Source organism: Telopea speciosissima, chromosome 10 (genome assembly GCF_018873765.1).
Source record: "Telopea speciosissima isolate NSW1024214 ecotype Mountain lineage chromosome 10, Tspe_v1, whole genome shotgun sequence".
Taxonomy (NCBI): Eukaryota; Viridiplantae; Streptophyta; class Magnoliopsida; order Proteales; family Proteaceae; genus Telopea; species Telopea speciosissima.
In genome coordinates, this window is record NC_057925.1 from 12147730 (window position 1) to 12269625 (window position 121896).

The 121896-nt window shown below is 40.0% G+C and overlaps 9 protein-coding genes and 1 pseudogene across 13 annotated transcripts; 5 read left to right on the forward strand and 5 right to left on the reverse strand.

Annotated features, from left to right (window-relative positions):
* Positions 1–3267: 3267 nt before the first annotated feature.
* Positions 3268–6814, reverse strand: LOC122643263 (annotated as a pseudogene).
* LOC122643264 (MDIS1-interacting receptor like kinase 2-like) lies at positions 6589–7777 on the reverse strand. The gene has a single exon (XM_043836904.1). It carries the CDS (start codon positions 7775–7777, stop codon positions 6926–6928), a length of 852 nt encoding a protein of 283 aa, XP_043692839.1. The 3' UTR covers positions 6589–6925.
* A 5414-nt stretch (positions 7778–13191) lies between these two features.
* LOC122643265 (probable leucine-rich repeat receptor-like protein kinase At1g35710) lies at positions 13192–14187 on the reverse strand. Its single transcript, XM_043836905.1, has one exon. It carries the CDS (start codon positions 14185–14187, stop codon positions 13192–13194), a length of 996 nt encoding a protein of 331 aa, XP_043692840.1.
* Positions 14188–17094: 2907 nt separating this feature from the next.
* On the forward strand, positions 17095–20574 carry LOC122643266. The gene has a single exon (XM_043836906.1). The coding sequence runs from the start codon at positions 17095–17097 to the stop codon at positions 20572–20574; it is 3480 nt and encodes a 1159-aa protein (XP_043692841.1).
* Positions 20575–21108: 534 nt separating this feature from the next.
* On the forward strand, positions 21109–24685 carry LOC122643267. Its single transcript, XM_043836907.1, has 2 exons — positions 21109–21573; positions 24533–24685. The coding sequence occupies exons 1-2, from the start codon at positions 21109–21111 to the stop codon at positions 24683–24685; spliced, it is 618 nt and encodes a 205-aa protein (XP_043692842.1).
* Positions 24686–48962: 24277 nt separating this feature from the next.
* LOC122643268 (GDSL esterase/lipase 7-like) lies at positions 48963–50790 on the forward strand. The gene is made up of 5 exons (XM_043836908.1): positions 48963–49234; positions 49601–49731; positions 49827–50075; positions 50136–50406; positions 50491–50790. Exons 1-5 carry the CDS (start codon positions 48970–48972, stop codon positions 50697–50699), a joined length of 1125 nt encoding a protein of 374 aa, XP_043692843.1. The 5' UTR covers positions 48963–48969; the 3' UTR covers positions 50700–50790.
* Positions 50791–57520: 6730 nt separating this feature from the next.
* LOC122644254 (GDSL esterase/lipase 7-like) lies at positions 57521–77057 on the forward strand. Of its 4 annotated transcripts, none has more exons than XM_043837891.1 (5): positions 57521–57817; positions 75796–75926; positions 76116–76364; positions 76465–76717; positions 76820–77057. In XM_043837891.1, exons 1-5 carry the CDS (start codon positions 57577–57579, stop codon positions 77029–77031), a joined length of 1086 nt encoding a protein of 361 aa, XP_043693826.1. In that variant the 5' UTR covers positions 57521–57576; the 3' UTR covers positions 77032–77057. The 4 variants fall into 4 exon arrangements, with proteins under 4 accessions (XP_043693826.1, XP_043693828.1, XP_043693829.1 ...); XM_043837893.1 differs by lacking the exons at positions 75796–75926; positions 76116–76364 and adding exons at positions 57935–58065; positions 58234–58482 and having other exon boundaries at positions 57522–57817; XM_043837894.1 differs by lacking the exons at positions 75796–75926; positions 76116–76364; positions 76465–76717; positions 76820–77057 and adding exons at positions 57935–58065; positions 58234–58482; positions 58575–58869; positions 76745–76801 and having other exon boundaries at positions 57523–57817.
* A 4886-nt stretch (positions 77058–81943) lies between these two features.
* Positions 81944–83934, forward strand: LOC122641734. Of its 2 annotated transcripts, XM_043835025.1 has the most exons (3): positions 81945–82034; positions 83372–83713; positions 83828–83934. In XM_043835025.1, coding segments are annotated over exons 2-3 (324 nt in total). In that variant the 5' UTR covers positions 81945–82034; positions 83372–83390; the 3' UTR covers positions 83829–83934. The 2 variants fall into 2 exon arrangements, with proteins under 2 accessions (XP_043690959.1, XP_043690960.1); XM_043835024.1 differs by having other exon boundaries at positions 81944–82034; positions 83372–83934.
* A 4252-nt stretch (positions 83935–88186) lies between these two features.
* On the reverse strand, positions 88187–96865 carry LOC122641468 (mitochondrial acidic protein MAM33). Its single transcript, XM_043834710.1, has 3 exons — positions 96708–96865; positions 94028–94359; positions 88187–88625 (listed from the first exon to the last, which is right to left on the reverse strand). The coding sequence occupies exons 1-3, from the start codon at positions 96819–96821 to the stop codon at positions 88460–88462; spliced, it is 612 nt and encodes a 203-aa protein (XP_043690645.1). The 5' UTR covers positions 96822–96865; the 3' UTR covers positions 88187–88459.
* A 2205-nt stretch (positions 96866–99070) lies between these two features.
* LOC122641938 (P-loop NTPase domain-containing protein LPA1 homolog 2-like) lies at positions 99071–117949 on the reverse strand. Its single transcript, XM_043835279.1, has 8 exons — positions 117859–117949; positions 117551–117757; positions 110039–110340; positions 105172–105253; positions 104443–104931; positions 102078–102815; positions 99690–99788; positions 99071–99545 (listed from the first exon to the last, which is right to left on the reverse strand). The coding sequence occupies exons 2-8, from the start codon at positions 117734–117736 to the stop codon at positions 99222–99224; spliced, it is 2220 nt and encodes a 739-aa protein (XP_043691214.1). The 5' UTR covers positions 117737–117757; positions 117859–117949; the 3' UTR covers positions 99071–99221.
* Positions 117950–121896: the final 3947 nt, after the last annotated feature.

A 121896-nucleotide genomic window follows, 5' to 3' on the forward strand; every position in this document is an offset into this window, starting at 1 on the left:
GAGGTGCTGTCGCCCACGTAGCAGCTGCGCGCGGTGCAAGACTCCACCGTCCAGAACCAGCTTCGCCGTGGAAGACGAAATCACCTGTTAACGTTTCAGGTATCCTTAGCCTCTGTAGTCCTCAACCTTGAGCATGAAATACCCCTGCCCATATGATCATAATGGACCAGATATATATAAACCCACTAGTTTTATTCCCATTCTTTTCACCTTGGTCATGACTCCGGTCATCTTCTCAGGCCGCGGTGACTAAGTCACCAAGCCTTGACAACCGAATGCTTTCCCTCTTGAATAGTATTGGTTTCAACATATTTATAAATTTTATATATTATAAGGCTAGTAGTGGATACTTTTCAAATCTAATACTTTATATATATATTTATGATGAATAGTATTACATGACCTCACTATGTTATATTTACATTGGTTTCATTTAATGTTTGTTGGATGATGATTACATCACCCCATTATTTAATATGTTGGTGTCATTGGTGGGTGGTGGTGATCCCATTCCTAAATAGTATACCCTATTTTTAAATGAATATAACCTAGCACCCTGTATGTATAATACTCAATAATCCAGACCAACTTCCGTGCTATGCACAGGCTAAACCGATCTCCGACTTGAATCCATGTTTGAACCAGAGACCCCTGATTATTCCATATACCCCATGGTTATAAGAGGAACACTTGAGTCGCATAACCATCCTAAATAGCTTTGGCATTCCAGAAGGGTCCATGAGAAGCTTACACCCCATCTACCTCAGCACTAAGCTTCCTATTATATTATTGCTGCTCCTATCTAACTCCCTATTATGTTATTGCTGATTGCATGTGTAGTAATTATTTTATGTTAGTTGCTTTATCTAGTTATTATTTTATGTATCTTTCCTATTCTTCTTGTAATCTCGTGAGCTCAATAGCTAGTTAATGGCTATTCTATTGGATTGAGAAGACAGAGAGAATATGATATTGATTTCTATTTTGGAGGAGACTCCATTAATGAACCTTGATGAATCCTTGGGCAAGCCTTGAAGGGCTTCTCTACTGCTTACTAGGGACCTAGGAGAGTTGCTACCCCTTTCAACCTTCTTCTCTATCGATCCTGCAAGTAAACAAACAAAATAATGGTTCTTTGATTGGGTGAACCAAAGTCAAATCGGGGAAGTCGATAGTATATATAATGGACCAAAAACCTAAAATTAGGACTGTCTATGTTTTTAAATCATTAAAATTGAAGTAATAAAATGTTTAGATTTTAAATTAAGGAAGGATACCCACGTAGGTGACGTGGACGAATTCACAAGAAACGAGACAGAAAGGGTTTTCATAGAACCAACGGACACAGTGCAATGTGAGTGGAATATCGTCATATTATTGAGTTTTATTGCACTTTATGATTAAGCATGTTTCATTGCATCATGATTTATGTTTAAGTGAAATGTATTATATTATATGTCTTAGAATGTTTTAAATGATATATAAATAGATGATCTTATTTATGATGAGATTTTAAGGCTAATATGAATTTCATGAAAGAAAGATTGAAATAAATGTTAGACTCATGGAAATGAAACGAAAGGAATGGAATGGTAAAGAACCCATGTGACTACCACCCCTTTCCAGTAGGGGGTTAGGTACTGGATGAGGTGTACAGATACGAGAGTGTGATCCTTCCCGGGGTTACGATGCCCGGAATCAGGAGTGGATCATGCCTAGTGTGACAGATGTCCTCCCCGGGGTTACGATGCCCGGAATCAGGAGTAGATTATCCCTTATATACCGATGAGATTAGTCCCTCCCAGGGTTACGATGCCTGGAACTAGGGGTAGACTATCCATTGTTTAGTGCTATGGCGGTCCTCCCCAGGGTTACGATGCCTGGAATCAGGAGTAGACCTTAAGTTTATGGCAGTTATGACGACCTCACTTTCTACGTACGAGTGGTAGTTCACAATGACCAGACCAAATTAATTAAATGATTCATCTTAAGAATTAAAAGATGTACTATATTTTCATTGAGCATGTTTTTAGTGTTATTTTCAAATGCCATGCATGATTATATATCTATGATCAAATGTATAATATGTTCAGATTCTATCATCCATGTTTCTTGCATCATAATATGACTATATTCTTCTCACGGGCTAGTTGAGCTCACCCCTCAATATTTTACAGTTGCAGAGCAGGCTCACATGGAGTGTCACTGTATGGAGTGCGTTAAGAAGGCTAGGGGAAAATACTTGATAATTCCTGAGTAGTGGATCCTTGATTTAATAACGCTTAGAGTTATTTCTTTTCTTTTTATGATTCAAGACAGTTGGTGGGTTTCAGTGTGATAGTAGGTGGTCAGTAGCATTAATGCAATTTGAAGAATAGAATGGGATGTAATGCTTTATGACGATACAAGTTGTGTGATGACTCAAGTGAGAGGTTTTTAGACTATGGTTATGTGAATGAAGTTCTTTTAGATTTCGGTCATTGACAGAATTACTTAGAATGAATAACTTCCGCTGTGCATTGAGGTGATATAGACTTAGTTTCCACTACAATTCAATGATATTTGAGTGATTGATTATCCGCTGCCAATAAATTAAATGTAAGTGAGATGGAAGATCGGCCGTTATCACACGGCAGCCCGTGAGGGCCAGCACCCATATCTCACCTGGATTTGGGGGCGCTACAGGAACATAAGATAAGGAACATGATATTCAAACAACATAACATTCCCTCATTTTACAACAATATCTTATACAACAAAAATTAGAGTCTCTATGTGACTACAGAAGTAAAGCAGTAGAATGTAACCACGCAATTGTATAAGGACGATAAAATGAACCCCTTAGGAGTCAATTGTCACTTCAACATGAGGTTGAAACAATAGGCCGGGCAGCCTCTAAGGCTTTATTCAACTTCAACTACCACTTCCAAGTTCCAAAATAATTAAGGGATCAACATGAATTAAATTGACATCAGAAAAAAAAAACTCATTTAATAAGATTAAAATCAGATAACCAGCAATGCTACGCGTACATATTAAAATCAAGCAATCATAACTACAAACCTTTTTTCAGAAAATAATCACCTCCAAAGAGAACAACTCTGTGGTCTACAGTGAGGACTTCAGCCATGCCATCCCTATCAAAAGACCAAAAGAATGATATAGTTTTTGAAGCTGGATTGAAAACCATGCAATTAACAAAAGGCTAACCTTCAGAACTATTGCTCTTTGAGTGCAGTCTCAAACAAATTGCTTCAGTCCCCTATCGGTGAAATGAATCGTCAATCATAATTATTGTACTTCAATATCATTCAAGTCACATGCAGTAATTGTATGAAAATGCTCTACAAATGATGATCGGACAACAAGTAGCTCTTTTGATATCTGATGCATAGTTGGGCGGGATTGTGGATGACTGCGTAAACATGCAAGTGCTATTCTCACAATAGAAACCACATCCTTTGCAACCTCTTGATCTAATGGGAAGGTGAGGCATGGGTCTAACATGTCCCTCAATAGAATCTTTTGGCCAACTTCTGAGGTTAAAGATGAGATGAGCTCCCCTGGATGCCTTCCCATAATTGTTTCTAATGCCACTACTCCAAAACTATACACATCACACTTATCAGTTAAAGCCATGGTGTAGGCAAGCTCTGTAAAGGAAGAAAGAAGGGGCTTAGTGAAAATGTATAAATAGAAGATAGCAAATACTTCAATGACTCAATTCAGGAAAAATCCTTGGTCTTAAATGCTGAAGTAAGACTAAAGAAACCTTAAACATACAATATAAAAATGTTGGAATATGTACTCCGGAATATCATGGGGTATTCGGTCTTTTTGGGGTATTATTCTTCTTATGTTATTAAGTGTAAGTAGGCTATGTGGGTTTTAGTCCCACATCGCCTAGTTTAGTCTCTTTAGAATTTCCCTCTATTATAAATAGAGGACTTACCTATCAATTAAATAACTCAAGCATTACAATCAATTCTTCTTCCATCTTCTCTTCTCTCAAGTTCACTGTTACAGTCCTAGGTTTTCTACATGGTATCAAAGCTAGGCAACCAAGGACTGATTCTCTCCAAGATTGCCGGTTTGAGAGTCGTTTCAAGGTTCTCCGATTTATGGAGAAACCCTAATTCATAAAAAAGGAGAACTAGGGTTTCGTTTGTTTCGTATTCGTTTCTTCTTCTGGTTGTTTCAGCACCGCATGCCATCATTCTTGGTCTGCATCTGCTGCTCAGCTATCGACATGCTATTAGGGAATATTGTCGATTGAACCAGGTATATTGAACTCGGGTTTTTGGAGCTTCGAATCGCTTATCGTTTTCTGCTGCTATGTTCGGATTTTCCATGGTTATCGTAAACTTTTGCTCAAGTTTACTTCGAGTCGAAGATTACTGATTTTATTCTCTAGTTCCGATCAAATTTGCAGTCAATAGTTGAGGAATATAAATTTGCTGCTGAAATTCCAGGTTACTTGGTATTATTTCCTTCGATTTTACTGATAGGGCTCTGATTCTGCTGAATCGAAGATTGGTGTTATCTCTTTGATTTGCTGATTGCTACCTCAAGTCGATGCTTTTGCCGCTGCTGATTCTTCGAATCCACCTCTTTTCCGCCTCTGGCTGCTACTGCTATGGTTCTGGTATTTACTGGATTGAAGGATTGGTCGATGGCTGCATCGATTCTGACCAGTTTTTTGAATCAGTTCTGTCCAGCAACTGGGAGATTGTAGATTGGAGTTTTTGCACATTGGTTCTTCCTTTTTGAAGATCGATCAAGTCTCATCTTCTGGAAATCGCAGCTTGGTTCTTTTGGATGGCCATGAAATTGCTGCTTTGTTCTTGGTTCATCGATATGTTGAGTTGATCTACTGGAGAAACCAGATACTGCAATCTGAACTTGATTTTATTCTCTACTGAATGCGACTTTGATTTGGAGTTGCGAAGAAATCTCCTGTTTGCTATCGAATTGAACTACCAGAGCCTTCAAAAGAGATATTGGTATGGTCGATTCCCAAGTTTCCGCCTTTGGTTCACAGTGGAGATGGGAGACCACTACTATTCTTCAAATCTCAGGTTTCCTTTTCCGCTGGATTTGCTGGTTTTGTTGAATCGTAAGGAAGAAGTTAGCATCCTTCTCTACGATTCCTTTTATTTTATTTTAACTTAATTTTCCCATATTACCCCCATCTTATGACTCCCCCTTCCTCACGTTTCCTTTTCTTTTTCCTTTTAAGTTTTAACTTATTAGGTATTTAATGCTACTAGCCTACTACCCTACCTTTATTAGTACCCATCCTTCTTATGATTATTTACATCTTGCCATTAAGAGTTTGCTCCTTCCAAGTATGTCCCCATCTATAAATCTAATTCCCTACATGACCCATTACTTTCTTATTTACCAAAGGTCCCTTACAAAATTCTGGTTATTTACGGAACTGCCATTACTTTTTAATGCATTCCCCTATTTGACTACCCAATTGACCCTTGAAAATTCTGGTTTCTTACCAGTTTGCCCTTTGGCTTGGATTGTATTTAAAAGTGGATTTCCACCAAATTACAGCCATGCCATCCTTTTTCCAACACCGTTCCCTTTCAATAATTTTAATTCCTTCGGTAATTTTAATTCATATTCCAAAACATACCTTTGGCATATACCCATAACTCCCCTTGGAAGTTCATGGTATTTTCTAATTTGCCATTTCTTCCTTTTCCATTACCCTTAGCACCTCTTGGAAAAAATGCGAATATTATGTTATCTCTCGCCGCCCCCCCCCCCCGCCCCCCCCCGGGGGGGCCCCCCCCCCCCCCCCCCCCCCCCCCCCCCCCCCCCCCCCCCCCCCCCCCCCCCCCCCCCCCCCCCCCCCCCCCCCCCCCCCCCCCCCCCCCCCCCCCCCCCCCCGGCGGCGGCCCCCCCCCCCCCCCCCCCCCCCCCCCCCCCCCCGGTCTTTTGGGGTATTATTCTTCTTATGTTATTAAGTGTAAGTAGGCTATGTGGGTTTTAGTCCCACATCGCTAGTTTAGTCTCTTTAGAATTTCCCTCTATTATAAATAGAGGGACTTACCTATCAATTAAATAACTCAAGCATTACAATCAATTCTTCTTCCATCTTCTCTTCTCTCAAGTTACTGGTTACAGGTCCTAGGTTTTCTACAAAAAACATAGTATATAGCAGTGACAAATTTAAATACCTGGAGCAATATATCCATGAGTTCCTTTAAGTAGAGTCCAATTAGATGAATCTGGCTTTAATAGTCTTGCAATGCCAAAATCAGATACATGAGCCTCAAGGTCCAAGTCCAGCAATATATTTTTGCTTGAAATATCCCGATGAATAATTGCTGGAATACAATCATGATGCAAGTAAGACAGAGCATTTGCCACACTTTTGATGACATTTACTCTTTTTACCCAATCCAATTCCACAACCTCTGCTTGATTGCTCAAGATAGATGCTAAGCTTCCTTTTTCCATGTATTCGTAAACAAGAAACATGCACTGTGGATGAGAGCAGAATCCATAAAGTTTGACAATGTTTCGATGCCTTATTTCTGTTAACACACGTATCTCATTCCCAAAGCTTTCCTCGTTCACTATCGCCTCACCTTCCAATGGATGGAACTTCTTCAAGGCTACAACACGACCTGTAGGTTGCACTGCTTTGTAAACACTTCCAAAAGTTCCAGTTCCAATGCAATATTTGGCATCAAAATCCTCTGTTGCTTGAATAATGTCCTCGTAAGCAATCTTTCCATCAAAATTCCATATTGAAAATATATCTCCATGGTTTCTTCTTTTCTATAATTTCTTTTTTCCCTTTTTTTTGCAAGAGGAAAAGGACACCGACAATAGCAAATGCAAGGAACACAGTTCCTACCAAAGAAGCAACGATGGATATGATGACTTTGTGTCCATTTTTTTTTTATCCCTTGCTTGTATAAGATCGATGGCAGGGGATTAGACCTTGAAGTTCACCACATAACCTTTTATTGTTTCTAAATGCTTGTGGTGATGCAGCATTTCTGAAAGCCCTGTTGTTAGGAACAACACCCTCCAACTTATTATAGGAAAAATCAAGAGATGTTAAGCTAACCATCTCTGTGAGAGAAAGGGGTATCGAGCCTGTGATCATATTATGGGATAGATTCAAAATTTCCAACATTATCAACCTTCCAAGTTGTGGTGGTATTAGTCCACTGATTGAGTTATGACTAAGGTCCAATCGAGCTTGTAGGTACACCAGATCACCAATATGAGTTGGAATACTTCCATTCAATGAATTCCGACTCAAATTTACTGACAAAAGTTTGGAGCATTGACCAAGCTGAGCCGGAATTGATCCAATTAGCCTGTTTGCTGAGAGGTCTAGACTTTCCAAATTGATTAATTTGCCGATTTCAACTGGTACGTGCCCTGTAATCTGGTTGCCACTTAAATTCAAGCGGAGCAAAGTGGATAAGTTACCAAGTTTCTTTGGTATTTCTCCAGCAAGTTTGTTGGAAGAAAGATCAAGTTGTCCAAGTCGAGTTAAATGGCCAATCTCAGGTGCTATCTTCCCACTAATAATATTTCTAGAAATCTTTAGCACTAACAAATTCTTACATTCTCCCCAGTTTGGTGAGAGCTCACCATAGAGTCTGTTAAAACTCATATCAAAGAAATAAAGATGTGGATGGACACCAAAACTGTCACTTATATTTCCAACAAATAAGTTGTTGTCAAGTCGAACTCTTGTTAAACTTGTGCAATTTCTAAAGTCTGGAAGAGGACCCATGAGATTATTGTTGTTAGCCTCAAAAAGTTGAAGTGATCGTCCTTGGCATATTTGTTGTGGTAAGCTTCCAGATAATTGATTGTCATACAAAGTGAACACCTCAAGTCTACTTAAATTAGCCAGAGAATGAGGGATTGGACCGCTGAGTTTGTTTTGAGATAGACCTAATTCAATCAGATTCTCCAAGTCTCCAATTTCTGAAGACATCTGACCAGAAAATTCATTCTCATACAAATGGAGCTTCTCTAGCTTACTTAAGTTAGCTAGAGAACGAGGGATTGGACTGCTGAGTTTGTTCTGACCTAGCTCTAATTCAATAAGATTCTCTATATCTCCAATTTCTGAAGGCACCGGACCAGAAAATTCATTCTCATACAAATAGAACTTCTCTAGCTTACTTAAGTTAGCTAGAGAACGAGGGATTGGACCACTGAGTTTGTTCTGACCTAGCACTAATTCAATCAAATTCTCCAGATCTCCAATTTCTGAAGGCATTGGACGAGAAAATTCATTCTCATACAAATAGAGCTTCTCTAGCTTATTTAAGTTAGGGGTGTCAATAATACCCGGCTGGCCCGAACCCGCCCGAACCCGCCCTGAGCCCGGCCCGAACCCGACCCTGATCTGCTAGCCCGAAGGGCGGGTCAGGGTTGAGATTTTGGCTGACCCTGGCAGGGTCGGGTCGGGTCGGGCTCAACATGGAGGGCCTAGCCCGGCCCGGCCCTGACCCGACCCTGAATTCTTTATAAGCCTTTATATGGCTGAAAATACCAAAATACCCCTAAGAGTGATAAATAACCCTAATCCCATATGGCCATATTCCCTTTTTGTTTTCACTTTTCACATTTTCAGTCTTCCCATTCTTCTTCTTCATCCACGAGAAGCTGAGAAAACCGCCGCTCGACGACTAGCAGCCTTCTTCTTCCTCGGTTCCTCCTTCCCAAATTCGCATCAAGGAGTCAAGGACTCAAGGTATGTTCTAAACTTCTAATATTCAGCACTTCATTCTTATTTGGGTCTTTCCACTGCCTTTGTATTTGCCATGTATTCTGAGTTTACCACAGTAGGTGGTCCTGCAATGGCGTTTGTAATTGCACCTTCAACAAACTTCTAGTATCCTTAATTTAGTGCATCCATATCTTCTTTCCATTTTAATTTTGGTTTTTGCAGCAGGCTAGTGGCTTCATGGTTCTCTTCCTCCTTAAGCTTTTTCTTTCCATCATCATCCACTAATAAGACAATAAACTTTTGCAAACATTTACTGTATATCTGGAGCAAGTTCAAAGAAGCGAGAATGCTTAAGTTTCTCCTAATTCCTCTTGTTCATAAAAGCAGGGGAACCAAAATAACGAAAAAATGATCGATTCGAGTTTTTTTTTACGCATTTTCAATTGTTTATGTTGCCCCATATGGTGTGTGGTACTACTGGCTCTTTATAAGAAGCAAAAACATCAAGAAGTTCACATTTTAGTGGGTTTCTTTCTTTTCAATGACTTTCACTCACTTGCAATGACATCAAGACTACAAAAACAGAAATATAGGAAACATATTGCATCTTCTTACATGACAAACCAAAGTAAAGAGGAAGTTTAATATGGTATCCAATCGAGGTTTCAGTTGCAAAAATCGAGACATAATCATGTAAAGTCAACCCCAAAACACGAATCTCTATTTCCCTCTGGAATGGATCATAGTAAATTCACAACAACCACAACCTAACATAGAAACTGGTCAACCAAGTGGATTAATTAATCTTCATAACGACAAACAATTTTGATGAAGATCTTTGTGATTGTCGATGATGGATTGAAGCTATAGTTGTTATAGTGCCCAAAATTTCTCTACGAATCAATGCAATTCCCGGTACCGTTTGGATTTCTACAAAACAAACGGAGGTTAGAAGGAGAAATTAGGGTCAAGCATGTTAGGGTATCAAATATCTTCAAGTGAGAGGTCACAATTTGAACCTATTAGCTGGGTCCTAGCTAGGATAGTATTCTAGTCTCATTCAGTTCTGCTCCAGCCAAATTAACAATAAAACCATTGCCTGGGAAATAAGAATAACCTCCCTGAATGTATTAAATCATTCAAAACTTCCTTCATGTTGAAACATCTTATTAAACCATTAGGTGATGGCGGAGATAAAATAGTCAACTCCTCACCCTATACATGAGAGCTGTCCTCATGTTACACATTTTAAAGGTATGGATTGCTGCCAATAACACTTAAATAGCAAATGTAACCTTTTTAAAACAAAAGGCAAGAAGTAAACCATGTATCAATCATATAGAGCAAGTCTCCTTCTTCTTCACTATTTTCTTCAACTTATTGTTTCAAAGATCTTACACATGTCTGAATTTTTGAATTTGTACAGATCTCAATGGAGGAAAACTCAAATCCAAGGCAGCCAAACTCAAGTTCAAATCATCCAAATTCAAATCCAGTTGAATCAAGCTCTAAGGATCTGTGACAAGCTCTACAAAGGCACAACCAAACTCTAATGCAAATCCGGAGGTATCTTCTAATCCCCTCACTATAGGGTCATCTAGTGTTTGGAATCACTTCACTAAAGTTATACCTCCTAGTGGTTCAAAAGCTACTAAGTGTACATGCAAGTATTGCCACAAGGAATTTGGTTGTGCAAGTGAACATGGTACTAGTTCACTAAAACGACATTTGGATAGATGTCTTCTGTGTCCAAGTAGTGAAAAAAATAAGAAGCAAAAACTTTTGGATTTTAAAGTTGACACGAGTGATGGTAAGAGTACAATCACTAGTATCTTAGCTTGGAAATTTGATTATGAATTGTGTAGAAAGGCGCTTGCTCGCATGATTATTATGGATGAATTACCATTTATATTTGTAGAGCGGGACGGGTTTAGAGATTTTTGTAAGGCTTTATAGCCTAGGTTTAATACTTTGACCCGTAATACTGTGGCACAAGATTGCTTGCAATTGTATCTGGGGGAGAAAAAGAAGTTGCAAGATTTGTTTAAGAGAACTGCTCAACGGGTGTCCCTCACCACAGATATGTGGACTTCTATCCAAAATCTTGGTTATTTGTGCCTCATAAGACATTACATTGACTAAAATTGGAAATTGCAAAAGAAAATCATTAACTTTTGCGTAGTCCCATCACCACATACTGGTGAAGCAATTAGTAATGCCCTTGAGTGTGTTTGATTGATTGGGGTTGGATAAAGTCGTGTAGTATTATCATGGACAATGCAAGCGTGTAATGATGTTGCAATTCGAAATTTAAAGAGAAGATTTAATAAGAAAAATGGGTTATTGTTGGGTGGTGAGTTTTTTCATATGAGATGTGCTGCCCATATTTTGAATTTGATTGTCAAGAAAGGTCTTGAGGATTGTGGAGATGTTGTAAGTAGAGTTCGTACTGCAGAGTGAAGTATGTAAGGAGTTCACCATCAAGGTCACAACAGTTTAGATTGTGTTATAAGCAAGAAAAGATTGAGTGTAAGAAAGCTTTGAGTTTAGATGTTTCTACTCGTTGGAACTCTACATATCTTATGTTGCAAACTGCTTTGGAGTTTCAAAAAGCTTTTGAATGTGTAGAAGATAGAGACCCAAACTTTACTATGGAGTGCAAGGATGGGGTCCCAACTACTCAAGATTGGGAGAGAGCTAAAGTTTTATGCAAGATGTTGGAGTTTTTTTACAATGCAACTACAAGATTGTCTGGGTCTCTTTTACTACTTCAAATCTTTACTTCAAAGAGATTAGTGTGATTGAATCACAGTTGAACAAGTGGTCAAGAAGTGAAGATGACATGATTCGGGATATGTCATTGGCAATGAAAGAAAAATTTGACAAATATTGGGGTGGTAGTAGCGACAAAATGAATATTATGTTGGTTGTTGCTCGTGTTCTTGATCCACGATTTAAGTTGAGATATGTGAAATATTGCTATTCAAAATTATATTCTCAACATGAGGTGGAAGAGAAAATTGAGAGGATTAAAAATGTCATGGATCGTCTCTTGAGACATTACCAAATGCGGTCGACAAGTAGTACGGTGAGAGTTGATTCATCTACAACCTCTTTTGATGGTTCATCAATAGATGATGATGATGAGTGAATTTTCGAAAGGGGTTTTCATAATGCATTAGAAGAGGAGGAGCGTTTCCATGTGACATCGGACTTAGACAAATATTTGTTGGAAGGTATTGAGAAGGAGGATGAACTCAATTCTTTTGACATCTTGAATTGGTGGAAGGTCAATAGTACACGATTTGTGGTTCTAAATAAGATGGCAAGGGATGTTTTGGCGATTCTGTCTCAAGTGTTGCTTGAGTGTGCTTTTAGCAATCGGTGGTAGGATTTTAGACCAGTCAGTAGCTCTTTGACACCTACGATGGTAGAGGCATTGGTATGTACACAAGATTGGCTACGACGAGACACGGTTTCAATTGATGTTGAAGAGAACTTAATTGACCTTGAGAAGATCGAATCGAGGTAACAACCTTTTAAATTCCCTTATATCATTTAATTACAATAATAATAATAACATTATGAATGATGATTAAGTTTATTGATTTGTTCATTTGTTAAATGTGTTTTTTTTCAGCTACTAACAATGATTGTGGTGATGCAACTATAACTTTGACTTGATGGATGATAATGCATACTTATTTGGCGTGAACTGGTAAGGACTTGTATCCAAACAATAGTTCTTATTAGCTAATATTTTCTTTGACATCTGTTTGTATTAATAGAGTTTTTCCCTCATTTTGGGCATTTTTTTTCCAGGAATCCCAGATTCAAGCATATCATGGAGATGGATCATGGATGCTGCTGTGATTGATGGTTGATTGTGGCAGTATTTTTATTCATGGATGATTGTAGCAGTAGTATTTTTATGGATGTTTGTGGCAGTATTTATATGGATATTTGTGGTAGATTATTATGGATGATTGTGGTAGTATTTTTATGATGTTTGTGGAAGTATTTTATTTATGGATGTTTGTGAGAGTATTTTTATTTATGGATGTTTATGGTAATATTTTTATTTATGGATTTTTATAGATGTTTGTGAATTATTTTTATTTAAATTTACAAGTCCCTCTCTCCCTCTCTCTCCTTCCCATCTTATTCTTATTATTCTACGAGAATTTTGGTGTTTTTTTAGATATATTCTTTGATATATATCAATCGGGTCAAGACGGGGTTAAAAGCAGGGTCAAGACGGGGTCAATCGGAGCCCGACCAGCCTGCCGACCCTATCGGGAGTCGGGTTAGGCGGGCCGGGCGGAGAAAAAACCTGGCAGGTCGGGTCGGGGTTGAGGTTTCTTGGCCTGCCGGTTGGGTCGAGGAGTCGAGGTCAGGGTTTAGACCTCTAGGGTCGAGGAGTCAGGGTTTTGGTAGGCCCGGCCCAACCCGACCCATTGACACCCCTAATTTAAGTTAGCTAGAGAACGAGGGATTGGACCACTGAGTTTGTTCTGACCTAGTGTTAATTCAATCAGATTCTCCATATCTCCAATTTCTGAAGGCACTGGACCAAAAAATTGATTGTCATACAAATAGAGATTCTCTAGCTTACTTAAGTTAGCTAGTGAACGAGGGATTGGACCACTGAGTTTGTTCTGACCTAGTGATAATTCAATCAGATTTCCCATATCTCCAATTTCTGAAGGTATTGAACCACTGAATTCATTGGAATGCAAATATAGATATTCGAGATTGGTTAAATTAGCTAGGACAGGGGGGATCAAACCAGTGAATTTATTCCAACCTATTGATAATACAACCATATTTTTCATACTCCCTATTTCTAAAGGAATCTTGCCACTGATTTCATTGGCAAAGAGGAGTAAGAAGCGAAGGCTGCTTAAATTACTCAAGGTGAGAGGCAGAACGCCGGAAAGATTATTATTGGAGAGATTGAAGTGGGTGAGCTTGGGGAGGCTACCAATATGCATTGGTATAGGTCCAATGAGTCCATTGAGGCTGAGATTGAGACGGAGGAGATTGGGAAAGGAAGAGAAGGTCAAGTTATGAAGCGTACCTTGCAGCTCTGCTTCTGGAAGGCTTATCTCAACCACACTACTTCCGACTTTGTTGCAAGTTATCCCAAACCACTTGCATGGGTGGATTGGTGATGAAGCCATAGTACTCACATTCGGAGATGGTGATGTAATAGTAAGCTTCCAAGAACCGAGAGCAGCAACAGAGTAGTTTAGAAGGCTGGCTTTCCATTTTAGGAGAGCCTCTGCTTCACTTGACAGCTGATCAGAGACGACCAGCCTTGATTCACTACTAAACGCAGTAGAGGAAGTGAAGAAGCTTACAAGGCAAAGAAACGCTACAACGGTCGGAAAGAAGAATAAGAACGGAGGAGTCGTGAGAGATCGAGTAGAAGGAGTGTTGGTTATGGTGGAGTAAGCCATGGCTGGGTGGTACCTCCCTTACGTTGTTGGTTGGTTCGCACTTTGCTGTGAAAATACCTTTTGTTTCATTGCCAATTTATAGGTGTCCTCTTTTTTTTTTTGGTCTTTTCCAAAAGGCTCTTAATTAATTAATTAATTAACGGAGTCAGTCAACGAAAGGGAATTCCTAGGGGTTTATTTTTCCACGTGTATGGAGGCAATTCGCCTTCTCTTTTGTTGCGTGAAGTAAGGGTGTCAATAAGTCTGATTTCGGTTACATAGTCCAAGGCAGTGTGGTGCAGTTTACATTTTGACAAGGCGCAAATCAAAATCAGACCAGATAGAAATTAATCAAAATCAAAATTGTTTTGCAGTTGATCAAGTTTTACTGATTCTATTTGTTCATTATTCGGTTCACAATTGATTTGAATTCAGTTTGTAGTACCTTTTAGAAAAGCAAGAGGAAATCAACCTAGCTAATTTGAGAATGTATTTTTGTACGTAGCAAAAAAAATAAGATATAGATAATCGTATATTTACCCACCTTTCATGGTTACACTACTTACATGTTACATTATACTCTTTCCTCTAGTCAATATTGTTTGGGGAGTCTATGGCCACTTGATCTAACTATTAATAATGTTTAATGTTGATAAAAGTTTGGAATAGGATACGTACATGCTTATATAGTCATTTATTTCCTTACATGCAGAACCCACTAACATGCCTTACCATCACTGCAAAACTTGTAAAGTCGTGAGCAATTAGTTGTTAGTAATACTGGACCAAAAGTAAATATGTTCATTCGGTGTAAATGATTCTTATTTGGCTTTCTAGTTTTGAAACGAATCGCACCGGATAAAGAATCTATGAAATTAGAACCGAATCATTTTTTTCCATTCATTTCGATTGTAAACACTGCAGTGCAATTTCAATATTCGATTTTAGTTCTATTTTGACACCCTTAGCGTGAAGAACGTAATTACAAGTCAACGAAGAGACCCTACCCGACTTATTGTGGAAAAACTACTAGTTATTCTGTTTCATGAAGGAATGCGAGAACTAAGAAATTGACGAAGGGTCCCACATGTATTTATTTTTCCACACGGAAGCGATTCACTCTATCTCTTGTTGTGACAACATAGACCTAAAAACATAACCACAAGTCAATTGACGAAGGGATCCACATGTATTTATTTTTCCACAAGGAAGCAATTCACTCTATCTCTTGTTGTGACAACATAGACCTAAAAACGTAACCACAAGTCAATTGACGAAAGGACCTACATGTGTTTATTTTTCCACATGGAAGCGATTCACTCTATCTCTTGTTGTGACAACATAGACCGAAAAACGTAACCACAAGTCAATTGACAAAGGGACCTACACGTGTTTAGTTTTCTACATGGAATCGATTCACTTTTATCTCTTGTTGTGACAACATAGGCCTAAAAACGTAATCACGAGTCAACAAATATGATGAATTGACGGAGCTTTTTCGTATAACATGGGGTCAACAAAAAACATTGAAACGCAATCACTGTCCACTGCTGATTGGGGTAAGGCAGGTTATATCCCCCTTGTATTTTTTTTTCCTATCTCAATAAAATCTTAGGGACCAATTCGGGTCTCAGGTAATATTCAGGATAAAAATAAAATAAAAAAAATTAGGTATTCAAAATATATGATGGAAGCCATTTTTTTCTCTATGCTTTCCCATAATAAACTTCTTTCTCTTTTATTTTTCATGTTAAAATTCAAGTGAGAAATCATTCCAAAATGAAATACAACTTACAATGATTGATTAAATTTGCAAAAGTTTTTGTTGAGAGAGAATCAAATGGAATATTAAACATCAAGCTCCGGACTAAAGATATATTGAAAAATGAAATACAACTTACAAGAATTAACTAAATATATAAAAAAAAAAATTTGGTTAAAAAATAGATTCAATTTTGTATTTTTATCTTTGTTTCTCTTTCTTTTGAGATGGTTAAAACATTCGGTTCTGGTTCAGGGTCTCATTGAACTCACACCAATTAGACTCAAATCTATATCTAATGGTTTTTAGATTGGTTGCGTGTCAAATTTCAGCCTTAAATTCAATCATTTACTTTTCATATAACGAATAATGACAAACTAAAAATGATTAATCATTATACCAGATTCATGCTTTGCAAGAACTATAACATTTCTATCTCTAACGGCATCTAATATTTATACGGATTTATTAGAAGTTAATACATTTATAATTTCCCTGTTTACTCCAAAATTACATATTTTGAATCTATTGTATTTTCTGTCACATCTCCACCATGCGGTGAGGGAGTGAGAACGAGAACAGGTGTTGGTTGTAGTAGAGTAGTGTCACAGTCCGCCTAATCATGGCCCAAGGCTAAGACTTGCAAGGCCCATTGACATGGACCTTGGGCCAAGGAAGAACCAAGGTCTAGAACTCTCCATACTGGAAGAGGCTAGACTCATTCTAGAAGTATTGAAGAACCTTTAGAAGCTAGGAAAGATCTAGCAAGCTTCTAGAGCATTCTTGTAAATATCTAGGATTATTCTAGACTCTATTCTAGAAGGTTCTCCACCGTTGGATGGAGGACACATGTAAATATCATAGCCATTCATCATAGGCTTGGTTGCCTATAAATAGAGGTGGCCTCATTTGGCCAAGGCATCAAGCAAGCAAGCTATCAAGTCTTGTACTAAAAGCTTTCAAGCCATTCAAGTGCATTCTTTCAAAAGTCTCTCTAGTGTTCTCTAAGTTCTCTTCCCAAGTCCCTTGCTAGAGTTGGTGAAAGGTTGACTTAGTGCTAGAGTGAGTGCTAAGTGCCGGCGCAGTTGCTTAGTAAGGTCTAAGGCCGTGACAAGTGTGGTGTCAAAGCTTCGGTTGCAAGGGAAGATACTTGTAGATTCGACATCATGGCTAACGAATCGGAAGTGCTAGACATGATGGTGAGTGAGCAAGCCCGTGGGAGGGAGGCCATTCCCACCAAGGAGAGGCGAAGAGGCAAGGACAAGTCTGTGGACGTTAGTGGAACTATGGAGCCACGCCTAGCTCGGGTGGAGCTAGCAACGGCCGAGGTGAAGGAGCGCCTCGATGTAGTGGAGCAAAGTGGGGAGGAGCTCGAAGACCACATGATAGAGCTCAAGGAGGAGCTAGTGAGCCAAATGGGGGAGCTCAAGGAGTCCCTACAAACCACTCTCAACACCATAGTGCACGCCCAACAGGAAGAGTTTGCCAGCTTCAAGGCTCAAGTATGGGAAGCATTGGCCAAGATGGAGGCTCGCATTGATGAGGTACAAGCGGATTGGGTAATGTGTAGGAGGGCAGCGGCTGGGGGAGCCACTACCTCGCGTGAGGTACCTAGGGTGGAGGTACCAAAGCCCAAGCCATTTGATGGGAAGAGAGATGCGCGGGAAGTCGACAACTTTGTGTGGCACATGGAGAGGTACTTCGAGGCGATGGCACTCGAGGACGAGGCGACTAAGGTGCGGACCGCAACACTTTACCTCACCGACACAGTAACTCTATGGTGGCGAAGGAGGCATGCCGACATAGAAAGAGGTACGTGCACCATAGACTCCTGGGATGAGTTCAAGAAGAAATTAAAGAAGCAATTCTACCCAGAAAATGCTACTTACTTGGCTAGAAAAAGCCTTAAAAGGCTGAAACACACTGGGTCTATTAGGGATTACGTCAAGGAATTCTCAACACTTATGCTTGAGGTCCCTAGTATGACCGATGAAGAACTTCTCTTCAACTTCATAGATGGTCTCCAAGGTTGGGCCGTGCAAGAACTACAACGTCGAGGCGTGCAAGATCTTGCTTCGACCGTAGCAGCAGCGGAGTCATTGGTGGAGTTCAGGAGAGAAGATAATGCTAAGGCCAAGAAGAGCAATGGAGGAAATGGTGGGGGAGAGAAAGGTCCCAAGAAATACCCTCTCAAGGAAGGAAGTAGTAAGGCTACTACAAGCAAGGAGGGTAAGGCCAAGTTTGACAAGAAGGATAAGTTCACTCCAAGGGACAAGTGCTTCTTGTGTGACGGGCCACACTGGGCTAGGGATTGCCCCAAGAGGAAAGCTCTCAATGCCCTATTGGAGAAGGGTGAAGAGGAAGCACACATGGGGTCTCTACAACAACTGGGTGCTATCAAGGCCAAGGCGACGAAGGTCAAGGCCACTACCTCTCAGAAGGGGCTTATGTATGTGGAGGTACACATCAATGGGAAGCCCTCGCGAGCTATGGGAGACACAGGTGCCACACATAATTTTGTCTCAATGGAGGAGGCAAAGAAGCTTGGACTAAAGGTGTCCAAGGAGGGAGGATGGCTTAAGGCGGTTAACTCCCAAGCTCGTCTCATTGAAGGTGTCGCTCGAGGGGTCGAGATGAGCATCGGGACGTGGAAAGGCACCGTGGACTTGTCGGTAGTGCCTATAAATGATTTTCAAGTGGTGTTGGGTATGGAGTTCTTAAGGAGGGTCAAGGCTATACCCATGCCATTCATCAGCACCGTGTGCATCATGGAAGAAGGTGCACCATGCATGGTCCCAACGGTGCAAGGGACCAAAGAAGGCCCCAAGCTACTCTCAGCCATGCAGTTGGAGAAAGGGGTCAAGAAGGGGGAAGACACCTACCTTGCGGCATTGCTTGAGGAGAAGGAGAATAGCTCTACGGAGGTGTTGCCCAAGCCAGTGGAGAAGGTCCTTGAGGAGTTCAAGGATGTCATGCCACCAGAGCTGCCAAAGAGACTTCCACCTAGGAGGGAGGTGGATCATGCGATCGAGTTGGAGCCCGGTGCCAAGCCACCAGCCATGGCACCTTATCGAATGTCACCGCCAGAGTTAGAGGAACTAAGGAAGCAGCTGAAGGACTTACTTGATGCTGGGTTCGTCCGCCCATCCAAAGCTCCATATGGCGCCCCAGTTCTCTTTCAATGGAAGCATGATGGGTCACTTCGGCTATGCATCGACTATCGAGCATTGAACAAGGTAACCATCAAGAACAAATACCCCATTCCTTTGATAGCTAATCTATTTGATAGACTCGGTGGGGCAAGGTACTTTACGAAGCTAGACTTGTGGTCGGGCTACTATCAAGTCCGCATCGCTGAGGGAGATGAAGCCAAGACCACATGTGTGACACGGTACGGCTCATATGAGTTCTTGGTTATGCCCTTTGGCCTCACCAATGCACCAGCCACATTTTACACATTGATGAACAAGGTCTTCCATCCCTACCTCGGCAAGTTCGTGGTGGTGTACTTAGACGACATCGTGATCTATAGTAACACCCTAGAGGAACATGTGCAACATCTAAGGATTGTCTTCAAGGTGCTGAAAGACAATCAGTTATATGTTAAGAAGGAGAAATGTTCTTTTGCCCAAGAGGAGGTGATGTTCCTAGGGCATAAGATTGGGGGTGGGACACTAAGGATGGACGAGAGTAAGGTGCGGGCTATACAGGAGTGGGAGGCACCTACAAAGGTTACCGAGCTAAGGTCTTTTCTTGGCCTGGTGAACTACTATAGGCGGTTCATTCAAGGGTATTCAAAGAGGGCAGCTCCACTCACCGATCTTCTAAAGAAGAACAAGGCATGGGAATGGTCAGACTCATGCCAGGATGCCTTTGATGATCTAAAGAAGGCCATCATGGAGGAACCAGTGCTTGCCTTGCCCGACTATGGCAAGCCATTCGAGGTGCATACGGATGCATCCGACTTTGCAATTGGAGGGGTACTGATGCAAGAAAGATACCCCATTGCATATGAGAGCCGCAAGCTCAACGACACGGAGCGGCGTTACACCGTCTACGAGAAGGAAATGACCGCGGTGGTACATTGCCTAAGAACATGGCGACACTACTTGTTGGGGTCGAGGTTCGTCGCGAAGACGGACAATGTTGCCACTAGCTACTTTCAGACCCAGAAGAAGCTAAGTCCCAAGCAGGCTAGATGGCAAGACTTCTTGGCGGAATTTGACTTCGTCTTCGAGTACAAGCCGGGCAAGGCCAACGAGGTGGCTGATGCGCTAAGTAGAAAGGTGGAGTTAGCTTCCCTTAGCCAACCGGAAGGAGAGCTCATGGGCTTGATCAAGGAAGGTCTACAACATGACCCGGTGGCTAAGAGCTTACTTGCACTTGTCAAAGAAGGCAAGACACAGAGGTTTTGGGAGCAAGATGGTTTGCTCTACGCCAAGAAGAGAAGACTATATGTTCCTAAATGGAACAACTTGAGGAGAAATTTGGTTCGGGAATGCCACGACACCAAATGGGCTGGTCACCCAGGGCAACGACGCACGCGAGCATTGTTGGAAGCGGCGTACTATTGGCCTCAGATGCGTGATGACATAGAGGCCTATGTGAAGACTTGTCTTGTGTGCCAACAAGATAAGGTGGAGTAGCAACCACCTAGGGGATTGTTGGAGCCACTCCCAATACCCGAGAGAGCATGGGAGAGTGTCTCCATGGACTTCATCAGTGCCCTACCCAAGTCAGAGGGATGTGGGTCAATCATGGTGGTTGTGGATAGATTTTCTAAATATGGCACGTTTGTGGCGGCACCAAGAGACTGCACGGCGGAAGAGGTAGCAAGACTATTCTTGAGGCACGTCGTCAAGTATTGGGGTGTGCCACAATCGATCATCAGCGATCGAGACCCTCGCTTCACAGGGAGGTTTTGGACGGAGCTGTTCAAATTGATGGGGTCGGCACTACACTTCTCTACAAGCTTCCATCCACAAACCGATGGACACACGGAGCGCATCAACAGTTTGTTGGAGCTTTACTTGAGGCATTTCGTGAGTGCTAACCAATGAGATTGGGCTAAGTTGCTTGATGTGGCCCAATTCTCCTACAATCTCCAAAGGAGCGAGGCAACCAATCAAAGTCCATTTGAGATTGGCATAGGACAACAACCCTTAACGCCACATACGGTGATGACAGGCTACACAGGGAAGAGCCCATCGGCGTTCAAGTTTGCCAAGGAGTGGCAAGAGAAGGTGGATGTGGCTAAGTCGTACTTAGACAAAGCCACTAAGAAGATGAAGAAGTGGGCAGACAAGGACAGGCGGCTAGCAAGGTTTGAAGTTGGGGACATGGTGCTTGTGAAGCTTCTACCTCAACAACTCAAGTCCCTACGGAAGGTGCACAAGGGGCTGGTTCGTAGGTACGAGGGCCCATTTGAAATCACAAGGAAGGTAGGCAAGGTGTCTTATGAGGTGAGCCTACCTCCTAAGCTCAAGATCCATCCAGTCTTTCATGCAAGCATGCTAAAGCCTTATCATGGAGACATGGAAGACCCAAGTCGTGGAACGTCAATGAGGGCACCAATGAGTGTCACAACTTCCTACGATAAGGAGGCTGAGTACATGATCGCAGACCGAGTTGTGCGGAAGCGAGGAGTACCTCCTAGTAGGGAGTACTTAGTCAAGTAGAAAGAGCTACCGGAGAGCGAAGCAAGTTGGGAACATGCGGACTCTCTATGGCAGTTTCAGGAGCAAATACGAAGGTTCCACGAGGAGGACGCGATGAGGACGTCGCCAACTTAGGTGGGGGAGAATGTCACAGCCCGCCTAATCATGGCCCAAGGCTAAGACTTGCAAGGCCCATTGACATGGACCTTGGGCCAAGGAAGAACCAAGGTCTAGAACTCTCCATACTGGAAGAGGCTAGACTCATTCTAGAAGTATTGAAGAACCTCTAGAAACTAGGAAAGATCTAGCAAGCTTCTAGAGCATTCTTGTAAATATCTGGGATTATTCTAGACTCTATTCTAGAAGGTTCTCCACCGTTGGATGGAGGACACATGTAAATATCATAGCCATTCATCATAGGCTTGATTGCCTATAAATAGAGGTGGCCTCATTTGGCCAAGGCATCAAGCAAGCAAGCTATCAAGTCTTGTACTAAAAGCTTTCAAGCCATTCAAGTGCATTCTTTCAAAAGTCTCTCTAGTGTTCTCTAAGTTCTCTTCCCAAGTCCCTTACTAGAGTTGGTGAAAGGCTAACTTAGTGCTAGAGTGAGTGCTAAGTGTCTGCGCGGTTGCTTAGTAAGGTCTAAGGACGTGACAGTAGGCCATGGGTACCTTACGTTGTTGGTTGGTTCATTCAAACTTTGACGAATCTCTTTTGTTTCTTTACCCCAAGTCTTTTCATTAAGTCAGTCAGCAAAAGAGATCATTGGGGTATGTTTTTCCACAGAGGCCGTTCACTCTCTCTTTCGTTGCATGGAAAACGTTAACGCGATTCTAGAAAGGGATCCTACCCTTATTATGGAAAAATTACTAGTAAGTAGTCGTTCCCTTCTACCCAAAACTTTCCTTGTGGAAAATGCTTGTTGGTGAAAAGACGAATTTTTATCACCTCCAAGTCATTGCCCGCTTCAATTTCCTCTAATCCCTCATATTAGAGTAGAAATGATCACCCTACCCCACCTTGGGCAGTGTGTTCGGGCGGTGGTTAAGATGATCATTTTTGCTCCTATGTGAGAGATTGGAAGGAATTGAAGGTGATAACGATTTGTGAAAAAACCCACATGTGATTATTTTCCACAAAGAGGCAATTCATTCTCTCTTACGAGCCAACAACGTACTGCAAATCAACAAAATCAAGAAATTATGACACTAGACTGACACTATTCATGTATTGTAGGTCAATAAAAACGAGAAAACGCAATTGGTGTCCAACATTGAACCCACGTATTCAAAATATGGATCAATGTTCTTTGTACCGCAGCGCAAATTGCGCGAGACACATAGGGGCAATTTTTCTACCATTTAGGGGGTGGAATTATCATTTCACCCACCCCCATGTATTTTGGGCATAGAAAACAGTTACCGTCAAAATATACTTTGAAGGCCATACATTGATTTCATTCTAAAATTGAGTAAATGCATGAAAAATATAAATCAATTATATGGGATGGACGACATGGAAGAATACTGCTGGCAGATGAGGATCAACAATAACTACGATATCCAACAGGCAATTGGAAATCCAATAAAGCTATTGATGTAGGTAGATGGATCTTGGTCACCTACGGATGTCGCATCAGGAATATATCTTGTAACTAAGGGTGTCAAAATCAAATCGAAATCGTTTACTGAAATCGAATCAAGTCTTTTACACCGAAACCGTGAAATTGTTTATTAAATGATTTGGTTGTGGTTTTAAAACTGTGACTGTTTAGATAAATGATTTAAATTGAACCGAACTGTAAAACAAATATTAGTAATATGTAATGGTAATAATTAATCATTAGTGGCTTCATACAATAGGTTGCTGCTAAATTTAAAAACAATGAGAGACAGAATGATTGGTAGAAGTGTATATGTGGAATATGTATTAAAACAATTGGGTTGGATGATTTCAAATACATTAGTGTAATAGTATTTAATGTTTCTATGAATAATTTGGCTTCTCCATAAATTAGAATCATGTCCTTTTTAATGTGGCTTATTGAGTACATCAAGTAAGCATTAAATTCGATGTAAAATAGGCAAACCGTTTAAGAACCAAGAATTTAATACCGTGACTAAAATCATATAGGGCCAATAAATCGAAACCGTTTAAAAATTGAGAAACTAAAATTATTTACTAAATGGTTTTTGTTTAAATAATCGAAACTGTTTAATAAACAATTCGATTCCGATTTCACCTAAAAATCCTTGTACCAAACCGATTAAATCAAAACTGAACCGTTTAAAACCCTTACCTATAACAATCCAATGATCAAAGTTTCACAACATTACTCCTCTTCTTGATGATCTATCACATACACGACAACTACTAGAGGTTGTGCAGAGAGGCCTGTCTGAGTGGTCCGTATAGCAAACAGTTCCACTAGGGTAAGGGTGTCAAATTGAACCAGGTCAAAAACCAAAATCAAATCTTGACTAAATAATTAAAATCAAATTGAGCATAATAGAATTTGATTACAATCCGAAACTAAGGAACAGAACCGAGGAGAGATTTAATTAATTTTCGAATCCAACACAGGTAAAATAATAATAAATTGAGAAAATATCTATCCCCTCCCCTTTAAGTTTGCCTAATATCAATCCAGTACCCAAGTTTTGAAAAATATCTACCCCCTCCCCTACTGTATAAAGATTATATCAACCATACCTTAACCGTTAAAAAATGCCATTAAATGATGATGTGGCATTTATAAAATTTGTAAAACCCCAAAATACCCTTAACCCAACCCTAACCTAACATTCTCTCTCCTCTCTCACTCCTCCCCATCCCTCGTTTCTCTTTCCTTCTTTCTTCTCCGGCGAACACCACCACCGTCACTGCTAGAACTTTTCTTTTCTCTCTTCCTTCTGATAATTCTCTATGTTTACCGCCTGATCAACAGCTGCGGCTTTCAATAACTGTTCTTCAGAAGCAGCGTCAACAAAGACGAGGTGGATTCCAATTCATCGGCCGCAGGAGGAGCTATGGTGGTCATCCTGATCTTGGGATTTTCTTCATGTTTCAGTACTGGATCCAATGGAAGGACTACTGTTGATTGGTTTGTTTCACCAATCCCTGATAATTTTTTTCTCTTCTTCTTCACTCTACAAAGTTAGATTAACAGCCCAACCAACACTTATTAGAACTTAAAAGAATGTTTTTTTCCCACCCTGTAAGCAGAACAAGATTGTGGTTAGAGAAAAAGAAAAAGAAGGGTCACAAATCTGAAAGGGAAGAGAGAAGGAAAGGGAAAGAAAGGGATGGATTGATTGAGAGAAATGGAAATTTGTGGAAAGAAAGGGCAATGGAAGAGGGAAACTGTCAATTCCAAATCGATGATGAAACAGAGCAGAAACAGATCATGAGTTCCAAATCCATATCGTCGTCCTCTTTAAAGGGTTGCAACAGAAAATCCCTATTTGAACCTGAACATGCTCCAAATCCATATCGTCTTCCTCATTTGTGACCACAGATGAACCAGGAGGAGCGTTCGCCAACCCATCTTGAAAAAACCCATCATTTTTCTGGATCTTTTTCTCGATTTCTTCATCACTTTTCTTCTGTACAGCTTCTCCTCCGCATTTTTCAAGAACCTGAATGTTGGAGGTGGTGAAGACGTAGTCCTGTTCAGCTCCGCAATCTGTTGATGATTCATAGAGAGGGTTGAATCCATGGTGGTTACATGAGTCCACAGGGGTCAGCGGTGGAGTGAAAAATTCCGGTGAAGACAAAGGAGTCAAAAATGGGATCTCCACTGTCAAGATTTCACTCGGCTTCTATCACCTCTGGACTTCCCATCCTCGGATTCCAAATCCTCCTTTGTCTCTTCTTTGATGGTGAACAGAAATCTTGGAGGCCCAGCTAGATTATGCAGCATCATGAGTTCCAAATCCATATCATCGTCCTCTTTAAAGGGTTGCAACAGAAAATCCCTATTTGAACCTGAAAATGGTCCAAATCCATGTCGTCTTCCCCTTCAAAGGATTTCAGCAGAAAATCCCTATTTGAACTTGAACAAAGGTTAAGCTGATTCTCTATTTCATGGTCCCTGTAATTCTCACAGAGATGGTGTTCATCGCTTTTGCGAAAGAGAAAAAGATCTTTTTGATGTTGCAGGTGTGGGGCGTGCAAGGAAGAAGGAGAAGAAGATGTAGAAACGAAAAAGGGGATTTTGGGTGAAATAGATGAAAAATGGGTTTTGGGATTGGAGAGCGTAAAATTGGAATTAAATTAAGGGTAATTTAGGGTTTTAGAATAATTGGACATGCCGACTTTCACTGGTTTCGCTGGAGAAGAAGAGTTGCAGGTGTGACGGTGGTGGTGTTCATCGGAGAAGAAAGAAGGAAAGAGAAATGAGGGATGGGGAGGAGTGAGAGAGGAGAGAGAATGTTAGGTTAGGTTAGCGTTGGGTTGGGTTAAGGGTATTTTGGGGTTTTACAAATTTTGTACATGCCACATTATCCCTTAATGACATTTTAATGTTTAGGGTACAATTGATAAAATCTTTATAAAGTAAAGGAGGAGGTAGATATTTTTCAAAACTTAGGTACTGGATTGATATTAGGCAAATTTAGAGGGGAGGGGGTAGATATTTTTCCTAATAAATTATACTATATTAATACTCTATAATATTAATATATTTTAATATATATTTTACTAATATTAGTAATAGATTTATAATACTAGTATATATATATATATATTTTTTTTTTTTATTTATTTATTTATTTATTTATTTATTTATTTACAATATAAACCAAATATAGGAAGTGGATCCAAACCATGTAAGAATCGAACAGAAACCAGAATCGTACATGTTTGGTACGAGTTCCAAATTTCACAATTGAGGCGGGACTTGGTCCCGATCTGGATCACACTAATACTCCCTGAAACTGAATCAAACCCGAACTGAATACCCGATTCCGAACTACTTGACACCCTTATTATATACCATATGAGCTATAGCACAACAATATATACTATGCTACGAATATAAAATACATTTTTTCAAAAATCTTACAATCCGATGTCCTTTAATTACTACTATAAATAGCATAAAATACCCTGCTTCTTGCTAAACATAATTTTTGGCAAGAACTATAAAACAAATTGCATATTAAAGCCCTATTTAGTATCATTTGTATTATTTTTCTTTATTTTTATTTTAAAAAAATATTTTTTTTTGTGTTTGGTAACGTCCATTAAAGAATGATGCATATGAAGAATCTCAGTTCGTTGTGGGTCATTTACTCATTTGTTTCATTATATTTATATATGCCAATGAAAGATCTGTCATTGCAGAATCAATCCTGGTTTGTTTATCTGCTTGTGATGTACAGCTGAAGGTCTTTGAATTGCTTGGTTTGTTCCATTTGTTTTTATGAGGCCCAAGAAAACAATTGAGTTTTTTTTGTCTCTAACACCCATCGCATCGTTGAAGTGCTACTATTATAAATGTGTTGAACTAACCTTTACTGTTGAAAGGGGGGGGTGAATCAGTAGTCTCCAAAAATTTTTCCCAAAATACAAAGTTTCATTGACGGTCACCAATCTCAAACACACACTCACAGGCTATTAAGAGTTGAACGAAATCAATTTCAACACCAATGGCTGGGTCACCCCATTGTCCAGCTATAGTTTGTATGTATTCTCGCTTACCACCAAGATTAGGTAAACCTATCTAGAGTAACCAACCACCCTACACACACCATAATATTTCAAAATGCATAAATAACAAACTATAACACACAAATATACATGGTTAGACAATAAACTTACATCCACGGTGCAATACTCATATTGAGTCTCGTATTTGCATAAATACCCTCTAACACTTCAATAACAGATATAGCTTCAATCATTGATCATACAAAGACGAAGGACAACAACCCCAAACATTCACCAACTATAGACACCAAAATCTGTCTAGGATTTTTATCAAATACCTAGTGAACAACTACTCACAAGGTTATTACAATGTAATAAAGAGGTAAAGAATAAAATCACAATCCTAATATGATCCACTAGGCATATATCACTACACAACCTAGGATCTACAAAAGACGGTTGAGAGACTTCACCAAAGTGAACTACCCACTTGAAGATTCAAGCCCAATGTCATCTCTAGAGAGCAAATATGCTCATGCACTTTCAAGGAAGTGATCTCAAGCCCATCCAAGCATCCAAAAACATTTGGCACAAAAAAACCTTCACGAAAAGCACTTCTGAGCACACATGAGCTCCTTCAAGCAATCCCGGCCAATGTGTAGCTCTCGTTCTTGTGACAGAGAGATGGGTCTTAAAAAACAGACCTAACAGCCAAATTATGGCCAAATGAAGGTTGAGGGGTAATTTTGTCATTTTAGAGCTTTTTCGTGACATTTAGAAAGTCATTATTTAAAATCGTGCAAGTTTCTTGCATCACAACCCTATTGGCAGAGAGATGGGTCGTTGGATGTGAGGAATCCAATCTCCTTTAATAAGATCCATCAGATCCAACGTGTGTGCGTGGCTAGGGGCAATGCTGCCCAGGTGCTTTGTTGCCGCCCATGCGCAAGTCCTTTGCTACCTAAGTGGATTTAATCCATATGAAATGTGGCCTTGCCACCTCACACCATGAAACTAGCCACCTCAATGCCATGTGATCAGGCCACCTAAGCCCCTGGTGGGCCCCACACCTTTATAATCACAAAAAGTTCATTACCATGCAAACTACCATCATTTCAAACATTGTTTCACATAGCACATATCTTCTAGGCCATCACCACTACATATTGACCCATGCAAAATTATTAAAACGCCCTTGGGCTTTTCAAACATGCCACCTATCATATCAATTCTATGGGAAAAATTATTAAAACACCCTTGGGCATCGAAATGCAATGAACATATGCCGAAAGATCCTGAAAACATTTGAAAATATTTCAAACACTCCCAACTCATCTCTAACACCTCCAACACATCTTAATACTATCACCAAGCATTTCATCATGCACGTCACATGACCCATATGCTCAAAACATGAAAAATGAGATTCACATCATCAGAAGTCCGAATACCATCAAAACACCTTGGAATGTGCGCTTTGTATTCCGTATTATCTCCAAGCTTGCAACCTAGATTTGCTCCTAAATCATGCGACCGTACAGAAATCAATATAAGTTCTCCGCACAAACTCAAAATTCAATGATTCCAGTTGCATTGCAAAGATGACTCATCGCACTACAATTTTCATAACTTCTTCAGATTCTACCAATTGGATGTTACAAATTGGCTCAAAAGTTACCCCTTTCGTATGCTCTATGATGCACTTTCGAAAACTGATATGAATCAAAACCCTATTGTTTCCAACCTCTGTCAAGCGTCTACCAAACATCTCCAAATACTATTACACATGCCTAGAAGCCTTAATAAACTATCCAACCTATGTTTGACCTATTTGACGAATCCAACTCAACCAGTACATTATCACAGTCTCTAGAAACACTGCCATAATACTATATATATATATCTATACAATCCATTGGTACCTACTGACAACTGCCACATTGTACCAACAAACTGTATCAACATATTTTGCTCACTATGTCATCTGTGTGACTGTGTTGCTTAACTAACTGTGTTAACAACTGTTGCGTGTGAAAACCTCCGGTACTTGGTTCGCCCGCGGATGAACCTGCAAAAACCAAGCAATGAGCGCGAGAGGGCCGGTGTGGCTCCGGCCTAGGACTCTCCGATGCTCAAGTCGGGTCTTCAACGCGACGCAGAATCTGCGTAGTAAAAAGCAAGATGTGGAATAGAGCTCCATACCAGGTATTTATAGAGTAAGTAGGAGATGAGACGGTTGGGAGAGTCCCGATATGGTAGGAGTCCTTCTTTCGGAAGGTTCTCTCGCGTAAAGCGGAGTGGAGAGTTATTTTGGGTCGGACTCTTATTAAGGTAAGAGTCCATGTAGAGTGTGATTACGTGTTGCTTGTTGGGATCGTGGCTCGGTCCTTATCCCGTGATTCTCGGGATGTCCGACGTGGCCGGAGATCCCGGTGGGGTGCTATGGGAGTCTCAATGGAGGAGGGCTCGCCCTACGAGGTCGGCCCGTGGGGTAGGCCATGGAGGTCGGCTAGGAGTCCTTGGCTGACCCGTATAATCTCGGCCTCGATCGCCGGAAGCTCGCACAAACCAGGCTTTGTCGGGTGACTTATCGGATATGGGTCGGCCCAATTTCTGCTCGGCCCAACTCGGTTCTCGGCGAGGTCGGGTCAGCCACGTGGCGCCCTCGATAGGTGGGGTGTTTTATGCCCCATCACAGGCCCCCACTCATCGGTGTCGGCTCGGCGCCGATGAGTGAAATTCCCGAGCGCTTGTCGGGAAGAATCTTGCGGTTGAGCCGAGATTATTCTTGCTTCCGGTTTGGCTGCACGATCGGCGGTTGGGCGTCGGTGTCACGTCGGCCGATCATTATGGCGGGCTCGGGAATTAAACGTCCTTTGATCGGGCCGTTGGATCATGTTGAGCTCGTCGACCGTTGGATCAGAGGGACCCAAGGATTATAAATAGGTGACTCCTAACTATTCATTCTTCACTTCTTTAAGTTATTGACTTCTCGGCAAGTTTGGATCCATCACCTCGGTAGATCTCGTCGCTTGCGACTTCTCGGCAAGTTTGGATCCGTCAACTCGGTAGATCTCGTCGCTTGTTTGCCCGCGATCGACTCGGCCGAAGCCTCATTCTCCTTGTCATCCTTCGTGATCAACTTGTCGTTTCCTTCCGGCTCGCTCTTCTTCAACTTGATAAGTCTTCTCGCCCTTGACATGTCGGTTTGTAGTAGTCCTATGGGCGAACCGCTCGCTGGCGCGGAGGGCACGAGTCCGAGCCGAGAACTCCCGTTCGCTCTCCCACCATAGACTGTTGGGCTCGACATCGAGATGAGCCCGACGTAGTGGAGCTTCGTCGGGCCGAGGTGGCCGAGCCCCGTTACCCATGGAGTCGACCACGCGGCCCAATCCACGGCTGCAGTCCCAGCCGAGAACTCCGGGTCGTCCTCCTCCGATGAAGAGTCAAGTGAGGAAGATTCGTCCGAGGTGGGGCTGGCTCGGTCGGCTCGTCACGACGCCCCCGAGCCCGAGGAAGGAAGTGTCGGCCTGCCGAGCACGATCACGGAGGCCGACCTCGACTATCTCGAGGACGACCTACGCCATCCCCGAGGACATACAGCTCGAGTTCCTAATCCCGGGAGATGGCCGCTTCATCGGCCCGCAGGTGGCTCTGCGAGACGCCCTTCAAGTACGGAGTTTCGGCTCCCGTCTCCGGTGGACCGGATCTTGGACCACTTCCACCTATCTCCTGGGGTGGTGCCGAACTCCTGGCTGGCCGTCTATGGCTTCTACGCCTGCTTGCGAGATGGGCCGAGGTGCTAGCGTGGCGCTTTTCTCTCGGCTCTTCTTCTGAAGAAGTCTCCCGAGAAGGGGTGGTATTATTTCGCGCCCGATCGGGGCGGAGCGGCTCTAGGCGGTCACAAGTTTCGGTCGGCACGCCGACCTTCAACAAATCTTGGAAGCCCCGTTTCTTCTTCGCTTCCATTCCCAACAGCCCTCTCCGAACCGAGTGGAAGGAGATGAATCTGAATTATGTCAATAGAGTATTACCCCGACCGAGAACGAGATGACCTCGCTAGACCTTATCCCAGCGTCCGCCCTTCGATGTTCTCGGCCTTCGGACGAGGGGTTTCTCCGAGTTGGCATATGACCCAGGTAGGAGCCCTTGCCGAGCCTGTCTTTGTTGTCCGAGCCGACCCCTTAACTTGGTTTTCTTTTCCTTTTTCGACTCGTTTCCTATGTTTTCGGTTTCCCTTGCGGTGGTCGGCCACATTCCACCAATGGACACGGCTCGGCTACGGGCCGAGATCATCGCATGACGAGGAAGAAGAAGAATTGGAGAAGAAACCCGGGCGAGTCCTCCAAGGCCTCCAAGGGAAAGGGGTGATCGGGACCATCGGATGCGGTGGTCGGGCTGGAGGCCGAGAAGAACAGGTCGGCCGTGTCTCCGAGAAAGGGAAAGGACGAAAAGGCGAGAGGAGCCCGCCGAGAGACATTAAACGCCGAAGCTCTCGGTTAACCGACAAGTGGCGGCCTTCCGCCGTGGCCTCCCCACCAACATCTCCCGATACGTCCCGGGAGGGATTCGGCCAACAACGTCCCTGTGAGGCCGACCGGCGCCTCTTCGGGGACTCGGCCTTGGCGTCGCCGCTCACGCCAAGGAGTGGCTGGATGCCGATCGGCTCCCCCGACAAGGAGAAGCTGGGCGCTGTCCGACCCCGAGCTCCTCTCAACCCTATTTCAAGACTTCAATATGGTAAGTTTCCTTGTCGGCTCTTGCCTATGATCCGATATGTGTAGTTTATCCCGATTCTTTGTTCTCATGCTTTTATGTAGGGGTTCGCCAAAGCAGTGGAGACCATGCTCCGCTTCGAGCGGCTCGACCGAGAACTATTCCTTGGGACGTCCAGGCAAGAAGGCTTATCAGACGCCCAGGATGCCGTTCGAGGCGTCGGAGACCCAAGAGAAGCTCACGCGCCGAGGCCGAAGTGAGAGCTCTCGGGCCGAGGTGGCAGCGGAGAGAGAGGGTCCGGCCTGCAGGCTCGGCTCGCCGAGGTGAAGGAGAAGGCCAAGGAAAATCTGGCCACGGCTCGGAGCGAGGCGATTAGCGACTATCTCCACTCGGAGGAGTACGCCAATATCGCCACGAGATCGGAAGCCTCCCTTCGCCGAAGGTTTTGAAGTCGGCCGAGTGAGCTTTTGGCCGAGATCAAGGCGCGTATCCCGATCTCAATCTCTCCGCTTTGACGACGATGCGACTACTTTTGCGGGGAGATGGGAGATGAGGAGGGGGCCGAGGTCACCCAAGCTCAGCCCGGAGGCACACGCTTCACCGACGTCGTCCCTTTGGTAGCCGGACCTCAAGACCCGCCGCGAGCCCAACACCGCGGACGCCTCCGAGGCTGCTTCCAAGTCCCCCGCCGAGGAGGCGGAGATGTAAAATAATTTTTTTTTTTTTTTTTTTTTTTTGTGGGGCCGAGCTGCCTCTTTTGTAACCGTGCCGATCAGTCGGCTTTCAATGAATAAACAATTTATTTTTGTCAAAATTTGTCTAAGTATTTGAACTCGGCGCCCTCAATATTCTTTTCCTTGCGTATTCTATTTTGTTTGTGGCCGAGCTGCCGAGTTGTTTCCCTAGCCGAGCTTAGGAACTCGTCTCTCTTTATCCATGTTCCCCGTTGTCGGCGGTTTCGACCATGCAACGCCGAGGTCATTGTGATCCTCACCTTAGTTGTTTAATTCGCCCCATACGCGGACGCCTGGCCGAATATCCTTCCTGGCCGAGCCCAATGCCTTGGCTTAGTTTTGTACTTTGTTAGGCTCGGCCAAATAAGAATGGCGGCCCTTGAGATGTCGGCCATGTCTATTTGGACAGGTCTTACGACCCGGCTGACAACCTGTGAAGGTCGGTCCTTGATGTCGGCCTGGTCTATGGGGACCGGTCTTATGACTTGGCTGCCGACCTATGAGGGTCGGTCTTTGATGTCGGCCTGGTCTATGAGGACCGGTCTTATGACTTGGCTGCCGACCTATGAGGGTCGGTCTTTGATGTCGGCCTAGTCTATGAGGACCGGTCTTATGACTTGGCTGCCGACCTATGAGGGTCGGTCTTTGATGTCGGCCTGGTCTATGAGGACCGGTCTTATGACTTGGCTGCCGACCTATGAGGGTCGGTCTTTGATGTCGGCCTGGTCTATGAGGACCGGTCTTATGACTTGGCTGCCGACCTATGAGGGTCGGTCTTTGATGTCGGCCTGGTCTATGAGGACCGGTCTTATGACTTCGACTTGGGAGCTTGCCAATACGTTGAGTGTTGGAGAAAAGACTTTATTGAATCAAATGTCGGAACTGAAACCGAATACAATCATGTTGAATTATTGAAAAAACTTTTTCAAATTTTCCGAGTTCCAAGGTCTCAGTACCTTCTTGCCCCGAGTCCGCAAGCAATATGTGCCAGGCGAATTTGCTTGGAGACTATGTACGGGCCTTCCGTTTGGTGCTAATTTTCCTTGTTGCCTCGGCTGAGATGCGCTGAGTTTTCCGAGAACAAGGTCCCTTGACGAAAATGCCGCTCTTTGACTCTTGAGTCATAGTAGCTTGCCGTCTTATTTGTACGCCGCGTTTCGGAGTAGGGCATTTTCTCGGACTTCATCGAGGAAGTCCAAATTGGCTCGCAGCCCATCTTCATAGGTCTTCTCATCGAAGTTGAGCACTCGGTATGATGAAGCCATAACTTCAACCGGTGCGAGAGCTTCGGTCCCATAAGCGAGGCGAAATGGACTCTCCCGGTTGGAGTTCTCACGATCGCTCGATATGCCCATAGGACGCTTGGGAGTTCTTCCACCCATCTCCCCTTGGCCTCATCCAACCTCCTCTTAATGCCGCGAGTAATGTTCGGTTGGACACTTCTACTTGTCCGTTTGCTTGTGGGTGAGCGACCGAGATGGGTCGGAAGTCAATGTGGAAGTGCTCGGAATTCTCGGAAGGCCGGGTTATTGAATTGTGCGCCATTATCGTGATGAGAACTTTCGGTAGCCCGAACCCGTAGATGACCTTATCTCGAAAAAAATTTCCATGTTCTTCTCGGTGATGGTGGCAAGGGGCTCGGCCTCGACCCACTTGGTGAAGTAATCGATGGCCACTACTACGTATTTTTCGTTTCCCGATCTTTGGGGTGAAATCTCCGAGAATGTCCATTCCCCACATAGCGAATGGGATTGGGCTCAGCATTGAGGTTAATTTTGTTGCTGGTCGGCTTGGGATTGGCGCGAACAGTTGGCACTTTTCACACGTCTTCACGTATTTCATGGCCTCTTCCCGCATTCTTGGCCAATAGAATCCTTGCCGAAGTATCTTGTATGCAAGAGCTCGGCCGCCCATGTGACTCCCGCATATTCCCTCATGCACCTCGGCTAATGCATACTCGGCCCCCTTCGGTCCCTGACATCGGAGAAGCGGGCCGAGATTGCCCTTTGTAGAGTACTCGTCGATCATCGAGTACTTGGAAGATCGGATCTTGACCTTCCTTGCCTCTTCTCGATTCCCGGAGCGAGGTCATTCTCCAAGTAGTTGACGATGGGGTCCAACCAGGTTGGCCCATCCTCTTCAATGTGCTTTATGCTTTCATCTTGTAAGGATGGCTTCTCCAATATTTCTATGTATACTTGACCGGCTCAGATATTGGAGATCGGCCTCGGCCAACCTAGATAAGGAGTCCGTCGCGGCGTTCTCTTCTCTCGGTATTCGAGTCATCTCGAAGTGTTCGAGCTCGGAGATCAGATCTCGGGCTCGACCCAAGTATGCTATCATCCTTTCGTCTTTTGCCTCATAGTCTCCGTTGACCTGGTTGACCACGAGTTGGGAGTCTCCTCGCACCTTCAACCGCTTTATGCCCATAGCTTTGTCGACTCAAAGTCCCGCTAGAAGGGCTTCATACTCGGCCTCATTGTTTGAAGCGGGAAACTTGAACCGTAGGGCATATTGGACAGAAAGCCTTGGGGCTTACAAGAATTAGGCGGCCCCGCTTCCTCCGGAATTGCTTGAGCCGTCAACATTCATTGTCCAAATCGGGTCGGCCGTAGCCCCGACCTCTTGGATCGCTCTTTTCCTCTACAACCTCATGTTCGGCCCCGTGCATTCGGCAATGAAGTCGGCCAGGGCTTGTCCTTTGATCGCCGTCCTGGTCGATAGCTTATATCGTATTCACTTAGCTCAACCGCCCAGAAATCAGCCGTCCCGAAGCGTCGGGTTTGTGTAATATCTTTTTGAGTGGCTGGTCGGTCGTACCACGATCGGGTGAGCTTGAAAGTACGGCCTTAGTTTCCTGGCAGCCGTGATTAGGCGAATGCTACTTTCTCGAACCCGAATACCTTGTCTCGGCATCAAGAACGTGGCGACATAGTATATCGGCCTTTGAGTTCGACACTCTTCCCCGATCAACACACCGCACCGACCGCTACGGAGTGGCGGCTAAGTAGACTTGAAGTTCCTCTGTTGGTTCAGGTCGGCTGAGAAGAGGCGGGTTCTCCAAATATTTCTTCAGCTCTTCAAAAGCTTCTTGGCATTCGGATGACCAGATAAAATCTTTTGGGTTCCGGATATTCTTTAGGGCCTTAAAGAACGGTAGGCATTTGTCGCCCGATCTCGACATGAATCGCGCCAACGCCGCCACACGTCCGTTTAGCCTTTGCACTTCTCGAATCGTCCTTGGAGGACTCATCTCCTGGATGGCTCTGATTTTTTCCGGATTGGCTTCGATGCCTCTGACAGAGACCATGAAGCCGAGGAACTTTCCGAGGTTACGCCGAATGCACACTTGGTGGGGTTCACTTCATCCGGTTTTTTCCTCAATACGCCGAAGGCTTCTTCCAAGTCGGCCAAGTGGTGCTCTACCTTCAAACTTTTCACCAACATGTCGCCCACGTGAGACTTCCATGTTCTTTCCGATCTGCTCGCGGAATATATGGTTCACAAGGCGTTGGTATGTTGCTCCGGCATTCTTCAATCCGAACGGCATGACCTTGTAGCAAAATTCTCTTGGTCAGTTCGGAAGGCGTGTATGCGACTTCGTCCTCCTCATGCATCATGATTTGGTTGTAGCCGAGTACGCATCCATGAAACTCGGCATTTCGTGACTGCCGTGGCGTCGATCAAGAGGTCGATCCGAGGTAGTGGGTACTCGTCTTTGGGCAGGCCTTGTTGAGGTCGGTGTAGTCGACACACATTCTCCACTTCCCATTCGGTTTAGGGACCATGACGACGTTGGCCAACCAGGTCGGGAATTTCTCTTCTCGGATGAAACCTGATCGGCGAAGCTTCTCCACCTCTTCTTTGATTGCAGGTTGCGATCAAGTGCGTAGTTTCTTCTCTTCGCCGGATTGGCTTTCGACCGGATCCACATGGAGTCGGTGCTCGCTATATGTCCGGGTATGCCCGACATATCGCCAAGCCACACGGCGAAGACATCGGCGTTCGCTTTTAAGAAAACTCCGAGCCGCCTTCTTTGATTTTTATTTAGTAGTGATCCGAGCTGGACCACCTTGGTTGGGTCATCTTTGAGATGAAGTGGGGTCAAGTTTTCCACGGGTCTACCTCTTCTCTCGATAAGCTCATCCCGCTGATCCTCGGGGAGATGTTCGACGCACATGGCCATTCCTCGAACATTACCCTTGTTTTGCTTGACGAAGGTCGCGTAGCACTCTCGTGCCTTCTTTTGGTCGCCTCGGACCTCGCCGACACCGTTCTCGGTGGGGAACTTCATCTTCAAGTGAGTCGGGGAGATGATGGCCTGGAGGGCGGTCAATGACGGACGGCCGAGTATGGCGTTGAAAGCCACTACCGACCGTACCACCATGAATTTGATGGGATATGGTGGAGCTTGCCCAATTGTGACTAGTAGATCGATCGAGCCCTTGATAGTCGCGGCGCTCCCGAGAACCCGTGAAGCGAGGTTCCTTCGGCTTAAGCGCTTCGTCGCCGGGAATTGTCGATACGCTTCCAATGACATAAGATCAACGGATGCGCCGGTATCGACCAATACCCGTGTACGGGTCTTCGCAATTTCTACCGCACCACTAAAGCATCGTCATGAGGTAAACTTATACCTTCGAGGTCGGCTTCGTGAATGAAATCGTCCGCCGGTTTGAGTTTCTTGGCGGGCATCTCGGCTACCCCGACGAAGCGGCGTTTGCCTTAGCCTTCGAGTACCTTCTTGCCGGGCCCCCGAGGATAGTGTATATGGGGCTCCTTGTCATTGCGAGGCCCGGATCCGCCCTCCTTCTTCTCGGCTCGACCTTGTCATCGTCTCTTTCAACTCGCCCTGGTTTCGGCCTTAGGCTCGGTTCTTCTCTCGATCTCGGTCATCCGGCCGCCGACCTCCACGATCTTCTCGGCCTCCTTTGACATATCTCTTCAAGTGGCGGCTTTTATCGCTCTTCGATTTCTCTTTTCACCGATAACAATCTTCGTGTCGTGACCGATGTCCTTATGGAATTGGCAATACTTGTTGGGATTCCGAGATGACCCCGCTTGCATCGGTCGGGGTCGGCGGATGTACCCCCATCTTGTATTTGCATCGGGATCTCCTTGCGAGATGCATTCAATGGCGTGTAGTCGGGGCTCGAGCTCGATCCGACTCGGCTCGGCGATCCGTCCTTGGCCTTTGTCTCTCTCTCGGTCACCGGTTGTCGGCCTTTTCTTGTCGGCACGACCTTCGTTGCCCTTCCGGGCTTGGAGGACCTCGGCCATGTTTGCAAACTCGTTGCACCTCTCCAAGAGCTCGGCCAGGTTTCTTGTCGGCTTCGGGCCAAGTCCTTGATGAGGTCCATGTCGGCCAATCCGTTGCTCATAGCCGTATGGGCCGTGGCCTCATCCAAATCCTTGATATCTAAGGATTCCTTGTTGAAGCGGGAGACGAATGCTCGGATCGACTCGTCGGGCCTTTGCTTCACGCTAAGGAGGTTGACCGTGGTCTTCTTATGTTTCATGCTACTCGGAAGCGCGTGACAAAGGCTCGACAGAGTTGAGCGAAGCTTTTATGGAATTGGCGGCAACCAGGAAAACCATGAGGTCGCCGCGCCCTTGAGGGATGCAGGAAGGCTCGCAAGAAACGATCTCGGTTCCCCGTACATGGTCATCATCGCATTAAAGTAGTTGATGTGATCTCGGTCGGTTGTCCCGTCATACCTGCCAAACGGGGAGGTTTGAAACCGTGTGGTAGCGGCGCGGTCATGATCTCGGGAGGATAAGGGTGACGCCCAACCAAAGAGTAGGCATCCGGGGTCGCTTGTTTCTTCAATCCCTCCACTTGCTCGGCCAAGTCTCGTAGCCGTTTCTCCGCTCGGTTTCAGGTGTTCGGCCAACCAGCTCCTCGGCCCGTGGAAGATGGGGTCGGTCATCCCGTTGTGGTCGGCCATTCGGTCAGCTCGGTCCTCCCCATCCTTCCTTGTTCTTCTTCTTCTTGGAAGTTGGACCCTGGGACTACCCCGTTGTTCTTCTCGGGGAGGTGAGCTCGGACGCCGGGGAGTATGACGCGATCCCTCTCCATGCCTCGGTGCGCGCCTTTCAACCGGGTCTTTCCTTTGTTCTCGGAATATCCTTGGCGGTTCGTCCTCTCCGATCCGTCCGTAAAATACCGACCTCCTTGCTCTGAGCCGGCTGGTTCGATTTCATGCCCCGCTCGCGGGCTTTGGCGATGTTCTTGTTCACCCTGGCCGAGCGCCTCTGGGCGCGGAGGTGGAGTCTTCGACGAGACGGATGCGAGGACGCAGCCCGACTCGGCTCGGCCCTACGTCGGCCACCATTTTGCTGCAAGTTTCTTTCGGCCGCGCACCGAGCCGGAGGGGCGTGGCTAGCGGGCTGGCCCATCAGCCCTCCTCGGGCCATCCGGTTCATGAAGGTGCGCAGCATCTCGTTGGTGTGGAGCATCCGCACTGCAAATCCATAACTGCCGATTATTTGCCGGGCTTACGGGTCCAAATTCTCCGGCAAGGGTGGCGGTGCAGGTAGGACATTCCCGTCTAAACTTGGCTCGGCCTGCACCGGCTAGCCGCGGCCGTGGTTAGTGCACCTCCCCATTCCCGCTCTCCGGAGGTGGAATGGTGCCCGTGATGGGCTGCGCACCACCCGCCCTAGGGGTCTTCTGTTTATCCTCGCCGTGAGGCTTCGGGGCGGCGATTGTCTCGTCGGCACAACGGGTTGCGGCCCCTCCGACGGGAAGTAGAGCCATGTCGCCCGACCTCGTATGCACCATTATTATTGTTCTAGGAATGGGCGTAAACGACGAGGCTTGTTGATGTCGTTCCCACAGACGGCGCCAAATCTGTTGCGTGTGAAAACCTCCGGTACTTGGTTCGCCCGCGGATGAACCTGCAAAAACCAAGCAATGAGCGCGAGAGGGCCGGTGTGGCTCCGCCTAGGACTCTCCGATGCTCAAGTCAGTCTTCAACGCGACACAGAATCGCGTAGTAAAAAGCAAGATGTGGAATAGAGCTCCATACCGGGTATTTATAGAGTAAGTAGGAGATGAGACGGTTGGGAGAGTCCCGATATGGTAGGAGTCCTTCTTTCGGAAGGTTCTCTCGCGTAAAGCGGAGTGGAGAGTTATTTTGGGGCCGGACTCTTATTAAGGTAAGAGTCCATGTAGAGTGTGATTCGTGTTGCGCGGGATCGTGGCTCGGTCCTTATCCCGTGATTCTCGGGATGTGCCGACGTGGTCCGGAGATCCCGGTGGGGTGCTATGGGAGTCTCAATGGAGGAGGGCTCGTCCTACGAGGTCGGCCCGTGGGGTCGGCCATGGAGGTCGGCTAGGAGTCCTTGGCTGACCCGTATAATCTCGGCCTCAGTCGCCGGAAAGCTCGCACAAACCAGGCTTTGTCAGGTGACTTATCGGATATGGGGTCGGCCCAATTTCCTGCTCGGCCCAACTCGGTTCTCGGACTGAGGTCGGGTCGGCCACGTGGCAGCCTCTGATAGGTGGGGTGTTTTATGCCCCATCAACAACAATGACAACAACACCAGCCATAGTCCGACAGAATGTACTTTGACGATGCGGTACTCTATTTATTGGAATTATGAAACTCGAGCTATAATTTGCCATTCTTTGAATTTGAGCATTTCCTCTTTTTTTTCTTTTTTTTCTTTTTTTTTTTTTCCTATTATTATAAAAGTTTGATCCCATAACTTTTGATAGAGCTAAACAGGATTGTTTAATCTTTGTGATTGATTGTACCACACATGGGTTCTGGGTCTTTGGAATTTAGTAACGCTGTACCTTTTGCTGCCATTTTCCTCATCTCTAGAGAGGATCTTATGTGCTTTTCACTCTCAAGTGATCCTCCTCAGTGAAACCATGCATGTGTGGTGCGGGAATTGTTTGTTGGAAACTATCTGATCTTTTTCAGTAGACTGGTAAAGAGTGGGAAGAAGGAATTGCTTAAGCTAGCAGAGAGTGTGACAACAAAGTGTAACAGTGAGGAGGGATCACAAACGATGGGGGGTAGCAGGGGATCATGGTGGAGGCGTGGGTGGGGGGTGAAACAGCAATGCAAAGTTGTAAAAATCATTATGCACATAGGTATATCAAACATATTTCTTAGTAGACATCCTATTATGTCTATTGGTTACCAAACGATTTTTATGTTTTGATTAAAAATGTTTTTCATTAATGATTTTTGTTAAATAAACAAAAATCAAAAATAAAAATGATACCAAAGAGAGCCTAAGGATATATGATGAATATCATGAACAGATTACAACAAATTAAATATATACTTCCACAATCCTCGACCGTCATTTCTTGGATGGTCTGCTTCACATGAATGAAATTGGCATTAATCACTAACCGATTGAACAAATTGAGGGAGGCCATGTATTTTGTTTTTTATTTATATTTCTAGTTATTATCTTATCAAGTGTAGGCTGGTTCTGATGATTAGATTAGGCTGTGGAAATTTTAAGGTCGTGGGGCTTTAATGGAGGTTATGGAAACTAGAGTTTTTGGTTCTATGATCTGAAGGGGCTCTAATAGGGATCGAGTGGGGGTCCTAATAAGGGGAACTGATGATCCATTAATTTGATTTCTTTCAACAAAATGAAACCGATCCATTTTAAAATTAAAACTAGAGCTCTTTTCTCATATTAAATTTCTTTTTCCTTTATTTTTCAGTTAAGATTCAAGTGAGAAATCATTCTAAAATTAAATACGATTTACAAGGATTGTTTCCGTACATCATGCATGGTCATGCAAAAAACATGCAAAAGGTTTTGTGCATGACCATCCAGGATGCACTGTCATGCACACCCGTTGGATGGGTATAAGGGTCCACGGTGCATCCCCTCACCCCCATCCGATGGCTATGTGTATGGCCATGCATCATGTACGATAATGCACAAAACCTCTTCCCAAAGAGAATTAAATGGGACATTAAACATCAAACCCCCGGCTTAAGCTACAGTTTAAAAAAAAAAAGAATCAATTTTTGTACTTTAATCATTATTTTTCTTTCTTGTTTTTTCCAAGATCGCATGTAGTATATTCTTACAAAACCATGGATTTATGTATTTAATTTTTAGCTTAAGGAATCCACTTTGGGCACTTTATTTGTGTCTTCTTTCAATTTTCTTTGAATCGATTGTATCATCTGCCCAGAGATATGGATACTGAACTGCTCATAATTTTGCTTTTGTCAAGTGTTATTTCATCTTTTACCAGCTTCTTCGTAGCCTCAAGTGGTTTTTTTTTTTTTTTGGTAAAATAGCCTCATGTGGTTTATTGATTATATTTTCCCACCATGAGGTTCAATGTTCAAGGCTTGGTGTTGGAATGTTATAAAGTAATGGAGGCCATAGAACCCACGATATTGTCCACTTTTCATCGATGCAAGATGACCTTTAGATAGATACCCAATGTAGATCGAGATTTCGGTTAAAGAATCTGTAATTTTGGTTGTTGCTTGCTCTCTTCCCTGTTAATGGCACTACCGTAGGTGGGATTAGAGAGGATTTTAGCATTTTGGTACAGGTTTTTTTTTTCTTTTTCCTGTTATGTATCCGTTTTTTCTTTAACACAAATTACCTTTTACCCAAAAAAATAATTCAAAACTTATTATAAACGATTGTTTGTTGATTTGTTATAGTTTTGTATTGTTTCAAATAAAATAGGGCACAATCATTGTATAAGCTTGGCTGGAAAAGGTATTGACTAATGGGTTTGGTTGGATGAAACCCAATACGCGTAGCGATCTTCTTAACGGGTAATGAGAAGTTATTTGATTTAAAGTGTAAAATAATACTTTGTGTGTGGACCTAATTGCAATTATGCCTTATTATGGGAGAAGCATAGTTGTTCTTAATTATAGGATTGATCTCATTATGTTGATTGTGTAATTTAGGCAGCATTTGGTATGCATTCTTGGGATGCATTCTAAGTTGATTTTGTATTCTTGAACAATAAAATCAATTATTTTTACCATCTTAGAATGCGGAATCAACTAAGAATGCATTCCAAGAATGCATACCAAATGCTGCCTTAATCTTGCAAGTTTTCCTTGCTTATAGTTGACATATTTTGTCAAGTTACCCTTGGAAAGAGATAGAGGGATAATCGGTAATAGATGTCTATTGTCTCTTCAATCGTGTCCGAGGAACAGGTATTTGTTTTATTTTTTTTTTATTTTTATTTTTTTGAATATTGTTGCTTTTTAATTGACCAATTATTCTTATTTCCATTTTCCATGCAGAATCGACCGAATCCGGATCAGCTACCCACATGGGGACAGGTGGGGACAGATCTGACCCCTCCATGGGGCATGGGTCCCACACCCTAGAGGCGGGTCCTACACCCCCATGGAGGGTTCAGATCTGTCCCCATCCGTCCCCATGTGGGTAGCAAATCTGAACTCAAATCGACGAGCCTGAGCCCAATAGGGCTGGGCTGGGCCTATGTTCCTGCCAGGGTCGGGCTGGGTTCAGTGTTTTCTTGGCCATGACAGGGGTGAGCCAGGCCTGGGTTGAAGCCAGCCTGACCCTGCATTATATAGACTGTGAATCTGTGATGGGCTTTGTTAAGTAGGCTTCATAGTGTATCAAAGTGGTGGATATATATTCTTTTATGTACAATAACAGATAATAAAGCCTGGATTTTGTTAAGTGGGCTGTGATGGGCTTTGTTAATTCCACTACTTAATGGGCCATCAACCATGAGATTCAAGGTCAATTAGGATCGGGCCCGGGTTGGGAAAACCTTGCCAAGGTTGGATTGGGTTGAGGGTATGGTTGGCCCTGGCAGGATCGGGCTGGGCTTGGGTTTAGGTCCAAGGGTTGGGTTAGGGTTAAGGCCATGCCTGCCCCAGCCCATCCCGTTGACACCCCTAGATGGTGGATATTTTCAAAGTTTTTATTTTTTTGGATGAAACAAACAAACAAAGTGAAGTGTAATCACACAAACCACACACCAATCCCAAAAGGTTAACGACTTTTGGAACCGTGGAATGGCGGATATACACCACACACACCCAATGTGGGACTAAACCCACCCCCTTTTTCTTTTGATGAAACAAACAAACAAAGTGAAGTGTAATCACACAAAGGGATAGCTTAGTTGGCAAGAATCACCACTTTATTATTAAGAGGTCAGGAGCTCACTCTCCTTAATTGGGGACTACCTATCAAAAAAAGTTGTTATATTAGACTAACCAAACGGTGTAACAATAAAATAGGGCCAAGCCCGGCCCGCCCTATCCTAAGTCTAACCGGACCTAAGCTAAAAATATCTCAACCCGAACTAAGGTCAGACCAGGCTTGTGCTGAGCCTTGGGCCCTTGGGGATCTTGAGTTGGGCTTGGGTTTTGAAAAACCCGACCATGTTGCACCCTTATTAAAAATTGTAAAAACATGATGGAAAATCATATCCCCACAAATGTGGAACCCATTGCCGTCGGAACAAATTTTCCTGCCACAGGGCATTGTCTATTGGGACCCAAACATTGTAAGTATATCAAACCAACCCCCACCGACACCGACACCGACACCGCCACCGCCACCACCACTCCTACCCCCACACCCCACACCCCAAAGAATGAAGAAAGAAAAAATATACGTGAAAATCCGATAACTTTTTTATCCATTGTTTCAAATTTGCTATATATATATATGGGAAATAGTTTTCTATACAGGAGTGTGGCATACGCCAGTACTCCCATGTGTCTATCTCTCTCTTCCTTAAAATAAGGGGACAAAGGTGTCTTTTCACATGAGGAGGAGATAGATAGACTCATGGGAGTGCTAACGTAGGCCACACTCCCAAATAGAAAACTTTTTCCCTATATATATTTAGGGAGAATGTTTTCTACGTGGGACGCATGAGCCACACCAACATACAACAGAGGTTAGAACCTCATATTTTTAAAATCAAACTTTCAAAGCACGGTTGTCATGATGTTATTCTTCCATTTGTTATTGTAGATTTCTAAGTTCAGGCATATAATCATTGGATTAAAATATATATATATATATTGGTAAATTAACTATAGTATTACACGTTTTGGTTAACAAGAACACACACGTTATATGATAAGGAGAGGTGCATTGACAATCGTTATTTAATTAATCACAAGTTACTAATGTGATCTTATTATACATATTAAAAAGATAAATGCTTACACAAGAAGCGTGGGGGAGAAAAAAAGAGAGGAATAAAATCCAAAGCCACTTGTCATCAAGCCATTATTTTGTATTTTATTTCTTTTAAACACAAATCAATTAACTCAATCTGATTGTGCCCATTTGGCAAGTTATGATAGAAGTCAAGAAAACACAGCTTAAGACCTTTCTCCTGTCCCTACTTACCTGCTTTAAACATATTTGGAGATTCTCTTGTAGATATTACAACTGGCAGATTCTCTAATGCCAACCCTTCTGCAGACTGTTGAAGTAGGTCATACCTATACCCTAGTATTATGACAATCATGGATTTGAGGTTATTTTGTATACCAGGGGTATTCTAATAATTTTGCATAGTACTTGATGTGATCTAGTATGGTTGGATATGTTTTTGATAGTCATTGATATGGTTAACAAGGGCAGTACTTGGGTGACGGAGGAAATGGAAGGCAGGAAAGTCGCTTGGGAAATATTTCTATCTATTTTATATCTGTTACGTGCAATCATTCGATCTCTACTTTAGTAAGGTAAAGCAAAGCATGCAGTTGACGAACATGAAACCGGGGTGGTCTCGCTGGACAGAAGAATCTCTCTTTGCCAGGGTGCCCCAGAGGCACACCGACGGTTCTCGTGATCAAGGATTAGCTGGATGTGCACAGTTAGGTTTAGTTCAGGGTTTACGATGGTTTTGGCAATGTTTCATAGCACAAGGCCATTTTTGTAATTTTACATAGGCATGGTATGTCTGGTTATGGGTTCTTATGAGTTGGAGATATTTCGACATGTTTAGAATGTTTAGTATGCCTGGCATGGTGTGGAGATGCATATCATCATACATGATGGTCTTGGACCGTATGATGTGTGGTATTATGTTTGGTAGGGTCCATATGATACGAATGTAACACTGGTGAACTGTTAACAATGTAGCAATTCGTGAGACCACATGGCCTATGGGGCAGCATGAATGGTGGCACCTGGGTTGGTGCATCAGAGCATGAGACCTGGGCAGCAGAAGGGGTCAAATGAGCATCGCAAGGGTGTCAAAGGCCCGCATATGTGCAGCAATAAGGGGCCGGTTGCAGCCGTGCAGGCAAGGGGCATGGCCCGCGCGCCTTAGGTGGCATGCCCACAAACGCTCCCACGCGCGGGGGCTAGCCATGCCAAGCTGCAACATCTCGAGCGGCTCCTCATGTCTTGATTTTTTATGCATATGGACAGGTTTGCCCCTCAATCTTCAACTGGGTATATCTTGGGCTATACAAGTGTGGGAGCTTGATGGTGATGAAAATGACGGTTTTGGGTTATTTTTTATGCTCTATTTTATTTGGGACAATTAGGAATTCTGGATTGCAGTATTTGGGCATTGGCTTCACTTTATGGTTTTCTAAGAGCGTCGGTGGAATACTTCAAGTGACTTAGTCCATTTTGATAATCTTTAAACCATTTTCCTTGTATTGTAAGTAGCTTACGTGGATTATTTGAGATAAAATACAAAAACTGCATGTGATGAGATGTTGAAAATGATGTTTTTAATTTGATTTTACAAGTTGCAAGTCTAGTTGAGATGGTGCTCAATAGATGTTTATTATTAAAATTGCTTATGGATAGTGGGTGCTATTGTAAAAGGGGTTAAAGTCCTTGATAGTGTTGGGATTTATCGATCAATAGCAGACTGTAAAACTAGTTGGCCCAACAATAATATCTGTCGTAGCAGTTGAATTATTGAGTGTTGTGGGATGGACATTACACCGTAGATGTAGGCATATTGTTGAACCAGGTATATCATGTTTATATTGTTTATTTGTGGATTTAGAATGTTGTGGTTTTTGCAGGATGGGCATGCAACCCTTTGTAAGCTTGGTCGCTCTTGGGTTGATGGGGAGGAGAGTGCATGCGAACTGTAGCTGGTAATTATGGACTGCTTCGATCGATGATGTTAATAGGTGATAGCAAAATAGTGATAACAGTGACAATACATGGATAACAATGTGGGGTTGTGAGCATAGTTAAGGGAAAATTTTTATTGAGCATTGATTAACTCTCTCCCCCTCTCTCTCTCTCACAGTGCCAGCCTGGGAATATAAGGGACATAGGACCAAGTGATCAGATCAAATCTGATTGAGATTGTTTGGACCACTGGCTAAAATTGCTTAAGGTTTCCCATTTTTACCAAAATTTATCGGGCAAACTGCTAGATTTTACTTCTAATGGGCTGAATATTGAGCATTATTTTCCCGTTATTTTTGCCAGTTAGAATTCAAACCGAAACCGAAAATCAATTCCGGCTGTTTAGAATCCAACCAAACAAAAACAAATCACTTCAAATTTTGTTCAAAATATGAAATCTTTTCCAGGTTCAATTTTGGTTTCAGGGCTGAAATAGTCAGTTCAAACTGAACCAAATCGAATAAGGAACCCAATAAATTCTATTCTAATGTTTTCTAATGTTTTGATCATGTGGATGATAAATTATATTCCTTTTTAATTTGAAAAGCATGGTTGATTATGGTCCTAACAACCAAGGGTTTTTTTCATTGCTGAAGATGCAAAAAGTTTGCCCAAGCACTTAAAATATGATCGAAACCGAATAGAAATTAGAGATGTAAACAAATCAAATACTGATTGGATACGAATCGAATATGATCGCATCCGGATATTTCATGATCAAATACGGATATCCCTCTAAACGGATATAAATGCGAACCGAATTCTGATTTTCGACTATCCGTTAATATCCCTGACTTGTGCAACCGAGGCCTTCCTTCCCTGGCAAATATGATTCACTTTGAATCCATGTCTTTTAGTTGTCATAGTTTCATGATTCTCATTTTCTTATTTCCTTAGAACTTGTTGAATCTTCATAAACCCTCAAGAGCATTAGTTTTTTAATTTTTTATTATTAGTTGGATATCGATTTGGGTCGGATACTTTTTTTTCCGGATTATTCAAATTTTTTCCGGATATCACCAAAGGGATATGGATACCCCTAAACAAATGGAGATGCGAACTGAATTCGGATTTATGAATTTCCCTTTACATCCCTACTACAAATCAAGTCAAAACCGACTAAAGCCGAACCATGTCGGTTCTCATGGAGCCCAAACATTCTAAACATGTCTAAATCATCATCCCTTCCTGCATCAGTTACCCCTGCCTCCCAACACCCCCCCCCCCCCCCCTCTTGTTTAGACAAAATTTCAACGCACAGCTGTAGATTTCTTTATCTTATATGTACAATTCATTTTTAAAATACAAATACCTGTTTAAGTTCAGAGGTGAAGGCCTTTCACTAAATTCTATAGCATCAAACGTTTTGGGTTAACGACAAATGAAATATGTTTAAGGGATTGAATTAACAATAATGTTAGAGCAAACACTAATCAAAACACGAAAAGAAACAAAAACAAAGTAAGACGACACGGAGATTTAACGTGGTTCATACACCGGCCAGTATGGTGTGTTAAATCCACAGGCAAAGGCGAAGCTATTTCACTATGTAAATCAGAGGAATTTACAATGGAGATCCCTCAAGAACACCCAAAATGGCACTGTTGCTCTCTCCCAGAAACCCCAAATCTCACTTCTCTTTACAATAAAGCGGGTAAAGAATATAAATTCTCCTCCATTAGATCGAGTCGAACCGTATCACCCCAAGTCCCCCGCTACCATCATAAATCTCAGAAAAAGTTTTATTCAGGTCGCCACCAAAAATGTCAAAGCGAATCATTCTTTGAAACGAATCCAAGAATTCAAGACATACATAACAAATAATACTTTGATTAATCACGAGTAACTAATGCGAATATGCGTTCTTATCATGCATAGCAATATGATAATTTATAGAGGAATCCTCAGAAATGGTAGAAGACAGAAAGGAAACAAAAAATACCAACCTGGTAACCATTTTTTTGCATTTGTTTCCTTTCAACATACAGTCAGAAACTCAATTTGCTTACTAAGAATCTATTACCAACTACTAATCTGACTTAACAGATATTGCCAGAAATTGGATAGTAACCCTTCATTATTTATTGGAGAAATAGAATTAGAATCCTTCCTCCTTCCTATAAATCCATCCATTTGGTAACTCATGACAGAATTCAAGAAAAAAGAAATGGCTAAGACCTTTTCTATTTCCCTACTTTCACTTTGTTTGCTTCCTCATTTCTTCTTGGCAAATTGCTCAATTCCCCTCTCCCCTGCTTTATATGTATTTGGAGATTCTCTTGTAGATAGTGGAAATAATGATTTCCTTAATACAACTGCAAAAGTGAATTATAAACCATATGGCATAGACTTTCCAACTGGTCCAACAGGCAGATTCAGCAATGGCAACACTTTTGCAGATTTCTTAGGTAAGTGACTAATTGTGATTCAACTTATGCAGTGATCAAGAAGATATGGTCATGGTTCATACCCATCACCTGCTAATCTACGGCCCAGCTGCCCATCCTGCCTATGCTGCACAGACACAGGTGCGCACACAAAGACCACCTTACCCTCACTCGGGAAACGTGTTTGGGCAGGGGTAAGGTGGTCTTTGCAAGAGCGCCTATGTCTACGCAGCATAGACAGGACGGGCAGCTGCACTGTAGAGGATCCAAATCCGTAAATCTTGTCTTCTTTTCCTTACAGTAGCTCAATCACCCCCCCCCCCCCCCCCCACCTCCCTCTCCTTTCTCTGATAAGATATTTGTTGATTTTGTGACTTTGATTGGCAGCTCAGTATCTTGGGTTACCCTTTGCCCCTCCATATTTAGGTCTTTCAAAGGCTCAAAAGGGTAAAACCATTACTGGAATGAATTATGCATCAGGATCAGCCGGCATACTTCGAAAAACAGGATCAGCAATAGTAAGTAATGAAACACAATATTAGTACGAATTATGGAAGATTGGAGAAAAATGTTCAAATGTTAACCTCAGTAACCTTATGGGTTTGTCATGTAGGGAATTAATATACCATTGCAGATACAGCTTAAGTTGTTCCAAGAGACTGTTAAACATTACTTGCCCAAGAACTTTAAAACCGAGGAAGAGCTTTTATACTACTTATCCAAGTCCATTTTTGTGGTAAACATAGGCAGCAATGACTATCTCAACAACTATCTCCAACCTGCACATTACGATAGTAGTCGCCTGTACAACCCGGTGCAATTCGCCGGTATCCTCAGAAAAGAACTCAAAAAAAGTCTACAGGTACTGACATAAACACATCAATCGTTGCAATTGATTAATCTCTTTTCTGATTCACATTTTTTGGCTATACAATTGCAGGATCTTTATGAATTGGGAGCCAGAAAGTTTTTGGTATTCAATCTTGGCCCTAGTGGGTGTACACCATTCTTAGTATATAGCGAAAAGCTTGCAAGTGGATGTGCAGAGAATGTAAATCAGTTAGTATCCCTCTACAATGAAGGCTTGCCAGATATGTTACAAGAACTGAGAACCAGCCTCAAGGGTTCAAATTTTGTTCTGGCAGAATTTTATGAAGCCAGCTATGATTTGAACCAAAACCCTTCTAAATATGGTACTAATTAAATTTTTAAAAAAAAAAGGTTTTCCTATACTTGATCAATTAATTATTCTCCTAACTAGAAATTCACTGTTGTAGGGTTCACAAGTAGAAGCAATTGTTGTGTTGTAAACAATGCAACTGCACAATGTGCCCATGGTGTCCAACCTTGCTTGGATAGGACTACACATATCTACTGGGATGCAGTTCATCCAACACAAGCAGCAAACTTCTTGTTTGCAACAGGTTGCTTCTTTTATACTGCCCAGTGTACTCCAATAAACATTCAGCAGCTCACTCAGACATAATAACTGATGCAGTTTGCAGCTAGAAGGAAGAGAAAGATAAGAGTCTTCTTGAGGTTAAGTGTGGTTCATCATTGAACCAATTTTTAACCTAATCCAATTTGTAACATGTTAATTACTGCCATTACAGCATATGTATGGAGGGTTTCGTTAGTTGAGTTAATTTCTGTTTTAGAGAGATTATAAGTCTTTATTTTCTTATTTATATGGATGTAAGTCACTCGATATTTTCACATTGGGTGATAATGGAATATTGAATAGTATAGGCTAGAACTCACGGCGTAAGTGCTACATGCTTCATTTCTCTCTCATCTCTATTTTGTTGAACAGTGATGGCCACTGAGGGGGGGATGAATCATTGGAGTCTTAAACTTTTCTCTTAATAGCTAGGTTCACTTCACAGTTCACCTATTTATATCCCTGGCACTCTACACAGTCACTGATTTAATCCTTTCAAATGCAAAATCATACCACTAACCATTATTTAGCTAGTAACCCGCCTCAGGCACACATGACTACACTCACAACCCCTACTGCCAAGAGTTGATGATCACAATGCTGCCAAGAATTGTTATGTCAACTGCTAGAGATCCTTCACTCAATCACACATTCTCAATCACTGTTGGAGGCCCCTCACTGATAGCTTAAATATACACGCATAGTCATATACACACCCCAATCTGACTATCAAAGGCTCTACCAGGTGTGTACAACCATCTTACAGAAAAACACTTCTAACAATAAAAAACAAGAATCCACAACACAGGAAAATACGTGCTTCCCTACGTGCATAGAGTAATGGTCACTTAGACCTTAGTATCTTCTCAATATTAATTTTCTCAACATGAAATTGAGAGCCCACACCCATGGCAGATGATGGTTCAATCACACTTAGGACATCTGACTTGCTTCAAACCCTAAAAATAAAGACAAGGGGTGTTACCCCAATGGTTTCCCAACATTCACTGGTAACCTGCACTATGTCCAGATACAACTGGATAACTCAATGAAAATAATTGGGCTTATATGAATGCCCCACAATGTCAAACACATCTAGCCTAGATCTTTGCAGTAATACAACCTAGCTAGCATATACAAAGAAATACACTATATCAAAATGACATGCTAGTGGATAAGGACTGCCCACAACATGCTATGTCTCTGATCACTTGTATTCCGGAGATGAACTAGGATGACTACTGGCTCATTAGAATCTTCAACTCTTACCAAACAGATAGAATGTTCATGTGTGCTCTATCACTGATGTCTTGAAGTGGTTCCTGAGAATGTGGGAAACCATGTCTTCCTCCTTCTGCTTTCTTTTCCTTTCATTCTTTTCTTTTCTCTCCTTTTAATTTTTTATTTTTTTTGTCTTTTTGTACTAGACCTCCACTGAATTTGAGATTGAGCCCTTGCTTCTTCTTCCTTCCTCTTTTCATTCTTTTTCTTATCTCTTTCTTCCCCTCTTCTTTTCTTCTCTTTTATGCTATAACCATCACATAAAAAAATTGCAGTGAAACTTACCTACCTTAGTGGAATCATTAATGGAGCTCCATGGACACACAAGCACAGGTAGGGGATGGATTCTATCAAAAAAACAAAAAAAAAAGTAGGTGATGGATTCACCACATAAAACAAGGGGCAGTGGGGGGTTTTTTTTTTCCGCTCCACAAACGCTTCTATCTCATTCTTCTTGTCATTCCAATGGATAGAGCTCTCAAAAACGAGAAGACTGCAACTTCAATCGTCCCAAACGGAGTTAGGATGAGAGAGATATGCTTGATTGAAGTTTGGCCATTCACAGGGATCAGAATAGAATCTTGTAGATAGCGCGGCGCACGCTTGCACGCGTAACACCTTAGCTGTATTTAATCCTGTGTGTTTGCTGTACATTGCCACACTTAATAATGACCCATGGATCAGAATATTGGAAAGAGAATTAAACAAAGGCCGTCTGATCATGTCAGGCTCGTCAGAGGCTGTAATTGGCAATCCACGTTTCGGCCTATCATTGGCCGGTCAGGGAGAGGCTATTTCTGGCCTTCCGATCTTCAGTAAAAAGATTGAAATCTTCCTGGCCTTTAGATCTTATGAATAGCGTCAAACCGGCCCTTGAGCAACAAAACCCAACCATATAGAATCTCTTTTGAGCATACGTTGTAGCAGCTTTTCATGGGATAAGGGACTACAGTCTAGCTTGCTTGATAAGATCTGACCATTCGTTCGAATAAAAAAAGCGGGAAACACCGTCAGATCTCGGGCTATAATTAAATGGCATCTTCTATCTTCCTCACCATGTGCGCATCACACTAGATCTCCTATCCATAGCTGTCCTAACGTGCAATCATGGTGTACCAAGGCTCAGTGCAACTTCAATAACAGAGCACGCAATAGAATATTTTGCTCCATACGACGTGCCATTTATGTGCACCCTCACATCAGATGTCAAATGGGAATACTCCCTGATGATGCCCATCTCACGGTTGGTAAACCCTGACCCAGTCAATAGTTTACTGCAAGTGTATGATAGAGCACCAATATTCTCTGTCCTCCCAGCCTACCACAGAGCCCGAAATAGAATCTAGACCATAACTTCTTCAATTTAGCTCTGATTTGAGCACCATTTTCGGCCATGTGTCAATGAACACTACCAATCTTAATTGGCCACATCAACAAGCAACTTTACTGTTTTTTGGTGTTTGTTATATTTTGTTTTAGGTTCACCTTTCTGCCTATTTGTTAATTTCATTCTAATGGGTGTCTTGCCTCCCTTTTGTGATGGAATCTCCATCAAACTTTCTTATTAAGTGTTGGAGCTCTCGGAATAAAAATATACTCCAACAAATATAAAAAAAATGAAGAGATAAATCACAGAAGTTTACTTATTTAATCTTGGTTTGGGTTATATATATATATATATCTATGTGTGTTGGGGCTTTTGTCCAAGGGGATTTATTTGTAAATGGTCACCTTAATGGTTCCTCAGGTCGATGTATATGATGTTGATCAGAAGTCAACATTTGAATTTAAAAGTGATTATGAGAAAAACTGTTGAAAATAAATTATATCAACGATTAGGGCTGCAACAGGGTCGGGTTGGGTCGGGTTTTTTAGAACCCTAGCCCAACTCTGAGTCCCCTTAGCTAGGCTCAGGATCTAGAACATCCAACCCTAACCAGCCCTCAGGGTCAGGCCGGGTTGACCTGTTGGTCCTGATCATGGAGTGGGGGAAGGGAGAGATGCATTGACTAAATTGAGTTGGAGAGAAAATTATCAATTTACATAAAATAATACTATAATAAAATATATTATCACTTATTATCTTCATATATAATATATTATATAACAAAATATGTGACATTTAAAGGTTATAATATATAGAGCATATCTATTTATATATTATCGTATAACTTAAAATAGGGTCGGGTCGGGCTCAGCCCGAGGCCTCAACCCTAGCCCGACCCAACCCTGACACAGGGCCAGAAATTTCCAGCCTTGATCGCCCTCAAGGCCAGGTATCTCAACCCAGGCCCTGTTCGGGCTCAGGGCGGGCCAAGGTAGGTTCGGGCCAACAAGGCAAAACTTACACCCCTATCAGTGATGGAGACTCATGATAAGTTCCAATTATTAGCCAAATATTTTATTGATGAACATAAAAGTAAATATATATTTATATAATTATCTATACATTAGCTTAATCCAAGAGGGCGTCAAACCATTACGTGGAACAGGGTTAAAAACTTGTTTTATTATGTGTATAAGATTATTGCCATGAAGTTTGATTCCATGTGAGGTATCATTGAATCTAGTCTCATAAAGAGGTGGTCAACATTGATGATGAGGAGAAACTTCAAAGTGATTATTTTAAATATCTGGGTTCTATTGTAAATAAAGAATGAGATATAAAGGATAAGGGTGTCAAAATCAAATTGAAACCGTTCATCGAAATCGAATCGAATCGGTTAAACCATAATCGACAAACCATTTAGTTAAATGGTCCGGTTATGGTTTTAAAAATGACACCGTTTTTTTAATTGGTTTGGTTCGATTTAGACCGATAAATCCAACGGTTTCAAACCGTATAATCCAATTAAACTCGATTATAACCAAACCATCTAATTATTTAAAAACCTAATCAAAACCTAGCAAGTAGCAACTACTAAGTAGTCACGTTTCTTCATAAATGAAATCACATTTCTTCATAAATGATTTTCTTTCTCAAAAAAAAAATAATAATAACTTAGTAAGTAATAAGTAATAACTAACTATTAACTAATAACTGGTATTAGTAAATAGAGTAGTAAATGTGTATAGAACCGTCAAATCGAAATCAAGTAAAATCGTATAGAAGCATTTAACCGAAACCATTTAAAAATCATTTAACCGAAACCGTTTACTAAATGGTCCAGGTTTTGCTTATGAGACCGTTTAGTTAAACAGTCTGGTTAAGTTTTCTATCCTCAAGCAGTCAAAACCAAATTGAACCGAACTGTTTAATCGAAACTGAACCGTTTAACACCCTTAATAAAGGATGATGTTTCCCAAAGAATTAAAATAGGATGGATGAACTTATGTGATCGGTGTATTCCTTTAAAGCTTATAGGAAAGTTTTATAGAATGGTCAAACAACTGACTATAGTGTTTGATGCATAATGTTGGGCAATTTAGAAGCAACATATAGTTAAACTAAGTGTAGTGGAGATGAGGATGTTGAGATGGATGCGTGGTAAGATCAAGAAGGATAAAAAAGAATGACTATATTAGAGTTGAGTCAGGAGTAGCCCCTATATAAGAAAAGCTACGAGAGAATCGTTTGAGGTGGCATAGCCATGTCCATCAAAGGCCTTTGGGTTTTCTATATATGGGTTTATGAGACATATTTCAAACTATTTCCAGGTAAGTTGACACAAAATTTCAAGGGATCTTCCCAAACCCCCCCCCCAAGACATGTGCTTTGCTATTTGATGAGACGTTTTAGAGAAAAATATTTGACAAATCTGAAAAGATCTGCCAATAAATCAAATCAATGGGGACAGGTCAATATAAATTGGAGAAGAGTATGGACTAGGATCCTCTACAGTACCGATGGGGGCGGTAGTGCACATCCGATGGCACAACAGAGGTCAGGTGGCACACATGGCACACATGGCCTCTACTGTGCCGTCAGATGTGCACTGCCGCCCCGCCGGTACGTACTGCAGAGGATTTTAATTTTGTAAAGGAGCATGACCCTTGTGTGTGCACAGAGGCCAATGACAGTGCACAAGGAAGCATCAATAGGGATATCATTTCGTATTTCATGGGGCGACGGGGTGGTCATTTCACCCTATGTGTTTGGTGCAAGTACCACGCTTCCTCACAAAAATCAGCTTGCCATATACATTTAGATGTTTTTTAGAATCAAGGTTGACCAGAATGGGAACGCATCAATCGATACAATCTACTTATTTTGTGGGGTTAAATTAATCAAATATTTATTTATTTTTCAGGGACAAGAATCTAGGGTTAGTGTTAATCAATAAGTTGTCAAGACTTAGTAAACATATCTTCAATATAGAAATTGAAAGAATCAAATTTGAATAAGTTTCAACAAATCCAAAAGGAAAATTTGTTGTTGAAAACTAGTATTTATATGTATTGGTTTTTTAAATGAAGGTTCGGTTGCATCTGGTCCACACCCTTCTACCATTTGATGATTCAAAACTCCATTAGGAGAATTCCACTTTGGTAGGTTTGTAATACTAATTTTGTTTGAATTAGTCAAGTTAACCATTTTGACAAAATGGGGCGCTTAGTTGCGAAAAAATTGCACGGCAAGTTATAACCATTTTGACAATATGGGGCGTTAAGTTACGAAAAAACTTGCACATTTAAAGCACGGGGGACAAACAATAAAGAAAACAAAATATAAAGGAGCAATTACTATCATTATCCGACATTTAGCCTATATTTATTAAAATTACCCTATCTTAAACTTCTTTTCTGAAACTACTCTGCTTTAAAACTTTTACAGCTCCTCTATCCTCATGTTTTTAAATACCTAGATTTCTCTTCTTTTTCACCTAATAACATGCTAATCTATTTAACCTACCATTCTTTTTCTATTTTTTACTATTTTTTTTATTTTAGTAAAAAATGAAAGCACCCACCCGCTTCTTCTCTCTCTTGTATTTTACTCCATTCGATTTTTTTGAAAAATGAGTTTTCTAACCATTTTACCTCTTGTCTGTGCCGTGCTATCGATACGGTATTAACAAAGTATCCGTGACTAGCAAAACTAGTACGTATCGATCGATACTTAGAACCATGATCTGTTCGAAGAAGAACGATGAGGATGAAATGTTAAATAAAAAAATTGAAGAAAAAAATGAGTAGAGTAAAAAATGGGAGAGAGAAGAAGCAGGTGGGAGCTTTCATTATTACTATTTTAATGACAAAAATAGTAAAAAATAGAAGAAGAATGGTAGGTTAAATAGATTAGCAAGTTACTAGGTGAAAAGGAAGGGCAATCTGGGTATTTAAAAACATGAGGGTAGAAGGAGATGTAAAAGTTTAAAAGTAGGGTAGTTTCAGAAAAAAAATTTAAGGTAGGATAATTTTAGTAAATATAGGCTAAGTATAGGGTAATGATAGTAATTACTTCAAATATAAACTCTCCAGTCATCAAACCATATTTTGTATTGTATTGTTTTTTCAACACTAACTCATAGACTCAATTTGATTGGTTATATTCTTATTTCAACTACCAGAGGTCAGCTACCAAATGAATATTCCTCAAATTGACCACTAATCACTCATTATTCATTAAAGAAATACAATTAGAGTCACTCCCTCTTCCTATAAGATTCATTTGGCCAATCAAGACAGAATTCAAGAAAACATGGCTAACACCTTTCCTATGTTCTTACTCTCACTTTGCTTATTTTCTCAGTTCTTCTTGGCTAAGTGCTCAATTCCCCTTTCCCCTGCTTTATATGTATTTGGAGATTCTATTGTAGATAGTGGCAATAATGATTTCCTTAATACATCTGCAAAAGCAAATTACAAACCATATGGCATAGACTTCCCAGCTGGTCCAACAGGCAGATTCACTAATGGCAACACTTTTGCAGATTTTTTAGGTAAGTGGGTTTTTAAGATTGAAAATTAATATATCAACAAGACAGAGGATTAGAACTAGCTATAATGATTTTACAGTAAACTTTGCCTTCTGTTCACTATAAACTTTATTTTTTCAGCTCAGTATTTGGGGTTACCTTTTGTCCCTCCATACTTGGGTCTTTCAAAGGCACAAAAGAGTAAAACAATTACTGGAATGAATTATGCATCAGGATCAGCTGGTGTCCTCCGAAAATCGGGAAAAATAGTTGTAAGTTCTTATATATGGTACCTAGTTTTCATGCATAGTATCTGTTTGAACAAAGGTTTGTACCAACAATTCATTAATTATCTAAAATTTGAGAAAAATCTTTTGACTGTTAACTGCAGTAAGGCTTGGAGAAATTAACTAATCTTCCCTTGTGGGTTTTTGATGCAGGGAATGAATTTAGAGTTGCAGAAACAGATTGAATTTTTCCAAGCAACTGTAAATCATTACTTGCCAAAGAACTTTAAGAACAAGGAAGAGCTTTCACAGTATTTATCCAAGTCCATTTTTGTGGTAGAGATAGGCATCAATGACTATTTGGCAAATTATCTCCTACCAACATATTACAATAGTAGTCACCTATACAGCCCGAAGCAATTTTCCGGTATCCTCTTGAAAAAACTCAAAAAAGGTTTACAGGTACTGACATAAACACATCAAACCCTTGAAACGGATTTAATTAAGCTCTTTTCTGGTCACATTTAATCTCAATTGTGGCTCTGCACTTGCAGGATCTTTACAAATTGGGAGCCAGGAAGTTTGTGGTATTCAATATCGCCGCAATTGGGTGTATACCATCAGCATTATCCAGCAAAAATCTTACAAGTGGATGTGTTGAGGATGAAAATCAGTTAGTATCAATATATAATGAAGGGCTTCCAGATATGTTACACGAACTGAATGCCAGCCTTAAGGGTTCAACTTTTGTTCTGGGTGACCTTTATGGATTGATCTATGACTTGAACCAAACCCCTTACAAATATGGTTAGATTTTGCCTTCCTATACTTATTTTTTGATGATCAAGCTTTCCTATAGTCAGGTTTAACTAATTAGAAAATTCACTCTTGCAGGATTCAGAAATAGAAGCCCATGTTGTGTTATAGATAAAGCAACTTTTCTGTGCCAAAAAGATGTCAAACCTTGCGTAAATAGGACTTCACATATCTTCTGGGATACAGCCCATCCATCGCAACAAACACACTTGTTGCTTGCGAATGGTTGCTTCACCGACACTACATGGTGTACTCCAATAAATATCCTGCAGCTCACGCGAAAACAATAAAGGCACCCTTACCCTGGACTTGGCTCTTGTGCAGCTCGAAAAACCACCCCAAATACAGGGGGAGGTGGTCATTTCACATGTGGGGCTCAGGTGAGACCCACCTGTGAAATGACTACCTTACCCCTGTTTTAGCTGTCGTTTAGCGGTTCCCGCCACAGCTGGATAAGATCTTTTTCCCCTTACCCCCCCCCCCCAAAAAAAAACGGCACTAATTATATATTTATATATGTAATGGTTTGAAACCTTAATATGTGCATTTTTTTCACTCTTGCCCCCTGTTCAATCCCCCTCCCTTACAGGCTGCAAACCCACCTCCTCTTTGGCAGGAAACGAACTTTACATCACATCTCAACACTCAAATCTGCGTGAATTCAGGTTGGGGAAAAAACAGGATCGTCCTCCAAATATCTATGGGAAGATAAAAGGAGGAAGTGAGCTTTCTAAATTACAAACCAAATCTACTAAATCAAACACCTTAAACATAATCATTACATGCAATGTAGATGAATCAACGATCAAGTAACCTCAAGCGAAAAAATTAAACCAAACACGAAGAGCAGAAACCCTAGAGATAGATTTACCGGCACAAGTCCTTTCCTTCATAAGCTTGTAGATGAGAACAAAGATTCCAATAGCGTGAACGGCCTCATCCGCTACAAAGAGATTGTCATGATCGTGAACGATGAAGCGAAGAAATACAAGCGTGGCCATACCAGAAACAACGGCAAGGAAAACCTTTACCTTGGGTGGCTGACGCTTCACCCATATCGACACTGCGTGTATTGGCCTTCTCAGTGGCCTCATCTCATCTTCGTCACCGAGAAATCGATGAAACTCCGGCGTAAGAATGGGGTTGGGATGGAGTTGCAGTGGTGGGAGAGAGAGATCCGAGGTAGGTCACCGCCGGAGAGGAGAGAGACAATCACAGGAAAGGGTAAAGTTGTGAAACCTGCTGTACGGTGAACAGGTTGAGTGGGATTATATATTTAACGGTTAAGATTAAAATTAAAAAAAAATCAACGGCTCTGATTACACTGTTGTGTTTGGTGTTGGGTTTAACAAAATAACCCGTAGCTCCGCTACCACCCACTCTATAAACTCTATAATGATAGATTACCTCTAGCTTGCAGGGTAATCCCACACTCCGCGACTATGCCTTTGGACAGTGATCAGCATGGATCCACATCCTCTACTTCCAAAGATCGTACTTCCATCCTATTTTCATGAGCTCCCACTGTACCACCTGGCCTGACACGCATCTAATGGTTGGGATAAAAAAAATTTCAAAATTTTTTGAAAACCTCATAACATCCTCTTTGAACCAATTTTGATTCCAAAACAAACCCATCCACCGGTTCGGCTTATCAACCCAAACCCATTTTACTCAAACTAAATCCAAACCTCTCATATACCTAAGGTTTCAGATCATTTAGAAAATTCCCAAGTCCAAAACCATCGCTCCCTTCTTCTCTACTTCTAATGGAACTGCCGATGATACACCGGCTCAGAGGGCAGAGAGGTTCGATGATCAGAGAGGTTCACTATAAGTGAGATGTTCAGAGGGGTTCGATGTAAGAGAGAGAGTAAATGGGGAGTAATACCTAAATATGTTTTGTGATTCAATCTGAGCTGTTATGTCTCAAATTCCGTGATCAATTGCTCCTAAAAAACCAAAATTAGTTTTTAATTGTCAACAATAGGGTATAAACAATAACGTATAACTCACCAAATGTTGAACCCCATGCTTATACGCAGAATTGCAGAAATGAGGGACATTAATGAGGAGATCCATTTATAAGTTGTTCTTGCACTTTCCTCAATGATGCCAATAGAAAAGGAAAGAGATTTACACATAAAACAGATCTGTCATTTCCATTCCTGTTAAAACTTTAATCTACAAAATCCACTTTCTCAATGGAAATTTTCGGCACCACAACTGGTTCTCTGTATATGAAAGCAGAGGAGGAGAGAAATAAAGAGAAAAGATGAAAAGGGGATCGTTAATCTTCTTGGAGGCACCTTAGATCTTATATACTGTATCAGTGCTCCATTTCTTCCACAACTCCCCATTTTCCTCTCCCTCTCTAATGGTTTCTGCAACTAAGAACCTTCAACCACAAACCCACAAACTTCACTTCAAAACCCAAAAATGCTTAATTTCTTCAAACCCTTTAACTATCTCGTTCCCACGATAGAAACCCAGAAGTTTTATTTTCAATCTATGGGGTCTTCTTCTCTTTCTTCCAACTTTTAATGAGCTGGGTCCCCTCAATTCAACCTCAAAACACCAAGTTTAAGCTTCTGGGTATACACCCAACATCTGAGCCGGTGTATCGTCGGCAGTTCTGGTGGAAGTAGAGAAGAAGGAAGAAGGAAACGTCTGTTCGATGGAGAGGTTGGGACGTTGGGTTCTCAGATGTGTTGATGGGTTTGGTTTGGGTGAGTTTGAAACGGTGGGTAGATTTGTTTTGGGGTCTAAAGTGATTCAAACAGGATATCATGAGGGTTTCAAAAAATTTTGAATTTTTTAATCTCAACCGTTAAATGCATGTCAAGTCAAGTGGCACATTGGGAGCTCATGAAAATAGGAAAGAAGTACAAGCTTTTGGAAGAAGAGAATGTAGATCCGATCAGCACATTGCACGCACTCCATCTTCATGCATATCGAGAAAATTTTCAATATGACTTCTCTGTGCAAAACTGTGCTCTTTGAAAGGTTTTTTAACGTTTTATTTTCTCAGGAATGTAGTTCTCGCTTCTATGAACGCTTAGTTACTTGTGGTTCTCAATCAAAGCTAAAACGAGGAAGGTATGACCTCTACATATTTGTAGGTCCAAAATGACTATTTAAATAAACGATTTCATTTTTAAAACAAAAAACTGCATTTATTAAACGGTTTTGTGGTTCTGACGTAAATGGTTGGGTGACTCGATGGAGTCAACTTGACTCCCAAGCACAAGAAGTAGGAGTCATTGTGGTGATTCTCTTGTGTAAGATTTGGCTAATTCAAAAGGTCATCGAGTCTGTGTTAATCATGGTTCTGAATCTCGAATCGGATCTGTCGATATCAGTTGGATTGGAGTGGTATCGATTGAGGCCGATCTCGAGATTAGATTGATACAACAAGGTTTGATTGGATTGTTCTTTGGATCAGCCAACTTGGTTGGATCGGTCATTCTGATCCGATCCTTGATCGGTCCAACTGAATTTTTTTTTATTTTTTCAAAGTTTTTAAGTTTTTTTAAATTTTTTATATTATCTTAACCGATACCAACTGATATTGATCGATCCGATCCGGATAATATCGGCCGATCCGATCCCGAGATCAAAACACCCACTAACTTTGGTCGATACATGACTCGATCCATAAAAAAATGATTTTTGGGGTTTTATTGACCAATTTGTACCGATCGATCCCAATCCACACGCATTTTGATAATGACCGATCATCTGAATCCGATACCGGATTTTGAACATGGTGCTACTTGATATGTCATGCCTTTTGAGAGCTTCAAGTTTGATAGCGCGCCGTCGATTTTTGACCAGGCGGGTTTGGTTTAGTTATGCCGACCGCGTGGTCGGGTCGGTTTAGATCTAGCCGCCGCCCGATCCACGATAATTATAGGTATATAATATTACATATATTATATATTATATACTTAATATAAGTATTTCTTGACAAAAAAAAAGAAGAGAATGTACTAGATAACTACTAGCTTTGTATCATGAAGTGGAACCATAAAAAGAGTAGATCATCTACTATTTGAGACCATAAAAAGTCACGCATGATTGTTATTTAGTTGTAGCCTATAAGCTTCAGGCCTATTAAGGGACATCGTTACAATTGTAGAGAGGAGTTTATACACAGTCCCATAGGTTGAGATCTATGTTACACGTGGATGGTGCCATAAATCGGACCAACCGCGCCGACCCGACCCTGCGGTCGGTCGGGTGAGAGTTTCTGACTACGGGTGTCGGTCGTGGGTTAAGGCCTCTAGGGTCGGGTCGGTTAGCCACCACCATTGACACCCTAAGTTGGCAGTGTTCCTGCCATAGGGCAATGTTTGTTGGGATTCAAATATTGTGAACATGTCCACGTCATTATTTATACGATCTTCAAATAAACCAAAACCTATCCTAACTGGCCTACCTAATCCCAAGCCCACCCCCAAAATAAAACATATGTAAAAATAAGATAAAATTGTACATTGTTTCAAACTTTGTTATTTAATCAAAACTTTCCAAACACATTTTTTTGCTAAAGATCAGCAAAGTATGTATTGATTGTAAATTGAAAAATAAATGTTACAAAAATTTCAGTGGAATAAAAACTGCTCTCTATGGGATTACAAAAACCTGTAATGAGGTCGCCTCATAGCTTCCCAGGTGACCTGATTCACAATCAAACTTGGAGTTGTACTTATAGTCCATGATGTTTTGGAATTGGCCGCATGATTTGCTAGAGAATCAGCTAGCCCATTTCCCTCTCTGAAACAGTGTGTTATCCGCCAAGTTATGGTGTTTAGATAATCTATTGCAGCCCACCATACTTGTAGAAATCTTCCTGGAGGATTAGCAGTAAGAATTGTTGTTACAACTGCAGTTGAATCACTTTCCACCCATAATTTCTTGATGTTCAGCTTCTTAGCTTCTTTGATTCCAATAAAAAATGCCTCCATCTCTACATAAAAGTTTATTTTTATGCCATGAAAGATGACGAAGCATTTGATTACCGCACCAAGATGATTTCTAAATATTCCTCCCGATCCTATTGGCCCTTGGTTTCCCCGAGAAGAACCATCTATATTTAACTTACACCAATCCTCTGGTGGCTCTTTCCACTTTACTTCAATTATGCTTTTGGGTTTGGGGCAGGCTATTATAGCATTCACAGTCCGTGCTAACACCAGCTCTTGAATGGATTTAATTATTACTCCACTGATGCGAGTGCAATCTGAAATGTCTCTTAAACAGTTCTTCACAACATGTGTAGGTGATTGCTTTGAGCCTTCATATCTTCTTCGATTCCTTTCTAACCAGATTTGGCGACAAGTGACTGTGATTAGAACTTTCCAAATATCTGGCAGCATGACTACCTTAGACTTCCTTCTCCACCATGAGAAAAACAACTCAATGGAAGGGAATCCTCTCTGTCTTTCATTGAATAGAGATAGACTTTCATTCCATATATGCAATGAAAACCTGCAATTTATAAAAATGTATAGACCTGATTCAGCATCAGAGTGGCAAAGTTCACATCGAGACACTAATGGAACAGAGCACCGGCTGACTCTATCATCAGTTGGTAGTGCATTATGTAGAAGACGCCATCCAAAAACAGATAGTTGGGGATGCAATTGCCTACACCATATATATCTCTAGTCCACGCTGGCTGTTCGGCCTTGTTTCTTATCTCTTCCCACGCTGAATTTATTGTGAATTGTCCATTCTTTGACTTCCCCCATAGCCTTGTGTCCCTTCTATTTGATCTAGTGATTTCCTGCACTTTGATGCTTGTAAAAATATTTTGTAATGCTGTGTTGTCCACCTGTGGGAAGTTCAAAATATCTCCTTCAAAGAAATCAGCCACCTTGGTTGTTAATCCCCTTGGAATTTGATATGGTTGCAGCAAATCTTCAATGCTATCATCCCCAAACCATTTATCATTCCAGAAGTTTATTGTTGAGCCATCACCCACCACCCATCTCTCTGCATTTGTAGTAAACTTCCATACTTTTCTCAACCCTGGCAGGATTGATGATGAGCCAATATTCCTTCGCAGAGAACCATCAACGCTCAAGAATCGTCCTCTTAAAAATGCAGCCAAAGGTGATTTTCCGGTTTTTATAAACCATGCTAATTTAGCTATTAAAGCCGGCCAAATTAACATCTCTCATCCTCACAATGCCAAGTCCTCCTTCACCTTTGGGCTTACAAAGTGAATCCCATCGAACTGTGATTCCCTTTATCTTCTCAGCTTCTCCTAACCATATGAAATTCCGGATCCATTGTTCTAACATGTCTATTGCTGAGACCGGCCATAAATAGATTGAAAATTTGTGGATTGGGATACTGCAAATCACTGATCGAACCAGCTCAATTCTCCCAGCCATAGAAAGTAGCCTCCCTCTCCATGCCGATAACCTTTTCTTGAAGTGATCAATCAAAGGCATAAATAAATCTTTTTTAACTCTCACTCTTATTAGATTCACTCCCAGGTATCTTGTGGGAAAACTGCATATTGGTATTTCCAAAGCTGCCTTCAATCGTTGCTTTCTAGCCTCCAATATTCTGTTGCCTAGAAAAGCTTTACTTTTTGCCAAATTAATTTTTTGGCCTGAATATGCTCTATATTCTTCTAATAATCTCACAACCTTCTTCACATACTTTAATTAATCAAAGGCATAAATAAAACTTTCCAAACACAGTTGTCATGATGTAATCATACTTTAATTAATCACAAGTTCCTTATCCCAACTACGGGCCATCTTTTTTTGATGAAAGTGTAATCACACAAGTTCCCTATCCCAACTACGGGCCATTTTATTATGCATATTAGAAGGACCAATAATTACATATGACCTTATTCCAACTACGTACTAGGCAAGCACATAATGGATCTTTATCCGCTCCAGTTTTCTGTCTGGTCCAGTTCCCCCAATGCATGTAATAAGGGGGTGTAATGACCACCCTACCCCTGTTCGAACACTCTGCCCATGGGGTCTACTCCCCTTATTATAGGCATTGGGGAACTGGGCCGGACAAGGAACTGGAGAAGATAATTTCCAAGCACATAATGACAAAAATTGAAAACTAATAATCCATTATTCATTGAGAAATACAATCAGAGACTCCTTTTTTTTTTTTTAAATTCCATCTGGAAACTCATGAAAGCTTTCAAGAAAACATGGCTAAGATCTTTCCCATGTTCCTTCTCTCACTTTGTTACTTCCTCATTTCTTCTTGGCAAAGTGGTCAAATCCTCTAGCCCCTGCATTGTACATATTTATACGTATATGGAGATTCTCTTGTAGACAGTGGCAATAATTGATTTCATTAATACATTTGAATGTTAGAATTGTATCCATCAAATCTGATATAGATATTTTAAATGATAGTTAATTTGCAAAATATTATTAGATGGTTTTTGAAACTATGGACAAAATGAACGTACATTCTGTTTATATGGTTGTCACATTATAGAGATTTCAAGCACAAGTATGAGTTTGCATGTGTGTAAATCGAACTGAATCACTTGAGAATCTTGAATGGAATAATATTAGTTGTGTTAAGAATAGGATTCTCATTAGTAGTTCATGATTAATCCCCAAATCTGAGAGATTCTTATCAGTACAATGATCATTATGTGTTTTGATGTAATAATGTATAATGCCTCTTGGGCTATTTATCAGTGTGTTGAATTCATGATTCTTACCTATGAATGAAAGAAACACTCAATATGAAATCCACTTCCTATATTGGGAAAATATCAAGAGAGAGAAATCTGATAAAGAGTGAATAGAAATTGAGCTAGATGGTATGTTTTGTAATACTTGAAAATGATTATAAATATCATTATTTATTAATAATTATATTTCAATACTCATAGGTTTGTTATTCAATATTGTAAAGTGGATGGACTAAATCTAATGAAGTTATTAATTTTTATGACTTATATGTTATATCCAACTTTAGGTGTCCCTGTGAATGAATATCTTTATTTATGAACTAAAGTTGGACTCACATATAGAAACTGTTTAAACTAAAGCAATCACAAAGATGAGAGAGCAGAGAAGAGAAGAAACAGAATTTAACGTGGTTCGGTCACCCAAGATGGATGCCTACGTCCACAGTGCAAGCTCCCCGCTCAACTATGTTCTTGGGGAGAGTTTATTTCCTTTAAATAATGGTGTATACATATGAGGATTACAATCACAGCAAGACTCATGATAATATTCGGACTCTTCATCACGATAAGACTTGGATTCTACCAAGTTTCCTGATAAGCTACGATGGAGGTGTCCAAGTTTATCCACTTTTCTAATGTGATTGGGATTGGGTTTCCTTGATTCGTCAACACTCCCCCCTCCAAGTTGGAGCGAAAACATCGTATGAGGTCAACTTGGACATCATATCTTGAAATACTTGCTTGGGCAAGGCTTTAGTAAACGCATCAGCCAGTTGATCATTACTATGGATGTAGGGTGTCTCAATAATTTTGGCTTGCACTTTTTCACAAACATAATCACAATCAACCTCGATGTGCTTGGTTCTTTCATGAAACACAGGGTTGGAAGCAATGTCAATTGTAGCTTGATTATCACAAAATAATTGCGTAGGTGAACTTGTTCCAAATCCCATTTCCTGTAACAAAAGACAAATCCAGATTAATTCACTAGTTGCAGAAGCCATCGCCCTATATTCAGCTTCAGCACTAGATCTAGCAACAACACTTTGCGTCTTGCTTTTCCAGGTAACCAAATTTCCACCAACAAATGTGCAGAATCCAATAGTTGATTTTCTGTCTGTTGGACTCCCAACCCAGTCAGCATCAGCATATCCCACAATATTAGTATGACCATTTTTTTTTCATCCAAATCCCTCGGCCTGGACAGGATTTTAGGTATCTTAATATCCGATACACAATAATCATATGGGCCTCAGTAGGAGCATGCATGAATTGACTGACATAACTCACAGCGTAGGTAAAGCCAGGCCTTGTAATAGTCAGATAAATTAGTCGTCTCACCAATCTCTGAAATTGACCAATCTCGTGGAGAGGACAATCATTGTCACTGAACTTACTGCCATAATCCATAGGGGTGTCGGCTGGTGACGCACCCAACTTCCCTATTTCTTGTAACAGATCCAACACATATTTCCTTTGAGAAATAAAGAGCCCTTTGCTAGAGTAAGCTACCTCAATTCCAAGAAAATATTGTAATCTTCCCAAGTCTTTAATATCAAATTTCTTGTTCAGATGTTGCTTGAGAGTCTCAATTTCATGAGAACAATTCCCAGAGATAACAATATCATCAACGTAAACAAGTACATCCACAATGTTACTGCCACTTTGTTTAACAAACAAAGAATGATCAGAATCACATTTCTTGAACCCAAAGGAGATAAGGGCCGAACTTAACTTGCCATACCATGCCCGTGGAGATTGCTTAAGACCATAGATGGCTTTGTTAAGTTTGCAAGCCATTCCCTCCTTATACTCCATATCATGACCAGGAGGAATCGTCATATAGACTTCTTCCTCAAGGTCACCTTGTAAAAAGGCATTCTTGATATCCATTTGAAATAATGGTCAGCTACAATTACCAGCAATTGACATTAATACCCTGACAGTATTCATTTTTGCCACAAGTGCAAAGGTTTCCTTATAATCTTCTCCATAGGTTTGAGTGTACACCTTGGCAACAAGCCTAGCTTTATGACGCTCAATAGATCTGTCATTCTTATATTTAATTTTGTACACCCAGTGACAACCCACAGATTTCTTCCCATCAGGCAAGGGAACAACATCCCAAGTATGAATTTTATGAAGGGCATCAAGTTCCTCATTCATTGCTTTCACCCATGTAGGAGATTGTTTTGCTTCAAGAAAATTCACAGGTTCTTTGTACGCATCTATTGAGGACAAGAAACCTTGAAACCTATGTGATATATTTTCATAACATAGGTGAGTCTGTATAGGATACTTGGCCGAGTGATAGGTAGTGAAATCCTTGAGCCTTGTTGAGGGTTGTGGTACCCGTGTGGACCTGCGAACAGGTAAAGGTGCAGGTTGAGGCATGGGGGCAACAATAACCTCCCCATCATGCTGACCATGATCATGATCATGATCATGAACATCCGCATTATGCTGTAAAATATGTCTCTCCCCCTGAGTTGGAACAGCTGGACTAGGTAAACCAATCGGTAGAGGAACAAATTCCTCCTCCATGTCATAATCACTGTAATCAAGGTCCTTTCCAGTCTCCCCCTGAATTTGGTCCCTACCAAAGAAAAACATGTGAGTTTCATCAAAAATAACATCCCTAGAAATCAGAAGTTTCCTTGTTGCAGGATCGAAGCATTTATAACCCTTTTTAATAGAAGAGTAGCCAATAAAAACACATTTGCGGGCAAGTGGATCCAGTTTTCCCCCAGGTGAATGAACAAAACAAGTACTACCAAAAACACGCAGATGAGAAAGAGAAACAGGGCGACCAAGGAGGATTTCCATGGGCGACTGATAGTGGAGGACTTTACTAGGAAGCCGATTAATCAGATAACAACTAGTAAGCACCGCATCTGACCAAAAAACTTTTGGGAAATGACCCTGAAACAGTAGGGACCGAGTCACTTCAAGCAAGTGGCGGTTCTTGCGTTCGGCAACTCCATTTTGTTGGGGAGTGCCAACACAAGAGGTCTGATGTACAATGCCTCGAGTTTTAAGAAAAGATTCAAAAGGGGAATTGGTATATTATGTATCATTGTCGGTACGTAAAACTTTGAGATAAGTTCCATATTAAGTCTGAATCATATCACAAAACTCTTGAAAAATTGTAAACACCTCACTTTTTGCAGTCATCAAATATAACCAGGTAGTGCGAGACTTGTTATCAATGAAAGTCACAAAATATCTAAAACCATTTCTGGAAATAACAGAGGCTAGTCCCCACACATCAGAGTGAACCAAGTCAAATAAATTTTTTGACACATGTGAACTAGATGAAAAAGGTAATCTATGGTGTTTAGAGTAACTATAAGTCTCACAAAGTTTAGAATCAAAAGAATAATTAGGGTGCAAACATCGCAACACTGTATCAGATGGATGCCCCATGCGCCAGTGCCATAAGTAGGATGTGGCGTCTTTATTAGTACTTGCAACCAATGCGTCTCCGGCAACATCAAGAATATAAAGTCCATGCTTGAATCGTCCTTCACCAATCATCTTCCCCGTGCTGTTGTCCTAAAACACCACCTTTTGTGTGGAAAAAACAGCAGTACAATTCAAGTCTTTAGTGAGTTTACTAATAGACAATAAATTTGAACAGAGAGCTGGCACAAATAAAACCTCACAAATAGAGGAAAAAATAGTAACAGTCCCACAACCCTTAACTGGTATGTTGGTTCCATTAGCAACCATAATAGGGGAGTGAGACTTGTCATCAATAGCATGAAAATTATTCAGAATATGTGATGTGGAGACCATGTGATCAGTGGCACCCAAGTCAATAATAAAATAATTGAATGACAAGTAGTAAGTGCAAAGGCATTACCAGAATGGGCAACATTGCCAGATTCAACAGATGAGGAACCCTTTCCAGCGGCTTGCATGAGCTGTTGAAGTTGAGAGGCTATTTTTCCCAGTGATACCTGAAAATCTGTGGTATTCTGAACTGCAGCTTTAGCATCAACCACACCTTCCTTGTTGGGTCGCAGATGTGGGTTTAAAACCCAGCACCGGTCTTTAGTGTGTCCATCCTTATCACAGTGATATTTTGTATTTCGGATTTTCCATTTTCCTTTTCCTGCAGAGGAGCGACCCCCAGTACCAGTTTGGTTTCCAATGTTACCCTGATGACTAGCATTGGCTTGAAAAACATTAGCCGAGTTCTCAATAGATTCCACATCAGATTTTAAATCTGGATTCATAACCCGCCTACGAGTTTCTTCCCGTTGAATAATAGCACAAATATTAGCAAAGGAGGGAAGACTTGGACTCATAAGAATTTGTCGTTTAAGGTATTCAAATTCAGGTCGAATACTTGCCAAGAGCTGAAAAATACTGTCTTGCTCTTCACGCTGGGTATAGACATCAACAGTTTGGGCAGGGGGACGATATTGCCGTAGTTCGTCCCATTTTTTCTTTAAATTACCCAGGTGAGTAGTGAAGGATTGACCAGATGCTTGAGACATATGAGCAATGTCCTGTTGTAACTCAAATACACGTGAGGCATTATCCTCATGGCTATACATGTTTTTCACAGAATCCCAAAGGGTTTGTGCGATCTCAGAGTAAGCAAATATCTCATAGATGGAGGGGTCCATGGAATTAAAAATCCGGGACATAACAAGGTTATCGTTTGCCATCCATTCAACAAATTTCGGATCGACAGAATCACAATCAGGGGCTTTGATGGTCCCATTAATATGGCCTTGCTTAGATCGGCCTCCAAAAGCAATCATTACTGCCTTAGACCAGGGCAAGTAATTTCGTCCATTGAACAAAATTGCCGTAAGCAATGAATTTCCTTCCATGGAATTCGACTTACCCCCATCAGATTTTCCTCCATTAGAGGAGGTCACGGTTGCATCACCCATTACAAACAATAATGTTTTTTAAATAAAAACTCTTCAAATATTAAGACTTATCTGAAATCTGAAATCACCGTGAGCAATATGCAACAATCGATGTCTATAAAGCCAGGCCCAACCCAACCCTGTTACGACTCTAATACTAATTTAAGCTAGTTTGAATAAGGGTGTCAATCGGTTTGGTTTCACGAAGTGATAGTGTGATTCAAATCCGAACCAAGAACCGCCTCGATTCTAGAATTAAATCCAAATCTGAACCTACTCGGTTCGGTTTGATTACGATTCCATTAATTCGATTATACAATTCGGTTCCTATTCGGTTTGCTAAACTGTTCTACTATTTTGCTTTAAATTCCCAGCAACATCTGCTACTAAAAGTCCTACAAATGCCCATCTTGTATTTTTGGGCCTTACATTTTTAAATGCACAGTTTGAAAATCCATTTAATTCAAAATTTATAAAAGATTAGAACTTGAAACTTGAGACTTGGTAGAGAGGAAGAGTCGTAGAGAATAGAGCTAGTAAAACCTTTTAAAAATTATAAAAGGTTGGAACCTGGAACTTTGGAAGGTAAAGAGTCTCTTGTGGTAAAGGAACGAAGGAATGAAGGAATGAAGGAATGAAGGAATGAAGGAATGAAGGAATAAAGCATTAAGGCCTAAAGCCTAATGGTCAACTGTCAAAAGTAAAAGTTGTAAAACTAAAAAAAAATAGGGATTTAGGTTTGGTCATTCGATTCGGTTTTGGTTAGAACTAACTGTTCTTACATCGAAACCGTATCCAAATCGAATCGAATTAAAATCTTGCTTGATCGATCCAAATCTAAACCAAATTAATTCAGCTCTATTTTGGATTCAATATTCGGTTTCAATTACATTTTGACGCCCTTATTTTGAATTGCTTACCATAAGTAAATTAGTTGAATTAAATAATATAATTGAACCAAAAGAAAATTTAAATAATATAAAATTATAGTTCTAACTAGGTATATTTAATATATTGCTTTATTTAGTTGACTAACATGTGTTAGTTAGCTGAGGTTAATCTAGATTAATCCTTGTTTAATCATGCTAGTTAGTGACATTTTTTAATATAATTGTTTAATTGTTAGGTATATCTGGCAAAAGGAAGACCAGTATTCGAATCCGGATCAGCTACCCACATGGGGACGGGTGGGGACAGATCTGAACCCTCCATGGGGGTGTGGGACCCACCTCTAGGGTGCGGGATCCACTACCCATGGAGGGGTCAGATCTATCCCCACCCGTCCCCATGTGGGTAGCTGATCCGAATTCGTATTCACCGGGCAGATCGGATGCTGCTCGTGTTTATATCCTGATACTTCAAAAGGATCTCTAACTAAACTATACTTTTGGAGCCAATTTCTCTTTTGAAAAGGACATAAATTTTCAAGTCCTAGTATAGTCAGAAAACCAGGTTTTCTTACTCGAATCTTTTTTCAGAAAAACCTAGTGACTTCGCCTTATCAAATCTGATCAAAACGAGTCACATTTTTTAATTTTTTTAATATAATATATAATAAATATAAATATATATATATATTAGTAAAAAAATAAGAAAAATATGAAAAAACTAGGAAAAAAATGCAAGGAATCACAGATCATTGCATTTTGAGTTCATATCATTGAACAAGAGAAGGGAGGGAGTTGAGCAGTTGAAGGTTTTTATTGTTTTAGAATATGAATTTACTATTTTACTCAACTCAGTTTCTAAGTGAATCAACTTTATGGTTTTTTAAAAAATGACTATACTCGTCGTAAAAATACCGAGTCTTATTTGACTTGGATGATTTATGACCCAGTCTCGCTATTTTTTTTTTCCTTGACCTAGTCTACATGACACTTGACCAGATTTTCTAAAATTTTGACTCTGACTCGAGCGACTCGCCCCTGTCAAAACCCAGTTTTTCAACTATGAGTCTTAGACCCTGATCAAGGTGGATTTTTTCTTGTCATATGAAAAGGAGACCCAACGATACCCTGCTCTTTCCCAGGAGCATGAGTTATACAAGGATATACTCCTTTTGGGGAGAAATTGAAATTTCCTAACGCCAAAAACCGTTTATACCTATACTGTAATTTATACATTACCTGTATCCAACAAAGATTTAGAATCTCCCATGTATATAAAAATAGAATTATAAGCCCTCAATAATAGAAGCGCTGACTCAGGAAACAGAATCAAAATTGGGATAATTTGATTAATGTCAATAAATTCACCAAAACAAATTTAGCTCGTCTCCAGGGAACCCAGCATGCCCAGGGTGCATTCAGCCGTTGGACTGTGTCGCACACATTACTAGACATGCATCAAAATATGTGCGACACAGCTCAACCACTGGATGCCCCTAAGCAAGCCCTGAGCGCTGTGCTCCCTGGAGACCAAAACAGATCATATGGGTTTGAAACTACAGTTTATAGACCTGTTCTCTTGTTAGTAAAAGTCTACAAAAATTGGACCAAGTCTAAAACAGAAAAATGTTCTTCTTAAGAGACATACTACCACGAGACTTAATAAAAACAGGTTCAGTTGAGATGAGATTTCTAGGTGATCTTCCCCAAGTCTCCCCCTCCCTCAAAAAGACTTTGAATGCTAATTTGATCAGATATTTTTAGAGAAATATTTGACAAAGTTAATCTTAGTGTGAACGCTTTAAATATGTATTGTTTTTTCTTTCTTTTTTGTTTTTATTTTTGGGTAAATTAAGGAATATTCGACATTAACTAGAGTCTAAATATGTTTTTTTTATTGAGCAAGAGAACGTTAACCCGTCATGTACTTACACCAGTTCGATAACCAATGAAAATGCACACAAAGGTATTAATTTGAATGGCTGAACTTTTTTGTTTTTTTTGATAGAACATTGAGGGCTGAACAAGTCTACAAAAGTTGGACTACATGTAAAACAGAAAATTGTTTTTCCTTAACAATCATACCACCACTTGGGACAACTAAAACAAGGTATCTGACCTTCACAAGTCAACACCACAACTAAAGAATCTTCATAGCCACATGTGACTATTAGTTTGAAAGTTTCCATTTTGCTTTTGTTTCTACTTTGCTTTTCAACATTCTCAATCCAACCAGATGGTGCCAAATGTGTTGCATATATGGGTTTTTAAAGCATGTTTCTAGGGGGATCTTCCCCAAGTCCCCCCTCCCCCGGGTCTTTTATCTTTTTTCCTCCAACCCCCCCCCCTCCGCCAAAAAGATATATACTTTGGATGCTATTTGATCAGATATTTTTAAAGAAATATTTGACAAAGTTGATCTTAGTGCGAATGCTTCAAATCTATATTTTTTTAAGGTAAACTAAAGAATATTTGACATTAAATAGAGTCAAAATATATTTTTTTTATTGGGCAAAAAAATGCTAATCGGTCGTGTAGCCCTGCATTAGCTCGTTAGTCAATGACAATGCACAGAGGCATTGGTTTGAATGAAAATTTTGATTTCACCGGGGGTTGAATGGTCTTTTCACGCACAAAGACATTGATTTGTGTTTAGGCGCGGGAACCACATGCAACCATCCTACTAGTTAGCCTTTTTTTTTTGGCCAAAGAATAAATATTATTGGTTTCCAAGATAAAGATTCAGTTGCATCTGGTCCAGTACCCTTTCTACCATTAGATGAGTCAAATCTCAATTATGTGAAATTCCAATCTGGTAGGCATGTAATGCATATTTCAATTTAGTTGAATTAGTCAAGTTTACTTCACCATTTTGACAAAGTGGGTTGCTATGTTCTAACACATTGAATCCAAGAAATTCATTTTTTGTATTTTATTTCTCTAGCTTCAACTACACAAAGTCAATAAACTCAAATTTTAATATTGTTTATGACCTTATCTCAACTACTAAGTGTCGGGTATCATTCATTAGAGAAATATAATCCAGTCTCTCCTTCTTCCTATAAACTTCAATTCATTTGGCAAGTCATGATAGAATTCAAGAAAATTAAACATGGCTAAGTTCTTTCCAATACCCCTACTCTCATTTCTCTTAATTCCTCATTTCTTCTTTGCAAAATGCTCAAGTCATCTAGCCCCAGCTTTATATGTATTTGGAGATTCTCTTGTAGATAGTGGAAATAATGATTTCCTTAATACTTCTTCAAAAGCAAATTACAAACCATATGGCATAGACTTTCCTTCAGGTCCAACAGGAAGATTCACTAATGGCAAAACTTTTGCAGATTTTTTAGGTGAGTGGGTATCAACAAGAACTATCTAAAATGATTAATTTTACTGTCAAATTTATAGCTCAATCACTGTTTCTTTATTTTCCCCAATCTTTTCTCATAGTTTCTCATTGATTTGTGACTTTGTTTACCAGCTAAGTATCTTGGGTTACCCTTTGTTCCTCCATACTTGGGTCTTTCAAAGGATCAAAAGAGTGAAACAATTACAGGAATGAATTATGCATCAGGATCAGCTGGTATCCTTCGAAAAACAGGATCAGCAATAGTAAGTTATTATGTATTCTTGGAATGCATTCTAGGTTAATTTCGCATTCTTGGGCAATAAAAACAACTATTTTTATCATCCGAGAATGCGAAATCGACCTAGAAAGCATACCAAACGCTGCACAAGACTCGGAGATTTTCATTACAAGAAGATTATTTGGAATTCTCACCATGTGGGTTTGTGATGCAGGGAATGAATTTAGCATTGCAGATACAGATTGAGTTGTTTGAAGAAACTGTGAAACACTACTTGCCCAAGAACTTTAAAACCCACCATGAGCTTTTGAAGTACTTATCCAAGTCCATTTTTGTGGTAGACATAGGCAACAATGACTATCTAAACAATTATCTTCAACCGGCGCGGTACAATAGTAGTCACCTATACGGCCCGGTGCAATTTTCCGGCTACCTATTAAAAGAACTCAAACAAAGTTTACAGGTATCGATCGATCGACATTAAACAAATTAATCTTTGCCATTGATTAAGCTCTTTTCTAGTCATATTTAATCTCATTTGTGTCTCTATGTACAAATTTTAGGATATTTATAATTTGGGAGCCAGGAAGTTTTTGGTATTCAATATTGGCCCTATTGGGTGTACACCAGCCTTGGTATATAGTCAAAATATTACAAGTGGATGTGCTGAGAATTTAAATCAGTTAGTATCTCTTTACAATGAAGGCCTACCAAATATGTTACAAGAACTAACTGCAAGCCTCAATGGTTCAACTTTTGTTCTGGGAGAATTTTATCAAGCCAGCTATGATTTGAACCAAAATCCTTATAAATATGGTAAGATATAAAAATAAAAACTCCTAGCTTCCTATACTTCATCAATTGATCTATTTCTAATTTATAGTCTATAAATAACTAGAAATTAATCCATTGTTGCAGGTTTCACAAATAGAAGCTCATGTTGTGTTGTAAACAGTGCAACTTCACAATGCCTACAAGATGTCTCACCTTGCAAGGATAGGGCTAAACATATCTACTGGGATGGATTTCATCCAACGCAACACGCGAACTACGTGTTTGCGACTGGTTGTTTCTTGGGTACTACTCAGTGTACTCCATTAAACATTTTGGAGCTCACACAGAAACATTAAGGCACTACTTATGTATGTAATGGTTTGGTATTCTAATGTGTTTGTTTTTATTTCAATTAATTTATTTTTTTTTTTTATGAAGACACCACTTATGAAAACATTAGAGTTCTCCAAGCATTTTTAGACAAAATAAGTAGTATGACATAAATTTAACATGGCTCAACACATACTTCATTAACCTAAAAACCCAATTCAGAATGAAGTTCACATGATATGCTTCATTAACCTAAAAACCCAATTCTATTGTGATCTACCTCAAATTGGGAGGGGGGTCTTCACAGGCCAAAGCTTAATCAGGCCTGATTTGAACTACATTGGCTAGCCTTAGGCTGGGATTACTCAAAATTCAACATAGAACAGGCCCAGCCACAGGCCCAGTGCAAATACACCCAATATTTGAGTGTTTCTAAGCCCATTCTTTGGCTAAGGGTTATGTTAAAATAAAAAGAATTGAAACTGATCATACAAAAAGCTTAGCTCCCATGTTTAAATCAGTTCATAAAGATTTGCAATGGATAATTCGTTTTATCGAATTATGGAAAAAGAAAAAAGGATTAAGTTTTCCTTCACCCATGGCGATGTGATCTTGTGATTGGATTTCGGTGACCGATGTCATCATTCTCTCTCAACCCCTATTATACAGGTCGAAAATACTTTTCACCATGCTAATCAAAGGGGGTTCAGATCTCCGTGATGAGGAGATTCTTTATAGTGAAGAAAAATTAGGTCCAAAAAACTTTTTATACCATCCTTACTTTTTTTTTTCCCTTCTTGAACTAGTTTATGCTGACTCCAAAACATGGTCATTGTGCTGATTTTTCAAGTAAGACTCGGCCAACTCAATCACTTGGATGACTCTTGTGACCAGAATTAGTCATTGAGTCACGTAATTGAAAGCGTCAAGTTGGAAGGGTATGACTTGATTACCGTCATTGTGCTGAATTTTCAAGTAAGACTCGGCCAACTCAATCACTTGGATGACTCTTATGACCAGAATTAGTCATAGTCACGTAATTGAAAGCATCAGGTTGGAAGGGTATGACTTGATCACCTTCATTGTGCTGAATTTTCAAGTAAGGCTCGACCAACTCAATCACTTGGATGACTCTTGTGATCAAAATTAGTCATTGAGTCACGTAATTGAAAGTGTCAGGTTGGAAGGGTATGAATTGATCACCATCATATTTGGGTACTTTTAAGCACTTAATGTTGGTCAAAACTATTTATTTAATAGGAATTGTCTGAATGACATCTCTATAGGAATCTATCTGAACTTCGGGACATTTTTAGAAACTGTTTGTTTACGCACCACATGCAAGAGATCAAGTCATGTGCTGACTTCTTGGTGGGGTTCTCGCACTCTAATCAGGAAGTCCATCTATGTACAGAATGTCTCCCACTAGATCTTTCTTTGTTATTACAGAATGACGTTAATGGGAAGTTGTAATCCCTTTACACTATTCTTTTATTAATATAAGCTCCTTTTACCAATATATATATATAAGGTTCCTAATTATTAACCGAACATTCTGGTCATATTCTTTATTCATCCCTTTTCTGATTTTAAGTCAAATAAGCTTAAAATCTGATGTTTAGATTAGACCTGAACACCGGTTCTTTCCCTTTCACACGCCTAACAAGATTGAATATCAAAATTGCAAAATAATAATAAAATAAAAAAATGACAACAGAAAAAGAAAACAACAAAAAACTTAGTCTTATCCCAACTTAATGGGATCGGCTACATGGATCCAAACAAAACAAAGTAAGAAAAAAAAATGAAAGAAAAGATGGGAAAAGAAGGATGGGGAAGAGATAAGAAATGAAAAAAAAAAACCGTACACTAGAAGTAATTTTTTTAACCAAATTGCCTATGCTCTTCCCAAATCTCATCTCTCACTACAAAGAAGAATAAGAAGAATATAATGAGTCAGATCACATTTATAATTTTCAGTCAACACTTACTGAGAAACTCTAATTTCACAAAAGAAAACCAATCAAAACTCATAAAAGACAATCAGAAGGGCAAGCATTAGTAGTTCTCCAAAACAAGAACAGGGTTCATGAGCGCGCACGCGCGCGCGCGCGAGAGAGAGAGAGAATTGGTTATTTGGTTTTCACCTTCAGTCAAGTTTGCAAGCGAGCAAGAGAAAGAGAAGGTTTTTACCTTCAATTAGGTTCGTGAGCGTGTGCACGCGAGAGAGAGAGAGAGAGTGAATACGGCTTTTTTTTTTTTTTGATGAATGGAAATTAAATAATTGAAAAAACAGAGTACAATGACAATGCCTAAAGGCTACACAAATAGGGGGACCCTATCTAAACACCAAAATTGATAATAAAATATTGATACATCAAAAACCAAGGAAGGGGAAAACAATTAAACAAGGATGATACATAAAAAAACGGGGATAGGGTAGAAACAATAATTAAAGGATTATACATCAAAAGTCGGGGATAGGGGAGAAACGAGACAAAGGTCCCATCTTGAGACAAGATGTCTATTTCTTAATGTGTTTCGACTCGCTGAACGAATTGGTAGAAGTATATTTCTGATCTCAGAATAAATGACATCACATATCTGTTCTATAATATGCGATGAAGAGGTCCATCTTCTTTTATTTCTTTCCCATCAAATATGATGAATCACATCATTAAAGGCGAGCTTTCCAATAACACCAGAGATTGACTTATCACTGAAATTTTTTAAATCCATCTCTATTCTCTCTGAAAAGGAAAGATAGTTCGATGGTATAACCAACACTCACTAAGGATTTCTTTTCAAACAGATCTAGAAAAATGACAAGAAAAGAATAGGTTATCCACATTTTCTTGAGAGTTCTAACATATATAGACAACAATTAAGTATAGAAAGATTTCTCTTGAGGAGGAACTACTAGGTAGGAAGAGATACTGTCAAAGCACGCTAAATAGTAAAACTATGCCTAAGAATATTAGAATTGAACCAAATAATCCTATGCCAAGAAACTTTTGGGGATTTTGATCTGATCAAATTCTAGGCAAAGGCAGAGGTGAATTTTTTTGAAGAATTTCCACGCCATAGCACTTGATCACCACTCCTTTTTTGGGTCAATAATGTGGAAGAGAGAATAGACCAAACTTCAATTAACTTATTGGAAGTGCTAGGCCCTAGACTTCAAATTTTGTCTTGAATAATGGAGGAAACCTTGGCCATCCTATTAAATCCAGCATCATATATGATTTGATCCTCATATCTAGAAATGAGAACACCATTAAGATGCCAATTATCAAGTCATAAATAAGTATCACATTCATCATCACTGTTTGAACAAATGGTATCACTAACAAGATGTGTATACTTAAGTATTTTCTTCCAAACCCAAGAGGCATCAATTGGGCAAGTGACAGTCCAAATGGAATATGATTTTAAGTATCTTGAGTACACCTAATCAGTCTAAATACTTTTTTGTTTAGACAGGATAAGTTTTATGATGCCTACAATGTTGGCTTCCTTTACTCTATGAAGCCTCAATCCATCTTCATTTTTCGAAAGGCAAATATTTGCCCAACTAATAGGATGAAAGTAATTTGGGTTTCCCGAGCTTTCAAAAAGAAAGATAACATTAACGATACAATCTTAGCAATAATGGATGTCGGAAGCCCAAAAACATCAAACCAATAAATAAATGAATTTTGAATAACTGATCCGATGAGTTGAAGACGGCCTGCAAAAGAAAGAATCTTGCTCTTCCAAAGTTGTAATCACTTTTGAAGTCTATCTAAAATCGAGGAGCAATGATGAATAGATAGTTTCAAAGAAATCAAAGGAAGACCCAGATATTTGATAGGGAAATGACCTTTAGGAACACCCAAGATGTCTTTTAATTGGGCTTTGACATCATTAGAAACTCCAGAGAAAAAAGCCAAGAACTTGAGGAGATTAATATGAAGTCCAGATATATCCGAGAAAGTATCCAAAGCTTCCTTACTTGAAGATAAGGTTTGAGTTTGTAATTTGAAAAAAAGTATTAAAAAAACGAGTGTAGTTACCTATTCATCCCTTGATTTGGTGTAGTTATAACACGTGCTCATTATGTCTTTTTAATTTATTCTAATTTATGATACATAGAATAATTTATTCTAATGATTAGCCCATGTGATAGAGGACTCTACATACTTCTCAACGGCCAAATTTTACTCCAAAGTAAATAAGGAAAGTTTAGTAAAATTATAAAACATGTCATCAAATGAGATGAATATAAAATATAAAATGGCATCTTTTGAAACCTAAGTTATTTCATTTATTGATTTTAAACTGAAATTGTACCAATGAGATGCTTGCTTGTCCTTCTATCACATGGATTAAGCCATGTACTGGCACAAGGCAAAGTGAAGTGATACACTTCACTACGTATAATGACAGGGAAGAAAATTCAGAAAAGAAATACAAAAAAAATATCTCTTTTATAACATTAACGTCATGTATTAGACACATGTCATGTGGCAAATAGTGAAGCATTACACTTCACTAGGTAAAGTGATGTGGAAGAAAACCCCCCATAAAAAAAGTATTTTATAACATTAGGCATCACATATTAGCAGGGACGTAAAGAGATCGGATTCGGCTCGGATAGTGCTATATCCGCATCCGCATCTGACTTTCGGACGAATTCAGATAGTGCTAAACGGATACGGACCAAATATTTTATCCATTTACATGTAAATATAGTTTTTTGGATAGCTATAACCTATCCATATCTGCATCCATTTATCTTACAGACAGATTCGGATAGTACTAAACAGATATGAACACGGATATCGGCTATTCATTTACATCCCTCAATATTAGACATATATAATCCACGTGTTATGTCTAACTAATACGATTTAAAACTTGCATTTAAGTAATTTTGAAAAATAAAGTCATAACAACCCTTTCTTCCCTTTTCTTAAATCAGATGAAACCCTGCGACGACCCGTTCACTCTGCGTCGTCGGATAAACCGCCGGTACTGGCCGTCGGAGGTAAGTCTGTACCTCGCTCACTCTTTCTTTTAATTTATTAAGCTGTTATTTTAGTGTTTTTTTCCTTGTCGTAGCTGCTCGATTTCAATTCTCCTGCTATCGAATTTCAGTTTCCTTGATGAAATTCTCTTCCCCACTTATTGAATTATCACTGTAGGATTTCGATAATCCGTTTTAGAGTTTTGGATTAGGGATTTGAAAGGCTTGTGTATTGTTCTGGTGCTTTTGCTTAGTCTTCTCAGTTTTAGAGTTTGCTACTGGCTTCTGTTTAAACTTAATTAGTGGTGACCATTGCCGAAAACCTAGGAGTGCAACCTCCACTGTTCCCTCAAAACACTTGCAGAGCTTCAATTCACAAATCCCTTCTGTTCCGAGACCACAGTCGTTCCCTTCATATCATGAATTCATGAGTCATGACAACGCGAATATCTCTCCCAGTGTGAAAGATTTTCGGTGAAATCATCTTAACGTGCCGCTTCCGTCTAGACGCGGGTAAATCTCTCTCTCTCATTATCGTCCTCAAGGCCTGTGCTGCCCTTTGGGACGCCGGTTCAGTCCATTGAAGGCCTTGGAAGGCCTTGGAAGGCTGCTATACTTGGCTCATTCAGTTCTTATTTGATGGAAGCTATATTTTGTAGTTCAAGTGTTCGACACATTGCTTCGCAATTTTTGAGCTGAACTTCAGGAGATGGATGAGGTTTGATAGCTATTCATGTTCAATTTATTCAGATTTAGGGTCTAAATGGAGGAATTCAAGTTATGGGTTCTTCCATATTTCCTTCTTCTTCTTATGATATTTTTACCTTCTCCCGCTTATTCTGTTCATGTTATCCTTCTCTGCTATTGTATCTTTGTTTTGTTATTAGTTTCCAACAATTCCCTTTTTCTTTCGTCTCATAGATCAAGAATGAGTTCATGATAAATTATTTTTTATGTTTGATGAGATGATAAATATGCTATTGATGCATTAATATGTGTTTTATGACCATCTAGTTGAATGTATGAAGGCTCTATGTAATTATTATATTGCATTTATTTCAGTTGGGAGAGTTGGTTTAGATAAATTTGTGTTCTCCATGCTATTATTCTGTTTGCCAAATGATACATCCCTGCTGCATAGTGAATATATGCCCGAATTTTGCCCCCAGATTTTTAAAGAGGAACCATATTATTTCTGTGCACATTTTTCTATGCCAATTTTTCAAAAATATTATGAGTTCAGATCCGTTTAATAGCCGTATGTATCTGTACCCTTTTGTTTGCCATACCCTTATTTACTAACTCTGGATCTAGCACTAATAATAATAGCTTATTTTCTCTCTTTTATTCATCAACAGAAAGGGGAGGAATTACGAAATGGCCACTGAGCAAAACAGAGAGGAAGCAGAGCAGCAGATGACGAGGCTGCCATTTCGTGCCTGGAAGGAGAAGGTGGAAGAACAGTATCTGAAGATCAGAGAACACGCAGAGACTTACCCATATGTCTGGGCTTCATATATCTTTGTTTACGGTGGACTCGCCTTATGGGCCACTTACCGATGGAGAAAGCTCCGTAGGACTGAGGATAGGGTACGAGGCCTCCAAGAGAGACTCCGAAAGCTAGTTGATGCTGAAGAGTCTGCAAACTCAGCGGCTCCATCGATTGAGAAAGCAAAGCCCGATAAACACTCAAAACAATGGTTAGGGGTTTGATCAAATTTTTTCCTTACTTATGCATTGTTTATTTGTTTGTAATTGACTGGGTGCTCTGTCTAAGAAGAGAATTCATTAATGGGTCTTTCTTTGTGGAGCAGACCATTTTAGGATTTGGGAGGATGAGGTATCGAAAATATTCGAAATGCGAGAAGATTCTGTGAAATGGGTAGGACCCAATTGTGGTTTCTCCCCCCTTTCTTCATAATTTTTTTTCCCTTCATTAATTTGAGGAGCTCAAGAAAATGAGTAACAGTTGAGAATGTTTGTAATTCTGTGTTCATGTTCTTGTGGTTTCTGTGGAAATTCATTTAGAGATCAATTTCAAATTATATTTGTTTGATTCACTTCACACTGACATAATTAACTAGATTGATTTATGGTTATGTACCTTTTTGAAATGTGAGAAGTAGATTAAGCAGAGATAATTATGGGCTTTTGATGGTTGATTGGGTGGATCATAAAGCAATGTGTGCGAAGTAAATTAATCACATTATACATAATGTTGGTATTAACTAGATATTTCTTCCTTAATTGAATTACTTAAGCTTGATTTGAAGTGATTAGAGTTTTCAGTAAATCAGGTGACCATGTCTTCATCTGGGTAGTAGAGTGTAATAAAGTTGGTGTACAATGGTTTAACTTCTGAAGCAAGAATTTTTTAGATGATTATGTTTTGATTGATCTCATGCAGTGGGAAATTCCACTTCTTTTTTTTTTTTTTTTGTGTGTGTGTGTGGACCGGGGACCGGGGGGAGGGAGGGGTTGTTATGCCTTGATAGTGTTTACTTCTGGTTGTCAGTTGTTCCAGCCTAATTCTGGTGCCACTTTCACATTCTTGTTGACACCTCTGCTTACTTATACATTAATTATGTTTCCATGTTGATCTCTCTAGCTCTTCAATTGACATGAAAAAATGCTCAGGGTTATACATTTTCCAACACTACCACGTTAGGCTGTTGGCATCCAGTAATATATTTGGCCTTTTCTGTTCCAAAATATTTTTTAATCTACAAGAACTGTACTGGAGAAATTAGGAATCTGGTTACAGATTGAGATCTCAAATGAGATTGTACGAAATTGGTTCACATGCATGTGGTAGTGGAAATTGTATAAATGAGGACCTGCTATGATTTTTCCTCCTAGACCTTCTGTGCACATGATGCAACTATATTACTCATAGAGAAGCTAATGAAAAAATGTGTATCATTATACCTTTAAGAAGGTTTTGACTACCATTTTTACACATTCATCCTTAGGCTAAATGTCACCATTCCTTGTTTCAAGTTTTTGTGATTGTTTTCATGTTAGGACTCAATATAGTGCTTGACATTTCTACTTATTACAAGATTCAGATTAAGGTCAATCTGGTGCAAACCAAGCCTGTGATAGAGAGAGCATGCAACAGAAACAGAATGAGGAGGTGGGGTTTTCTAATTTGTTTGTCTGTGGTGGATTGGAATTCTCTTGCTGCTGACATTGCCTCTGTGCCACCTGTGCAATGTGGTAGCTTCCTTGCTATTGCCCTCTTTCCATTACTGTCATGCTAATGGTTGCCAGGTTGCTCTCTCTCCCATTCTCTCAAATCTCAGCAAGAGTAAAAAGCTATAAGAACTGAAAGTCTGAAGGGGCCTAGCAGAAAGGTGGATAAAAGAAAGCTTATACATAATTCAGAATTTTTTAAGGGGGGGGGGGGGTGGTTTGGTTGTTGTTGACTATTACATGTTTATTTGCTGTTTATAGCTCAATTGCTGTTAGCATTTTCACTTGTTGTACCTGAAACCAGTGAATTATTTTCTAGCATACATAATAAGAATTAGAACAATATCTCAGGTTACCTTATCTTGAATCATTCACTCAGTTATTTTAAGTCTTTGCCAGGTTGGATGAAAAATGTTCCAAAATAAAATTAAAAAATTAAGAAAGAAAATAGTTACGTTTACAGATAATAGTTAAAAAATAACTTGTTCCATACTTTTTCTTACCAAAAGAAAAGGGGAAAAAATAAGGAATTTAATTGTTATAAATACTTAAATGGTAAAAAAAAAATTTGAGTTAGTTATATTAATTATTGGTATTAGTTTGAAAGTATCCTTTGTTTTTTTCTACTTTGCTTTGCAACATTCTCAATCCAACCAGATGGTGCCTAAACGTTTAGTATAAATGAGTTCTTGAAGCATGTTTCAATCTATGTTCAGGTGAGTTGACATGAAATTTCCAGTGGATCTTCCCCAAGCCCCTCCCCTTTCCAATTGACATGAAAGTGGTCATGAACAGATCTATACAAATTCATACGATTCCTTTTTTTGTTTTTTTTTTTTGGGTAAGAATTCATGCGATAACTAGAACAATATTAACTTGAGTGGGAAGCTTCATTTGAAATAAATGAAGACCCAGAAACTACAAATATGTTTTATATCTTGAATCAAAAGACAAGCGTATTGCATTGGTCTGTGTTGAATCTCCTACAAACCTGAAATAGAAAACCAGAAAGGTCGTCAACCCAATTGTCTTCTGGTTTGAAGGGAAACTCCTTGGATTGTGTTTATCTCATTACAGTTTCAAGGGAGATCCTGAATGGATTTTGAAATCAAGCTTCAATAACAACACCTTCATTCATTTTACTATCTAATTAATAGGGAATGCATTATAGGGTGGGCATTTGCTCTTATCTACATTTTAGACACATTATGCAAATGAATACCTGGATATTTTTGATATTCTTTAAGCTTTTGGGAAAGACAGCAATTGATAACTTGTGAATGCTTGGATGGACATGATAAGCCCTTAGAGCTAATTTAAGAGGAACTCCGATACATAATAAATGCTCCTACGTAGATTGTGGAGGGGTGATTTGATTCAGATAGAATGAACTAGAAGAGCCAGAGGCAGGCCTAAAATGACTCTAGGATAAGTGTTGAGGAAAGCTATGCATGACTTGTGACTACTCACTAATAAGTCAAGGCCTAAAATGTCTCTTTTACAAGCATTTTTTTTAATCATATCGGCTGACCTGTATCAGCTCAGTATCGGTATCGGCCAATACGATACCAATACTTAATTCAATGAGTGAGACAAGGCTAATTCACTCACAGCATCCAGTATCTCCCGTGAATTTAGCTATTCACCATAGCACATAGCAGACCACTGGAAAAGCAATGATTTCCCTTCCTATTGTATTTTATACAATGATGTTTCAAAATACCTGTGTTTTTGCTCAAGTCCAGACTTGGTATGGTTTTTCTCTTGGGCCAACGTCAGATAGGGATTTTCCGACGTCGGGCAGGACCCTGCTCAACGTCAGATGTCTCTTGTTGTGTGCCAATCAGAGTGCAGGTGCTATCGGGGTTTGTCAGTACCTCTCCCGATCTGATCTGGCTCTATCTGATAACGACGGTTGGTTGGCCGACGTCTGCTAGTGTGCAACTGGCACCGGTCAATGTGCATCCGGTGTCAGTTTTGTAGTGTCTCCTGAAGGGACATGTCCCTTGGAAAGGGTGTTTTCAAGGGGGTTCTCTTCTAGACACTTGGTATGAGATTTTACAAGTGTTTAACACAATTTCTCTAGGACAAAAACTCTCACATTCTTTGATGAGTTCTTGCCTCCAATTTCACTATTTTGAGAGGTCCCGGTGTGACCCAATAAGCAAGTGCAACGGCTTCTAGAGGGCCTTCAGGACTGTTTTATCTTAGAGACTGATTCACAAGAACCCTCTTACACCATAAGAGACCTCTACAGTCTTGAGGAAAATGATCGGTAGCATGACTTAGCCCCAACAATTCCTTGACTATCTTCATGTATTTTCAAGTTCGTGACATGATGTAAGTACTTGAAATCATTGTCTTCAATCGAAGTTTGGCTACAACTCAAATAAGTAATCTAAACCCCTTGTTACACATACTTTCTTGTAGGATTTGAAATTTTAGATGATATATTTCCACAATCTTTCTTTCCACGATATTAAGGCAAAGACAGCTTGCCTGACTCTATCTAGAAATTGTAGGTAATAGGCAGTTAGAAAACACTTTTCTTACAGCAATCACTCTTTAAGTGCAGATTACCATGGCATAAAAGAAACCATGCAAAGTTCACTTGAACATGAATAACATGGCTTATACCTGATGAAGAGTTACACTTTCTCCATCAGCCCTCAGAAAGAGTAACTTCAACACTTCCTGTTACTGGTTAAAGGGTAAATCGGAAAGTTGTTTATAGGTATGTCATAAACCTACCAGAGAATTCTAAATCACTAGTCATGCTGGAAGTTCACCACTTTCATGCAGGAAATCTCACATAATGATGGATATATTTCTCTCAGGCAAGATGTGCAGAAATCTGACTGACCAAGCTCAGTGAATGCCATACTACACTACTCTACCTTTCCCTGTTGTTAATATAACACTATGAAACATAAATACATCATTATGACCAAGAAGTTAAAACTACTCAAACGAGATGGGGCAAAACAAGTAATCTCTCCATTATGCTAGAAGAGTTGTTTTTCCTCCAAAAGGTTTTCTCAATGGTCCTAGCTTCTAGTGCCTGTGGAATAATCAAACCTTGAACCAATATTCTCACTGTTAATAGTAGATTGAATTCAAATTACAACCAATTCACATGCAATCTTTTTTTTTTAATCTGCAAAATGGAGATGCATGTGAGAAATAGAAACTAAGCGCACTTCTCCTGATCAAACCCAGAAAAATAGGGTACTACTTGTGGTAGAAAGAAGTCATGCATCTTTCGCCACCATGGCTTCCAGTTTTTGCAACCAATTTACATATTGACCTTGCTCTTTCTTATGCATGTGTAAGAGGAGGAAGTTTGTCAAATCTTTTCCAATCCCCCTGGATATCAGATATTCCTTGAAAGCATCCTGTAACTGAGGGTCCAACAAGCTGCATATACAGAATTGAAGAAAATTAGACGTTAATCTTATAATTTATGTGCTTAAGGAGCAGTAAACCAAGAGGAATTTGTTGAAAGAAGCACCAAATTAAAATTAAAAAAAATGCCAGCAGGTTCAATATGCATAAGCATGGAAATGGCAAAGGGAAAGATTTTTAAATGTTCATGGTGAAGCCAGTACTCTCTCAGTATTTCACAAAGTGCAGGCATTCTAAGAGCCCTTAGAATATAGATTTACCTCATTATTGTAATTCATGTTCAGATTCTAATATAATGCTTCATCAGTTTTAACACAATGTTGAATTGCAGTATTCTCCCATAACAGGAGTTTGAACAAAATACTGAGAAGAAAAAGGAAGCAAGCTACTCGTACTACTTTAACAAACAACATACTTCACACTTCTGCTTAATACTTCTGTCAAGTACTTACGGAATGAACTGAAAGACAAACAAATTACAAGTGCAAGCTTGAAGTCCAGAATCTGGATTTTGCAAAATATTGCTTCTATCCTGAAGATGCATGCCTTGCTTAAAAATTCACTGACTTCCATCTTCAGGACTGAAATGGCATCTAAAACACCAAGAAAAAATAGAAACGAAACTCTCTTAACCTTCTCTACCAGTAATATGACTAAATGAGCGAAAAATAAGACATAACACAACTGATGTGCCTCCAGAAAGAGAGATTAAAACAGGAAAGCATCCCAAAATCCCTCCCATGAACAAAAGCGATGAAATGTATGGAATCAGTGCTCCAGAATTAACAGTACAGCAATAGGACTCTAATAACATAAATCCGGCATTTGCATTTTTTAAAGTTCATACAGTCTAGTCCTTTGTTTTTTTTTTTTCAGGTAAATGGGATTAGTTTGGTTCCTTAGCATATGCAGTATCAGGTCACTATGCAGTATCAGGTCAGCTTGTTTTGAAACCTTTATGAGTCCAAAGCATCCACCTACAGTTCCTTTGCATTCAAACCCCCTATAGTAACATCACTTTTTTAGTCCCCTCAATAAGTTGCAGTAAATGTACAATTAATCAAACTTGTGTCATCTAAAGACACAAACAACCATCCATAACCAAAATGACACTTACTTGGTAGGTGAATACGTTAACCATCATATGGAAGTTCAAGCAAACCAGGCATACCCATATGATTTAAAAATTAAAAAATAATATATAAATAACAGTATTGATGATGATGACAACAAAAGAAATGGATCTAATGGTAAACCATTTTTCGCATAGGATGAGAAGTGAACATTGTATGCTGAGAACTACTAGATCCAAGACAAGAGCAAATCTTATGTCTAAGACTATAGTTGATTAAATTTAGAGGACAACATAATTTAGAAGTTCAGGACCATAAGTCCTACCTTTGTGTTACCCATATAGAGGTTGCTCTTTGTGCTTTTCAACTTTTTTTTTTTTGGGGATGAATAAAAATTATATTACGAAGAAAAAAAGGGGAGAATATTCAAGCCCAAGGGCAAGGCAAAGAGAAAAGAGAAAGTGTTGGTTGGACCGTGGATCAAAGAGAGGAAATAAAATAATAGAATGGCTTGTATTAACGATAGAAAGGCCCCTCTAGGGGAAGTTACAAATAATAGAAGCTAGGCGATGTGGGACTAAAACCCACATAGCCGACACAAGCTAATAACATTTAATAACATAAAAATACCCCCAAAAGGACCAGAATACCCCCACAGTATTCTGGAGTACATTATTCTAACACTCCCCCTCAAGCTGGATTATACAAATATTAAAGAAGGAAGATCCAGCTTGGACTAAAGAAAAAACTCTCTCCATAACAATGCTAACACTCCCCCTCAAGTTGGCGCATACAAGGTAATAATGCCCAACTTGAATAAAATGGGAAAAATAAGTGGTAGCAGAATCCAGCTTCAAGATGAATGCAGCTCCCAAATAAACCTTCACGAACTTTGAAAAAAAAGACCTTCAAAACTTGGATTGACTTGATCAGCAAAAAGGCATCTCTCACCAATTTGTGTCTAATAATGAATCTCTGAATTATAACCTTGAAGATAAGTAACTAGGGTAGCTAGCAGATGAGTCAAGCAGCAGTAAAGATCAAGCAGCGGAAAAAAAAACAACCCAACTGTAGAACCTCATATAGGCAAGCTATAACCAAACAAACATCTTCAAAACTTTTAACACCAGCCTCCCCCTTACAGCAAACTTAACCCAATAACAAAGTAGATACCCATTGGCATACCCATTGGTAATGGTGCAACCTCTGACCTTCTATGTTTTGCACCAAGTGTCCCTGCATGTTCTGCTCTCTGCAATGGCTGCAGGTATACTGTATATAATCCCCCCCTCACGTGTAGTGCACGTGGACATAAGAGAGATGATTTTAGAGATAGGGCAAAACACAGCATTCCAGAATTTTTCAATGGCTGCCTAAGTGGAACGGAAAATGAAGAACTAGTAAAGAAGATAATACCATTAACTTCCAAGGTGGTGATCCCAAAGGTATGTTTTGGGAGGTGGTGAAGGAAAACCAGCAGTGGGATAAAGTAGTAGGAGTAAATGATGCAACATATAGAGTTCCAACCATCTTCCATCGACCAACCAAACACTTTTGATGGAAACCCCTGTAGGGGAGAAACTCCTAACTCCAATATTCAAATATGAGAGGTATACAGATCTGATTTGAAGTAAGGAAATGCTCCATTCTTCAAGGCTCGATCAATTTTCAAACAAGGAGGAACAATTGTGCGAAAAACTCCAAGGTATAAACTCCCACATGCTAAACAGTACTAACGAAGGTATCTAGACAGCAATGGATTGAAGAGCTTCAACAGAAACTGGATCAGATCTGAATTAGTAACAATGCTAGGATTCAAGCTCCAGAGTGAGCCGGATATAAATCAAAAAAGCTCCACATAACTGAATAGGTTCGTAGGTACAACCAATAATCGTAGAACACGCTGTAGTAATCCCAAATAAGCTGATCTCCAGGGTAGCAGATGCGAGTCTTCCATAACGAAAGAAATTCGATCTCCAATAAGAGGAAACTCAGTCACAATCATAGGGCAGCAGTATTCCACATGAAGGCAGCAGTAACACATCAACCAGTCATGCTTACAGAAGCCAATCAATAACACCAGTCAGGTAGGTAGAGAAGCTCAAAATAACCAGCAAAATAAGATAAATAACCAGACAAATCCATAGGCAGTTGAAGCAGCCAGCCATAGAGGAATAAGTAAGAGAAATCGGTTGAAAATTGAAGTAACCAAGCCAACAGAATGAACTGTAATTTTTACAAAAAAAACTGATGTAAGATGCTGAATAATGGGCTGAATACTCCTCTGATGTTTATAAAACTCTCCTCAAAAAATCAGCAATAGTGGACTGCCTTAACCCTTAGATTGATTATGGCCAGGGTTTTGCAAAAAACCCTGAAAGTGAATATCGATTGTAGGGAAGGGGGCTTCAACAAAAGTGAGGATGACTTGTCAAAGGTGTTGGCTTATTGTAATACATGCTGACCACAACTGCTGAAATGGATCTCCAGTTCGAATGACCAATCTCCTTGGTAATTGAGACTGGATCTTCATGTGGGAGAAATACCAAAAAATCGCAGAAAATGAGGGCAGCAGCTATCTTTTGTAGTAGACCTTCTTCAAGCCATAAATAGTTGAAGTAAAATGTCCTTCTTGATGGTAGAAACATCAACAAAAAACTCCAATAGCAGCAAACAACCCTAACCCTAAAATCGATATGGATCAGGGTTTTGAAAAAAATACCCTGAAAAGAAGGATCGATTGGGGTTAGGGGTCTTCAAACACTTGGAAAGAGGCAAATATTGAGGTCGAGTGGTCTCTGTAGGTGGAGTAATCATCCCTCAAAAAAGGCAGCAAGAATTTAAACTTGTAACCCTAATGTCAATTTGAGTTAGGGTTTTAACAGGGAACCATAAAAGGCAGGATGTGAAATTTTTGCTGTAGGGACAGATCCAGCCATCAGATTGTGTTCAAACTGAGGTCGATTAGGGCTTGGATTAGTTGGGAATTATCCCTGAAATATTGGCTGCATCTGACAAGGGAAACCCCAAAATCGAATGGAGTCAGGGTTTTGAAAAACCCTAACAAGGTGAAATCGATTTGGGGATTTAGGCTGGAAAACAAATAATAAAAGATGGAGATAAAGAAAAAGGGAAGTTAGGTTTAGGAATAGGATAGAATATGGCTGGAAAAAGGTTGCATAGGGTGTTCCTAAATTAGAGGATCAGGTTCATAGAGATCTGATCTCAAAGAAGGGAAACTCCAAATCGCAGATGAGGCTCAAGCAGGTTTTTTTTAATAAAAACGATAGAAGAGAAGGGGGGGCAGCAACTAAATCATCGATATTATGTTTACCTCATTAGTGTTGCCCCTTTTGTTGGGCTGAAAAGAAGAAGAACAGGAGCAGGAGAAAACCGAGAAAAGGGAGAAGAAGGGAGAAATAGGGTTTTTTCTCTCTCTAACCTAGATCAGACCAGCTCTGATACCATGTTGGTTGGACCGTGGGTCAGAGAGAGGAAATAAAATAATAGAATGGCTTGTATTAACGATAGAAAGGCCCCTCTATTTATAATAGAGGGGAAGTTACAAATAATAGAAGCTAGGCGATGTGGGACTAAAACCCACATAGCCGACATAAGCTAATAACACTTAATAACATAAAAATACCCCTAAAAGGATCAAAATACCCCCACGGTATTCTGGAGTACATTATTCTAACAGAAAGAAATAAAGCTAGCCTAAGGGGGGGCTGGCTGCAAAAGGGGAATAGGTAAACCCCAGGACACAACAATGAACCTGTTCCTTGGGGAGTCCTTTACAGGAATGTGGGGAAGCGAGGCAAGCTTGGAGGAAACATCAAAGAAGATGGCATTCCAAATCTGATCTAGAGAGCGAGAGTTGGTAGTCCATCTACGAAGGTTACGTGTTCCAACTTAATTAACCCTTAACACAACAACTTGAGGTCAGCTAGATGAATCCTGTTCTGCCCATGGTTTCAAGTTAAAGTATCAAATCAGCCAATCCCTATTGGGAATACAGCGAATATGAAACCTATACTTGAAGGTTTGGGCTGAGTTGGCTGACCTACCTTCATTTCCACAAAAGGTAGGGTGGGATCAGCCAATCCAAATCCAATCCTGGTTCCCAACTTTAAATCCTTGGTTCCAGCAGTCTATTCTACTAAAGCCATACCAGCCATACTTCTTTTTGTTATTGCAGGGAAAACAACCAAGTAAAGCATCGACATAAAACACAGAAATTGCATCAAATAAATCACCAAAAAAAAAAAACTAACAATTAAAACTCTAGAATCTTATCTTAAGGAGGCCTAAGGAAAGGAGCTGATAAGTTGGAAAGTTAACCTATATGAGCAGCCTTTATATTCTGAAGCTCCTGAACAACTCAATGATTGCCGATAATAAGCATTATGAACAGCAAACTCAGATTCATTATCACCACTACTAGAAATACCACAATCAAACTGCAAAGTAGGGCTCAGGCCTGGTTTTTTTATGCATATCTTCATCAAAACTTGCATGGGCAACAAACCCTCTCCTACATCTGCTTCAGGACCCAGCAAAGCTGAAATAGCGATCTCTTCTCCAGAATCAAATCTTCTTCTCAAAACCACATCTTTGGATTGAGGGCTGTCCCAATCCAAAACAAAATCCCCCAAAGAAGCTGCTAGATGCCCCTGCAGGATATCAAAGTTAAGAGAACAGACATATTGAACCACTATGTAGTTTCAATAAAAGAAATTTGTTATGGTCGTCACAGTAATTTGGGAGTAGCAATCTTCTGAAAAATTACCAAGGTAATCTTTATGAGAAGCTAGATTCCAAAAGGCTTCAAGTGGATCATATTTTTGGATTCAGTGTAATTTTAGGGAGGTGGGGGAGCAAAAAGATATATTAGCTGTTGCAAAACTGAAATCTAAAACTATGGAAGCCATGCTCCACAAATCATTCTTTTGGGAATAACTTAGTTTAGATGAAATTTGGAAAATGAGTTCCAACAGGAGGCTGCTGTTTTATTTCCAGACTGAAAAAATTTAATGTCAAGGAGAACTGCCAAGTGGTGTCCTGCAGTTCCCAAACAACTGACGCTCAAGGCAACACTAGTGACAAATTCAGACCCAACCACTACTGGAAATAGTATATCAAATTAAACAGGGCTAAGCCTGGGCTTAATGCATGTTTTTTTTTTTTTTTTAAATTGTCTTGGCTAATAGCAAATTGGCAACAAACCCTCTTCAACAAAAGCATCAGGACCAAGCAAAGCTGAAACAGCAATCTCCTCTCCAGAATAAAATCTCTCGAAAGCTGGACTGATGTGCATCCCAATTCAACAAAAAATCCACCAAAAGAAAAATCCACCAAAAGACCAACTTAATGCCACTGCCAAGGACATCAAGGTTACCATATAAGGACATGAAAAACCACTACACCATGTTATTAATATATCATCTCGTATGATTTCTAATTTGTGAGTACAATATTTGGAAAAGTGGCAGACCTTAAATTTGAGAATAGCTAAGAAGAACAAGATGCAATCTCTACAATACAAAACTGTTTCTACGACATCCATTTTATCGTAGTTGTCAAGGCGGCAAGACGACCCAAGGCGATGGAAGGATGCCTAAGTGCTTAAGCGACAAGACATCCACCTATGCGACCAAGGCGTCCAAGTGTTATTTTTTATTTCCCCTCTTTTCTAACATTATTTAGTATGCTACAATATATACCTTGTATCATCAAAATCAATATTTAGCCACATCAAGTCATCAAATATCAATATTTGTCCTGGTATATCCAATCTTACATTTGGTTATACTGTTAGAAAATATGATTTTATCTATAAGTAATTAAACTGCTCTCGATTTAGAGAAATGTTTTGTTCTTTAAGAATTTTGACTGGCCAAATGATTTTATTTTTATATGAGACTTTTTATATTAGGTAAAGCACAAAACCAGCTTTCCAAAAAATCCAAGATTACTTAAATCTGATTTATATTGAAAGAGTCATGTTCCGGTCAAACCTTATTTGGTGTACGTGATTGCTTTCAAAATCGCTATGAATGAAAATATTTTTTTAGATATCAAAACAAATGAATATTTTACCGTTCTTTTGATTTTTACAAAATCAAGATTTATGGAATTTTTAGATTTGAGAAAAACCCTAGCATTAGAAAGTTGAAAATTTCGTCCATCGTCGAAAATGCAGCTTTGGTTCATGAACTGAGGGGTCGACTTTATATCCTCTTGGAATTGATTCAAATAGGGAATATTTGCTTATTTATGAATAATATCCTAAGTAAATGATATTTTGCATAAATAAGGGCGCCAAACCTAGTTCGATATCACTAAGGCGACGCCTTGACAACTATTCATTTTATAGGTTATTGAACGACATATAAGAAAATCATTGCACAACTTTAAAAGTTGTTGGATGAGAGAAACTGCTCTGATAAATGTTCCTCAAGAACTTCCAACAGACCAATTTTTTAATTAAAAAAATCCAGCCAAAGGAAAAGAAAAAAAAAATCTTGCAAATTTTCTAAAATTGAGATGTAACAGTATGGATGCTATCTTCGACAAAATTTTCGAATTCCCAAATAATTACTTTTCATCTGGAGTGTAATCATATTGTTCTTGTATGGAAATTGTGAAAACGGGTTCATATTGGAGCCTAATACTATGACCCCATTGGTTCCCATAGCTCAGAAGCTGCGCGGGGATAGGGGTAGGTGAGTATGCCCTGAGTTGTTTCATTTCCTTCATTAAAATCATCTTAAATTGTGACTTATACAGGTAGCCCAAGTTCAAACACCTGCCCTCATAATCGGTTTTGATTAGGAAGGAAGAGCTTTTAACGATAAGTTACAGTATCAATTTATCGTTAAAAAAATTAACACATCAATGATTCGTTAATAGAGGCTCTGCATAGATTAGGTTTTCAAAAACAGAAAGCTCAGAAACTATTTAGCCGTAAGAATTTTTAAAAATAATTAATTTGGAATGTGTGGAGTGTAGCTTGGATCACCTGGAATGGTTTCGAAGATTCCTCATATTTGAGTTCCGACTGCAAAGCTCGAAGCAACTCCCCGTCTCGCAGAGCTCTGCAATTCCTACTGAAGAACCTAACCAACCTAGTCATTTTCTCCGTGTCCCTTCGGAAACGTACGATAGTGAGCGTACGTTAGAGACGCAGATCGATCGCCAACGAACCTGCGTGACAAGAGTATAAAGACACTTCTGGTACCTCTCGGCGTGGACCTGGTTGAAAACAACATGCCACGTCAGAAAACTATGAACGAGTTTTGCCAGGTGGTAAAATAACATGCCAAGTCGGAAAATCATAAACAGAGTTTACCAAATAACAAATAAATATTTGAAAGGAAAGAGAACGCCACCAGGTCACGCAGTGCATGCCGCCCCTACGCCCTAAGCCCCTGAAATGGGTGCATGAAATGACCATCATATCCCCTTGAAACCCCTGAAATGACTAGGGGTGTGGTGGTCATTTTGCACACCCCTTTGTCAAGGTGCAGGAGTGGTGTGTCTGGCGTAACCGGGTGGCATTCTTTCTCCCATATTTACAAATTCAATACTAATTTCAGACTTTTTGTTACCACTTGATTAATTCTGTTTGGGTTGAAACTTGAGGTGTGAAGTCCTACAGCGTGAGGGTCAATGAGAGTGCTCGTAGGAGAATTTGTCTAGATGAGATTTTTTATTGGGAAAATTACATGATTAGCTACTTAAAACAAGTTAAGGTTTACAAAACTGGACAAAATAGTGTCTCTCCCTCCCACACTTACTTTTTTAGACATTTTTACCCCTGTCATTGCCTTCTTGCCCAGGCATCCTCCGTTTCCTGCAATCCTACCTTTGTCCCAGCGACCGCCATTCTCTGCTACCCCAAGTAACAGAGAAAAAAAAAAGAGATTTTTTCAGAGAAGAACTGCCGAGGAAGGAAGGAGAGTCACTGTTTTGTCTAGTTTTGTAAAACTAAACTTGTTTTTGTCTATTTTTGTTAACTCAAACATAGGGTGGACAGTTTTGTAAATGAAAACCCAAAAGTAACTAATCATGTAATTTTTCCTTTTTTATTTACTAGGGACTGAGAGATAATTCTGCACGCTCTTATGTCTGGATGCAGAAATTAGGCGACAGGCAACATTCTTTTTGCCTTGGTTGAATTAGATTCTGAAATCTGTCTTGTGATTGATTGAACCATTTATTCTCTCCAACATTTAAATTCCACGTCATCAATCAACATGATAAATAATAAGGTGGGTCATGCCCAACCTTTTCTAAAGAAAAAAAATTGTTTAATGAAAGGAAAGATAAAACGTTTAGGATATGAATGTTAGAAAGGAAAAGGTTATTTACGCCGATTGAGGTGGGTATTCTAGAACTTCTCTTTATATTTCTCTCCTCCTCACATTGAAGGATCAGGATCGTCTCCAGGGAGCTCAGCACCTAGGGTGCTACCAGGGGGCATCCAGTGGTTGAGCTATGTTGCACATATTTCGGTGCATGCCTAGGAATGTGTGCGGCATAACCCAACGGCTAGCAGCACCTTGAGCGTGCTAGGCTCCCTAAAGACGAGCTAAATTTCACATTGAATGACCTACCTGCCCCTTTATGTACAATGTCATATTGTCGATGGATTAAGCTCATCTACAGCTTGGGGTTGAGTGGCCATCGTGTTGTGCTCAACTCCCAGGCCGTCACGTGGATTCCATGTTGATCCAATGGTTGGTAGACAAGCTCAATTCAAAATTGACGCTCTAAATTCAAAAATGCCAAACCACCAAGGAGCTCGTCTACCAACCATTGAATAGACACACAATTCACGTGGCGGCCTGTGAGTTGAGCGCAACACAATGGCCACTGAACCCCAGGCGGCAAACATGCTCAATCCATTGTCCGTGCACTCCCCTATGCCACTTGCTCAGAGAACCCTCTCTCAAATGTTAAATAGGTTGGACTCTAGCTTGAACCATTAATATTTTTATCTAAGATAATTTTTTGTAAGGGGAAAAAATCTCTTAGATGGGATGGGATGAATCAGACTTATCGTCGTTTTCGCCTACGCTTTCCTACAATTGGCTTTACACGACCAACATTTTTATTGAGGATCTATCGATGCAGACAAGAAACCACTTCTGACCTTCAAAGCTAAATAAATACTTGAAAGAATAATGAATTACATGAAATTTCATTATCTTAGTCATGTAGATCAGCAAAGAGGAAATTTTTGAGTTTTTACAGAAATAAGAATAGTTATGAAATGTCAAAAATGAATTACATGAAATTTCATCATCTTAGTCATGTAGATCAGCAAAGAGGAAATTTTTGAGTTTTTACAGAAATAAGAATAGTTATGAAATGTCAAAAATGAATTACATGAAATTTCATCATCTTAGTCATGTAGATCAGCAAAGAGGAAATTTTTGAGTTTTCACAGAAATAAGAATAGTTATGAAATGTGAAAATATTCTTGAATACCAAGTACGGTAATGCAGATCGTTTTGTGTTATAGTTTCAATCAATCGTCTGTCTCCATGAATGAATCGCATTCTTCATGCGTCTGAAGAAGAGTATTCGCATTCTTAAGCTTGCTGGAACGACTTCTTCGAATAGGAAGGCTATGGACACGGCTATAGAGCCGGGCTTCACGAGTTGGTCTTCCCAGTGGTTTCATGGAGTTGCTTTTTGAGAGCTTATGCTGCCTACGAGAACCATCAACAAGATTAGTAGTAGGATCCTGCATTTCCATGCTTGTAGCATCATCCCACAACATTCCATCCTTTGGGTCCGTCTCATACTCTTCATCTGATTTTGTCGATGACTCGGCAACCGAACCTCCCATCTGAAAGAAACAAAAGAACATTGGAAATATGAGTATGCAGCAAAAGCTCCATAGTCCATATGAAGTTTTAGATGGCTGTTCAGCTACGATATCTCTTCCAGAGGCAATGAAAGTACCACACACATCCATGTGGTTTGTTTATACCTCATCTCCATGCTCTCCAGTTGAATCACTAGAATCATCTTCTCCTTCTTCTTGAAAAACCTCATCCTCACTTTCAGATGCTGGAACTTCTTCAGTGAGCTGATCAGAACATGAGATCATTAGGTGGAAAAGGAACCTCCAAATCACAAATGGGGAGATGAAGTGTAAAGGAAAATCAGTTAAACGTTGAAGAACATATAAAGTAGCCTTTTCTTAGATCACATTTGTATACACTGTTACAAGCCCAAAAAGAATAATCAATTGTGCTGCAGACTATTTCAGGAGGATAGCATCAAAGATTCATTAAATCAAATACATGCAACGGACTGGCCTCTTGAAGCATCCATAGTGCTTGCCTTGAGCAGGAGAAGCTTATGCATATCTTGATTAAAAAATATTTCTTAAAAGATACCTCTCATTGGAGTTTTGTGTTTCTTCACTCGCATAAACTTATGATGGTCTGATTTTGGACTGTTGAGAAAAATCAATGCCAATGCTGAAGCTTCTCTTGTTTCACAGGATTATCCATAGGGAATCTAGCAATCCTTGTTTGGGTGTTGTGAGGAAGGAATCAAGAAAATGCTTATCTATACCAGCACAAAAGACCAGCCTAACCTCATTACTTAACCACACAAAAGAAGTTGAGAAAAGTTCAAAAAACAAGAATCACCAATGGTACTATTTTGCTGCCCCATAAGTTTTCAACTGAAAAGTAACCCTCTATCTATATCATTTCAGAAATATACTTTTTTTTTGGGTAAAACATTTCAGAAATATACTATGATGCACGAAAGGAAGAAATGTATACAAAGCCGTTTATGAAACAAGGACTAATGTATCTGGAAACTCTGAACTTTTTGATTAATTTGGACAAAACAGAGATAAGGGGAAAAATGCAAAGTTGTCCGATTTCCTATTTCTTGTCCGCTATGTCTGATTTTAGGCACAGGAAGGATGATAAATTCATCCTCTTGTGAGTCATGTAACCACAACTCCACTTTTAAAGGATATGTCTTTTGGGTGGATAAAAAATTCATTACCAAAAAGAAAGAAATACAGGGACTACCCGAGAAAGGGGGAGAGAAACAAAAAAAAAAATACAACAATAATACAAGGAACAAAACTAAGCCCTCACAGAGAGGGGGGGGGGGGAAGGGGAGCTGCAACATAGAATGGGTAAGTCTATATATTATTCCTAGGGGTCGGCATGAGGGCACCAGATAATTTGCTTCTAAAATCAAAGAGGATGGAATCCCAAATCTGCTGAAAGGATCTATAATTAGAGATCCATCTTCGGAGGCAAGCTTACCCACGGCATCGCAACTAGATTTGCCAGCAAAGGTCATATCCATCCAGAGACAAATCCTTCTTCTCTGAGGCCAGCATTTAACAAGGCGGCCTTTCCAAACCAAGAAGGCGATGTTAACAGGGACAAGTCTGGGAAGTGACGTAAAGATTGGAACACACTTGTCCAATCAAGTAATAAGTGAATTTGACGGCACCACATTTGATTGCCAAACTTTGATAAACATCTAATGATTTCAACTTTGGGAAGCGAAAAAGGAGACCCTGATTTACTAGGACAAAGTACACAATTCTTTTCCCATTAAAATGCCTATACAATAATGCCATGAGTCAATTGGTGAAGTGTTCAAAAGTACTCATACAAATTCTCTGTTAATGCCTGTTCATATGATCACAGGCTTTAGCTTGAAATGTGCAGTAACAATTGAATTAAATTTTGAACAAGCACACAATAATTTCTACTTTCACCAAAATCAACTCATCTAATGATACCAATAACAATAAGCTGCATCTTTTTCTTTCTTTCTTTTTTTTTTATTTTTGTTGGGGGGGGGGGGGGGGATAATCGTTGTTGCTCTGCTAACCTCTCCCAGATGTTTCTATCCATGAATTATTTAAGCAGGGTACGAGGAGGCAGGCAAGATGTCCCAGAAACTGTATTATGCACGTAGGAAAAAAGTTCATACCAGAAAACAATTTTTTCTTCTTTTCTTCTTCTTTTTTTTTTTTTCCTTTTTTTTTTTTTTTTTTGGGGGGGGGGTGGGTGGGGAGTAGGGATACACACCAAGTCACCACTACAGACTATATTGAGTTTTGAACCTTCAGGATAAGTAGCACTGTACTGTACCTTAGTTACATGTACCCTGTTCATGAATAAACATGATGGTCATATTAATAGTATTATTTAAGAATAGTTCATTATCTATATCACTAATACCATTGCTAACTAGTATATCGTATGTGGATGGTAGTGCATTATGGCCTAAGCCAATCACTAGGGGCAACAATTCCAAAATATCTTATATCAGTATCTATATCTACTCTTCTAACAGAAGAAACAAGACCAATGAGATGCATCCATACCTCTTTTGCATGCCCCTCATGGTGCAATGGTGAACTTGAGGAAGAAGAAAACTGAGTCACCACTTCATCCACTTCCAGTTTAGAATCATTTAAGCTGCCCATGTAGCTTGTACTTTCTGTGCTATTCGGCCAAGAACCTACCCCAAAATGGCCAAACTGTAAATTGACAGGCTCAGCTTCACGAACTTGGACAGGCCCATAGATTGGATTCCCAACCTCACTCGGAATAGCACCTGATGGATGGATCTCTCTAGTTCTATCTGTAGGCTGAAATGGCCATGCTCGAGCAACTGATCCATCAGAATTGACTATAGCCATGTAACGCCGTACCGACCCTTGTCTCTGGATCAGCCGGAACATTCCTTTTGAACTGATGGAATTTGCATCACAATGCTTGCGGTATTCGTCACTTATCGTTTTGACAGTGTTTGTAGCTACATCATATAAAGGAACCCCCATCTGCCTCCTTCGCAAACAGCTAAATATTGTTGAGTGTATAGATGCCACACTTCGGTCAACATTGGTGTTGTTTACCTTCGGAATCAAGTGCTTGTCAGCCCTTTTGCATAAGTAGTCTTGTATTGTACGTATATTGCTGATGTACTTTGTGTACTTATTTTTTGAAGGATCCAGGGTCATATATTTTGCTCGAATAGCAAACCGTTCTAAGTGCTTCTCCTCATCTGAAATGTATATAAGGAAAGGAATTATGGAAGGATGCTTCTTCATAAGCCCTATCTGTAATAGAAAAAAGGCGAAAGAATGAAATCAGGACCCAATGACAACAACTAAGTGGTGAAAGGAGCAATAGAAGAAAGAAGACCATTTGAACTTGGTTTATGACAAGCCCAAGTACACATCAGCCAGGCAGCTTGGAGATTCATCATGTTTAAAAAATTAAAAACTATATAAATAATGACAACAAGGTGGCACTGCAATGGCCATTGTGCATAATGCCAACTCATATTTGCCCCATGGCAGCCCATCTGGTACTCAGAGTTGAATAGGCCTCACTTGCCCTATCTGCATTTAAAATTTTAGCCAGTCCAAGTTTTACATGGGTAAAAAAAGAGTTACTGGAATAACGTTAAAAAATCAAAGACTGCAGTTACACACATTGGCTGTTGAAAATACACAGGGAATGGTCCAATACAAGCATGCCATATGATTGTGTTAGACCACAAAACTAGGCATGTGGTTAATCCAAGACGGAAGCTACCTATCTTCCAATTAAAAGTTTCCACATCATCCACCATGTGACACAATATAGTGGAAGGCTATGCCAAGTCTGTCACAATAGCTGTTGTGTCACCCTTGTGCCGAATAATAATCAATTAACTACATAGAGTAAAAAAAATGAAACGCATGAAGTACCACAAGAGTGGATCTATCTACTTTAGGTATTAGCACCATGGCTTTCAGCTTAAATGATTTCAATTTCAACTAACCCTGTAATTAACACTTGGGCTGATATCATCAACCATGCTAACCTTGGTATAGAAGTTATGCAGGATCCTGGGTCGCGAATGGTGATTAGAATGATAATGAAGAAAGAGAATTCCTAGTTCAATTCTCCACCTCAACGGCAGAAAAAAGATGGATCAAATTCTATAGGGTGATAATTAATCAATGAATGAAAGATATCTCAATCTCCTCAGACTCAAACTTGGGTCAGCCAAACCTCTGCAAAAATAATGTTTTCCTTTCTGGATTTACCCAATCAGCACCCAATGTACAACAATAGAAAGAATAAAAGAGTGTCCCAGTGCACGAGGCTCCCGCTACTGCAGGGTCTAGGAGAGGCAAATGTACGCAGCCTCACCCCCGCTTCGCGGAGAGGCTGTTTCCATGTTTTGAACCTGCAACCTCATGGTTGCAATAGTGCAACTTAACCGCTGTGCCAAGGCTCACCCACTGACCCAATGTACAACAATCAAAGAGTTAAAATTTTCCATAAAAAAAAATATTTAAAATCAAAAAGAAAAAGGAACCAGTAAATCTTGGTTCATATTTAGTGCAAGGACAAGCCATTTTGAGCTCTAAGACAATACCACCATCAACAATTGAGAGAAACTCAACTTCTATGCAAAAGACAATTCCTCTTTCAGTTTACCAAATAGGTGCAACCCAAGGAGGCTAGGGTGATACCGAAATTAATGAGATATTCCAAATACCAGACAGGGGAAACAAATCAAGAGCAAAGAGATAGAAATATTTATCAAATTAGTCAGATCCGGAACATTACTGGAAAGGCAAAAGATATAAATAGTTAAAAAAAAGTTTCCTCTTTCTCCGAACCTCATCCCCCCCCCCCCCCCGCCCACAAGAAAAAAAAGAAACACATCAAAAGTCAAAAGATATTTACCACAAAATTTAGACTTAAATGTACACCCTCGATCACTACTGATTCTTTGCGCTCTTCCCAGGTTGTGATTAGTTTGTCAAGACTGTCAATAACCAGTTCACTTTGTGCTTTATATCCCTCGATTGCCAGTACCTTGGACCCAACCAGTTCAGTGGCGAGATTGGATTCAGCATCTCTTTCAACAAAATCATTTACTTCTGTATGTTTTCGATCTGCTCGACTGGCCTCTGAGAAGCTACTGGCAGGTGCATCATCTGATCTTTGTAGCATCCTATCTGATTCGAAACCACCCTGGCCATTCCAAGGTTTAGTAAACTTTTTATCTTTCCTTTTCTGCTTCGCTTTTGCTACAGCTACAGGATCGAGGAACTCTCCAGCATGGTATGTAGATGCCCACAATAATGGGTTTTCTTTTTCATCAAAGAAGCTCCTCATCATATGGCGAATAGAGTCGGTAGAAACAACTGTGGTAATGCCAAGCCTGCTTGCCTGCACATTAAAATAGAGGGTTATAATTCTAGGCCTGAAGTAATGCATTACTTCGAACATGAAACTGTAGATTCCTTTCTGTTAAATCCACATATTTATCTCACTCAACTATGAGATGCAGATACAGAAATTTTCATTATCAAATCCAAAGAAAAATAAAGCACATGTGACTTCAACATCTTAAAAGTGATTGACAACAAGCAGAAAACAACAATGCTGAAATGGGGCCAGAAGTAATACTAGTAAAGATGAAAGAGTTGACTTTCCACATCCACTAGTGCCACAAAGCAAAATGGTAACAGATTCCTTCCTTTCACGAAGTCTATGACAATAAACAAACAAAAATGGATCAGGAAAATAACAACATGAATTACATCTAGAAGTCTGATATAGAGATTGAAAACAGTTTAACAATTGGTAAGCCATTTCCAACTTAAAACAAAATACCAACTGATTACCTGCACTACCCCATATTTGTAATATGTGCCGGCTTAGTTTACACATATCAGGTGATCAATGAATGCTATATAAGAAATTGGCTAACCACGCTATGCGATGTCAGTCGTTAAAGAATAGAAACAGAAGTTACCAAACTAGTCATGGGAACATTCCATTCACTCTTTTTTACCATAAACCTGAAAGTTGCCAAGAGGCCAAGGCAAAGTACCAACCGCCATATCCAAACATTCATAGCATCCTAGTTTGTGTCAAGCACTTCTTAACTAAAGCCTCATTCCAAAGAACGAGCAGAACCAGTTAGGAAAACAAGAACAGCATTGCATTCATTGTCATGTAAGGAATTTTCTCCCATCTCATAGTTTACCATACAAATATAGAAAGCTCACAATTGCATCTTTGAATACATAATATGACCACCCTATTAAAAGGCCATCAAGCCCTTCATAAGTCTTTCATGTCACAGGAGATGGCATACCTATGTATTTATCAGTTTGGCTTCTCATTCTCTATTGACATTGTACAGCAAAAAAATTGTCTAAGTTTTCCAAATGCTGGTTTCCATGTTTTAAGTTTAAAAATGAATTAACTTGGAAATCCTTAACAACCACTTTTGTCAATCATTTTCTAACATATGGGAAAACCATCATATATTTAGAATTAAAAATAGAATTCACATTGGTAGCTGTTGGCATGCCGGATAACAGTTTCTACCTGAGCCCACAAAGCACCTATGAAGTTGTCAGGTTTATTGGTCTTTGGTTTTTCTAGTATTCTCAGAGTCAAAACAGTGTGAGATTAATGTTTATGGCACTCCTGTTTTTGAAAGGATGGCAAGATTAGCTTATGATGCAGATAAATAGCAAAATGTGGGCTCATTTTAGTGGAAATACGCCTTGGGTTGGGTTCTATTCTATACATTTTGGGCCTTTGGACCAACGGGTTTTCATTGTAATTTCAGCAAGTAATTGTTATTTCATTATAAGTTGAGGATCGGATAGAGTTTTGTATGAATAGAACTTCTATTTCTAGGTTGGATAAAATTTTAATCATGTGTGACACTTATCCTATCTAGTTAGTTTTGTTAGAGCCCTATTTCTTTATTTTGAATTGTTATTAAAGTGTTTTAGTTAGGTTGGATAAGGTCTCTATGAGCCAACCTTGTTATAAGTTGTTGTACTTTATTTTAGGCTAAGTTTTAGTAGCAATAGACTACCTCAAAGGTTGGCTAGAATAGTATTTTTCCTAGTTTAATTCCTGTTTTGAATTTTCTATTTAAGAATATGTAAGCATAGTTCTAAAACTCGCCGAGATCTCTGAAAACTCGAGACGAGATCTTGCAAATCTGCATTGTTTCAAAAAACTCTGACCGAAATTTCGGCGAGATTTCAGCACTTTTGTACCGTCTCATCAAAATGGTACAAAACGCCTTATAAAAGGCAACAACTTGACTCTAAGTTCGAAATTTCAAACGAAACTCGCCAGTTTTGTGGGTTTGGACCTAGAGAAAGGGGAAAAAACTTGGATCTTGATTTTTTTTTTGCCACATCATCACTCAATACTACTGGGATACACTACTGGGGGTTGCCACATCACTTCAAAGAGATCAATAGTTGCTTATTGTGGAAGATTTGGCTACATTCAATTATTTCAGGTATTGTTGGGAGTTGGGATGTGGAAGACTAGGGTGTCTATGACTAATGTATTGTTCACTGTACTTGGGTTGGGTGTCTATGTAATAAGCATTGTTCACACTTCACCTTACTTTGTAGTTTGTAGTAGAAACTTAAAGTCTATAACTATTTCTTAAATAGTTATTCAATACTATGCGTCTTCATCCATTATTGCATAACTTACTTGTTTTACTTTCCAATTATGTCTCATATCACTCAAACAATGTGTAGAATAAGCAATATTACATTAAGGGTTTGACGTTTACTGCCAACCAAGGGTGCAAATCCAAAACACCAAATTGAATGCTTTTTTTTACAATTTGAATATTAAAATATGTTTATTAAGCCTAAAACAAGATTCCCTTAAAAGTTTCGGAGCCAACTATGGCCATTTGCCCATCGAAACATCATACCAAAACCCCAAAAAAAAAAAATTAAACTATCTCGCCGAGATCTCAGTTGTCTCGACCACACCGAGTCGAGATGAGTTTTTGAACCTTGTATATAAGGGCTATGCCTTGTACATGAATTTGAAAAAAATGAATTCAGCTTATTGCCTTTGGCTCTATGGTGATTCAGAATGCTCCTGTTGCGGCAATTCAATATGCTCCTATTGTGGTGATTCCAGGAACCCTTGGTAGTGATTCTATCCTTGTGGATCAGGTGTTGATGAAGATTCATCACCAAAATAGGCTTGTTTTATTAGGAATAAGTCTAGGGTTGGGTTATATACATGTTGGGCCTTTGATCCCATGGGTTTTCAATGTACTAGGTCACTTTTATGGACCTAAAGTATGGGTAATACGGTTGCATGCGGGATTAGATGTTTTAGTTCCATAGTTTTATTTTGGTGTTTTTGTTCTTAAATTGAATCGGTTCAACCGGTGGTTCAATTTAAGTGACTTTAGTAGTTTTTCTTCCAAGTGTTTAGTTGGGCTGGATTAGGACCATGTTTTGAGTCTATTCAGTTTCCTAGTCAGTTTAGGTTACCTAATAGGTTAAGGATTGGATTAGGCCTTTCCTTTTTAGTGTAGGAATCTATTTTTGAGTATTTTATATAAGGTTGTAACAGAAGCAAATATTGGACACGAATTTTGATATTAATGAAAAGAATTTTGCTGCTCTTCTTCTCCATTGAAGATTTTTGTCTTGTGTTTGATCAAGGTTGGTGGGCTCGGTGTTTGATCCGATCGACACCTTGCAGTGGAAAGCCCGGGTGGTTCGTTTGAAGGAATCAATGTTCAATCCGATTGACACCTTGCGGTAGGAAGCCTGCGTGGTTTGTTTTGGTTCTCTTTGCATCTCCATTACTGATCTACAGACAAGCAATCTGATTTGAAGGTTCTCTTCATCAACTATCGGAAGACATATTTCAAAGATTTTGTCTGTGACATTGGATGAGTGGACTGATGATGAAATTGACTCTATGGTTGAGGTTGGCGGTAATTCTTCTGCTAACAAAATCAATGATTTATTACTCCCATCCCTAACCTAATATATTTGGGTTCCCATTGTTCTCTTGGTTTCCTCATATGATTTCTTGCCCATTGTTCTCTTGGTTTCCTCATACGATTTCTCGGCCCATTGTTCTCCTGGTTTTACCCTATAACTGATTGACCTTTTGATAAAAGATCCTGGCTTGGTTCCTAGTTTGATTATTCAAACCTAGGACTACATTAGGTGGTGGTTCCTGACCATATCTATTCTATCTATTCATCTTTCTTTTTTTTTATTTCAGTTTCAGTTTCAAAAAACCCAAAAAGAAATCCTATCTCACATTGAATTCTAGTTTCCTATTTCAACTTGCATTTCTCCAAATCTTTTGTTTTAAATTGATCTCTGAATTCTGATTTCAGATCTCTATTCTAGTAATAGTTCTGAATCTTGTGACGATTTCAAAATCTGAACTTTCCAATTAAAATCTGAATTCCTACTGCAACTAGGATTCATACAATATTCAGATTTCTGGTTGTGTTTTGGAAGTTCTGTTTCTATTTTCTATTACTGTTCAGTCAGTTATTAGAGCCTTAGTTGATTTTTGTAGAGTCCCAATTCTGTCCATCAATTATGCAATTGTTGAGCTGTCTCCTTCCCCAAGTAGGATTACTCCATAAGCGTGAATCTGACCATCAGATTTTGATCACACTTTGCAGAAATCTTCTACACTAAAATTAGACCCTTTGACTTGAATATTAACCAAATCAGACCTACTGTTATTCTGTTATTAGGTTTTGTTTTAAATCTGGTTTATCTTTTTTTTCCTACGATCCTGTAGCAAGCTAATCTCCCACTGGATTTCACTGGTTTGGGATTAGCACCGCATTAGCTTTTGTCTCATGTTCATCTCAAGTCATTAGTAAATAAAAAGATCTTGTAAGATGGATGAATATAGTATACTTCAAAGATGATTTAGGTGAAGCACGGCTTTTCTGTAATGCGTCCTAAGTCCTAACAAACTTCCAACTTTTAGCTGCTATTTATGGAGGACATTGGTTTTGTTTTACATAAGACATAAACTCAAATGTGCATCTTACTTTCAGTACATACAATTAGACCAAATTAGCTCCTTGCATCTCCAATGATAAAAGGACCAAGAGATTTAAGGAAGTCAGTAACGGCAAATAACTACTTTATATGCAGATGAATCAGAACAAAATTAGCCTCTCAATCTGCTGTCCTGACATTACAAAAACATGCTACACCAAACCATGTCAAGACCCTTCAACTCAAGTAGGGAATGGAACTTTGAAGACTGAACTTTATAAGATTGGGGGGGGGGGAAATTTGGGGGGGTGGAGAATATGAATATTGATCAACTTAAAGAAACCAATATGATGAAGGAAAATAATTAACACAAGAAACTAAACATAGGAACTTTTAAATGCCACTTTAATTGACATGTTGTGTGGGTTGCAGAGAATATTCTACATACTCATTACCCATCTACAAGTACTACCAATAGGAGTTACGAAAGGTACCTGCAGCCAAGGATGATATCAGCCCGCTGGCTTGGTCCCACATAATGATATTCTTCAAGACAACGACAGATGATATCTAAGAACTGCCTTCTTTCGACCAATACAGTGGCTTGTTTCATATAAAGATCATATGGGTCATTGGATTTTCCTGTGAAGAGTTCCTTTGTCATGTCCTCTTCACATAGTTTTTTTCTAAATGTTTCAATATCCCGCAGTCCAGAAACCAAACTACCTTTCACTTCAGACATGACTGTCGATTTCAGGTTTTCTCCCTTCAAGATGTCAAAAACTCGTCTGCTTATCTAGTGCAACAAAATAGAATCACAAATATTACAAATTGCAGATTAAAGGAAGCATTCCACCAATCATTTTGCATTTATGAGAAGTTCATCCAAGTCTTCAACCAGTTGTGTGCTGGAAAAGTAATTGAGTGATTCATACATAAAATATAACCATGAAGTACAGAGGAAATAAGGATACCAAAACAAAAGACTGACATAAGAGGCCCTTATCGAGAATTAAGGATGATAAAATGTAACAGAAAATGAGAACAAAATAAGGATCTGAAATGTTACTTTTCTCTCCTACTTGGAAAACAAAACTTGCTACTAATTATCCTCCCTAAGGGATCTAATTATGTTACATTCCTCTCTCTACTTCGAAAAGCGAATATAGTCCAAGTAATAAATGCCCAAGTTTCTTTGGGGTCCCAATTCCAATAGGCCCCCCATGCCTCATTAGCCCATACTGCTCCCGACGCACACTTACCATCCATTTGTTTTAGATTTTAGAAATCTTATTTCTACTTCGTTTATCGACTCACCTCATATCTCATATCATAGTTCAAGCCTTAAAAATGGGTGGCCTCTACTACTCCTTTTTCCAAATCCAAATTCCAATTGAAATTAAATCTATAGGAGGAATAAATGAAACAGGAATCAATGAAAGGACATCAATTCAAATCCTGGATGTTCGAATTGAGAGAGATCAGCAATTCTCACTGTTTCTTAGATTCATGGACCAAATTTGATTCAGTGGGATCTTTCACTCACATTTTTTTCCACCAAGAACGTTTTATGAAACTCTTTGACCCCCGAATTTGGAGTATCCTACTTTCACGCGATTCACAGGGTTCAACAAGCAAATAAATAAACAGCTGATGCAGAAGCCAAGCTGTTTGGCGAGCAATACAAGAGGGGGACTCATGGGAGAAGGGCCGGTTCACTTCACCAATCGGTGGACCAACCCAATGGACCATACGGCCAACCAACTTAAAGTTGGCCCAGCCAACTGGGCTGAGAGTTGCTGGGTCTCTCAAACCCAGAATCGTGGGGGCATACTTGTCCAGCTATTGGCAAGATTTTATAATACCAGTGAGGGCCAAATTAGTAATTGAAAGCATGGTACTAAATCTCGTTTCGTTTCGGTGTTTGGGTCCGACCGAAATTTCCGAGATACCAAAATTTCGTCGAAATATGGTATTTTTCTGTGGGTGTAAAATGCCAAAAATGACCGAGATTTCCGAAATTTCCGAAACGAGATGACCGAAATTTCCGAAATATTGCATTTTTTCATATCGGACTTGCGTTCAGACAGGTCGAGATACTCGAAATATTCGATATCTCGACCGAAATTTCACGAGTTTTAGTACTATTTCCTAAAATTAGTAGTCAGTATTTAAAAGCTACTATTTCTAAATAAGTCAGTTTTATTTGCTAAGAAGTAAGTTTCTATTTTCTGTTAAGTCAGTTTCTATTTTCTATTTTTTCTTGAGGAGCAAGCTTAACCCTCTATATAATGTAAAGGCTGTTCTCAGCCATCCACACGATTTATTGAATGAAGATTGAAGCTATTTTGCTCAGCAATTTGAATTGTTTCTCAGGCTAGTACTGAAGGGTCGAGAGACCTGGCAGAGAGTGCCGAAATATCTTTATCCCTCTTCCCTTCTATCCTTCTGTTCCTTTCTCTGTTGGAGCTATTCTATTGCAGCTGCTGTGAAGACTTCCTCTCTGATCAGAAGACATTCGAACCCTGCTGTTGCTGCTGCTGTTGAATCTCTGCTGGATACATCGAGTTCTCCTTGCTGCCTGTGTTTCCAGATTTGAGGCTGGACTTGAGGAGCCCATAACTCTTCAACCAGCCATCATCTTAGGCTGGTTTCTGGAGGACACATCCACCCCACCAGCACTATCACTCGATCTCCACCTTCCCCCCATCTCACTGTCTCAATCTTTCATTGTGACACACTTTCTAATTTCATTCCACCCATCCATCCATAAATCTACCCACCAGAATTGATTCAAACTTGTTGGGCAGAGTCACCACACCAAGTACTACCTTCGGTTGCAGCTGGGAACATCCACAGCATATTTTGGTAGGTTTTTCCTTAACCTTCTGTTTTGGTGTTTCACTCTTATCTTCACATCAGGCCACCAGAATTCATTCGAATTTTGAAGGCAGCTTCTTCCTAGCATTCTCTACCTTCAATCCAAAGGGAGTGTCCATCTGTTGGCTGGTTTGCCTAAATCCTAAACCTTCTAATTTCTGGCCTAGTTCTATTCTGAATTTTGTGGGTTTTTTGGGACTGGATTCAGTCTTACCTGAAGTGCGAAGTAGAGAACAACGTAACATTATTAAAGGTCTATATGATGCAGAAACATCTCCATCAGCTTCCCAAAGCCTTTGATTTTTTAAATGGTTCAAATTCAGCTAGTTTTTACTGAGGGAGTACTGATTTATGTAGGATGAATTATGTGGGATATGTTTTAACTGAAAAGAAGATCTAGCCGTAACCAACGTTGATTACAACTAGCCAGCAAGATCTCTATTCTTTTTTTACGCACAGTGCACTTAGTTTCTACACAGCAGAGAGCAAATTCGAAAAACTCCCTCATTGTGGGAGGACAAAAATGAGAGGGTAACAGCAATTGCACCAAGCTTGGTTAAAGCTACAGCCCCTTAAGCGAATAAAGGTTAAATTGTAATTTCCTTTATTTATCAAAGAGCAGTTGTCTAGCTGATTATTTGTGAAGTTCAGTAAGTTTCTATAATTATTTAAAGTGTAGACTCTAGATAGTTTAGATGTCTAGTGATGCATTTGGAGAGGTAAGATTAATTATCTCTTAAAGAAGGTTTTTCACAGTTGAGTTAGAATAGGTCTCTCAAGGGTCAAAAGTTCAAGTCAATTCGGTAACTGAAAGGGATATGAATGTTGGAGTAATAACTTATAAGTGCATTTTTCTTATCATATATTGGCAGTGATTATGGAATAAATTTTACGCAATTCGAAGGGCATTATCTTATTTCTTTCCAGGGTTTGGTGGGCAAGGTTTAGTTAACTATTCATGGTCATTTTGTTAAAAGGGGTTCAAAGTTCTAACCACCTAAGTATTAGAGTTCAGAAACCCAGATGAAACCAGAATCACAGGTAAGGGGATAAAACCAGATTCAAAAGATATTTAATAACTCAATGGAAACAAATCAGATAGAGTTCAAAAAACCGAGATGAAACCAGGATCGCAGGTAAGGGATAAAACCCAGATTCAAAAGATATTTAATAACTAAATGGAAATAAATCAGACATGGAAGATATTCTGGTTGAAGGGTCTTTTCAGTAAGGGAAATAATCCAGCAAAGATTCATTGAAAACTGATGGTCAGATTCATTGAGAAATCGATTGCAGGATGTAAGGGAATCAAAAGAGTAAACCAATGATGATCAGATCTGGTGAAAAAACAATGATATGAAATCTTAAACAGCAACAGAAATCAGATTCAACAACTCAGATCTTAGAAAACCAGGATTTGAAAAGCTGAACATGAACAATGGAACAGGACTCTTAAATCAATTGTATTTTTAGGGTTTTAATATAATTGAAATAGAAACTAGATGTAAGGATTCAGAACAGAAACTGAAGATAATGACAGCACCAACCTAACTGATGGATTGATAAACCAGCAAAACAAAACAGAAACTAAAGAAGGGAGAAATAAACATGCACAGCATAGTTGTCTAGGCGTCGCCTAGGCTCCTTGTTGGTGACGCCTTGATTTTTTCCCTCCTCCAACACGTACGGGCGCCTAGATGCCGTGACAACTATGATGCACAGAAAGAGAAAGTGCAAAAATCTGACCTGCATGGTGGAATACAAAGTGGAGAAGGAAAGAGAGACATAATCATGAATCCCACCTGATTTACACCAGGAATCAAACCTAGGCCTAACCTGGAATACCACCAGGGTCTTCTACTGAATGTTACAGATGAGAAGGGTCTGAAGTCCATACTCCACAAAACCAGCAAGCAGAATGCTCTTGTTTAATCTGATAATCATGGGGAGGGCCTAGCCCTTGTCTTTATTTATAGAATTGCAGAGAGTCCAAATAAACTTCACAAAGGAAAGCTGGAAACATGAACCAATAAGGAAAGAAGATAAAACAAACTGAATAGGAAACTTTTCCCAACCACAAGCTGTAATTGGTGTGTCCTACCACTACTAGGACTCTATAAAAGATATTAGAAACAGAACTAGAAGTTTTAAGAATTATCCTAGCCTAAATACACAACAGAATAATAAATAAAATAAGAAAATAAACAGACTACACAGGCCCCACGATTGGGTGAACCAGATGGCTCAGATTTGAATCATAAACTGGTCCAAACAGAGATCCTTAGGCTAAAAATCTGGCCTGGTCTTCTTCCTGCACTGGTTACTTGAGCTGGTATGTAGCATCTGCATCACTTTTTTTCTCCAAAATTCTCTGCAACTGTCTAGTAAAGATAAGTTTCTTCTTATAGGCCTCAATCAATTCTGGTTTCTTCATTCTGGTTCATAGCTTCATTTCTGAAGCGAGATAATATTTCCAAACCCTAAATTTTCATGTGGCAGATGGAAATAGGCACTCAGCCCTTGTATGCATATTTTTGCAATTTCAAATCTAGTTTCAATTCTAGGATTTATTGGCATTTCAGTGGGGTCAATCGGCTAAAAGCTCCTATGTTAACCCACATAACTGTGAAGGTAAACGCGCCAAAATATCTCACCTGTGGTCTGTACTTTGTTGATACATGTTTTTTTCTGCAAAGCCTCTTACAAACAGCTTTGGCACCTAAGAATTTGTTGATGCCTATCAGGTCTTAAATCAAACTTAACAAAAGTGCAGCGCACGATGTGGTACTAGTAAACCATGCTTCAAAAACAGGAGGAGCTCTAGGATGAAACATTGTCAATACTCAATCCTCCAAAGAAATTCCTTGGGCTTACTTACAAAGCCAAGTATTATACCACATCAATTAAGACCCAAAAATGGAGAGGACAGAGAAAAGACCAGCCCTTCGAATAAGAATGATGCCAAAGTGAGAGCCACGATTAGAAAAACACGAAAGAGCTACATACATCCCCTCTGTACTTTCTGAGTCATTGATTTGGGCCTCCACCCAGGCTACTCGTTGAACCTCACTGCATTCCTTTTATGGGTAATATGAACAACTGGAATGATTGCTGAACCTGATATGATCAGAAACTAATTGTATCCATTAATTTGGACAATTCAACATGTTTTACATGATTGAGTGATTGGGCATGCTCAGGTATTTGAGTACATGGTGGCCAGTCACATTCTAAAATTATTATACGATATCAAAAAAACAGGGCAATTTTTGAATTAATCATGAGGCTATTGGATTGGCACTTATTGAAAATTCCAAGGAGTTTTTTGTTGGACTTCTTATACATTGGTTTATGAGGGGATTGAAATTAAAAATTATGCACTATCTTGGAATCAAAACCAGCATACAGATGAAAGTGTAAAGATAAGAGTGATTGGAAATACATCCATCGAAAAAAATACCTACAAGTTCTCAAACTCTCCACTACTCTCCATATTTTTTCTACTTCTCTTGGCAAGGTGTTTTTTCTACAGGTGATTTGAAAAGAATTTAACATCAACAGAATGTCATTGAATTCTGAAAGAAAGTTAGCTATGTTCCCGTTTTTTGGACATTTAAATAATGCTATATTAAAATTCCTAGTGGAAGGTTATGGTAAATCCATGTTTCTCTTCTTTCTTTGTTTACTCTTCCTTTCCAATCCAAAATTTCAACAACTCTATCTTTTCTCTTCAATAACGTGGACAAGAAGAAGCAATATGTACATGGAATTGCTATGTTTGTCTAGCCATAGTTCAAGATCTCAGCGAGATCTCGCTTTTATCTCGGTTTCGTAGCATCTTGAGACGAGATTACATGCAATACAGAAATAATACCATATCTCGACCGAGATCTTAGTATCTCGGTCAAGCCTATGTCTCGTTTCGGTTCGACTCGGTCGAACCAGAAATTATTAAAGCCTCATAAAACACATAACTCAACGAAATCTCGACTCGCACTCGCCTGTCTCGCCTCTGTGAAGGGGAAACTCCATCTTTGGGTGATTTGTGGTTTGATGTATTTTAGTTCCTAATGCTTATTTAAGTTGTTTTGCACTTCTAGTCTTCTACTTTAATTATATGAGTTCTAAATATTGTGTGGAATAGCCTAGGGTAGACCTCACGCACGCTTTAGACTACCGTAGTAAAGTAACATTTTGGGTTTGAATTTGTAAAAACTAATGGTTCCACTGTGTTTAGAAGGCCTAAAATAGGGGGAATGTCAAGTTTCAGCCCCTATCTTGGCCATATGGCCACCGAAACCTACCATCGAGTTCAGAAAAAAAAAAATACATGATCTCGCCAAGATACCGGCAGAGATCTCGGTTTCGTGGCCTGACAAAACGGAGACCTAAAACCGTGTGTCTAGCTCAAAGCCAATGTTTTCTTCCTCTTTGTTTAGAACTGAAAAATCGCATATACATACCAAACAATTATTTTAGGTCTTGATATCCCTTTTCTTCTGTTCTTCATAACCTACTGTGTTGTCTTCGATCTTCTGATTTTGTTCTCTTCAATTTAGTAAGAAACCCTTATTTTTTATCGAGGACAGCCCTCAGCGTAATGGTAAGGTTTCTTTATTACAACTTGGTGGTTGCGGATTTGAATCAGGAAACAGCCTCTCCATGAAACAGGGGTAAGGCTGCATACATATGCCCCTCCCCAGACCCTGCAGTAGCAGGAGTTTCATGCACTGTATACGCCCTTTTAGTAAGAAACGCATTTTTTGGCTTCAAAAAACATTTCCGATTTGATGAACCCAAAAAAATAGATACTAATAGAAAGGATGAGAGACCCCAATATTATATAGTGGGAAGGGTGAAAGAGAAAAGCTATTCAGGATCCATAGGATTGCAGTCCCATAGATTTTGAAAAATAAAAAGAAAACAACCTCTAACATCATCAAAGACACAACACCAGATACATATAGTGCCTCATAAGTCTCCAAAATAAACTCAATATTTGCTCAAGTTATGGAGATACCTATGATCCTAGTTGGGAATTGCAATAAGGATACTAATTTAAAGAAAAGGAGGAATAGACATTCTAGATGATTGAGAGAGGGGAGGAAAAAAGAGTGAGTCGATACCTTGAAAGCATGTTGTACTTTGCATCCCACTAACTGTAACAGACTCTGCAAACTGCTCCTTGTGTACCGAAATGATTCATTTGGATGAGAATCCCATGATGAGGCTACTACTCGGTCATTCCTAACAGTGTCCTCATTGGCATTGTCATCGAAAACAATAACGTAGCAAAGTTTCTGAACTACCATCTTCAGAAATTCTCCTGAATCAAGTCAAAATGCAATATATATAACTTAGCTACTGCAATAACTAAAATTAACAATCATAAGACTTTCTTCATAGAAGAAGGGTTAGAATAACAAACCCTATATCATATCAATCACAAAATTGAAGATTCTAAATGGCATAGGCTGAACTGACTTCTGGGAATAGAGCAAAGCAAGAACATGTACGACAAAAAAAAAATCATTTATATTCATCATATCTGTACAAACCCTTGCCATAATTTTATCTGTATCCAATAAAGAAACTAAGACTGCTACAAGTGAAAAACTATATATTTGCACAACACAAATCAATGACTGAACGTTGAATTAAATCAATTAATCAAATGAAAGTTAATGAAAAAGGGTGGAAACCTTGCATATGAATCATTAATTTCTCATATATAAGATTTAAGTAAGAGAAATGGCAGAGAAAACCTCACCTCGAACAATAACTGATACGGGCAACGGATCTTTCCCTTGAGATTTGCTTAAATTCGCCAAAAAGAAAAAGAAAACTCGAGACCTTCCTAGGGCAAAACTGCAGCAAGTGGAAAACAAATACGATTCTTCATCAATCCTCACCCCAGAAAAAATAAAATAAAATTCCAAGTTCCAACGGGTCGTTTTCCACCCAAAGGAATATTAAAATTACGCGGTCGAGTTTGGACTTTGGACGTAGAATTTTCGTAGACCATCTCGTTGTCTGACTTCCTGTACATCATGTTTCATTTGTACGTAACAACCCCAAGAATCTATTTTGGGAATTAAAAACATGGGTGACGTTGAGTGAAAAATGGATTCAAATAATAATTTTAGGGAAAGCCAATGCTACCTGGTCGCGTGCTCTGGGAGGTAAGGGTAGCTTCATTTCGTGCGATCTTATGTCTAGTTGTAGGGAGTTGTGTACCGCACACAACCAGATAGCTTTCTTTCCCCCTGTATGCATATATCATATATCAATGTGAATAGTAAACCATTGAGATCTAATCACCTCTTGCACATGAGTCCATGTCTATCTCTATAGGGTACCCATCCATGTGTATTGCTCATAGAAGTCCTTATTTGATTCATCCCCGGCTTTCGGCTTCTTGTGCTTCAAAGTCCATGCTCAAAACTAATAAAGGCTCATCCAACTAATAAAGGCTCATCCAGCTTCTGTTGTGTGTTTATTAAAGAGCCATCATCCATAATAATAATTGAATTATCTTATGGGTGCACGTTCTTTGTTTGGGAGCGCATCTAAGCGTAGGTTGTACATAGACATGTGGGACAGGACAAGGGCATTCAGGGGGCAGGCAAGTCATTTTGCCCACCCCCATGTGTCTGATGCGCCCTCATGCAAAGAACATTATCCCCCATCTTATTTAGCATCTCATAATGCATTATCGACCCATAATGCATTCAAATGCAATCTTAAACGTCAATGTGTTATTAGTAATGTGTTTCTATAAGAAACATTTGTCTTGGAAAGTTGGACCAAATGTTTATCAGCTTGGTTTTTAAAGACCTCGGTCGGGGTCATGTACCCATTCGGATATGTTCAACAATTCTTTCTAAAAAATAGGAGGCGATGGCTGCAACAGATGATACGAGACATTTTTTCTTGCATGGTGTGTGAATGCTAGAGCTTGAGTAACAGACCAATGGAAATAGTAGATAAGTACTTGGTTCTTAAACCTAAGCATCCTACTTCCCATTTCCTTTTTGAGAAACAACAATAGAGGAAAGCATGCCAATCCCTTTATGGTTCTTCGTGACATAAAGCACATATGTGTTTTAATTGTAGAAAGAGACACATTGAAGGTATAGTTTTTTTTTTTTTTCAAAAAGAGATACTATTTATTAACTAGAGAAGAGAAATATCAAATAAGTACATGGGTCAAGGCCAAATCATTAGCCAGTTGAACAAAACCTCTATGTTGTTTAGTAATACATATATCAGGGAATGAAGTCAAACGATTTTTAATGTCCCACAAAACAGTAAAAATTTTCCATGGCCATTGCATTGTGTTATGAGTGAGCCATTAGATCAAATCACTGCAGTCAGTCTAGACGTTGAGTGTGATATCATGTTCTTTTCAAAGTTTCTGAAGGCCAATTAGTAGTCCTTTTGTTTCTGTTGAGTTGACCATGCACGATCAAAACTAACACAAGCACATACCAGCTTGAAAGAGCTTATTACTCTTCTAGCCATAGAGCTTTCCTTTCATCCTTTGCACAAGTTTTTTTAGGCTTGACATTCTTTATCTAGAGATGAATAAATTTAGAGTAAATTACTCCCCCCTCCCCTCGATTATGCTCTAATGACAAACCCCTCCCCTGGGTATTGAATAATGACTCTCCCCTCCCCTGTATTAACAAGATTCTATCAACCGTACCCATTCCGTTAAAAATGACTGTTAAGTGATGACATCACCCTAAAAATATTCATTTAAACCCTAAAATACCCTTATGTTTGTGATATTCCAATTATACCCCTAACCATATCAAAACCCTAAAAACCTCATTTCTCCAGTTTGACTAACAGTCACCATCACCACCGCCACCACCACTTCCGTAGCCACGGTCACCACCACCATTTCCTTAGCCACGGTCACTACCATGGCTGTATCCACCACCGCCGCCCTCACGACGTCCATAACCACTGCCGCCTTCACCTCTATAGCCTCCGCCACCACCGCTACAATAACCACCTCCACCACCACCACCACCGCCAGCACCCCTGGTCTGGGCTTGATTGACGGTAATATTCCTACCATCAAGGTCCTATCCGTTCATCCCTTCAATAGTATCCCTCATCGATTGCTCATCGCGGAAAGTAACGAAGCCAAACCCTCTGATCTCCCAGTCTCACGATTGCTGATGATCGTTTCCGGTGATCAATGAGAGAACAGAGAGATTGGTAGTACAGGAAAATTCAGACCTAGCTGAAATTTTGGATATTGAAGCGAGATCTTGAAGAAAGAATAGCGACAGTAGATGTGGAATGTGATTCTGGAGCAAGGATGAGGCCTTTGAGCAGTTTAGGAATTGGTCTAATTTTGGTGTTCGGTTGTCTGCTCTTAGCTCTTGTTGCAAAGCTCTACTATTTGTTATGGTGGAAAAAGAGGGTCACCAACAGAGAGATTGAAGATGATTACAACAGTCCTACAAGAGAGCTATTTTATACGTTTTGCTGGAAAAAATCAAACCACCGTTGTCGAGTTCCACAACACCGTTGTCGAGTTCCACAACCTTGAACCCTCAGGAACTCTGCACCTCTGTGAGAATTACAAGAGCCCATGGTCATAAAACAGAGAATTAACTTATCCTTCATTTTGAGTCACATAAGGATTTGTTACTGAAACCCTTTGAAGATGATGCCATGGATTTGGAACTCTTGATGCGGCAGAATCTCTGTGGACCTCCACGATTCCTCTTCACCATTAAAGAAGATTTGAAGGAAGATTTGGAGTCCGATGATGGGAAATTCAGAAGTGGAAAAAGCCGAAAAGGGTCAAGAAGTAGGAGCTTGAGTGATATCCTCCCCAGTGTGGAGACCCCATTTTTAACTCCTATGCCTTCTCCACCATTTACTCCACCACTGACTCCTATAGACTCGTATAACCACCATGGATTGACTGAAAGCCCTCTCTTTTGGTTCCTTTCTATGGAAAATACTTCATTTTGAATTGATTTACAGGGAACACACATACAAGTGAAGCTATGTGGGGCACAAGACGACTAAGATAGTGAAGGAGGCAACCACATACATTAAAAATTGCTTAGGCGTAGGAGCAGATGATGCATTCATATTCGTGGCTCGCACCACCGCAACAATCAAACGTCTTCAAGAGGTTATGGGAATCACAGTGATTTCAACCATGAGAGAAAGGATACTCAAGAGCCTAAAGAGAGAAGAGAGATGGGTGGTCTTTGTTGGGCCATATGACCACCACTCCAACCTCCTCTCATGGCGTAACGACTTAGCAGAGGTGATTGAGATCGGTCTTGACGATGATGAATTGGTAGACATACGAGCTCTAAGTCTCCAACTTGAGTTTTATAAGGGTTCCAATCTCTGCCGAGCTTTTTTCACACCTAAACATGGAAACTGGTACAGCTTTCGGAGATGCATTAGGAAGAAGAAGAAGAAGAAGAAG

Bases quoted from the DNA above. Each gene is read 5' to 3' on its own strand.
- LOC122643267 (XM_043836907.1), top strand. From the start codon at position 21,109: ATGACAGGCTACACAGGGAAGAGCCCATCGGCGTTCAAGTTTGCCAAG. The intron at 21,574-24,532 runs GTACCTCCTAGT...CCTGATCAACAG, and splicing joins GAGTTGTGCGGAAGCGAGGA to CTGCGGCTTTCAATAACTGT.
- LOC122641734 (XM_043835024.1), top strand. From the start codon at position 83,391: ATGGCCACTGAGCAAAACAGAGAGGAAGCAGAGCAGCAGATGACGAGG.
- LOC122644254 (XM_043837891.1), top strand. From the start codon at position 57,577: ATGGCTAACACCTTTCCTATGTTCTTACTCTCACTTTGCTTATTTTCT. The intron at 57,818-75,795 runs GTAAGTGGGTTT...TTTGTTTACCAG, and splicing joins CACTTTTGCAGATTTTTTAG to CTAAGTATCTTGGGTTACCC. The intron at 75,927-76,115 runs GTAAGTTATTAT...TTTGTGATGCAG, and splicing joins GAAAAACAGGATCAGCAATA to GGAATGAATTTAGCATTGCA.
- LOC122643268 (XM_043836908.1), top strand. From the start codon at position 48,970: ATGACAGAATTCAAGAAAAAAGAAATGGCTAAGACCTTTTCTATTTCC. The intron at 50,076-50,135 runs GTACTGACATAA...GATTCACATTTT, and splicing joins AACTCAAAAAAAGTCTACAG to TTGGCTATACAATTGCAGGA. The intron at 50,407-50,490 runs GTACTAATTAAA...TCACTGTTGTAG, and splicing joins CCAAAACCCTTCTAAATATG to GGTTCACAAGTAGAAGCAAT.
- LOC122643264 (XM_043836904.1), bottom strand. From the start codon at position 7,777: ATGGGTCCTCTTCCAGACTTTAGAAATTGCACAAGTTTAACAAGAGTT.
- LOC122641468 (XM_043834710.1), bottom strand. From the start codon at position 96,821: ATGACTAGGTTGGTTAGGTTCTTCAGTAGGAATTGCAGAGCTCTGCGA. The intron at 94,360-96,707 runs GTGATCCAAGCT...GATATCCTGCAG, and splicing joins AATCTTCGAAACCATTCCAG to GGGCATCTAGCAGCTTCTTT. The intron at 88,626-94,027 runs GTTAACTTTCCA...CTGTATATGCAG, and splicing joins TATAAAGGCTGCTCATATAG to CTTGTTGGACCCTCAGTTAC.
- LOC122643265 (XM_043836905.1), bottom strand. From the start codon at position 14,187: ATGGCTTACTCCACCATAACCAACACTCCTTCTACTCGATCTCTCACG.
- LOC122641938 (XM_043835279.1), bottom strand. From the start codon at position 117,736: ATGGTAGTTCAGAAACTTTGCTACGTTATTGTTTTCGATGACAATGCC. The intron at 102,816-104,442 runs GTAAATATCTTT...TTTCTATTACAG, and splicing joins ATTTAAGTCTAAATTTTGTG to ATAGGGCTTATGAAGAAGCA. The intron at 99,789-102,077 runs GTATGGATGCAT...TGTTCTGATCAG, and splicing joins ATGAGGGGCATGCAAAAGAG to CTCACTGAAGAAGTTCCAGC.
- LOC122643266 (XM_043836906.1), top strand. From the start codon at position 17,095: ATGGCTAACGAATCGGAAGTGCTAGACATGATGGTGAGTGAGCAAGCC.